Genomic DNA, 139,756 nt, shown 5'->3' on the forward strand with positions numbered 1-139,756 from the left:
GCAGAGTCAGGACTGAACTCAGATCTCATGATAGAAAAAAACCCAGTCTCATAATGACACCATACAACACAGTGTCTTGGGAGTTTTTGTGCTGCAGAGCGCTCCAGGCATACGAGGGATTGCATGTGTTCATAGCAATGACTTCAACACCATTAGCTCATCTTACTCCTTAATCAGTGCCATATGTGCAACATATAGGCAGGCTGTATATCACATCCAGTTTATGGTTTGATTGGAAGTGACGGCCTTGAAACCATAAAATGGTAGTTAAAGTCATCATAATTCTTTTGCTGTCTTTTGCCTCCTAAACTCAGGACATTGCAACTGGCTGGCGCTCTTGGTCTTCATCCTGGGCTAAATCCTTCTTTGGTGATGAGCAAAGCAAGACTGGAGAGGAGAGAAGAGGAGAGGAGAGGAGAGGAGAAAGAGGAGAGGAGAGGAGAGGAGAGGAGAGGAGAGGAGAGGAGAGGAGAGGAGAGGAGAGGAGAGGAGAGGAGAGGAGAGGAGAGGAGAGGAGAGGAGAGGAGAGGAGAGGAGAGGAGAGGAGAGGAGAGGAGAGGAGAGGAGAGGAGAGGAGAGGAGAGGAGAGGAGAGGAGAGGAGAGGAGAGGAGAGGAGAGGAGAGGAGAGGAGAGGAGAGGAGAGGAGAGGAGAGGGGAAGGGAAGGGATGTGGAGGAAAGCCAGGAAATGAACTCTCCGTTGGCGTCAGCCAGAGCAGGGCTTGAGGAAATCCAGATCCTGGCTTGTCCATCTGGCAGGACTGACTCATGAGGAGGCAGTTATTAAAGAATACAGATTTTTGTTGGTCACCTGCCAACCTCTTCCCACAAGGAGGCAAATGACTCTAGCAAATGAACCAGAAGCCCCCCTGGTTTCACTGACACCATGTGAGGAGTGAGGCCACCAGAGCAGGGTCAGCTGTGCCTGCTGGTGCCAAAAGCCTTGGTCTGTCCGTCCCACAGTGAGAGGGTCAATGCTTCCCCCACCTCACAAGCAGGGAAATGGAGGTCAGGAGGCAATAAGACCTGCCCAGGGTTGAGAAGGAACCCCCTTTCCTGAGCTAAAACTTTATATCCGACCCTTCTGGAGCCATACAGGCCCCTTCCCTGAGCTGTTTTCCCCTATCAAGGCACAGCTTCAGCCAAAATACCTGAAAAGTCCATTTCAGCAATGAGGAGATGAGAGAAAGGACAGCGTTGTCTTGGCCCAGCGTTTCCACGTATCCAAGCTCCTTCCTCTCTCTAGGGAAAACTGTTCAGCTTGTCGGACCTTGCTGTTTTCTGCTAAAATTCAGCCATACTTTGCCCTTTTGTATAGAAGACAGCTCCTCACCCAAGTGCTTCTTGTTCTTTGGGCTCACCAGTTTACAAAAAACCAACTAATTCCTGCCCACGGCCCCAGTGTGCAAAGTGGAAGGTTCCTTCAAGAGCATCAAGGCAGCACTTGTACGGGGGTCAATGATGAAAGGTGGGGAAGGTGTTTCCCAGGTCACAGTTTCCAGGAGGACTGTACATATGAACAAGCTGTTCCCAGTGATCGCTCTTTGGCAGTGTCTGCTGCACAAAAATGGCCCCAGCTGTCTTTCTTTACACAGGAATCTGCTTTTCTCTGAATTTTCCAGAGTCACTTTCAGAAAGCAGCCCCATCGGCAGTTTCCATGCGGATGTAGCTGTGCTTGCTTCCTATCTAGATATTTTGCCAAGCAGAAAATCCACAAACTAATGGTCTCCTGGGGAGATCCCAGGCAGGGCTGGGAGATCGCTCAGTTTGCTGGCCAAGCTGGGAGTGTCAGCGGCATGAAGGCAAAAAGGAGAGGTAGGAGTCGTTGTAACTCTTAATGTATTGAGGGAAGAGCAAACTGGAATCCTTTCTTCATGCTAAACCAAATTTTTTGCTGAACACCAAAGGGAAGAGTTGCATTTTGCATTTGGTTAAGAAAAGCAAAGGGCTTAAATTCTCCAAAGCACGAAGGCTGCCCAGGTAGGGCACTGCCTGTCCCTACAGAGCAGGGGATGTCCGCACATGGAGCATGGACCCACATTTCCTTCATCCAAGCAGTGTCTTAGCTTCTGGGTGAGCAGAAAGGGGAAGACGACCTCTTCTCTTTCTCTTCTTTCCAGAAGTCCTTGTCCTATTTTGCAGAAACTCTGTCCAGTTTGACCCAGATCTGTGAGTAGTTTGGAGTCAGACAACACAGCAATGTGGCCTGGTGCGCTCTGTGTGTTGGTGCTCCTGGTGAGCCTCTTCCTCTTGGAGACTCACACCAGACTTCATGGCTTTCCCTTCTCTTTTGGTGTCAGTTTGGGGAGCTAACGTCTCCAAAAATCACTGCAGCTACATCAATTACATGAGCTGAAGCCTGTCCCAATACATAGAGGTGCACTAGGTAGACCCTTGGGTCCAACTGAGCACCCCATCCTTATGTCAGGGATCCAGCCCATATATGCAAACAAATACTCCTTCTCCAGACAGAGGAGATAGCAGAAGCATCATTATCTCTTTCCAGCAGTGAGCCATAGAGAGATGAAGCAATTCGCAGAGAACTAAACCCACCTCACCCCAAAAAAGAGACAAAGTCTACAGCCTGAAAAGTCTTCCTCCCACTTCACCTTTCTACCACTCTTTGTGCCTTTTCCTACTCAAAGAGAGTTTGAGGCCAAGATATCACTCATTGGAAAATCCGCCAGAGCCGAATCCAGCCCTGGGAAGCCTCCCTTCCATGTTACAGCTGCAGTTTTCCCCTTTCCATTTCCTTTTTGGAGCGTTAAGTCCTTTGGGCAATGACTATTTGTGGTTCTGGACTATGGCCTTTCCCAAAAGCTGAGGAATGTGCAGAATAAAATCTCCCTGTGTAGTGCTGGGAGCCAAGCACAAGCTGAGCAGTGCAAGAGGGAGGCTGTGCTTTCAAGTGAGACACAGCCTCATTCAAACCGCCCTGTTGGCCAGTGTCTCCACGCATGCAGATGCTCACTGGAACATCTTATTAAATGTCCCTGCTCAAATGTTAAAGGCTTGTATGAGAGGTGGCTGGCTGGCTGTCCTTCGTGCCTCCTCTCCAGCTAACCCAGCTCTGATCACCTTCCGAAGAGATTAAAACCCAGGGTTTGGGAAGACTTCAAAGTCCCCACTGAAATGTGCTGGCTCAGCTCCACTTCTGATTTCCAACCCAGTTTGTCCAACAAACACAACAGCTTAGACGATATCCTACAAGTAGGGTGAAGGGACTGAAGCCACCGAGGAGGCTCTCATGGCCAGCGAGACCAAGCACTGGGCTACCTGGGACTCACGAGTAGCCCAAAGCCACTAGTGAATCTCAAATCCTCTTGACGTCTCCTTGTCCAGACAGACCTGAATCCCCATCTTCACCAGCACCCTCACCCACTCCCAGGCTTGCCCTGGGACATCCCTTGCGGTGCTTTTACCTGGAAGGCTGCAGTGCCTGGACAGCTGCCTGGAGAGTTGGCCTCGCACGACAGGACCTAGAAACAAAGGAGAAGGTGTGGGTCTGGCTCTCCACTCCACCGTGATGGCTTTCTGGTGACCTCTCTTCACACAAGCGCACCCACTTGGGAGGGATACAAGGAAAGAAAAAGAGCTCCGCGGTCCCATCCCATGAAAAACTATTTCCAGGGAATTTCCCTTGGATGTGCACCATGAATCCAGCCAGGTTTTACAGCGCATGACACATGGCCTTCTTTCAAAATGTCTCTGGCAGGTACCCTGCTGCACTCCTCCGGAGCGTTTCATGCCTTTTTGAAGCAGAGAGTAAGCTGACACCCGCCTTAATCCAGGAAAAAATTCACCAGCTCAAACCCATCTTACTATTTCGGTTAAAGAGATACCCTTGCACTAGCAGGACCCAGCCATTGTTTGAAGGGAAGATTTTTTTCAAAGATGTCCTCTAGGTGTAGGGACAAGTCAATGCGTGAGTGCAGCTCTTCCCCTGAGATGAGGAAAACTTCTGAGCAGACCAACTGAGCCCACTTGGGTTTGAAGGTCTCCCTTGGTACTGTTGAGGGGGTCACAAGCCTGGGCATCACAACAACCATGTCCCTACTCATGCCTTTTCTATCCGGAGGAGCGGAGGAGCTGCCCTCTTGCTCCTTGGAGGCCTGGAGGACAGCCCCTGGTTTTCATCCTTGAAAGCCTGAGCTCTAGAAAGGTATAAACAACCTGTTTTCTGCTTGCAGGGGAGGAGGGGAAGGTCTGGAGGACAGCCCCAAATTGTTTATTAATTCATTTGGTTTTGTTGCGGAAGAACAGTGGGCTGAAACAAGACATCTCTCCCTCTCTGGTTTTAGCTGGTTGCTATTGAAAAGAAATTTTTCCCTAGAAACCCATTAATACAATGCGGAGAGGCAGGCTGAAATTGCACTTAATCTTGAAATATTGTTTGAAAAGGGGAAACTAGAATATTTCATTTAAAAGCTGCAGAAGGAAACACATTTTTCACATGCCAAAAAAGTGGTTTTCAGCACAATTTCCTGTACTTTTTGATGAATTTGCAACTAGCCTTAATTAACCCCAAAACTGCATTTTTCAGCAAATAAATGGTTCACCTGAGCAATTCCATTTAGGAATTGTAACTGCTTCTGTACATAGCAAGCAAATTGAAATAATAATTAAAGGCAGAATTAAAAACCGCCTGTGTGCTTCTAACACACAGGGAAAAAAAATCTGTTCGTCTTATGTTAAGTCAACAAAACAGTGGATAATGGAGAACAGTTAATACATTTTCCTGAGTGCTTTTTGATAAAGGCCATCAAAGAGGCTTTTAAGGAAACTCAATAGCCAAAGGGGGATTGTCTAACTTCCACAGTGTATTAAAAGCTTATTAAGACAGAGAAAAGAAGAAATGGAATCAAGAGTTCATTCTCAGCATATAAATAATATAATAATAGGACATCCCCGAGAGTCCATCTTAGGATGAAAGTCTTTTATTAACGATGCAAGGGGGAAAGGGCGAACAGTCAAGTGGAAAAATTTTGCAGGGAATAGAAAATAATCTCAGCTGGCCAAGGCTAGCATAAGCTGTAAGGGGACCTCGTGGAGGCACGCAAACGAAGAGCCTGCCTGCGGGTTACATGAAATGGCAAGCAGCGAAAAGCCATGCACATTAGGAAAAGTCACTTGAACTTTTCATACACCTTGGTGGCTTTTAAATCAGCCTTAGTGACTCAGGAGAGAGGAAAAAAAGAGAAGACCCCGGTCTAATGATGAGCAGATGAAGAAATGCTGGCTCAGCAGTCAGAGGCGGCACAGGTGGTAGACTGCGTTGGGCAGGGGGATAAGAAAGCACAGAATATATAAAAAATACCTTTAGGGAACAGAGTAGTGCTCTAAATTTAGTCCTGGCCACTTCTCCTCGGGACAGACCGACAGGATTAAAGTCTGCCCAAAGCTGTTCAGTATAACTGTGAAAGGCACGAAGGGAGTTTTACAATGAAGAAGGTGAGATCAGGATAGTCAAGGCTAAAGAGGAAAGAAATAAGGAGAAAGCTGATGGGAGCATCGCCATAATCATAAACCCACATGTTTTTAATGGAAAGCCCCCTTTAAGGAAGCCCCCCTTCCGAAATTGGTTTAGATAAGATTGAACATGATAAGAGACAGAAGCCATGATGCTGCAGGGCATTGGGCATTGCCCACAAGCTGAGGTTATGGAGAAATTCTCCTGGAGTGGGGCTAAAGCAAACCAGACCAGGGCTTTCTTCCACCTTGGTCTGAAATCCCTCCACCAGACACTGTCAAAGGCAGGACACGGAGCCGGAGACGCGCTCTGCCCACTCCTGCCTGATAAATCCGCTCCTCCTGATCTTGTTTTCTAATGTAATAGTTTGCATTTTCAGTCTGCCCATGTATCATTTCTAGATGGGCCAGGGCACTTAATCCCCATTGCTTTATTCATTATTAGAAAGCTTTTCAGTTTTTCTTTAACATCATTCAGGTCTGATTTGATTACAGAAGATGTCCAGTGCTGAGTTCATATTTCTGAGAAAGAAGTGATAATTAGATGATGGTCATACAGCCTGGAGGGAAACAGGCGGGAGGAGATGCCTGGGGAAGCGAAATGGGCAAGTGATGGGTGGAAAGGCTCTGGTGTCAGCATAACCGCGAGCGGTCGAGCCCCGCGGTCCAGCCTCTCCGGCCTCTGCCCATCCTCAGAGGTTCACTCTCTGCAACTCAGCTTTAGCAGGAGCAGGGTCAAGGCTGGGATGTTTTTTACCCCTGTCGTTTGTGGAAGAATTAATCAGAAAATTGCAGCCCACCAGGCTTTATGGTTGGAGCTAAATCCCTTTAAATCGGTGTCACTGAGCTCCCATTCACTGATTATTTAAATAATGGCTTGATTTTTTTATATTATTTGATTCCAGTTTTCAGAAGAAAAAAAAGAAAAAAAGCCCCAGATTTTGTTTCAGATCAGATATAAAATGGCACAGAACATAAAACACAGCTTTGCTGGATTACATCTCCCTGCCAGCTATGCAGGTAGGTGAGGGCAGGCACTGCCCTGCATGCAGGGAAAAGCCAGCCTGGTAAACACATGTGGGATCGCCAGGAGGAAAGACAAGGGAGGAAGACAAGCCTGTTGCTGTCTCTTCCCTGTTAAAATTCACATCAAGGCTGATTTCAGTCTTGTTGTGGTGGGTGAAGGGCAAAAAGATACTCCTGGCCATAGAGGGGTACCTTCAGACGGTCTGGTTTTGGTGGCCCTATGGTAAGCCATAGCTTCTCCTGAGAAATAAGGGTCTAGGCGGAGAAAACCAAAGGTATTTTGCGGAGACGTGAAGGAGAAAGCACCTGGCTCAGAAGCAGGACTCCTTCACTGCTCTTTCCCACCGCATCCCATGGGCAGGAGAGGCTGCGGCTGTCTGGTGGCTGGGCGGTGGTGGGGTTGCAGAAGATGCTACGTGGAGGGGACACCACCACTGTCACACATAGTTCAGCGCTTGCAGACCAGGCCATGGGTCTTGGGGGCTGGAAAACCAGGACAATCTGGGACTCCTTGAAGAGTTCATGAGCAGAGGGAACCCCACGAGCTACTGAGTTGCATGGTTTCACCGATAGGCACCGAGAGCCTCGTTCGGGTGCTTTCAGCTGCTTGCTAGAGTCCTCCACCCTCTGTTTATTATATGGCAAGGTGTTTAAATTTAGGTGCTGTGCATATGCCCCGCCCCCGCTCATTTCCTGCAGGAAGCCAAAAGAGATGCCAGTTCAGATAGGGGCAGAGGTGTGAGCTAATGAGAAGACGTCCTAGGCAGCAGCAGCAGGGGAGTGTGCAGGTAAGGCACTGGCAGAGAAGAGGAAGACAAGGTAATGTAAACCAGCAAGATCAGAGATAAGGCTGAGATGGAAATGAGAGAGCAGCATCCTCTCCTGGGTCGCACTCGGCGGGGCTCCGAGGTGGTCTCACCCAGCAGGGTGGCGGATGCAGGCAAAGAGCATCCCCGTGTACACCCGTCAGCGCTGGGTTTGGTGAGAAAGCATTTGCATTTAAACTGCTGGACCTATTGCTTCTCCTCTGTCAGGGCTTATGCATGGCAGGATATTTATTGCAGGCTACGGCTGGATTCAGTACCATCCCTTGTTAAAATAACATTGGTGATGCTTCTTGCCTTGGGACACAAAGATCTGGCCCCTAGTTTTATAGTCAATAAAATAACTGCAGGCAATGGGAGTGGATGGATATATTAATCCTCCCTTTCTCAGCTCATAGACATGGGATCCTAGGGGATCATCTCTGATGGATGTTTGTCTAACCTTAAATCTTCCAGGAAGGCGATATCAGTCCTTCCCCGGAGACCTGCCTCAGTGGTGCTGCACGTTGCTACTATAGCTGAGAGAAAGCTTTTAGTAATGTCCAACCCAAACCTTCGCTACAGTGAATTAAGTGTTTCTATTCTCATCCTTTCTCCAGTGACCTTACAGCACAATTGATTATCATCCATTTTATAATTAAACTTTGCCTGATGATGGGCTGTTTTCACATCTTCTACTTTCCAGACTAAACAAACCCTGCTTCTTTAACATTTCCTAATAAGCTATGGTTACTGAACCTCATCTTATTATTCGTGCTTCTCCTCTGGACTTCCTCCAGTTCATCAACATCTTTCTTAACCCGTCGGCCCAAAGCGGGCAGGATGTTCCAGTCCCAGCATTAGGCTGAGAAGAACCACATACCCGGTGTCTCCCGCGGCTCAGGCTCCTGCAAACACATCTCTATCTGACACGCATCTTTTTGCAAAGGCCCCCACCCTTTTGAACTCGTGCCCTTAAGCGCTGGCAAGCCCTCCCAGCTCGCAGCCACCCATGTGTTTTACACGGGTGCTGTCTCTTCCAGCAGCAGAGTTGTTAATGAAAATATCGACTACAGCCACTCTGCAGAGAGACTCCTGCAGTGCCCGCTTACGGTGTTTTCCTGCTCCGATAGCGAACTGGTGATAACAGCTCTGAGAGCAATTTAAGAGCTGGCTGTGCATTTGCTTTCCGCTGAATTCACCTAAACAATGTTTCTCAGTATACCGCTGCAAAATCTTGCTTAGGAGATCAGTGTGCTGGTCCTGTCTCGCTGCGGGAACTTCTTGCTGCCTGCCCAGCCCAGTTAGCTACAGCAGGGACTATTTTGGGCAGGAAACCTCAGAACAGCAGCGAGACTGCCGGGGAGAAGTGGTGAAAAGTGAGCAGTCAGGAAATATTTGTGTGAATAAGGCTGCACAGCTGGGGCCACGCTCTTGGGCTCATGGGCTTGTGTTATCAGTTTGGGTTTTTATCCAGCTATTTGCTGGGTGTGCTCCTGAGTTCCCTAGATTCTCAGCGCGATGCTGGGATGCCTCGGCTGATGTGCCACCCATTGGGCTGAAAACAAAGAGTTTTCAGCTGGCACATTTGGGAGGCTGATAACTGTGGTGAGGAGGAGTATGGAGCGGTGCAGGAGCAAGGCAAAAACCGTACCCTGGGCTCAGAGAGAGTTCCAGCTCTGGGCCTGGCTTGTAGTAGCATCCTGACACAGCCACAGGGCTTCTGGGAATTAAAAATCACACCCAACACCAGGGAGAGGCTGAGGATGCTCTTACTTGCAGCGTGTTGCTCTTACCAGAGTTAAACCAGAGTCCAACAGGTCTCTGGTGAACGGGGAGTGAGCGGGTATTAACAAATACCTTTATTTTGCAGGAGCTGTATGTCAACCACCTCCTGTATCCACTGCAGCTTGGGGTGGCTGCACAAAGACCCACTGGCTCTGTTTTTACTAATGAAAACTGCCCAAACCGGACAGCATATCATGCACTTAGCTAGTGGCCCCAAGTTCTAAAATATCTCTGCCAAATAGCTTTGCGGGCATCTGCAGAGCTCCAAACCAATGGTTTTTAATTTGTATGTGCGGTTCAGGATGGCTCCAGGCTGCAGGGGCAGCGGTGGGGAGGGGGTGGCGGCGGCTCCTGCCAGATCGCCCTGGGGAGCTGGGCCCCTCTCTATGCGATTTTGTGTTTAAGGTATAAATTTAGCTCTGCTTTGCCTCTTGTGTAATTCAGTTTGGCTGGCAGCAGGCTGGCAGGCTGCCTGGGCATCGTGGACCGCACATGCTGCACGATGAGGAACACTTGGGGCAGACGGCAGGTCTGGAGCTGCCATGCCATGCCATGCCATGCCATGCCATCCCATCCCATCCCATGCCATCCCATCCCATCCCATCCCATCCCATCCCATCCCATCCCATCCCATCCCATCCCATCCCATCCTCCTTGCTCGTGGGCAGGAAGGAACTGGCAATGCTATGTCTCTGCAAGCTTGTTTCCTAAGTGAGGCGAGCGCTGTGGGCTCCCGAAGGGCAGGTGAGGAAGCTCACGTGCTGGGGACATGGGGAAGCAAGACCCTGCTCCAGGTGGGGTGGGATGTCCAGGGGAGACCACCTGCTTCCCTTCCTGCTTGCAACGTGGCTGTGTCTCTCTGCTTCCTCCCGTCCTGCTGCCCAAGCCCTTGGACACGTGAGGGGACATGGGGCATGTGGCAGAGGGACAGGATGGGGAGGTGGCCCTGCCCATGGAGGGAGAACAGGAAAGCATCTTCCCCAAGAGAAAAAGGGCTTCTGAGAGGCTCCAGGTCAGGAGAGGTCTGACCTTGAGGTGTGCAGGGGTTTGGGCTGCCATGGGTAAGGAAGCTGCTTCCCACCCCGCTCTGGGTGCTTGACACTCACCCCATAGGGTACTGCGAGCCCCAAGTCTCCAAGGGGCCAGGGGGACTGATCTTCCCATGTGAGTACCAGGGTTGGTGATGGGCACGGAGGAAACTCAGAGTGCTTCTGCTCTCCTCCCAACAAAAAGAACTTAAGAAATCCATGAGGATGCACAAATCGCAGATACTTGTGTTTACAAACCAGATCTGAACACCAGTACCCAAATCCTCGTGGCATCCAGCATAGCTGACCAGAGCCCACCGAGGATCCAACCCCTGGATGCTGCATGGGGCTGCATCAGGTGGACCCAGACCTCAGCTCAAAAGCATTAGTGCTAGCCCCAGCCACAGAGATTAGAGCTGCAGGCCCAGTCTTGAATCTAAAATCATTTATTCTGGATTATTTTTTGTTTTTCCTTCGTTCCCCCTGTGTTTTCAAGGTTTGCCCCCTCACCAGCAAGGCTCAGACACAGTTAAATGCAAGGTCCCTGCATCCTCCACAGCAGGGATGGGCCCCACAAACTCATTCCACAAGTGGCTCACCCATTGACCTGGGGTCTCCAGATTACCAACGTCTGAGCTAATGCCGAAAGCTCCCAGACAAGCGGCTTTCTCGGGAAGTGCTGTCCTGGAAAACGCAGCCTGAGAGAAAATAAACTCCCCCGAGCCACAGAAAAAGACCCAAGCCTGCAATTTCTTCCTTGCTGTCTGGAAAGGGCTGGGGCTGTGTTTTCCAAAAGGTTAAAACACAGGGTAGGGATGTTATTTTAGTGAACGCCTGAGCCCCTTCAAACCTCCCGACAAATGGATATGTCCCTGAGTCCTGTTTGTGCAGATGCAGTGCTGGGCTGGGCTCCAGGCCACGTCCTCCCCCCGCGGGGATGGCTTCAGGCTTTGGAAAAATTACGCGCAGGGGGAGTGGAAAAGAAGCTGTTTTGCAGGTGGTGCTGAGCTATTCCAGACATGGAGCACAAGCACAATTGCAAATGAATGAAATCCTCTCCTCCTCCCCCCAAAAAGCCTGTCTGTGCTGGTAATTAAGGCTGGGGATTACTGGTGGAGGGCAGTACAGCAGGAGGCTGTGGATTTTGGCTCTCTGCAGTGAGGGGATGCTCTGTGGACGATGGGACCCTCCATCATGGTGGGCACCTTCACAGTGATGGTACTGGGCTGTCTTCTGAAGCTCCACAGAGCTCCAGGAGCTGATTCAGGGCAACAAACCTGCCTGAGGCTGTGCTTCGTCCTTTGCTTGGCTTCCCACAGCTCAGCCTCCCCTTGCTCCAAGCCCCAGGCTTGGTCAGCACCAAGCCTTCCCCCTGCAGTCCATCCCCACCTGCACCCCAGGGTCCTGGCATTCACCCATTTGGACAAATTCCCTTTAAAAAAGACACCCTCGGTGGCTGTGGCTGGACTTGCCCCATCAGCCACAGACCTGAAGGTACAACTGGTGGGTGCCAGCCAGGGCTGCCAAGAAGGGAGGAACGTCAAACACGGAGTCTTTCTCTAGAAATGTACAGTGAATAATTGCTAATGGCTCAGCCTTGTGAGAAACAGCTTTAAAAGTAAATAATTGCCTGCTCCAGGTACTGAGGCAGGACGTGGAGACCTCGCTGTTTGACAGAGTCGTTCAGCAACCATATGCATGAAGCATCAGGGCTCTGCTCGCTGCCTTGCCTTGTTCGGCGGCTGACAGAGGCATCCATCGGGTCATTAACTTGAATTTCCCAATCAGTTTTACTACCAGAAGGACCATCTATTATTATTACACAAGAAACCTTGCACACAGGTTGCTCCAGCACACCATTATTTTATCGTGTGTAATCAGGCCTCCCATGAGGCAGGTCTCTTGGTTTGGTGCCTGGAGTGTGTGTTTGCTTAATGGCCCTCTTTCATCACCGGGCCACTTCTCTGTTGTGTCTTCCCTGGCACGGGACTAATGGTAACAGCTTCGTTCCGCATTACGTGAGAGCTGCAGCCTTCCTGGGTAACCTGGTGCTCGCTGGGGAGGTGTCATCATCGCTGAGCACAAGTGGGGATCCTGAGATACGCCATGAACAGCTTCCCCAACCCCACAGAGGGTCTTGGTATGGCATCTCAAAGGGGACCCCGACTCCAAGCTGGACTGTCCTCCCGGGTTGGCAGGTCCCTCCTGGGTCAGAGCAAGGTTTGTCAATGGTCTGTCACCCATCCTGAGATCCCTTCAGTCTCTTTGTGGCCAATGTGTGATGTGCTTGTGGCCAATCTACTTCCCCAAGTCTACATTAAAATGCACACTGACAAGGACGTCTTTGCCCTTAGGTCCTCTCCACAGCTCTCCACTTCTCACATACATGGCCACCACATGGCTCCATCACCACAGAAGATTGGGCTGGTTGCTGGCCCATACAGCTGATTCCCAAACCCTTTCTGTCCAGCCAGGCAGAGCAGCCCGGGTCCAACTGATGGGTACAGCAGCCCAAGGCAGAGTGTCCAGGACAGTGGTGGAGGTCTAGCAGAGAAGCTGGTTTTGGATTGATTGGCTTCTTACACTGCTTGTACCTCTCATGGGGATGAGTGTCAGCAGGGATACCTTCACTCTACAGCTTAGGTGTCTCTGGGGGCTCCTGTTGAAGTCCATGGAGAGAGATATCTGCACCGCTAATGCCCCTGTGTTAGATGTCTAGGTGTCATCTCCAGACAGGCGTCTGACCCTCCAGCACTGCTTGCTTCTCCTGCTGGACGACCACTACCAACAACAAAGGTGCTGGGGACAACCAGCGCAGACTTTCACATCCAACTTGAAGATGGTGAAGTTAGAGCAGATCGATCTACTTGATTACATGAACTGCCAGCTTCAGGCAACTGAATGATCACTTTTGGCAATGGATCTGTTTTGAAGCTGCAAACTCAGCTGTAACCAGCCTCCCTACTGATGCTGGCCTCGCATCAATAGTCCCCTTTCTGCCAGCGCATTGATGTACAGAGAAGGGGGTGACTGAGCTCCTGGGGGACACTGTCTCCTGCTGCTTTCCCGCCTCTTCAGGCCAGCTGCTGACTTCCAAGGAGGTGGTCCGTGCTCTGGCATCGCAGGACCAGCGCTCAGCCTGAGCACATGTTACGCTACTGCTGTTCTTAGCCCCCTCCAAGTTTTTCATCCAAGATCTTGATAATTATCTGAGAGTACACAGAGCTGCTGATCTTATCATTGGTGGGACGTACATCTGCGCAGAAGGTCGCAGTGACCACTGCTAGCTGGGGGATGTCTGTAATTTTGGCCATGAGCACACGGGGAAGCCTCCTTTGCCCCGGCTGGGCTGGGGAGCCGTGCGCATCGCTCCTCTAGGAAACCTGCAGCCCCTTCTTGGTGACTTGTACAAAAAGTACCCCTTTCTTCATGGTATAATGCTCCCTCCTGCCTTTTTATCAAAAGATAATTTGGGGGGAAATAATTGCTTTCGGTGGAATTTTTAGTGGATTTTTAATGATTGACTACACAAAGAAACCCAAAGTTTCTGGAATAAAAAAGTGGGTAGGTTTGAAGATGGAAGGGAAGAGAAGGGAAGGGAAGGGAAGGGAAGGGAAGGGAAGGGAAGGGAAGGGAAGGGAAGGGAAGGGAAGGGAAGGGAAGGGAAGGGAAGGGAAGGGAAGGGAAGGGAAGGGAAGGGAAGGGAAAGAGACAATCCTAGCTAGAGCTGCTGGTGAGTAGGTCAAAGCTTTTTAGTTCATGGAGACTTTGAGTGTTCCTGCATCTCCTGCAGGCTCTGCCTGTTTCCTTAAGTCACCTGAAGCCTCCTTATAGCCTTGCTTCCAGCAAGACCCAGTGTTACAGAGGGCCAGGGCTGGGATTTCTGGACCCCGGTACTGACTGATCAACCTGTGAAACAGGACAGCAGATGTTGGTTAGAGATTGCGTGTGCCCATGCACCAGAGAAACCTTCTGGGAACTTCTGAAGCAGCTTCAAAGCAGAAGAAGCTGCTGCTGCAGGATTCGGTGACCATGGGGAGCACGGCCAGAGGGACCAGGGGAGGTGCAGGTCAGCCCTCCCGGGCAGTGGCAGACCCCTGTGCGGGGAGGAGGGGATGCCCAGCCAGAAAACATCGCTCCCCAAGGAGGACCCAGCACTGCTAGGGTGTCTGCCAGTAAACCTAAGAACAAGGGAAGGTTTCCTGACTCCTGCCAGCCCTCTGCTTGACAGGAGACAGGATGGTTTGTCCTTCGTTTACATGATGGATGACCTTAGCTCCCGCAGAGGGAGGGAGGAGAGCTGCCTACGGTGAAGGTCCCTGGTGCCAAGACCTCACCACTCCTGGCAAATCGAAATATATCCCATCACAAGGAAACATCTTTGCTTTCCAGAGTCTGCAAAAGTGCAGTTTGCTGGGAGGTGGAGTTAGCAACAACATTAAATTGGGGGGGGGACACATGAGCATGGAGGTATTTGGCATAAGGCAACAAGCCCTTATCATAACCCCGACGTGCTTGGTATGTGTTCAGCTTTCCGGCATGCTGAGAAGTACTTTCCTGGCCTGTTTTCCTAGTGTGACTTCTAGAAGACTGGGAATCCTTCCAAACTAGGACCTGGGGACTTCAGTTCCCCTGGAGCAAAATGATAGTTAAAAGGCTGCAGCGTGGGGCGCCTTGTTGATTTTTTTTTGTTGTTTTTCCCCTGGGGTTTTGCGTTAAATCCTCTCCAGGCATGCAAAGAACAATAATGTTTTGGGAACGCCCACTGGGAAACATTGGCTGTACCCTTGGTTTCTTCAGGTTTGGAGTTGCTCCATTAAAGTGACTGAAGTCAAACAGGACATTTCCACTTACACAGATGAGAAGCTGGAAACCCAGCTGTGGTGTACGTGAATTCAAAAAATGCAAGTTCTACAGAAAAAAAAAAAAAAAAAGAAGTTACAAATGTCAGGGTGGCTCTGTCTCTCTCTCTCTGCTCCAAAATCACTGGTAAACGCAGGAGCTCTTGGATCGCATGGGAAGCCCTGGGCAGCTCCCCTTCCCATGCAAAGCCTGATGTGAAATATTGGGGAGCAAGCTGGCTCCCCCTCTGCAGCGGGTGGCCAGCCAAGGTATGGCCCTGGTTTTTAGGGTGCCAGACTCGCTGCCACAATGTCGGCATGAACAGCACATGCAAAACAGATCCCGTGTGACCCCAGGCAGCCCGGGAGCCAGCAGAGACACCCCGTCCCTGGGGAGACTTTGGGACAGGCAGCGTCTGTGGCAGAGGGCTGCGGAGCCGAGCCGAGCGGGGGGAAGCTTTGGTGACTGGAAGGTTGTGAAACAGTTTCCTGTTTACTTGTCTCTTTCTTACTTTTTTCTCGGTTAACTATGGAGTCTACCTACTAAAATGTTGCTTTTACCAGCAATGCAGGGGAAACCCCTGTCCCCTACCACCCTGTTACCCCCATTCCTCTTCCTTGGAACCAGCTCAGCCCCAAGAGGACACAGCGGCACGCACATGCCCATCCTCAGCATCCCTGCACTGTCCGCTTGCAGCTGGAAAAGACCGTCCTCCTGGGTCCTTAATGGCATTTAATCCTTTGAGTTGATGTCATGGTTTAACCCCAGCCGGCAACTAAGCCAGAAGACTCGGGCTTAATGGGAATAATAGATATACGCAGGGTGTAATTGCATGGCGAGTGGGACTTCATTAAATGAGCTGTAATCCGTTGTTCTGCTGTAGAGGGGAAGGATTAGAGCATTATTCTTTTTTTTTTGGTTGAAAGCCTCAGCTCTGAGGAAGTGATCCCCAGCTGGGGCAAAACAGTGTAACTCGGTGGGTTTCCTATTTATACTGCGGGGACTGGAGGCTATTTTAAAACAGGTTGGCTTACAAGGGTGAAGTGCCCTCTCCGTGCTTGCTAGCTTCAGGTTCCTAGGTGGAGAGCAGATGCGGACAGGCTGTGACCAGGCATTTCGTGACGGCTCAGAGGGGAGGGAAGTGCAGGGGTACCCAGTTCATCGCCCCCAGGAGAGCTTGGCTCCACAGAGCCTCCCCGTAAGGACCAACAAGGACTGGTGCCTTACGCTGTAGGTTGGGGAAACTGAGGCAGGGAGAGCTGGGTGAGGCTGCAGCAGCGCAGGGGAGGGTTGAACCCAGGGCCCGTGCCCGTCCCTGTTCCATGTCAGGATGAGACTCCAGCACTGCCCATGCTGCTGCTCCCGGCACTGGAAGGGAACCACTGACACCTCAGCGGGGTCCCTAAACCACAGGAGAAGCAGAGCCTGCTGTATCCAGCAAAGCACAGACCCACCTGGCTGCACAGGGACATGCAAAGAGGATCCTTGTTCTTTTCCCTTGCTCCTGTTGCTTTTTCCTCTGCCATATGCCCTGTGGATCAGCGAAGCACAGGCAGAAGCCCTGCTTTGGGTTCGCTAGACCTTGTCTCTTTGGGCCACGAAAGCCATCAGCTTCTCTGGATACAAGTCTCTGCTAATCTGGTACTGATAAACACCGTCTGTCTGGCCAATTCCAAAGCACAAGATCGGGTTAAGGAAAACCTGAGATTTTTTTTTTACAGTTTCCTTTATTTACTTTTTTTTGTCTTTGAGCCTTAAACATTCATGCCTTTGTTTGGTTTTTGGTTCCGAGTCCTCCCTTGTCACGGAAAAGGGCCCCGAACTAAAAACCAAACAAACTTGAAAGCTGAGCGTCTAGTGAAATCACAGCTTCCAGCAAAGCCAAGAGGGCTGAGGCAGCCACGCAGTGGCTAGTGGAGGTCCATGAGCATGCCCTCAAGGGTGGGCAGCGCTCCGGCTCTAGCAAACCAGCGCATATGTGCATGCATTTTGGGGTTGGTGGGACGGGATTACACACTTGTACCAGTGCAGAGGAGTCCCGAGCTGGGGCACAGCAGCAGCATTTTCTTTGCAGACGCTAGAAAGCAGCCCCCCGCCCAGGAGGCTGAGCTGCACCCTGGGGCACTGCCCCCCATTTAGGGAGTCTCCGTCTTTTGGGACACTGGTAGGGAAAGAGAATCCTGGCGGTGCCACCTCTGCCTTGTCCCTGCCCCTCAGGGAGAGCTTTGGAGGGGCAGCCACCCCTCTGCAGGGGCCCCGGGAGCAGGAGAAATGAGGGTGCAGGTTGTGTGGGTGGGGGAAAAGCTAGCTGTGAGGGACATTTTGAAGAGGCGGTGGGTCCCCTGCCCTCAGCACCCCTTCATGGGATGCAGTCAGGGGAGGATGGTGGTGGCCCCTGCTAGCGCCCGCAGGACACTGCCCCACTCTCCGGGGACAGGGATGTTCCTTATGCCCCTAAAGGGTATAACCAACCCTGCAGCACCCGAAACTGCTCCTTGTCACATGCCCAGCCCTGGTTTTGAGTGAGGATGGAGAAATTTTAAAATGCTGGCGATGAAAGAGCGGTGTGGCAGAGATGTCCACCAGCCCCTCCAGAGGAAGGACATCAGCCATACCCCAGCCATGCCGAGCCCCCCGCGGTCCTGCTCTGGGGCATGGGCTGTAGCCAGGAGCTGATGCTGGGGAGTGCAGAGGGGGGACAGCAAAGCCTCAAGCCAGTTGTTTTTATTGCTTCTTTACATGGGAATGTTCCCTCGTCCTCCGCTGGGAGCTCCCAGGGCTGTTCCTGCCCGTCCCTCCTTCATGCCCTGCTCTGCTGGGAGCACCAGGGTTTTACAGCCTCCTCCGCGGAGCACAGAGTACAAAGGCCCCTCGGAAGCCCCATCTGGAGGGCGATCCCCACTCCCAGGCTCTGGTGGCCCTCGTGGCCGGGCTGCGTGGTGGCTCTGCGGCTGCGTGCCCTGGAGCTGACTCTTGGGATGGTTCTGCAGCAGTGGGATGTGCAGAAATCCCCAAGGTTGTTTGCAAGACTCCCATGCCCTCCCATTGAGCTTTACTCTGGATTTTATGTTCCCTTCCCGTAAATAAAAAGTTCTTGTTTTTAGAAACCCACTAATTTGTCCCAGTAGTTCTCCTGCTGCCTCTCCATTAGGGACTTTTCCTTCTGTCAGAGGTACCACTGCCTCCCTCCAGATCCAAGTGAAAGGCAGAGACTTGCTGCAGAGTTTTGTGGATGAAGCAGCTCTTGCAGGTCTCTGGCGGGTTATCCTCCATTACCAACACAGTGTGCTCACGTCTGCCAGACTGCTGCCTGTCTCAAGGTCCACCTCTGGTTCGGATGCCTTGCCAAGCTCTAGGCATTGCCTTTAACCTCTCCAACCTTGGGGGCTATTTGGCCACACATCTTGGTCAAACTATGCTGGGGTGAAGGAAGAGCTGGTACAGGCAAGCTGCCACCCAAGGCAGAGGTGCAATGAATGCTCCACAGGCTCAAAGCATAAGCCTGAAGCATCTGAGCATCCTTGATTTTCCAGCTCTGCTCAGTACCTCGATCTGCTTCCACAGGGGACCTGTAAATTAAGCACAAACCTGACTCTGGTGCACTCCAAGGCTCGCCAGCTCCTTGCACAGGCTCAGCAGGCTGCTTGCCTGTGGAGCTTGCAGAGGGCAGGGAGCCCACAAAGTCCATTTTCGTGTGTGGTTTTGCCTCTTAAAGGTTGAGCTTATGATCTGGGCAGGGGGAGGGGGATTTGAGGGGGTCTGCTATACCCCAAAACATATTTTCACGAGACTGGCAGTCTCCTAATAGTTGAAACACTGCCAGGTTGGAGTGAAACTAGCCCACAGGTTCAGGTCCTTTAAGAAAAGGGAAGGAACACGCTGTGTGAGGTTACACAAACCTCTCTCCTTAAGAAATTGAGCTAAAACCATCTAGGCATTGGGGGCAGCTTCCTCAACGCTGAAGGGATCTGCACGTTTAGAAAGAGCTGAGCAGCCTGCAAACTGGGCTCACTGAAGGCTGGGACATGGAGGATGTGCATCCCAAGTTGCATCTGAAACTTGGCTTCCACTTGTGAAATGTCCCCAAAATCTACAGCACCCTTCTGCATGCTTGTGGTGGGAGAGGGCTGTTCTTCCCAGCCATGGTCCCTGGGGTGGGCACCGAGGTGTGCATCATCAAGCTCCCCAGTCTCTATCCTCTGCTGTGGTGGCCTTGATATGGTTCCTCCCATCAGGCATAGGTGGCCTGGACTCAGCTGTGGCATCAACCGGAGACAACATGCCAAGGACCTCAGGTTTACAGAAAGAGGATGCAATGTGCTCCTCTGCCCTGCCTTCCCACAGAGGTCCTCTAAACGATGATGGGAGAGGACCATGACAAGGCCAGGCTGCATCTCACTCGCTCCAACAATCAGGAACATCAGATCATCCCTGCCTGTGAGCCCCAATCAGCCTTTGCCGGAGCTCCTAAATTAATCCAGCAAGGCTGGGTTTGTACGGCTCCTCTGGTAACACCAGCCAGGCGATTTGTGCTTTCCATACAAATGCTCTTCTTCGCGCTGCTGGCAGGAGAGGCTTTTTGTGTCCCTGATTAGAACTGCAAGAGAGGCTGGCACTTGACAGTATGCAGTAAAGAGCTGTGTTTATCCTCTATAATTGCTGCATACTCCTCTGCCTCCTGCTGAACCACATCATCCAATTTCGGGCTGAGTCTAGGAAACCGCGGGGCTGAGTTAAGTTTTCTGTGCTCTAGAGTAGTCTGTGAACAGGAAAAAAAATTATTTATGATGGCAGATTTGTCCTGCTGCTCTGGGGTGTTGGGGGCTGATGTTCCCTTTGGGGTCACTTTAAGGATGCTGTTGGCAAAGTGGGCTCTGCATCACAGTGTATCTAGCCTGGAGCAGGGTAAGGAGGGAGAGGGAACAGACATCTGGGATGCAGGGGTTGTACTGTGGCCTCAAATATGATTTAGATGAAATCTGGTTTAGTCTACTTGCAAGAACATATTTCAGTCAGATACTGTACAGCTCTCCCAGAGGAGGGGGGTGATAATTCCCAGCCATCCACCACCTAGAACTAAGCAAAACTTTTTTAACTGCAAGAGCCTTTTAAGAAAACCATCTGCATGTCACGAAGTCACAAAGTCTAACCTGCTTTAGCTCAGAACAAGCTGTCAGCACAGGTTGAACAAGCTTCATTTGGCAAAGTGCTCCTGCAGCTCTCGGCCAGCTGCCGGAACAGCTTACCCAACCCAAAGCATCTTCTGGCTCTCACGACTTCCAGCAAAGGCAAACATTGACTGCTCAGTGCAGTTCCTCTCCTGCTTCTCCCGTGGCCCCAGGAAGGAGGCCCAGAGGCGTCTTCATGGCTGCCCAGAGCAGAGCAATGCTCTGCATGTTGTCTCACCTCCTGCACATTGCAGCCAACTGGTGTCAGCTGCTAAACTGAGCCTAAAAGCTTTGTTTTGTTAAACCCCTTCCTACAGAAGGCATCCAGGCTGCAGTTTCTGCACCAAGAACTGGAGAACCCCCATCTCTCCAACAGTTTTTCTCAGTGGTGAATACCCATGCTGATAAAGGTAGGTTTTTGGGGATTTATTTTTCAGATTGGAAGAGGTTGGTTACAGCTTCCAGCTACGGCTGCTTCTACCCTTTCTGCTTCTTGATCAGTAAGACCTTCATTATTTCAACATCACAATCTAGTCAGCCTCGATCTTTGTGGTGCGCTGAGCAGCCTGGGCTTCTCAGGTCTCCCATGCCAGGACGGGATTTCTAGGATGGGGACAGGGTTTTCTGTGTCTCCCCTCTACCCTCTCTAATCTTCTAGACCCCACGGGACCCTGCTTGTCCTCTTCCCAGTCCCCCAGTATTGGTCTGGTCCATCCTTATTGCCTCCTGGCTGCTGGAAGGATGGGGAGAGCTCAGCTTCTGGGCAGGGCAGGACTTTTCTGCCTCAAAGGAGGTCCCCTTACAGAGGGGCTGAAGACAGACCTAGGAGATAAAATGTTTTCAGATGTTCTCTCAGGGTGGCACAAGTGTCTGACGGAGACAGATGGGATTTGGTTTTTCCTTATGGGGAAAGCTTAGTTCCTGCAGTTTTTGTGCAGAATGAGACACCGAGCGAGTAACCAGCAATTTGTGGGCAGGGTGCTCGCCTGGGAACACAGACCCAGCCCGAGTTCATGTTCTGCCTCATTTGAACGAGGGATATTATTTTGGGATGGATGATTTTCTGGGGATCTCTAAATGAAAGGGTGAGTTACATTACCCATCAGAGGGAAAAGAAGCTTTGAAAGTTAAAGCCCTTTATGAAAATATTCCTTGGTTTCTGGTGAGCTCAGCAGCTGCTGAGCTTTGCAGTGAGACCAGATGCCTTCCCAAAGGACGCTCTCCCCCACCATGGTCCATGCTTTTCCACAAGGGACCTGCTGCCCCACCGAGAGCCCCTTGGGAGGTTGTGGGCTTCTTACGCTATCCTATAAACCATCCTCAAGGCCAAGGTGGTAGGTGATCTGGCATCAGGGGGTGGACCAGCTCTAGCTGAGACACAGTCCCCACCTCTCATTCACAGCAGGACTCTCTTCAGAAAAGCTGATGACTGCTCAGCGCAGGTCAGGTTAAAATAATCACAAGGAACCCTCCTGGCCCTGGGCTTTTGCAGGCAACGTGACCAATCCCCCAAACACAGGCACACCCAACCCATTCTGGCTTACTACGGGCGTGCACTGCAGTCTGCCTGCCCAGAAGATCACCTCTGGGTCCAACAGCCAGGGCTGGCTGGAGGGAAGGAGACTGAACAAGACTTGATTTTTCCCTTGAGTCCCTATGGACATCCTGGATGGTGGGAGATGCTGAGGGGAGATCACAGGCTCAAGGAGAGCTAAGGAGGTCTAGGTGCTTTGAACAAGCCCAACCCAGAGACAGACCACCGTGGTCCAGCAAGCAGCTCGAGATCTGGAAACACACAGAAATGCAGGCACATTCCCGGGAAAAGCCAGCGAAACAGGCGACACCAGGAAAGCGCCTTCTGCACTGTCTCCCTGAAGCCCTGGAGACTGAGAGAGCTTCCCAACTCACTTCAGCCAACCCCTGCTTTTTTTTGCCCAGCTCGAGTGACTTGCCATGATTGTTCAGAGGATGAGAACCTCAAGTAGATGGTTTTCCATGCCCCCATTTCTCTGCAAATGGTCTCCCCTAAGGATCAAATTAACCAGGTTCTCCTTCCAGCCACAGGCAGCAGCAAAAGGACACTCTTTCTGTTAATAGATACATGCAAAGAAAAGAAACAACCCCAAATTTGTTGTATTTTTGGTGAGATAGATATCAACCAACATATTTTTTCACAAAGTATTGGTTTTCATGAAAACCTTCAGACTCTAAAATGATTAAAAAGTAAATTCTTCTGCTCTGATCGTACTTCACTGAGTATTAGGTTTAACAGCCCAGATCACATAACCTGGCAGATCAAAACTACCTAAATGTTGACTTTGCCATTATGGTCGCTCCCTCAGGAAAAATGCTTCCTCCTGTGAGATCAATTTTTCAGCCCAGTTCCAGAGGGGAAAGGCAAAGTTCAAAACACCAGCGTTTCTCACAAGGCAGCAATTTCTTTTTCTGATCAGTCCTAATTAATAACGATCAGAAAAGTCTTTAGTTATAAAAAAAATACGGGCAAACACGGAGTGCGTGTCGCTTCCCCCTTTACTTGAAAGGTTTTAATTCTGTCCTTCACCCTCTCTCTCCACACAGAGCTCAAGTTCCTTTTTCTTTTCTTTTTTTAAAGCTGGTTGTCATTTCCTCTTCAAAATGCTGTTGCAATGAGGAACAGGCCCTTATAAAAATATGATTTTCACCTTCCCCTTCTTCAGGAGAGAGGGATTGCCTCACTGTAAAGTTTTTGCTCACCCTGCATGCCAGAAGACTGCAGCCCGCCCGCCTCTTCGGAAACCAGGTGCAAACCTTCCTCCCAAGTGACCCCCAAACTGAAACGCCCTTGGGCTGGCATCCAGCCGAGGCGATCCTTTAGCTCCCTGCGCCGAGAGCTCCGCAGGGGCTGCTGGAGAAGCAGCCAGAGGTGGGGGACCAGGGCCGGATGGTGGGCGTAAGGGAGCCGAGACCTAGCAGAGCAACAGAGAGGGAGCCGGCAGCAGCTGGGGACATCAGGGTAGCGGGGCCACCTGCGACTGCTCCTGCAGGCATTGGCACCGAGATCTGCAGGCTGACCCCTTGCACCAGCGCTTGCAAGGCTCTGCTTGAGTGACGGGGATGAATGCATCATCCAGGGGGGAATTCTGGACCCGACCGCTTGCATCAGCATCCCTGCAGGGATGTGCTGCGTTGCAATTCAGCCCAACTGGGATGGGAGTGAGGGTTCAAAGAGGAGGAGGAGGGTCAGAGGAAGGCAAGAGGGCTCCAGTAAGTTTGTCTTCCTTTCTTCTCCTTATATTTAAATCCATTTCCTAAAGCCCATTGCCCCCTGCCCATGTGCCAGCGCTGTTGTCTGCTCGAGCAACACCTCCGCGTGCACATAGCACACAACCAGCACTACCTCCTTTGCACCTCGGCACACGAAGACGGAGGCGAGTCATTTTTGTTCCTTTATTACACATTGCCCAGGCGTAGTAAAGCAGCAGCAGCCAGCCCCAGGCCCAAAAGCAGGCCTTGGAGAGCTGTGATTGGAGAGACCTTCGCAAGAGATTGCCAAAATGGCAGAGATTTTCATGTTGGGCAAAGATTCCCTTTAATCTGTGAAGTCGTGGCTGCGGCTGAGCCCGACTGCCGCTCACCGGAGCAACCCAACCCCATCCCTCTGAAGCCCACGTCGCTATCGTACTCCGAAGGAAAGATGAAGGTACTTTTTTCTGACAGACCTCCAACTAGTTTGAGAGATGTATAAGCATTTTACACCCTTCAGCGTGTAAAGCCTTCCCCGCTCCCCCCCACCTCCCTCCATGTATGCATGAACAGAGCATCTGTCTATCCGCCCACTCCCACCCCCCAAAAAACCCCAAGGCATCCCGGAGCAGCAGTGATGCTTCAAATCAGAACTGCAAACACAGGGTGCATCTTTATCTAACCTTCCCAAGCACTGACAGTCTAAACGCTAAGCTGCTTACATGGGCTAATGGCAATATATCCGTGCTGTGAGGCTTCATCTTTCCACCCCCCCCCACCCGCCCACCCTCCTCTCCGCTTCCCACCTTTCTCCATGTCCTTAAACCAGCGCTCTCTCACTCGAACCCCTTGGCAGATCAAATACAGTGTATGCAGCATGTTCCCAGGGAGCTGCATGGCGTATAGGGCGTGAGAGCCGAGTTCAGTGTCCAACACGGACAAGCTCATCCAGCCGCAGGAATCCCAGCCCAGAGCACAGTCCGCTGTATCCCCCCCTCCCACCCAAAACACGTACACGACAGTGTCCAAGTCCACACATCCAGGGAAGGCTGGGAGCTACAGGCGGCTACTGCAGAAGTCGGAGAAAGGGAAGAAGGTTGGTGGGTCAGCAGCTGCTACAAGGAAGAGCTGAACAGGTTCAACGTGGAGGAAGGAGGGGGAAAAAAAAACCAAGAACAAACTCAAAAGGAGGCAAAGAGGGGACGCTGGGATTTAGGGGTTGGATGTCTACCTTCTAGGCAACAGCCGGCACAGGAGAGGAAAGGGAGAGTTGGTGTTTGGTTTGTGGTTTTTTTTTTTTGTGTCACTCACGATAGAAAACATATTCGGTGTAAGAGGTCCAGATCCTGTCATCTGTCTGGTCGTGGGCGAAGGCACAGGTGCCCGTGGAGTTGCAAGCCACCATGTGGAAGCCAGCATCGGCCAGTTTATCAAAGGCTTGCTCCAGGAAGGTGAATTTGAGGTAGTACCTGGAGGTGTACCTCTCCGGGGGCCTGTCTGGGTCCCTGCTCTCATTCAAGGTATCCCCAAAGACCTCCTTGGCCAGCGATGTCTTGCCGCAGACCATGATCCGTGCCACCCTGCGGAACTTGGCATCCGTCTGGCTGTCCCTGCCCAGGGTGTAGGAGCCCCGGTAGCCGATGGTGATGAAACCTGCCCTGCGGACATCGGTGCCGGTAGCACCCACGCCAGCAGTGACGGCAGCCCCGGGGCCACCAGCCACAGCGCTGGGGAGCGTGGCACTGGCAGAGGTCAGGTTGCGGGTGGCATCCGCATTGGGGGAGAGCTCCTCCGGGTCGCTTTGGCATGGGTCATCTCCCAGCGAGTTCTGCTTGCTGAGCTTGGGGGCCAGCATCTTCACGAGCTCCGGCAGCATGAAGTACTCGGCCTCTCGCTGCAGACGGCTCCTCTCCGGGAAGTGGTCGGGCAGCACCAGCTGCTGGTCCCTCATGTAATCCAAGATGTAGCGGAAGAGGAAGCCATCCCGATCCACGAAGAACCGTCCCTTGCTGTCGCGGGCCAGGGAGCGGACGTTCTTCTGGGTGAACATCTCCCAGAGGAGCGAGCCAGGCACGCTGACCAGGGTGGGGTGGCGGGTGATGTAGACTTGTCCACCCACATTGAGTTCAATGATCTCGGGGAAAGGGAAGTCCTCGCTGGGTTTGGCACAGCCCGCGCTGTCTGCCAGGGCCATAGTGAGCTACCGCTGCCTTCCCACCTGCAACAAAAAGCAGCGACGTGCCAATGTTAAGCCTGCCAGCAGACGCAGCTCATCGTCCTACTGATCCCAAGCGAGACCGCACTTGCTCTGGGTCAGCAAGCAGTGCAGGATCAGGTCCCTGTCTCTCCAGAAGTCTAGAAGTCAGCTCTCTTCCCTAATCCCTGGCTCTTGGAATAAGCAGCATTAGCTAACGCCGCCTTCCCTTCCACGCCACAAGAAGGGAAGAGCATTGCCCATGCTCTGAACACGCCGTCTCCACCTGCAGCCCTCCCAACAGTCAGCTCCCGTGGCTGGGGCTCAGCACCTTTGCCAAGGAAGGCGCAGTGATGCCGTACTGATGTTAACAACAGGAAAGCCAGGACCGTCACGCCCTGGGTCTGACCGGCGACCCGCCTGGCCCAGCATCCTGCCTGTCAGGAGGAGCAGGCGAGCGTGCCAAGGGAGCACCGCAGTACGGCGCAGCGCCTGCCGAGCCGGTGAGCTGGAGGGGAGTTTATGGTCCCACGCAAGGAGCACCCACAGGTCTGCCAGAAAAGCAATGGTAGATACCACTATGAAGGACAGAGCGACAGTGCCTTTTGGCACTCCTCCTCCATCCTGGCTCCTGGAAAGTACTCGATAGAGATGCGCAGCCAAGCTGAGAGCAGGTGGGAGATGGCAGAATCTCTCCAAGGGTCTGGGACCAAGACAAATACTGGGCTACTGGTACAGCCTCGGGCCAGATGCCATGTTTTTATACATTTTCCAAAGGCATGCTGATTCTTAGGCATCTCTTGACACTGCAAATCAGCGCTTACATAAACCTGGCTCAGCAGACGGACTCCAGATCCAGCCTGGCCAAGCTGTGCTCAGTGCAGGGATATGGGAGACCACGGAGAGAAGGGGTTTCCCTGTGCCGTCCCTCCTGCCTGGCAGGCTTGGCCTGAAGCTCTGCCCGCTCCCCCGTGCAATGTTAGCGCGGACCTGGGACTGCTTTGAAGTTGGAAGTAGCTGCCTGCACCCCCCCAGGGACTGGTCCCGCAGCCAAGAAACAACACTGAAGGATCAGCAGCAGAAAAGGATCCGAAGGGAAATTTCAGAGCAACTAAAGGGCAAAGATAAAACTCTATGGGCGCTTTGGGGTGGGGGGGAGAGCTGAGCCTGCATTTCGTGGCCACGTGCCTCCTCCCAGCTTGTAGGGATGCGCAGGGAGAATCGGTCTGGAACAAGGCGCGACTCGGGCAAGCCTCTGCCAAGGACGGACCGCGAAGATCGGAAAGAGGATCAGCGTGGTCCACCCGGCTTCCAGCTTCCCAAATCCTCTCCCGCGGTGGCTTTTAGTCCCTTGCTCTGGTGATACGGCCACGCCGATGCTACAGGAGACCAGGCAGGAGCCTGCCTGTGCCTGGAGCTCATCTGGCAAGAGCCGGATCCCTTTTGGCACGGGTGGCAGAGGCTGAGGGCTGCAGCTGGGCTGCCCACAGCAGGGCTAGGGGTTTGCCGGGGCTCGGGGGGACACACACACAAGGAAAGCCGCCCCCCTGCCTGCCCCACGCACTGAGCTGCACCCCCTCCCCGCACCCGGGACGAAAAACCAGCGGGACACGGCCGGGGACAGCCCTGCTCCGGCAGCCGGAGCTGTGCCCAGCGCCCCCGGCACCGGCCCGGGGTCCCTCCTCTCCCCGCAGCCTGCCCCGTCCCAGCGGGGCTGGCACCCCGCCGCCCCCGTTACCTGCGCAGGGCGGCCCGGCCGTGCCGCTCCGTGCCGTGCCGTGCCGCTCGGTTCGGTGCGGTGCCGTGCCGCTCGGTGCCGCTCGGTTCGGTGCGGTGCCGTGCCGCTCGGTGCGGTGCGGTGCGGTGCCGTGCCGCTCGGTGCGGTGCGGTGCGGTGCGGTGCGGTGCGGTGCGGTGCGGTGCGGTGCGGTGCCGTGCCGTGCCGTGCCGTGCCGTGCCGTGCCGTGCCGTGCCGTGCCGTGCCGCCGCTCCGCTCTGCCCGCCCGGCCCTGGCCCCGCCGTTTTATGGCCGGGAAGGCGGCGAGCGCCATCCCCCGCCGGCCCCGGGCCCGCCTCGCCCCCGCCCTCCCTCCCCGCCTCCCCCGCTGCCGGATCGGGCCCCCCATCCCTGCACCCCCCCACACCGGGGAGCTCCGTGCCGGGGAGGGGATTCGGGGGGGGCCCTTTTCCATCCCCTGGCGAAGCAGGATTTGGCTCTGATGCCATTACCCAGCCGGGCGAGAGCATTGCAGCACCCCGTCCCCTCCGGCAGGTCCCGGGGGGCACCGGGGGGCTGCCTGCCCTGCACCCCCAGCCCCAGGCTGGCCATGGGAAGGGGATGGCAGCCCTTAAGATGCTGCACCGCGGGGCACAAAGTGCTTTGCACGCTCGTGGTGCGGTGGTGGGAGTAGGTGCTGGCCCTCTTTGCCCTGGCTGCAGGGAGGAGCCGGTGTTTGGCCAGGGAGTGTGGCCAGCTGGTAGCCCCAGCCCGGCCAAACTGGCCCAGTGGGGTGCATGGCCCAGGGCCTGGCACCATTACAGCTGGCTGGCCAGCTGTGGGGCTCAGCACGAACCGCAGACCCGAGGGGCTCGGCGTGCTCGGGGAACCACGGGCAGATGCAAGACCCTGGGTGCGAGGTGGAAGCGGTCCCCCAAACCGGCTGGTTGCCAGGGCATCCCTCCTCCTTCGAGCCTGGCCTGGCTGTAGCCACCCTCCCGCTGTCCCAGCTGATGCCCCAGTCCCACATCTCCCTGCCATGGGGAGGTGCATCTCCACGGTGCTCCGAGGGGAGAGTGCAGCTCCAACAAGCCCACATCAGCCCTCAGGTACCTGGGGCAGTAATGACACAGAGCAGGATGCTCAAGGACCACAGACCCTTCTCCAAAGGGCCACTGCTTGCTGGAGGCCTTTCTGCTCTGTCTTCACCGATATTAGCACCTACGTCAGGGCTGGCTTGGGGACACCTCGAGGTCCACGTGGCAATGCGTAGCCACAGAGCCCCACAGCTGGCCAAGGCTGTGCAGAGACAGGGAACTAGGGATGGAAACAAGGTCACTGTTCTGCCCCAGACTATTTGCTCAGGGTCTGTTGAAAACTTCCACTTGTTTGGTCCATGTTGCTGTTCCTGGGACAATTTTATATTCTTGAGCTGAAGTCCCCTTTCCCAAGGTGCGAATAACACCCGCTGGGATGCTTAGCCTGTTGTGAGAGCCTGTTTGGTAGTTTGGTAAAGCCAGGCATGAGAAGAGAGAATCCATCTCTTTTTTATTTGTTTAAAAAGACCATTTTTCTCTAAAGACAGGAAAATATGACTCCAAACAAGATCTTAATAATTGCCCATTTCCTAAAAGTCTGGTGAAGGCAGCCTAAAATCCAACTTTCTGTGACAGCGCACCTGACTTGAGTTTATCTATGATTTTATTTACACGTACCTGTCAAATTTTGTAAGGGCAGAAGATACAATTTCTGCTCCACCTAAAGATCAGATCCTGCACTGAGTCTGGGAACTTAGGTTCGAGTAATTTTTCTGTTTGGACTTCTCATTGCTGTTTTCTTGTATCCCAGCATTATCATTGCACAGGTGTGTGATATGGTCACCAGAAGTACTGTTAGAGATGGGACGTCTCTCTGAATAAACAAGCCAGGATGCTCTTCCCTGAGTGTTAAAATGAGCTCATGGATCAGCTTTTGCATGTGTCCCGTCAGGGCTGTTTGCTTATTTTTCTATAAATCGCAGGGCTATCTGCCAGCAGCTCTGTTTGCAGGTGAGAGCGCTCCCTGAAAAATCCCATGTTAGTGGAGGTGTCTTGAATTCAGCAGTGTCCTGTGAATTCAGGGTTTGTGATTATTAGCGATGTGGATCAGGGCTGCGAAGGCTAACTTTTCACTCATTAAAACAGGAACTTTCCCATGTGCATATTTTGTGGAATATATTTATAGATGGGGGAAAGTTAAAAATGGGATAAAGTGTTTTGAGATTATAGACATGAACAACAAAAAATGCCCCAAACTAAAAAAATAGAAAAAAAAAAGGAAGGGGAAATAGGGAATCTTTTTAACATCATAACTTTTTTTACCTCAGAATTTTGTTTCATCTGCAAATGCTATAACTTAAGAGAAAAAGATGTTGAAAACTTGGAAAGCCAAATTCCTCCTCACCGGACTGTTGTGTAAAATGATTATAGCTGGGTATTGGACCTAACCAAAATCCTGACTGGGAGGGAGGGAGGGATGGATGGATGATGGAGATTGCTTTGCTCAACAAGTAGTTGAAGCATCTTCTTTGAAAATGGCCTGGGGGCAAATGTAGTCACCATGAGCCTGTTTGACTGGTAGAGTTGGGTGAGGATGAAATCCAGTGTATTTCTGTCTCACTCTTCTGGAGGCCCGATCCAATATGACTGCAAGTTAATTGAAAAATTCCCAGTGAATTTTCAGCTCTATTGGGCTACAACTCTATCTCTAGAAGATGCCGTGGCCCCAACCGTAACCAAAGCTTCATAATCAACCATAGTTAGCACTTCAGACCATCCTCCCTCTCACCCATCCTGGCCCACTAGGGACTTGCACAGAAGCAGAGGACACGGAAAAAAAACTCTCTGTACCAATTTCTGTGCTTCTCCCTGGCCAAAATCCTGGTGGCAGTCTTACAAAACCTTATCTGATGCCAGCACGGGCAGACGTGGAATAAGGAGCCCCGTTAAAAAGGCTTTTGGACATGAGCAAATGTGAGCAGCCAGATGCAAATAGCAGGCAGGCTGTGTGTGGGCGGTTGTGCTTTGCGTTAAAACCTCCACTGTGGGCTGTAGCTCCATGAAACACCCTGGTGTGCCTAGTGGGAGGGGTTGCCCACTCAACGTCCCCCAAGCCACAGGGACTGGGGGCTGTGGGCTTTGTTCGAAGGAGCCCCCATGGCTTGTGTTTCCCTCCCAACAAGGGCAAAGGCTCTGAACGTGCAGGAAGGGAAAGCTGGAGGGGGTCAGTCTGGTGAGTATATTAGCCTTTATTTGCTGGAAGTACTTACATTAAGTTTCTCCTCTGTCCCGTCCACTATTTTCCCCAGTTCTGTCAGAAAGTGATCTCTTTGAGACCTTACAGTGCTACACCAAACTCAGTTGAAATTGCCCAAAGAATTCCGAATATATGGGGGAGGGCAGATGCAAAGGCACACTGTCTCACACACAGCACGCAGACATGCGTGCCTGCGCTGCGATCATATTAATCTTGTTTCCTTAGGAAACGAGCCTAAAAATAACCTGAATTTGATAATGCATTTGGAAGGCTACAAAAGCAAGGCTGCCCCAGGGGAATTAGTTGGAGGCTCCCAACAGAAAATACTCTGCCCAGTGCCCTCGGCAAGGTGGCATCCCTGCCCGGAGCGGGAGCTGCCAGGCTGGAGGGATGGGGACCTTATTTTGGGGTCAGCGGAGTCATCCTGGAGGCTGCGCACCATCGCGCTGAGAGTCGGGGTGAGAGCCCAGGACAGGCATGGTGAGAGGTGGACAGCAGGGAGGACGCTGGTGCTGAGGTCTTGGGAAGCTGCGGAGAAAACGTCATTTGCCCCGGCTGCTCAACGCAGGGCTCCAGGCATGCAGCAAATACATCAAGGTGTGTATTTACCCCGTGTCTGTGCCACTACATCCTGGAAGAACAAATTCAGTCGCGCTCCTCCAGCCTCCATTTGGACCGAAGCGATGAATATTAGCTGGCACTTTCCTCTCCAGTTGGTGTTCAGATGGATTAGACTCATTCTGCCTGCAAATTCCTGTCCACCATCATCTGAGCAACAGTTCAGCCCTCTGCGTTTCTCACGCCAACCCTGGCGCTTGTCTTGTGCGACGTGACACTGGTGCCTTCAAGAGACCTTCCCAAGTGAAAATGCACTGTGCTGCTTTAGTGGTTTGTCCTCCACGTTACCGAGACTCAAATTGGTGCAGAGATTTTCATGAGCTGAGATGGAAAGCATCCAGGCCTCTGCTGACATGTCTTTAGGCAACTTGAAGCATGATCTCCAGAGAAGGGGAAGATGTTTGGCACCGTAGGAACGATGAGGGGGTCTGGAAACTCAGAAGAAGTTGCCAAGAGGTTTTATAAACCAGCCTTTGTAAGTTCTTCCAAAAAAGAACAAAACAAGAAATTGGGTCCCTCTCTGACTTCTGAAGACTTTTATCAGCCGCAACAGTGGAACGTGATTCATCCTCGTCCCAAGAGAAGGAAGGAATGGGCTTAATGCGTGTTTGTTTGTGTCCACTCTGTTATTACACAGAATGTGGTCTGGTGATTGCAAGGAAGGCGCTGGCATAGCTTCCTGGCTGCTATTTCCAGCTCTTCATGTTTTCTGAGCTGGGACATAATTCACTTCACCTCGCAGGGCCTCAACCTCCTCATCCGCAGACTGGGGGGTCCTGCCCGCTCCCCAGTCACCATGAGCGTTGCTAAAAGCCCCGTTGTGCTGCTCCAAAACTCTTTGAAACATCTTTAAATATGTATTTTTAAGGGCTGAAAGGACTATAAACTGAAAATAAGACACAAATTTTTCCATTGCCTGATTTTTTTCTCAGCTAAAAAAAAAAAAATCAGTTATGCGCCCTGCTCTGATGGTGATCTTGTGATACATCACATTGCAAGGATGTTGTCACAGAACCGATGCTGCTACATCTGCTTGATCAGTTTCTTATCTAGAGATAACAAGGAGAAATGCGTGTTGAGGAAGGAATATTTATTAGCGGAAAAGTCCTGTATTTCATGTACGTCAGAAGGGTCCAGCACACAGAGGTTCAAATTCCACTGTGCCACTGTTATGATTCACAAATGAGGGCTAAATGCAGGAATCTTTCATCCTTAAACAACGTGGAGCTAGTCCTAAAAAGGCAGCATAAGCCCTGAGTGCAAGACTCTTACGGGGCACTGCGTTATTTTTAATATGTTCAGGCTCCTAAGGCTGTATCACCACCAGTCAGTGGGAAAGTTACCCCTTGCAGCACCTCTGTTCCTCCCCCATACTTCCAGCTCTGTCTCCCTCTTCCCCATCTGCATTTCTCCTCTCTTCTTCCTCTGTGCAGTGTTTCTTTCAGCTTTCCTCTTGCCATTCCCTCTCTATGTGCTCATTTAAATCCCACCCTGGGGTTTTCAAGTGTCAGTGAGAATAGCGGAGGGTCAAAGGGGCTCTCACCCCTGAATCACTGATCCTGCACAGGCTCCTAGATGGCCATAAATCAGCAGCAAACTCCCACCGGCATCCCTGAGACATCTCTTTGGCTCTCTTCCTTCACCTCCCTTCTCCAGGAGCCATACAGGTAGGCACAGGCCACACGCACACGTGAAGTTAAACAGAAGCGACGATCCTTTCGTGGCTCTGCCTGTCACAGCCCTCTGCTCTCCCTGCTGAGGACTTGCTGTGTCTGAATGAGCAGCCTGGAAACTTCAGCCATTGCCAGCTTCTATAAAAAGTGGTTAATCTGCTTCTGCTTGGTGAGGAGCTCAGGTGGCTTTGCAGTGCTGGGAATGGAGCGGGTAAGCGGCCACATACATCTGACCCTGGCTGTCGTGGTCCTGTTTGAGACTTCAGGCTGGCATTTCAATAATTTACTTATACATCTTATCTTTCCCATTTTTAGCAGCATCTGCCAACTTGCACTACAGTTGTTGTGTCCTTTCCGTGACAGATAGGTTTGGACAAGGAAGGAAAAAGGCTGTGCTTAATGGTGCGCTTTAATTGGCTTTTCATTATGAAAGCTTAGATGTCTCTGCAGCAAAGCGCAGTTAGAAATCAGTAGCAGGATGAGGACCAGGCTGCAAACTCCTCCCAAAATGTGGGAGTTGCTGAGGATCAAAGTTTTGGTTTGGTGTCATCACACGCGAGGATTTTCTAGGATCCTCTTGGGCAGTGATGAAACCAGCGCCGTCACCACTGACTTCAGGGATGATGGAAATACTGTATCGGAGATCTGTTTCCATCCTGTGCAGTATTTGCTAACAGTAACAAGAACATGCGTATCCACTGATCTCATTTCACCATCTGGAGTCAGGAACTGGATGGCCACTTTGAAACTACTCATCCCTGAAGCAGAGATGTCTCACACAGCCTTTTCCTCATGACCTCTTTCAAGCCGGTAAATTAAAACCATGATGTAGGACCGCAAGCGCCACTGCATTTCAGGCAAGCGCTGTCAGAGCAAAGCCCAGTGGGGAAGGATGCTGGAGCAGGTTTGGAAATATTTCACCATGTCTTTAGTACTCGGAGGGAAGGGGGGTTAGGAATGGCCTGGCCATAGCAGAAGCATCTTTGAAAAGCAGCAGAGCAGCTCTGAGCAAGTGGGACGTCGATACACTAAGCACTCCCAATGTTTCTCCGCCTTGCACTCACTGTGATTGCTCTGGAGGACTTCTCAGCCCTGAGTGAATTCTCCAGACCAAATTCTGCCCTCAGTACAAGCCGGTAACCCAGCCAGTTCGACCTTTTGCTGAAGCAGCTACCATGGCCTTTGCCTTATCACAAAATCACTCTCATACAAGTACTCGGGTACTCTGCAAAAGCAAACATCCTGCCTGCTGTGTTTCTAGGATGCAGATCATTTAGACAATGAGCTGGAAACAACCTGGGCTATAAAACTCTCTATGTACGTTTAGATTTTCATACATGGAGGATATATTTGGGTGCTATCCAGTAAGACCCAAGCTTGCATCACACAACAGAGAGATGTGATAAGAAGAAGATGACCTAAAGTCTAAACCGAGGTAGGTGGCAGGCGGGTTGCAGGAGGAACCCATGTCAGCCTCGTTGCAGATGGTCTGTTCCTTGGGCTCTGCCAACGCGGTGCCCCAGGGTGAAGATGCCATCTGGCTCAGCAGAGCAGCCAGCCTGAGGACGGTGCTGGTGCGAGCAGAGGGGGATAGGAGGATCCGCTTCAGCACATGCCTCTTTTAAAGCCAGCATTTCTGCAAACCCGACTGGCAGACCACTCATTGCATCCCAGCTTGGGTCTGGGGCTGAATCAGGCTGGGGAAACATGGGGTAAAACAGAAATGCCAGCCCATCTGCTCTCTGAAACCTTGGATCTGGAAACACCCTGGTGTTGTCCTTGAAGGGAGTGAGCAGTTGTGAATCTCTCTGGACCATCGCAGAAGCCTGCTGGCCCCGTACGCTGAGCAGCAAGTCACAGCAATAAATCCAGGGCACCCCAAAGCAAGCTCTTGTGTCTGCCCTCCCCATACTCTCCTGCAAATGGGAGGGCTTTTAGCCTCAGAGATTTCCATGTCTCCCAGCTCCGACAAGTTTCTAGTACTGTATTAATGCTGCAGATGAGAAAAAAAAATCCTATATTCTCAACATGATATGAGGACACCCTGCAAATCACAAAATGACAAGAGAAGCATTTTCAGAAGACCGTAAAGCTTGCTTTCAACCTGAGGTGCAGAGGAAATGGCTCAAATGCTCCTGACTCAGGAGAAGGGAGGACCAAGCTCTTTCTGAGGTATGCATGGGAGTGCCTTAAAAACTCTTTGCCTATGTGCTATAGCCCCTTGGAAACTGGGCTGTAGCATCAAATTCCATAGCTGTGGTCTGTCTCTGCTAGAAACACTGTCTCTCACATGCTAACAGCAATGCAGTATTGTAGATCTGCCAGGAATGTAGGCTAGAAGAGTCCTCCAAGGTCATCCAGTCCCAACCTGTGCTATCACACCAGCCTCATCATGCAATCAATCTCCTGAATGTATCAAAATTCACCTAGAAAGTGGCCAGGATTTTTACCACCACAACTCTTACTAAAAGAGATCATGCTGAGAGCCTTCTCATATCCAGCCTAAATAGGTGCATGGCTTGTTCTTTCCACTTCTTCTCATGCCACCATCAGCCTTTAGCTCAGACAGGTCTTGTCCCTTCTGCCCCTTCACAAGTAACCTGAAACACAGAGAGGGAGAGAGACTTGCCTGATTTACCACTGTCATAGCAAGTCAAAGACAAGGCAGGACCGAGCCCCAAAGCAACCTACCACCCATGGGCTAGCACAAGCAAGAACTGGACGTGTGTTAGAAACATCAAGGGGTCCAATTCCAGCCCTCTTGGCAAGGCAGAGGGGATTTACTGCCCCCATTTTGCAGACAGAGAGACCGAGGCACAAGAGAATCGATGTGACTTTGCCAACCATGGGAGCCAAGGATCAATTTTGAAAAGCGTGGTCTTATTCAAGCACTACGCTGAGGAAACTTGTTGGCTTATTTTTCTGGCGTCGTGCCCTGCGTGTCTCATGACTTTGAGTGCACCGGCAGTGCCAGCGCTCAGCAGAGACAGACAGACTCGGAAGAGAGATTTCCTCATGCTTAAAAGGGTGTTTGCAGCACGGCACTGACTTCTCCAGCTCAGCTGCTCAGATCTGACTCCAGTTCAGGAAAGCTCTTCCCATGAGGCTGGTTTTGAAGACCAGAGCCCTGCTGGGGACTTGGAGGCTGGCACGCGGGACTGCCAAGCACTCTTCATGGGACTGCAGCGTGGCGTGGGGACAGAGCTATGGAAACTGCCAGGAGAAGCAGGGGAGCTTTCTGCGTAGTTACTTTAGCCTTTAAAAGTTGCCAGGACAGAGGAAGGACGTGTAGGTGACAGTGAACGCCATGCAATGCTGTACTCGAGTAGCTCAAAACCCAGTGCCAGGAGAAGCCCGTGCATTCAGACCCTGCCCTGAGTGACAAAATGGCATTTTACATGCGCTCGACATTTCCAAGCGTGTTTACTGCCGATCGATTGTGAGGGACAGGTGCTGATTAGAGTTTCTCAAGGAGTTGCTTTTAAGCAGAAAATCTATCTCTGGCTGATTCCCCTCCACCTTCTTCCAAGTTCAGCCTGGTCTTGAGACATCTGATCCAAACCTGCCCAGTTCCCCCCATGTCCTGTCAGGAGGCTTTGAAAGTGGGGAAAGGAATCGTTTTCTTGGGGGGATGCCTTGACACTTCACTCCCTCTTGTTTTCTCGTAGGCCAGGAGGAGTCTTGGACCACTGCAGCACAGGGAGCATGGATTTGGGCAGTCTTCTTGGCCATGATGGACATGAAGACCCTGTGGCTTTCATTCTCCAACAGACATTTGCTATGGACAACTCCTAAAGCAGTAGTCATGGAGGAGAGTTGGTGAATGGATGCACATATCATGAATGGAGATGGAACCACTTCATCCCAAAAGCAGGAGTGAAGCAGAAGTCCTAATCATTTTTTTCTGGAGTAATTTCTCTTTTCTATCCCATTACAGTAAACTCGTAAAAGGCACCTATTTCCCAAGCAGCCAAAGAGAAACTGCATTCACGTATGGCCATATTTCCCATTGCTCAGCAACAACAATAGAGTCAGATTTTCAGCCTGGCTCTTACTTAGGTCCCAGAATAGGAGCCTCATTCCCCAAAATTTCTACAAATCAACATTTCCTATGATGGCCCAACCAGCCAGATGAAGATCACCACACCTGGGGAGAACCCAGATCCCTGTATGCTGGGCATTTTAGACTCTGGTTATTTGTAGGAGTTAATGCTAGTCCCCTCTGACTTAAAAATCTGCTAATCTCAGTCTCTGCACACCATGGGCATGTATTCAGAGGTATAGAGGTAGCTGTGCTCTGGCACAGGTGTGTTTATGTGAGCATGGTGAATCTCAGCTCTTTGTGGTGGTAGTCTCATGGCGGTTTATCAGGGAGATTAGAAGAATAACCCCCGTTTTATAAATCAGGAAACCGAGGCATGCAACAGTGACATGGCTTGTAACTGGAACAGAGCACACAAGAGAACAGGCTGCTGGTGGCTTGTGTGACCCACTAGACCACACAACCTTAAATATGGAAGTCTATAATAAGGCACCTTTTCATCAATATAATTACGGCAGGGTATATCTTGTATTCACAGAAGTAGTTTGATTTTTAAGGTAGTCAGAGTGGCACAAAAAGTGGATATTCTGCTCTTTTTCCAGAAGCATTTAGTGGCCACGATGTTGGGTTTGCTGGGGCAGGCTCTCTTGACCACGCAATACAGCTCAGTGATCTTCCACTTCTTCTGATCCGACTGTTTCTGGATGTACGTGTCCAAGTGGCAGCTGAGGTTTTTGGTGTTATTTGCAGCTGATGAAGGCTTTGAAAAATCATAGCCCTGCGTTTCCCGCAGTGGCTTGTTTTAAGCAAGGTTTATGTGAGCTGTGCATTTCAGGAACACATGCACAAGCTTTTCTTAAGCTGGCCCAAGATTTACTTGCCGCTGCTTTAGTTACCATTGGGTTTCCAGGAGGATGCCCAGGAAGAGGATAACGGCGGACTGGTTCCAGCTCCTGCAGGCTGAGGCTGCTGGAGCAGTCATACCAGTCTATATGCAGCGGCAGGGAGCAAAACCAGCTGAATTAAAGTGGGCCAGTTCCTGTGTGGTTCCCAGCTGACAGTAAAACTCAATTCTTACATTCCCAGTTTAGCCTTTGTCACAAATCTCTCTCTCTCCCCCCTCCTAGATATCATTGCATCTAATTAATCTGTTTATCTGTACAATCTATCAGAAAAAGAAATCTTAATAGCTAGCTAAATGTGCTGAATTAATAGATATCTCTTAGTATTCATTATGTTTATCACCATCTCGCTGTGCTAGAACTATGAAAACATAGGGAAAAAGAGTGATAACCCGCTTCCCAGTTTCTAACTCATGTTGGACCAAACCTTTGTCTCATCTCTGCATGTATCATACAAAGCTCCAACTGCTCTGAAATCCAGGTGGGGACACACACACAAAAAAAGACCATGAGTGGCTTGAGAGAAGCGCTTAGACTGGTGTTCTGTGAGCACCGGAGCCAGCTGGGACCACGGCCGCCCAACCTGTTTGCACTGGGCAGGCTCTTCAGCAGCAGCATTGAAAGGAAGAGCTTTTACAAACATGTTTTGTTGTTGGTTTTGATTTTGACTTTGAAGGGGTTCCTATATCTGAGGTCACTTGTTATGTACTAAACACTGAATTGCAGGAGAAGGTACATCAGGTGGGGATCTGGCTGGGTTTTTTTCTTTAATTTCTTCTTTATCCTCCTTTTTAAATTATTCTCCCAGTCCCATACAGCCAAAGACAGAAGAAACCTTTCACCCCTGTGCTTCAACCCCTGGACAATGCTTCCTCCTATAGGCTGCTGCGTTAATTTTCAGAATTAAAGACCTGGCGCTGCTTGCAGCACAGCCTAGCACAGGCTACCGCAGTCGTAGCCTCTTTATATAATGCCCTAAAGGTCAAGGAAAAGGATAAACTTAATGTAACTTTTGACAACCCAGTCCGTCATAGCACAGTTACACTAGTGTTGTGGTTATGAGGAAATAAATAATGATGGGCAGAGCTTGGCTAATACTGCCTAATGTGGCCTCAGAAGTGGTTGAGCCCTGCCTTGCGCTCTTCAGGCTTTAGAGCCCAGCTAGAGGGGAACTGTATTGCCTGGGATCAGCTTCTCCTTTTGCAGCGTTTTGCCTTTAGGCAGCTCCTGGATTTGGGAGCTGAGGGTGGGCAGGGGACGGGGCCTGGGCGTGATGGGGACATTTCATTCACCGTCCTCTTGGGGAGTGTCTATCATCTCTGGAGTGACTATATACTGAAACGTCCCAAGGAGTGAGCTGGGGATTATCGCCTTTTTCAATCTAGTGGCAGCTCTTTTTAATTGACTCGTGTCTTTCTAATTGCGATGGGTGTCCAAGACAGCAGGACTCACCCACGGGACGCTCCTGTGTCCCTGCTGACTCCAGGTGTTTCATCCACCAGCCCATGCACACAGGCTCGGCCGTCAGAGCGAGACGTGCTGTCCCCTGTGAATCCTCCAGATGTGCAGTTCACCACCGACAAAGCTCCGAAAGGAGCCAGGATGGGGCCAAAACATCAGCTTCTCTCCCCTGTGGAGCTGAACCGTGAAGGAGCTGTGGTTGCTCTCCTGCCTTCCCACCCTGAGCACAAGCAGAGAGCAAAGGGGGATGAGAGGGTCACAGCTCTGTCCCAAAGGTGGTTTCCACCCTGAAACCTCACAGCATGCTTCAATGGATGAATCTAGGTGCCTTGTTTTCCATAGCAGAGATCCTCTCTGCAAGCCTGGGTACAGGCTTGATGATAAAGAACATAGAGCCTCACCTCACCCAAGCCCGATCTGTTTTGATTCGCCCTTTTCCCATCCAAACATTAGCTTACCCTGCTTAGCAAAATGCCACTTAAGAGCTGTTTTACAGGTGGATTTAACTAGAACTGAAAAAAAACCCAAAGCGATCCATTGAAAACATGAAAGCATTTGTTCCCTGGCATCTCCTGACTACTTGCCATTGTGTTTCCATAGAGAGCGGAGTGACAGCAATGGTCCTGCTACCGCTAGAATAGGTGACTCAGACTTTGCCCTCACATTACCTGCTTGAAATGCTCAGCTGTCAGCCCTGCCATGTGTTTAGCTTAAATTATTGCCAGAAATGATGCCATGGCAATGCTAGGCAACCTGCACACTAGCAGTGCTGGAAAAATCCGCTACAAATAATGGCGACATTTAACATTTTCCATCAAAAAAATGCCAAAGTGTTTTCCAAAGACAGGTCAGTGATCTCTTTTGCCCTGGCAAACAAGAAGGTGGGGACACCATTTACAGACCAAGAAACTTCTCAAAGATCCCACAGGCAGTCTGCAGGACAGGTGAGAGAAGACTCAGGAGATGGACACCAAAGCTGCCAGCATCTCTCCTGCATCTGCACAATGCCCGCTCCACAGTTCTGGCCAGAAATAATATTTTGCCTTTTTCTTATTATTTCCCTCCTTCTGAGCATCAAAAGTATCATTCAGGCAGAAGCAAGTTGACACTCTCAATATTTAAGGGAGTTTGAGGAGAAACATGCTTGATCGCATCCTCCTCCAGAGGAATGCATCAGGCGCCAGGCCAAAAGCACAACAGCTGTGAAGGCCACAAAACTGTGGCTAAGGAAGCATGAAAAAATGCTGAATGGTCATAAAATCGGAGGCAGGAATTTAAAGCTCAGTGTAATTACCCTGCAACACATCTGGCTGTAACTTATGGCTTTACCCCCCATCATCGTTTTGCTAGTGGTCTGACTCCTGACATACCCTTGCTCTGTCCCTGTTCTGTGAGCTCTTGTCTCCTCTCGTCCATCTCAAAGCGGTGCTCACCTCCCTCACAAGCATTAATCTCTGCGACGGAGCGACTACAGCCTAAATGGACAGTCAGGATCACTGTCCTCATACTACAAATGGGGACCCGGGTCACAGAGAGGTGAGCGATTTCCCCACGGTCACACAAGGAGTGGCAACGACAGGAAGAAAATATCTTGCAAAGGACATAACTGAGGATTCAGAAATGTTGCAGTACGGCACTGAGCAGAAGTCAAGATGTTTTGGAGTTTTTCCATGCACAAAATGTTAAGACCTTCCCAGCCTGCATGTTTCAATCTTTGATGTGGACCAGGACTGGTGAGGACCTGGACCTGGCTCTTCTACAGGTATGTGAGTCTTTGTCACGGCCAAGCTGCTAAGGGACCAGCTGCGTAAGGGTGGCAGGTGCTGCTCTTGAGCAGTTCTTCCACTTTGAGCCCAAGACAGCTTCACCAGGGAGATGTCCCTCAAAACTGCTGCTCCAACAAAAAAGTTTTGGTGTCCATGACTCGATATTTCCATTTTCTTGGAAAACTCCCAGCCACCTCAGAAAATGGACTGGGGCCACCACCTGAGCCACAAGACTCTCCTCCTCCTTTACCCTTCATTACCTCTTCTCTCATAAAGCTCATCTCTTGCTGCCAATGAAGGCTTGGCATCACATCCGACCCACAGCAATGCCGATGGCAGCAACTGGATTTAGAAAGCAAGGACAGAGGGGCCACCCCGCTGCAGAGTGGCATTGCACGGACCTACTGTCAGCAAATGGCAAACCAGCTTCTGGCAAAGCTTAACGCCGGCTTAATGAGCAGAAGAAAAACTCTATGGATGAAATGTTGAATATTCCATGTGAATGGTAACCCATGAAACTCATTTTCCCATTAAGTAGTTTTAAGGTAGATGTTAACTTTTAGTGCAGCCACTGTGCAGAGGGAGTGAACGCTTAACTGGGAAACACCCTGGGTCATGGCTGGGGTATTTGCACCAGCCCCTGCACATCCATGTTCTCACCTTGCCATGGGAAGAAGCGGAACAGCCATCTCTAGAAGAAGCGGAACAGCCATCTCTAAAAGGCAGCAGGAATATGAAGGGGATTTTGCAAAAAGCAGCCAGGAGTGAAGGAGATGCGTTAGGACGTGTACATCCTGCAGGTCCGGAGCAGCCCCTGGGATCCCACGACTCGCCCCTGTGCTGCTGTCATTAGCATGGCGTCAGGCTGGAGCAGGCAGCCCTCGGCGTGGCGGAGCTCCTGGGTCCCTGGGCAGCTGAGGGCAGGATCTGCCTCAAATACTCTATAAGCATCTGACTAAAAACTGCCAGTGGCCAACAGCTGGGCTCGATGTTTATTCCAGCAATAACTACCGGGAAGAGGACAGCAACCTGCTGTCTCTGAAAGCCCTGGAGAAGCCTGGGTGTGTGGTCCCCACCATGTCTGGCACTTCAGAGCAAGGGCAAGGACAAGAGCTCCATCTCTAGAGGAAACCTGGCAGGTGGCAGCTTCAAGGCAAACAAGACAAGTTAAATATTGAAAGTGTGTCTTCAAACTGCGGGACCCTTGCTAGAGGGTAGTGTGGAGGCTGAAAATGCATTTGATTTCAGAGAGCGACATGAGGAGTTGATGGGAGAAGGGTCCATCGCAGCTATGACACAAGAAGAGGCTCTTGCCCGCTTAGGAAATCCTTAAACTGGAGCCCACCAGGGATTTTCTTTGGGTGGACAGGGAAATCACTACATACTTTCCCTGTTCTTTTGCCTTTTTTGGGGCAAGTAGCCCTGGGCAGTGTTGGAGACAGGCTACTGGGCTGGATATTTTGAGACTCCTTCAGAGCTGAGGTCTCTGCCTTTTGAGGGAAAGAGGGTCCCCTGGGCTGGGCTGGTGGGACTGACATCCCTGAGCCATTCTGGCTCCAGGTTGAACTCCTGTGGTGCAATGTATCTGCCGCTGTCCTGGCAGTAGCCTCATACGTGTGTCCTCACCGCTCTCCCAACCTGTTTCAGGGCTGAATAAAATCCCCTGGGCTGGTACAGGCTCCGAGCACCCAGGCAGCCCATGTCTTAGCTGCAAGGGGCACCAGCTTCCAGAAGAGGTGAGGCAAGGAGCTGCCGAGGAGCGGTTGCACCTCCACGTTGCTTGCGCTGGCTCTCAGGAGTGTATTTGGCTTTATTAGTGTCACATTAATGACGGATTAAGAACTGGCTGTTTTTTCCTGCAGAAGAGAAGACAGCTGCCGCTGTGTGGGTAAGATGACATGTGCTCGCAGACCACTGACGAAAGCATCCCCGAGGCAGAAGCTGCCTGGAGGAATAGAAAGTTCAACTTTAAATCAGCTTGTTTGCAACAGCGTTTTGAAAGGGCATTCCTGTCAAAGGACTAGTATATATGTTTCAGTCTCTGTTGCTGCAGGTTTTGCGGATGGGAATTTAGTGCCTATGTGCAGTTTATCTTCCAAAAAGATATTGCACAAGTCGGATGTCGGCATCCCACTCTGTGTGCGACCCTGGCCGTGCACCCAGGTACCCAGGCAGGGCACCATCTGCCACGAAGGGTGCCCGGTGCTGCCTCAGGGAAGAGGGGAGAAGTGCTGCGGGTTGGGAGGAAGACAGACACAAGGCAGACTCCCCCCAGCTCCCCCTGAGGACATCCTTGTAGGTCTGGCAGGTCATGGGAGACATTTAGGACCTATGAGTCTGTCTTCTTAGATGGTCCAGAGATGGGTAAATGCCTCCCTGTTGCTATTTGGTGCTGTTATAGGTCACTGAGGTGGGGAAGAAACTTCTCACTGTCAGCTGTGCTACTGGCTCTCATTTTGCTGGATGCAAAGTGAGTTGAGCACATGGCTGCCCTATGATCTCCATTCCCTGCTTGGACTCACTCGGTTTATTGTTTGCATTTACTCGAGGGGAAAAAAAAAAAGAAAAAGTGGCTCCATAAACTAAAGACAGGCTTATTTGTCCTGCTGCCAGTGGCAATCTATATCAGTGATACAGCACTCGCCATGCTGGAGATAAATCAGGAGGAAAGGGAAGACAGCAAGAGCTTGCAGGGAAATAAGGCACCAAGAGTTAACAGGGATGTTTGGAGGCCCAGGAGCATGCGGAGCCTGTTGGTGTTTCCCAGCAGAGTTGGGCAGCACCCTCTAGTGGGATCTCCACCACGGCCGCCTCAAGCATCCCCTAAAAACACACATGTGGAGGGAGGATGAGGATGTGCAGCCCTTTCACCCGCCAGTGGCTTGAGAGTCCACTCAAGAACTCACCAAGGTCTGCTCACACAGAGAGGTGGAGGTCCCTTCGGCATCAGGACCTTGTCCGGAGAGGTGAGGGACAGCAGTGGAGATGCCAAAGGGGCTGGTCTACGAAGCAAAAATAAGTTCCCCACACTTCCCCAGCGGAGTCCCTCAGCCCTCCCCTGCCCCTGCACTCCCTGAGATGGCAAACGGAACCAGAGACCAGATCAGAGCACCCCGGGGCTGCTCTGGGGGTGAAAGACCCCCCCGAGCACCCGGGCTGGGGCCAGGGCTAATCCTCCGGGCAGAGCAGGGGATTAGCCACATTGCCTCCTGGATAGATTTTCCCAAATTCTGCAACTTTCCTGCATCCCCGGGCATGTTTCCTTCCTGGCTGCAAAGCAAGAAACCTGGAGGCACTGAAAATCATCCTACAGGAATTTGCTATTAAAGAACGTGGGGCAAAATACCTCCCCACTCCTCCCCATAACAAACCAGTGCCTCACTTGGCCTGATTTATTTTCTCCATTGGCAGCAAATGCTGGGTGCTGTACTACCACCATGGTACTCTATTTTCCTGCACTAGACCAGTATGTACATCAATGTGATCTTCCAGAGAAGAGGCTGCCCTTGCCTGGATCACGGCCACCGATTCCAGCCCTCCTGGGTTATCTTTAGGGAGACTCAGATCAGTTTTTGTAAACTGTGGAGCTGTTTGTCTGACTTGAATCCTGAGGCTGTGAGTTCCCCAGGGCAATTCTATGCGGCCTAAAAAGATGTTGCTTTGTGTCTTTTAATGCTTTGCCTCTTCGTTCGCAGAGTGGCCTTTTGTTCCCAAGCTGCAATGCTGAATGTTGCTGCCACATCAACCGACAAAAAACTTCTGGAAATTTTATGGGATATAGAACAGAACAAATGGCCTCTCCTAAAATATTTTCTTTCTTTCATAAATCTTGATTATGCTGCTATATCCTTTCCAGACATATGAAACTGCTCTGAACCCAGCTAAAAATGCTGGTTTGGTGGTTTTCTTTTCTTTAACCCCACATTCCTTTGTGGGAAAGATGACAGGGCAAAGCTGCAGCAGGCACACGGCGAGTTTGCAGGGCCAGCCCCAGGCAGAGCAGCTGGCTGTGCAAGGACCCGCTTCTCTGGGTCTGGACACCCATATCCCGCTCGGACACTGCTACCTGCAGCCATCATCTCAGGGAGCAGAGACAGAATAAGAGGGAGACACGGCCATGCCTCCTTTCTCGTCTCTTCCGATGCTGGACGGAGAGGGAAGCCAGTTCATGACCCGATTCCCTATTTCTAGCGGGCTGCAGGCTGTTATTTCACAGCGTGTTGCAGTCTGCAAGGAAGCCACCGCCAGCGTGGGCCTCTTTACAATCCTGGTCCTAATCCAGTCTCTGGAGAGATCAGCAGAAAGACGTGGAAAAGTTAGAGTTTGTAAATCGGAGAACATCAGATGAAATTAATGGGAGCCTTTGCACTGACCCCAGTTTGGGCTCTTGGAGTAACGTTCTATCTCAGAGCTTTCTGCAGTGTGGTTTCATCCAGCAGAGCCTGGGAGAGGTCATTTCTCAGTCTTTCTATTTGTTTTACCAGTTTCACCCCAGAAAATGGAGAGGGAGCATTCTTAGATTCCAAACGCAGCTTATCGCCAGCTGTGCACGACTGGGAAGGGGGAGGGAAGAGGGAAGAAATCTGCTTTCTTGTGGGTCTAGCTCCAGCACAGTGCCTAGATTTATCTTCGTGTTCAGGAAAGCAAATAGAGAGCTAAAGACAAACAGCCACCTTGATTTACCAGTGAGATTAAGAGCATGTTAGCAGAGCAAGAAAGAGTCTTCATAAAAAATGAAAGAAGAGCAGGCGGGTGGAAAGAGCAGTGAAGATGAAACTCAGTGAGTTATCTAGGGCATGTAAGAAAACCATCAGCCCAGCAAAAATGTGAGAAGAGAGCACAGGAGGTGAAAACAGTGGGGAAAAACAAGGCATTATGTTTTATTAATCACACTATTTCATGTTTAAATAGCATCATCTTTCTAAGAGGATGGATGGACACACGCATGCCTGTCCGTATGATGTAGCCACCAAAGTCACCGCAGTCTGGCAGCTCAGGAGTGAAGGCCAGCAGGCAGGTGGCACACAGCTCGTCTCAGGCCACGGACGTTACCATGTGCTAGGTCTTGTCCATATACCTCAAAACTGCACACGCACACACGCGTGCATGCACCACCCCAGCAGCTTGCAGCTTCACGGCATAAGGAAGCAATGAAAAATCTTGTCCAAATTAATTTGGGAGGTCCAGGGCATGTTTAGACTCAAAGCTCACCCTCCTGTGAAGCAGGGCAGGTCCCTCCTGGCTGCGTGATGGCAGCCAGGGATGCTGAAGCATCCTACTCTTGCAGGGGACCCTTTAGCTCATTTGTTCCTCCCATCTTCTCCCTCTCACTTCCAAATCTATAGAGAAGCAAGACAGCTACTGAGTTTACAAAGCAGAGCACTGCAAAGCTAAGCAAGTCCAGCTCTGCAGCTGCCTCTACAATTTTAATTCCTCCTACCCCATGTATGTTTTGACAGAGGCTTTGAGAATATCTTTGTTCAGTGCTTTACCGTTGACATCTGGTGCCTTGCAGAGCTGCAGCCAGACATGGCCTGGGGCACATTCGCAATGCTCTCGGGCACTGATCGGAGACAGGACACTGCTGATCATCTGCAACTGCAAAAGACTTATCGAAGAAATTAAGGATGTGAATCTCTTGAAATGTTCATGGTTTGGTCCTGGGGAGAGGAAAGGAAAAAAAGGGGAAGTCATCAAGTAAATTGTTTGTTCAGCTCTCATCTTTCCTCCACATCATAAGTCAGCTCTCATCCATCATAACATCAAAGATCATGTTGTAGCACACCGTGCTTCCAACTGCTTTCCCTGGGAAGGAGGAAGATGGGCCAAACCAGCTGAGATTTGACCCTGGGGTAGCTGAGATTCTTGATATTCCTACTGGGTTCCCAAACTGCTGAGCAACACTGGTGCAAGAGTGAGGGCAATGTGCACCAGAGAGAGAAGTCCCGTTGCTGAAGAACTTTGGAAAACCGAAGCAGAAGAGCTGATGGGGACATGAGACTAGCTGGGAAGCTATGTAAGGACTCTGGAAAGTCCCTTCAGGAGGTCAAGGTAAGAGTCTGTCTGTGCTGGCAACATCACAAGGCCATGCCCCCAGCCAGACCTCAGCAGAACGGTGAGCTTCAGCAGAGCTGTTACGTGGTGCAGGTAACCCCCCGGTTAGTGACTGGCCACCGGGCAAGTGCTGCATGGCTTATTCTGGATTTATACCATTGGTACCAGCCTAAAAATGGGATCGCTCTGTGGAGGACTGGACACAACTGGCTTGCAAAGCTGTAGCAGTAACTTTGGACAAGTGATGATGTCTCCATGACCAGTGCCCCTAATATTAAGAGAACTGAGAAGGAGGAGATACTCATTTTTTGACCAGATCACTGCACCATATTTTCTCATCTCTCATTGAGTTTAGGAAGTGGCAATAAAAGCAGATCAGAGGATGTGAGACACAGGTAGGAGGGAGATGACCTTGGCCTCGTGCCCATCTTGTTCGTTTTCAGGAATCGGTTGCTGATCTTGACGAAAGCCACATCCGAGCACGTGGAAGCATGGGGCCATCTTTCTGAGCATCAAAGGTGCTTTCAGAGGGTTGCTCAGCCCAACGCTGTCTGACTCAATAAGAAGAAGGTGTGAGGCAGATATTCTGCTGCAACTGGGATAATTTTGGTCCCAGGGAGCAGAGACTTTCCATGCAGCGGCTGATGGGACAGGAGAAAGAGAAATGCTTGACAAGAGGAAGCCAGGAGACTTTAACCAGAAGTAAACCATAGGAATCCAGTCCATTCTAATCTCCGTCAGAGAAGGAACTGAAAAGGAAAACCCATACGGAAAAGTCTAGACACTTGACTTTTGCAAAGCTTTTGCAAATCATTACTCAACCACCGGGCTCCATCTGCTTTGCAGCACATCACCATTGCAAAGCTGCTGCAGCAGCATGAAAGGGGAGAGCAGCTGAGATTTTCACCTGACGAGGAAAATGGGGTGACCCCAGGTGGGGTCAGTGTGGCCCCCACTGACACTCGGTCTCCTCCTGCCCAATGTCTCTGATTAAGAAAGCAGAAAAAGGATCAGCCATAAATTGAGGCAGGAAAGCTGGGGGCAAGGGCAGGGGGAGACCTGGGGAAGGAGAGGGAGGTTAAAGGTTTCCCCTTTGGTGTGTGCAGAGCTCACTGTGGGATTTCTATGGCTCACATAATTTGCAGCAGCCTTTAGGATGCTCTGAGGCATGGCATTTTTTCCCTTCCCTCCCTCCTTGGCTTGCACACACCCTGGCATCGGAGGAATGGGAAACCGCAACCTGGACTACCCGTTCTCTGCTGCATGGAAAGTCGTGTTTATGGAGGGAAGGATCCAGCCTTCGACCGCCAGCGGGGTCAGGCAGACCCTGCGCTGGGGCCCAGGCAGGAGCAGCACAACGGTGCTGAGCACAGAGGAGGAGCTCCCCCGCTGGAAGGGTTTTCTGGGAAAAGGGGAGCGCAGAAAACCATGTCCAGTGTGCACCAGCATTGCTGCTTGCCCTTCAACACGAGTCACAACTGCCTGCAGACCTGAAACACGGGGAGTCACAATAAGGATAAGGACAAGGCAACTTCTTTCTTGCATTTGCCTTGCTGTAATCTATCAGTGTTATCTGTCTCGACTTAGTGGGAAAATTCCCAGTTTGCCTGTACGAAGCCATTCCCCATTCTTCTGTGGTATAACTGGGCTCCAGCCACCCCTCCCGGTACGGGGCAGCAGCCGTGTGCCGAGTGGGTATATCCCACTGCTGCTGGTGCAAAGCAAAGGATTTTTTTCTTCATGTGCAGCAAGGAGGCTGAAGAAAATCCAGAGTAGGAGCAAGGAGAAGGATTGGGACCTCTGCTCATTTTTGGAGCAGCAGTCTCCCATATCGAGACCAAGTCCTTCCTAAGAAGTCCTGGTTGCCACCTCTTTTTTAGGGGCAATGGAAGGAGCCGTCCATTAAACACTGAAGGGGTTGGGTATTCTGGGAATGCAGGCTGTTTAAGCACCAAAAATAAGATTCGACATCAAATGATGACTACAAATCCCCACAGCAGAAAATTAAATAGCTTAAATTCTCTGCTGTGCCCTGCGGCAAAAACAGCTTTCTGTTCCCTGTTTTGGGAAGGAAGAGAAAAGCAAACTGCTGCAGATTGCTAATCTCAGTCAGGGAACAGCAATCAGACACTCCAAATCGTGTATGGTTTTGATTTCTTCAGCTTGAATGTTAAAATAATCAAGTTATTACTACATTTGGAACTGGGTGGAAAAATTAATGCAAGGCACACTGTATTTCCACACATGTATTTCTCTTTTCTTTATTAGCTCATTTGTACATGCAATTTCCTGATTTCTCTTTTCATGAAAACCGTTAAAAACACCCCTGTATTTTTAAAAATAACTCATTAGGATTATGAGTTTGCAGCAATTGAGATTAATTGGTCGTTTGCATCACTTTTACAGCTGCTTCATCCTGTTTGCAGATGCGGGCAGGGAGACGCATGCCAGCGACGGCTGGCTTTTTCAAGGTTTGTTTGGTTTTTTCTCTTCCCCAGCCTTCAGAAGGCTAGCCGTACCCTCTGCTTAAAATAAAAGCTTTGATTCCTCAGTGTCTGCACCAGCCATGAGACTCAAGGGAAATAATCTGGGGGAACGATCTGTCTGGGCGCTGGTGCTTGAGACTGCAGTGCTACAGAACAGCTTTCTGTGAGCCCCCGGGACTGCCTGAGTAAAGCCAGAAATCCTATAATAACACCTTCTTTCCTGTTTTATTCCTGAATTTTTCTTTTAGCCAGGCAAGATGGTCTTAAAAAACCCTCCCTGCTCCCCGTGGAATCGGGGCCTGTATGCCAGGCTGGCATCGGGACGAGTTATTCTCCTCAACTGTGTTCGTGCAAGGGAGGCATTTTCCCCCTTGCACTCCTGTAACGCCCATGAATGATAATGAAGGCGTGCGCAGCCGGCTGGAAGAGAAGAAAATCCGCTCCAAGAGTGAGAAGAGGTTAAGAAGACCGAGTTTATGGAAATAATATGAAGTTATGAATGGAAGCCCTGGCATAGCATCTTTACTGTCTCGCAGTAAATGATACTGTGTTAATGCAGTCCTGCTGTGCGGTGCGATCATATTTTTCTCTCCTCCATAATGCTTGCCCCGTCTAATTTACCCTCCAGAGTGCACATAATGTCCTTGAAGCTTGCAAATTAAATAAGTTGCTTTTCCCAGGCACCAAACACAACAGGCATGTAGATACAGCCTTACTCGGCCATGTTTGACACCCAGACATGACACCAGGGCATCAACTTGGCGTCTACACAAGCTCACTGACCTAACCTGCCTTCAGCCGTGGCCCCACTGTAACATGCTGGAGAAGGAGAAATCACCATAGTTCGCTGCGGGCTGTGATTCGCAGTGTCCCCCGTACCTATCAACACCTGGTAAATGAATAGTTCAATTAAACCATTGCCACTTCCCAGTGACTGCTGCTTTTTAAGCCCTTGTTCTGCCCGTTTAGATTCATGCTGAGGCAGAGAAGTATGGCGTGGGTATATGTCAGTGACATCAAAACACGTCAGCTGGAGCAGAGGTTTGGGATAGAGCTTCTCAGTGAATGATTGGGATTGCTCAGTGGGAACAGGGCACATTCAGGGCTGCAAAACCTGATTCTGAAGGTAAATATGAAGGCAATATGCAGGCTGCACCAGAGGTGGGTCTGCTGCCTTCCTCCTGGCTAAGGTCACCCTGCGCAATTCAACTCCGGGCACATGGTTCCCAGGCCGTTCCTGGCGCCGGCTGAAAGCCAGATTACCTTTGTTACCCTTCCAAGGCGTCAATGGTTCAAACCCCAGATACATTCAAAGCTGAGATTTCTGCACTGGCACGGTTCCTGAAGCCAAGGCTGAAGCCCACGTGAGCTGGGAGCAGAGCATTCCTTCCGTGGGTTATGGCCGTGAAACTTCCAGAGATTAGGCAAACACAGAGCTCTCATTTCCCCTAAAATATTTCCACCGAAAGAGTATATCAGGCTTCCTCCCCAGCTGAGGACCACAAAGGATAGATGGAAGAACCAACCCTTCTACCTGCGCCATTAGAGTGATCCTTAAGGCATCATTCACAGCTCCTGCCCTGCTGCCCCACAGCTAGACCTTGAGACTGCTTCTCCATGCCGCTCTCCAAATCCTCATTCCTAGCTCCTGACCCTGGCTCCTCTCTGGATTATTGCTTTTGGCTCCAGCACGGACCTCAGTTATTTGCGGGATAGCACTCACACCAGTGCCTGTCCCCAAACACCTATGGTCCTTTGGCTTCAGCAGGACCTGGCTTTTGGTTAATACTAAAGTGTATCCCAAGGTGTTACAAGGAAACAGCACGAGGCTTCCTTTATGCTTAAAGCTAAATTATGCATCATGCTTATGCATCTTGCTTAACGAGGGCACATACTGTGCCATTAGCACCCTGTCTCACTCCTAAATCTCTTGCAGGTTTCTGAGACCTGTTGTTAAAGGAGGAGGACTAGGGAGACAGCATCTGATTAGAGGCTGAACCACAGTTGTTCTCCGTTCAGCACTTCTTTAATGAAACAAAGAGGAGATGGAGGGCAATTTTACCTTGCTTTGCTGTTAGTCAAACCCCTCTTCATCTCCAGCTGCTGCGATGCTCTGCTTGCTCGCAGCTGCACCTGGTCTCTGCAGCATTTGCACGAGGGATTTCCTGCCCCGACCTCAAGCCGGCGGCTCACGGGCTTCACTCAGGTTCTTCAGGCTTCCTGTTTTTCTCTTAAAGCTTTCATTTTACCAGCAAACTGTTTCCTGTCTAAGGCTTCTTGCGACTGAAATCCTGCAATTTATCCTCAGCAAGACGTGGCTGGTAAAGTCTTTGAACGCTCTTCCTTTCATTAACGCTCTCTTCCTTGCTGTCAGCTGTCTGGATGGGTGATGTGCACCTCTGTGAAAATTTCAGGAAGGTTTCACTGAGATCTTTAAGTCTTACAGGTTGTCTCTAGAAAATGGGGGGGTTAACTGGCTCCGCTACAGACAGCTTTTCAATTACATTTGCAGAAAGTATTGTGCTTTCTGCATTAACTTACCAGGGAGCAGCAAGCCCTCTATTACTTTGGCTTTCCATCATTTTCCTGTTGCTCAAGTGCTGTTATAAACGAATTAGTGAGTTCGAAAGCAATAGCGGGTATAGACGGTCGGGTCTCCGGGCTGCCATCCTGCCTGCCTCCGGAGGCGAATGCCATTAGAGAGACTGAAAAGCTGTCAGGGATGGAGAAGCCAAGATAACCTGGTGAGGGGCTGCACTTAAAGAGGTGCTATGGTGACAGAATCATTTTAGCAGCATTTTTTTTTTTTTTTCAGTCACAGCCATGGTAGAAAAAGTTTAAATAATTGCGGATGTGATTTCAAGCTTGTTCACTATGGGGCTGAGCCGAAAGCCCCGTCACTATGGGGAGGGACCTGTTGAAGGCTTCATTGGTTTCAGTTCATTGCAGAGCAACCAGTAAATTTCAATAACAACGAATTTCTCTTAAAAAAACATTCAAAGTGCATGTTCTAAATATTATTATTTTCCTACAGACTGTATTTTTATTTACCCCTAATTCTTACTAAAATATTTGCGTTAAATGCAACGTTTTAGTTGTAGCCACTTTGCTTTTTCCCTCAGCACCTAGATCAAAGGCTGAAATAGAACTGTGTGCTTGTACACAACATACAGGACATGAACTGCCATCTCCTCCCTGATCGCGCCGGGTTTGATTTACAGTGGAAATACATCTCCATGCATCTTAGGTCTGCCTAGGAAGTTGTGTGAGAACTTTCCATTAAGAATATCGTGGATTTAAAAAAAGCAGTTTGTGAACAAGCAACGCGTTCTTGCTAAAAACACTGCTTCCACTAAGATGATTTAAACGAATCCTTTCCTTTTTGCATTGGGTTGACCTGCATCAGTGTATTTCAATACCTCAAACTGAATCAAGCCATCTTGTTCCAGCCTCGCACTAAGCTGAGCTTGCCTGAGCTTTCAGGAGGTTGCCGTCAGCTGTCCCCCTTGCTCTCTGCAGGCTGGGCTCGGAGGCAGGGCTCTCCTGCGGCACCTGCGCCCAAGACCCCGTGGTGCTTTGAGCATTGCTTTCAAGGGGGCAGCCAGGAGAGATCCTCTTGATTAGGTTGCTTTCTTAACTGCGCTTTCCTCGTCCGTAAAGTGGAGGTCATGTTACTCCTGCAAAATGGCACAAGATGCTGCAGTGGTTTAAAGCTGGACGCTGTGATTTCCTTAGATGACTTTTAATCGTGTACATCATAGCCATTCTTGGGCTGTGCAGAAGCACGTTCAGCTACGTAAGCAAAATGAGGGGGAGAAGAAGTTGGGGTTTGTTTCCTCTTAGACTATGAAACCAAAAAATTTGCACTTGTTCAGGTGGCTGGAGAACTCAGACGTGGGTGCACACACGTTTCCATGAAGTGCTTGCTTGCAGTACGTAGCTGGGGAACACAAACGTGGCAGTCTGCAGGAGGGGCTCAACCCCAGTGACTGAGACCGGGGCTTCCCATTCCCTCTGTGTTACCCCCTTCTCCTTTCAGGTTAATTAGCTGATTAACTTGGAGCCAGGGAAGCTCAAAAGAGTGGGAGAGCAGGGGTCTCCTTGGGAGTTCAGCAGCTGCTGGCTCTTAATATTGATCTGCTAATGAGTCAGCAAGTGTGTGAAGCCTGCGAGGGCTTTCATGCTCTGCATCGGGTACTTTCCCTCTGCTGCTTATGGGTCCAAGCCCCAGGGACCGAGGCAGGGGCTCGGGAAGGCAAGCCAGCCGTTTTGGGGAAGCATCTGCCCTGGTCTGCCTGGCTGCAGGAGACCAGAGGGGGACCCATGGGAGGGGAACTGGGGACGGAAGGGGAGGGGGAAGCAGTGGTGGCCTAAGGTCCCTCTCCCTCCGCTAATTCTCCAAAAATGAGTCTTTTAGGGGACTGAGGAGGGAGCGGGGAATCCCAGAGCTGTCAGCCGAGGAGGAAGGAAGAGCAGCTGGAGGTCCGCAGTGGCGAGAGCTGCTGCACGGAGCACAGCCCAGGGCAATGGAGGAGAGATTTGGGGAGCAGAAGGGCACAGCAAGGTGGGTGCAGGCTGTGGTGGCAGGATGAGGCCAGGGAGGTGGCAGAGGCTGTGCATTTCCAGCCCCACACGGTCTTGGCATGGGAGAGGCAGCACAACACCTCCTGCAAGGCAGATGGCTTAGCAAGCTGCCTGCCTTCCCCTCCATGCCCACACCGCAACCCTGCGAGCCCCTCGGAGCCCCCTCCACAGCCAGGGCTCTGCTTTCACTCCTGCAAGGCCCCAGCATCACCCCGGGTTCAGCGAGCTGTGTCTCTGCGTGCTTGGGCTGCTCAGCATGGCACAAGGTTGGTAAGGCAGCCGGACTGGCAGGTTGATCTGCCCTTGGAGGGTTGCTGTGCATTTCTGCTAAGCTGAAGCCTGGGGATCCCCAAGGGGCAGGGTGCCCCAGAGCTGAGCTCCCAAAGCAGAGCTGGGCTTCTTTTTGTGCAGCACTGACTTGCACGGTCCCGTACGTCCATCCCATGTTGACTGCAGGGCATGCCAGCTCAACTTGAGCAGTGCATTGTGTGACCCAGGAGGGTGATTTCTTGAGCTGTAAGTGCTGAAACAATGTGGGCCAACAAAATTAATCAGGCAATTGATTGCTTGTAGCTGCTAACCTGTTTTGCCTGCCTGTAGATGTGGTCCTGTTGCTCAAGACACTATGCTGCGTTGGAACCAAAAACGAAGGGGTTTTTGAAGAAATTAGGAAAGTTTTATTGTGGCTGTACTGGGCTGGATGCACTGGCATGTTCTGCTTGCACTGAGCAGGAATTCAGACCAGGTGATTATAAAAGGCCCTTCTGGCCTCAAGTCTACGACAATTACTTAACACTCATGCTGTCAGCAAGACAGCAGAGAAGAAATCAGTGTGGGGGTAATGCATCTTACCGGTGTGCCCGGAGCTTGCGTGTGGATCATCTCTCCAGCCTGCTTGTGTTTCGCAGGAGGTGCTGCGCAGCCCGCGGTGACCACGAGCATCAGCAGGAGGCACACACGGCTACCACTTGCCGTTGTGTCCAGGTATCACCATGGCTTCTCTTTGGAGCTCGCTGGAAAGAGATGTGTTCAACCCACAGAAAAAGAGGCTGCTGGAAACCATTCGTGTCTGGAAGACAGGGAAGAAGAAGAAGATGTCCATCCTCTGTGTTGTGGGTGAGAACCTCGGGGGGCCGGGAGACAGGTTGAGTTGCAAACCCAGGGAGGTTTCTTGCAGCTCTAGTCAGAGTTTGGTCTCTGATGGCTCTTTTCCTAATTTGGGAGAAGAGAGAGGACCAGTACTTGGCACGCTGTATTTTAAGATTAAAGGAAGGAAATCTTAATCCCAAGATAGGAGCTGTGCCATGTGAGTATAGTATGTCAAGAACTGGCAACAAAAGCACAAGTTCCCTGTTGCAATGTTGGATGGTATTTGGCTGGCTAGAGAGAGCTGGGGTCTGCAGGACGGCTCCCTCCACCAATGTAAGATTATTTTTTTTACCATTTGCATCAAATCTGTCATTAGAGGTCAGCAACAAACCATTCTAACATGACACAGCATTACAGCCTCATTCTGTCTCTCCAGAGTTTTGGTGGAAGTTTTAACAGTACCCAGACGTGTCAGGAGTACTTAGCTATTTGATTAGGATCCAAAGGTGCAAGTGCTTTGGGCAATTTTCCATCTCCTTTGGTCTATGCTTTTCTAGTTGCTCCATCATTCCGGAGAAGTTGTTACTGTAGATTTTTTTGGACAAACTTACAAGGGAGAGACTTTCCTGCCAATGAGCTTCTCAACAGCGTAGTCACCTACTGCAGGACTGATTTCTGACAACCTTAGCCATAGTGTTTGACCTAAATGATATGCTTCAACTCTCTCCGTAGTTAATGGAGGGCAGGAGGAATATCTCCAAGGGATGACATAGCCACCCTATAAGTAGCATGTAAAATACATGAATTACCCCTGGTATTGCCCATGTCAGCTTTCTGGAGATATCTAGCTCATAGGGGAGTTCTAAATTATAAGAGCCAGAATGATGTATGGTGAGCACCTCCCAGATGAACCAAGAGGTGACTGTAAGCTAATTGGAAATGGAATTGATTTTTGATGGGATACGTTAGTGTGAGTGTCAGTCAAACAATGCAGTGCTTTTGGACCCTGTTGTAGGGCCAGCAATATGGTATGTACCTATCATAAATCGCAGTGCACTGTGGCACCCTGTTCCCATCACATTTGGATCCTGCTGAAATATTACTTATGCCTTGTGTAGAGCACAATGGCCTGGCTTAAAACTCATTGAAATTATTGGGAGTCCCTCCATAGACTTTAAAGTACTCTGGATTAGACCCCAGAGACCACTTCCCATGTGTAAACACTCCATGAAGAGAAAAGTCAGTAGAAACCTGTAGCATCTCTCCATACAGCCACAATGCAAAATCAGTGTCTGTGTGTCCACCTCTACCTGTCCACTCACACTGAACTGTTGTGTACTGGGCTAACAATAATATTGTGGGGTTTTTGGTTTTGCTTTTTTTTCTGTCCCTTGTCCTCAGTGGACACCTTTAGGCCAATGCAGCCGTTTCTGGTGAAGGTCAAGGTAGACCGAGGAGAGCAGTACAAGATAGCCTACAGGTGGCCTTTAGCAGAGCTGAAGCTGGTAGACGGCAAGACTCTCAATCAGGTAGGACGGATCTTCCTTCTGTGGAAAAGGGCAGAACCGATCATGGGGGAGAGATACGAATATGAAGTTAGAGAGACACAGGCCCGGATCCACAGGGGGATTTGGGTCCTCTGGAGCTCAGCCCATACATTTAGATGGTGGGAAGAACAGCGGGGGGTGGGTGTGGGTGGGTGTGATTTCTAATATAGGACTGAGCCAGCCTGAATGATGCTGATTTTGAGGAAACAAGAACCATAAAAAGAATTTAAAAGCCCTCTGCCTCCCCTCAGAGCTGCTTCCTAGCGTATGGTGAACTGAGGTCTCTCCCTGGATAGTTCCTCCATCCTACATCAGTTCTTTTGGACTTCTCGTTTCCCTCATCTCTTCCAGGGAGATGCCTGTGCCCTGGATGCTGAGGCTGGAGTGATTTCCTCCCTCCTGAGTCAGCCCTCTCTAGGTTAGGAAATGTCAGGCTGGCCAAATACCTGACCAGGGTGAGCAGTGAGGGGGTGACTGCTGCAAGGACACAGCTTCCATCAAAATCAGTGGGCAAACTCTCCTTATCCCTCAGGCAGAGGACCTCCTGAAGCTCTTTCCAGCAACCCTCAGAGGCTGGAGAGATGGGCTGCAAAGCACTGCTCTTGTCAGGTCTCCAGCATTTGCAGAACACGTTGTCAGGCCCATCTGTCGATCCATGTTGACAAAGCTCCTTGACAGACATTTGCATAGGGTATTTAAAGATTAAATGGAGGCATTTACTGAAAGAAGGATTATAGAGAGCTGGAGTCAGCGTGCGTCTGCGCTCTTAGGGTGATATTAAGGTTTTGGGGAAAGAAAGCATGGACAAGATATTCCCTTTCTGCTGCTGGGGCTGGCAGAGTGTCGTTAAAGTTGATATAATTAGGTTTTTTTATTAACGTGAATGTTCCAGGGGCTCTGGCAAGGTGCCTGGGTTTTCACAAGCATAGAAATAAATGAGAAAAAGAACAGCTTTCCAGTTCTACATCCAGGACAAATAAAGTACATCTGCACAGCATGTCTGAAAGGAAAATCACATTTACAGGTTTGCAGGGCATCTCGATCCTATGGGTAGAACTGAACTGGTGCCTCATTGTCTTACCTTTTCCCATGCACAAGGAAATCCATGCTTTCATCCTGCCTGAGCTTTCCTCTAGCAGATAAGCCTGGCTCCACCGAGTCTTCTAAACTGCTTTGGCTCCTGAGGAGTTAGGCTTACAAGATACCTCCAGGATTTTCAGTCCTTTCCTCCCTCACTTGCCACCCCAATGAGAAAATCTGATCATACTCTATCTTAAAGTGTTGGTGTATTTTTGAACCCCCTCCTACTGGGAGGCGAGTAGCAAACCTGGTTGTCTCAATGGCTAAAGCCTTCTTATGACTCCAAGCCTGTATTTCTACCCACATCATCCCCATTTGTGCTTGTGCCATGGCTGTCCTTCAGATTAGACAGCTCTTCTCCTTTGCAGATGTATTTTTAGATGGCAGTCACCTCCCCTATTAACCTTCCTTCTGGCAGGCTAAGCAGCCTGACCCCTCAGTCTCGTCTTCTGTGTTGACTTCTCTCTTCCCTTTATCACGCCTGGAGCCCTCTTCCTTGCCTCTTCCAGGCTGAATTGATCTTTCTTGAATGCAGGCAGCCAGAATTGTCCATATCATTCCTAAAATGGGATCTACTCACCAGCTGAAGCTGCTGCACAAGGTCCCCAGGCAGAGGAGAGGCTGAAGCAGCAGGCTGCAGCCAGCATGTGTTGACGTCTCTTGGGGTCCCACCATGGAGGCAAGCTCCCCAGTGCAGCCCATGTCAAGTCAGCACAGTCCCTTCCTGTTGCATGGCTTGGCAGGTCCATGGAAATCAAAACAAGAGCTCTCCTCTGTTGCTTAGCAGATAATATCGACTACGGCCAAACCCCAGCTCATGGGTTGATATTCAGTACATGCAGCAAGGTCTTGGTCATCAGGTCTGCTCTGCTACGCTGGGAAGCCCTCTGCTCCCTGGCACCAGCAAAGTCCTGACACTGCAAGTCCAGCAGTGCCTAAAGCTACAGCTCCCTTGACCAAAACAGTATTAATATTTATGAAGCGATTAACGGATTCCTCCCTGCTTTAATAGCTCCTCATAAGGCATGCTATAAACCACGTGCACTGTAAATTCCTCCCCCAGCCATTGCTGCTCTGCGCCGTTGCAGGGGCTGCTACCGAGCCTGCAAAGCAATGCGGGAGTGTGATGTATTGCTTCAAAGTGTTTAGAAAGCAACCCTTAAAGCATCGTAGGACTGCATCAATCCTCATAAACTCTATGTCTGCTATGATGATTAGTATCAATAATTATAAGTGCGGCTTCTAAGTTCTCCAGAAGATGAGATCAGGCTGTGCCGCAGAGCTAATGAGATGGTGCAGGAAGGACTTTCTTTCTGTGGGATGTTCCTAGTTCAGCAACCTCCCTTATTCTCTCCACCTATGTAGCACTTAGTGGCAAAGAATACATCTCCTGTGGCTGGAGTTCTCCTTCCATGAGACTACATCCTTTGGGCAGAGATGGATGTAGGGATAGTGACACTTATATGGATGAGGGGGCTGGGGGAATTGCAGGACTGAGTTTGTGGAAGCCTGTTTCTGGGTTTTCTCTGGGTGTTCCCAACTCTTGAGTGAAGAGAAGTTTGAGATTTCTGGTTGGATGAGGATTGCAGAGGGGAATATCTGCAGTGGGAGGCAGGGTGGGTGCTGGGCTTACCCCAAATGCTTAACTCCAGTTATTTTGAGCTTTCTCATTCAGCACATCATTACACTGCAGAGCTTATTGCCACAGGATGCTGTAGATGCCAACGCTATGAATAAGTTCAAAAAACCATTAGAGGAACTCAGGGACAGTAGGTCCTTCAAGGGCTGTTAAATGCAGTGCTGTGGATACAACCTCTGGCTCAGCAAGCTGCTAGATCATGGGCTGCTGGAGGCTGGCAGTGAATCCTGAAGGCAATATAACTCTGGACTTGCCCTTTGAATGCTTTTTCTCCCAAGCATCTGCTACTGGCCACTGTCAAAATTCATCAGTGTTCATCTCCCAAAACCTGCAGTAAAAGGTGAGGGATTTATATAGTCTGAAAAGAAATCAGCATGTTGGATCAGGACACGGGCTGGTTGATTGCTTGGTCTGACCCACTATGGGTGTCCTGGTGTCCACTTCTAGGGTCAGAATTGCTGTACATCCTTTTATTTTCAGTGCTTTTCTCATGCCTATGATTATTTACCAAGTGCCATGAACGCACCTCTCAAATCCTACCCAGTCGCTCTGGGATAGCGGCAGAAGTTCAGGGAGAGATGTCTATATCTGCAGGAAAGAAACACGAAGAAGGATTTGCTGTTAGCTAGAGGAATTGCCTGCTGTCAGCTTGGAAATACAGAGCTCGTCAGGGAATTAATTGACTGAAAGACTTCAAATCAAACTTCTGACAGCAGTTACCCTGGGCATGGTACAGTCGGTGTCCATCGCATCAGGTGTGGGGATGCTAGGCGCAATAGCCCATTTTAGCCCTGCATCAGATCTGAGTCTGACTATACCTGTGCAGCTCCACCAAAACCAGTCTAATCATCAGCGTGATGTGGCCAGTAGCACTGGTCTCCCTGGGGTCACCTGCCCGGTATATGCCAGCTGGGCTTTTTGCTAGGTGGTCGCAGGGAGCTGTCAGGATCGTCCCCCTGGTTGAAGGGGCTGAGCTGCCTGTGCAGGCAGAGCTCTCTAACACCTAAGCCCTGTGCTAGTCTCCATTCGCAATGTGGCTTCCTGGGGCCACCGAAAACCCCAAAGCTTGAAACTGCAGCCTCCCTCCCTCCCTCCTTCAACCAGGAGGTGTTTTTCCTCCCGGTGCACAAGGTGTTTTCACAACATTCAGTGCCTGCCATTAAAATGTGCTGCGCGTATGTGGTGTGGCAAGTGGTGTCTAATTGATGTGGTAATAATTAACTGTTGACATCTAGGCAAGCCTGGATTTTGATCTGCAGTTTGATAAGGTTTACAAGTGGACTGCTAGCAGCTTTGATGAGAAGAAAACCTTTATCAGATGCTTGTGGAAGCTGAGCCACCGATTCCTTGCCAGCTCTATCACGTTTGTGAATGTCCCCTCCTGTGCAGTGGAAGGTAACTGGTTTCCTTGGCACACTCAGAGTGGTCTGGGTTTTTTGCATCGTCGCTATCATCACTTTAGGAATGGGAGGTGAATAAATTTCAAACAGTGAATGTGGATGACAGGAGAGGCTGAGGTGGGTACCGGTGAGAGGGAAGCAGGAGGATCCATCTTTTGTGTACCTGGAGGCACAGCCGCCTGATGTATCCACTGACCCTTGCCATGGAGACACAGTCTAGGCTGGGAATTAAAATAGGCGGAGAGTTTATCTTATCTCCAGAGATGCTACCTGCACTCGGGGCTGGGGAAGGCGAGCAGTAGTGTTGGTAATGTCAGGCCAGGGGGAGACTGCCTGCTTGCCTGGTAACATTCCCCAGCAGTGTGTCAAGAAATACAGATATATATGGATATAAAAATGTATTTTACTCTGCAACAAAAGACTACCAGTATATTTGATCAGAAGAAGCCTGTTCATCTCTGAAATCTGTCTCAGCTTTGTATAACAAACATATCAATATGCCCCAGCACACAATCCTAGAGAGGTGAGCAATTAAAAACACAAGAGCTCAAATTAAATTTCTAATGTCTGTTTTGTCCCTCTTACAAAGCTGACCCTTTATCCCATCCACATCTTTCTTTGCTCCATCTTATTCTAACTGACCAGCAGACTGAGACCACTGGACTCATGTCACTTGGACTCGATGGGACCCCTGGGGTTAACGTTAGCAGGGCTAATAAAATGACATAGCTAGAGGGCTTTGGCCATCTCCACGTCTCCTCCTGTCCATGCAGGGAGACAAAGGCCCCAAGAAGACAGAAAGGACACTGCAGAGACTGAGAGCCAGGAGGAGCTCAGTGCGTACGAGGAGATGACAGCGAAGGAAGCTGCCGATGTGTTGAAGCTGATGGAGGAGTATGAGCCCCTGGTGAACAACTCCGTGGCCTTTGCAGAGCAGCTAAGCAATGACCTCCATGTGCTGGATGAGGTAAGGGGGGCCAAGGGCTGGGACTCAACTGAAAAGAAGGTGCCTGGCATGTTGGGGCACTGGGCTGAGTCTCTGGGCATCAGCAGCTCTTTCGTTTGCTGTGAGCACTTGATCTGAAAGTCATCTTGGTCTTGGGCTACTTCAGCTCGAAAGGCATCTCATGTGCAAGTCGGGAGGACACTGCTGCTCCCCTCTCGAGGGTCAGTGTTTGTCCCACCGTGCACTATAGTGGGGCTGCCTGCCCCTTGCAGGGGCTAAACAAGTAGCTGCCGCCTGGCAGCCAGGCCCCAAATGTCTGGCTCTGCTGAGCTTAACCGCCCTTAGACATTGGCTTGAGAGATGTCTCTCCCGTGAACATGGTGACTGACCAGCTCGGGGCAGATGAAGCCCTCTATCAGTTTTGCAAAGGAGTAAAACAAAATAGTGGCACAGACCCAGCTACAGGGAAGGATACGGAGCCCAGATGCAGGTGGATGCATAGCTGTGAGGGGTTATAATTTCTGGGGGCAGCGCTGGGATGGGTAAGGGTCTAACTGCGGGGCAAAATGAAGTGGGGTGCTCTGGGGCTGGCTGAGGGAGGTGGATGACACTGGGGAGCTCCGGGATCTCCTTTGCATCGTGCAGAAGGTATCTGCGTCCCACGCAGTGTGAATTAGGACCATCATTTCTGTAGTCACCCGTGCAGAAGAACTTTGTCTTAGGGCGTTGCCTCTGGCCCTTCCTGCTGGGCCTACAAGCTGTGCCTCCAGCCAGATCAGTGGTCAGCAGCCGCCTTGAGCAATCCCACAGCCTTAACCACGTCTAGAAATGATTTACAGGGGAAAACATGGTGACGATGCCCACGCTGTGTCTTCCCCTCCCTGTCTGCCCAGGGCCGGGTGTCCCACGGGGAGGGTTAGCCTGCCAGACACCGCGGGGCACCGAGAGCTCCCAGGCTCCTGCCAAATCCACAGGCGGGTCTGCAGCTCACGGCGTGCCCGGTCCAGCGTGGCCATCCGCAAGCAGGACGTGCAGAAGCAGTTCTGGGATGGGTCCTGCCACGTTGCCATGAGGGCTATCACAGAGAGATCAAAAATTCCTGTTATTTCAGTTTGTTTTTTATTTTTTAACTTGAGCACAAGCACATTAGTTACCACGGGAAGGGGAGAACAGAGAAAAGCTGGGTAGGAAGGATAAAGGCTGCTGAGTAGGGAGGGAGGGGATGAATGTGCGTGTAAAAAGTGGGGGTGATGAAGAGCAGAAAGGGTGGTCTGACAGGCAGGGGTGCCTGGAAGAAAAGGAAAGAGCCAACAATGATCCCTACAGAAGGCAAAGCAGCAGCTAGGGAGAAAGAAAAGAGGAAAAAGTGAAACTGAGCTGGAAGGAGATAAAAAGTAAAAGATAAACTGTAGTAGAAAGGGCCAATGAAGAAGGCACACATTATTTTCAGACTAGTGAGCTTTATTTACTTTATTAGAGTTGCTGTATTTTATTGCATTTCTGCAGAGGATAACTTGTTTCTTTGTGTGCTGGAGCAAAATAATGAGATAGCTGCTTCGAGCATTTATCTTATGCTAATATATCTGGTGCTAGGATTTTATGGGTAGGTAACCGAAGAACAAAGGGAAAAAAATAAGCCAAAGGAAATATCCTAAAACATACGAGAAACCACAAACTAAATCCAGCCTCCTTTAGCTCCAGTATTTGCTGTATTCCCAATTTGTATTTATATATGATTTATTACACTTGGAAGCTTAGTAGTTAATCTGGAAGACCAAACTCCTGAGGTCTGCTCCTGTTTGCTCTTGGCAAGTCGTACAGGCCCTTTGCGACTCTGTTTCCCAGCTGTAAAATACCCTGTGAGAGTAACTAATAAATCTCTATTAAGTTCTTTGCAATGAAAGGCGCTGTCGAATACATTATTTTAATACCCTCTAATGAATAAATGTCACTTATTGCTAATACAAATTAATTAATGAGATGTTTCTATTTCTAAGGTTTAATCTATGATATTAAGTGTTATTAATACCAGCAAGTTAGACTAGCACATGCATATATTTAAATGTTTTTCCCCACATCCCAGTAATAACACCTTGTCCTCCTCTTACAATACTAATCACCTTCTGCTAACCCATCTCTTCTGGGGATCGCGAGACACTGCACCAACAGCAAGAGAGCGCTGATCTGCTTTGGAGGGAAGCAGAGCATGGCCAGGGCGCCTGGGAGGCCGTGAGCTCTGATTTTTACATTGGTATTCCTACGTACTTGCAGGATCCCAGCACCCGCTGAAACGCAGGCAGCTCCCGGCAGCTTTGTGCCACCTCCGGTGGGAGGGTTATTGCCCTTACCCGGTCTGCCATTCTCCGGAGAGCCCTTTCTGCCAGCAGTTGCCCTGCCAATGTCTCCGGTGATGCTTTGCTCTAGGCAAACCCCCGTGGGTCTGTTAAGCCCTAATAAGACAATCTGAAGGCACGGCGGTGACAGGCTTGTGGGAGGTTTACGGCTGTAATTTAGGAACATTTAATGAAATGTGAAGCTCCGGGCAGAGCCCGTGGCCACGGGCCAGGGTCCCTGGCGTGCGGCTGGAAAGCAGCAGTTCGGGAGTGGGGCTGTTTGTTCGCTTGCAGGTCCCTCGCGCTGGCCTGAGTAGGCTGGTTGGGCTCCGGGCAAAAGGAGCATTCGCTTAGCATCAGTGGTGCTTTTGGAGATGAGTATCTGCCTGCATTAGCAAGCCATGCTTCAAATCCGGCTGCTGAGCCTGCTGGCAAGTGAAATCTCTGCCTTCGCTGCTGTCGCTGGGCTCCCTCTGGGAAAGCTGCATCACTTTGCAGTGTGGTAGTTGCATCTCTGCCCTTTGATAGAGACACTTTGCTGTCTTTGCTATGATATCAGGCTTTTCTACAGAATTCCTCTGACCTTTCCAGATCCTTTGTGAATCTGCCTGCATCTGAAGCCATTCCCCACAGTCCTTTCTCCCACTCTTTCCCAAAAGGGCACTACGTTTGTCACAGGAGAGTGTAATCCGTGCTTTGCCAGTGAGACCAAAGCCGCCCAGTCGAGGTGTGTGCTGCAGAGTGGCTCTCACACATTTCGGGAGCGCCTCCGTGCTGCTCCAGCATCTTGTCCTGCATGTACCACCTCCAGAGCCGGAGCTGCCAGCTCATCTTTACCCCAATAGCAATGCAGGTGGAGCTTGAAGAAGAGCAAGTCCTTATCGCAGGGATTGTAGACGCCCAGCATCTACTGCGCTTTCAGACGCATTCCCAATTCGGAGCACGGGGTAGGTCCGAGTCACAGTAACCTGACTTGGGTTGACAAGACTTTGCTTCCCTTCCTCCTGTCGTTTCCCGCTGGCGAGCTGAGCGCAGGGCGTGCTGCGGGGTGCAGGTACTTCTGTTGTTCTTCTTCATTTAATGAAAAAGGCACCAGATAATTGAAATATCAGAAAAGACAAACTTCTTTAAAAGCTTTATTAATGGAGAGAAAAATAGCAGTCTGGAAGCCTCACGTCTTCCAGGCCTAGGTCTATCGATTGTTTTCTTTGATATCCCACACGGTATGTAGGCCCTGAAAATGATAAAATGAACATTTGGAAGCAGTTAATCTCTAACTGAGCTTGTCAGCAGCAATTAATATGCCATTATATCTCTACCACCCGTCAAAACAAATGCCTGAGACCTCCCTAGGCAAATTGTGCCTTCAGTTTCCATATTAGAGACATATATATGTGCACGTCTCATGCATGATTTAACTGTTTATTAATACCACTGCCAGAGCAGCTCAGCTGGGTAACGCCCTGGCAGCAGTGGCGATGCCCAGAGCTGTGCTACATGTGCTGTGACAGGCGCTTGGCATGGCCATGGTCTGCACAAATGTGTGAGATCCAGACAGAGATGGCCAGTGTCTCGAAGCTGGCACGTTTCCTTACAAATATTGTGGGACGGACAGCCAGGTCCTCAGGGGACTTCACCAGTTGTGGGGATTGAGGATTGGAGACTCCATGCAGTGTCCACTTGGGACTTGCCTAGCACACAGAGGGAAAAGTGGGGAGCAGAAGACAGCAGGGCTTGGTACCCTCTCCAAACCTACAGAAACTCTGTTCTGCTCATGGTCAGATATGCCCAGCGACTCCGCAGTAACCTCTCTGTTGGGACAGATGAAAGTCCTCTGAGCGTACATCTTGCTCAGGGAAGGGTTTTGTTCTGCCCTGGCACTTGGGGCTTGCAGATGGTTGCTGATATAGAGTTTAGCCAAGTGCAAAGATAAGACAGTGACTTTGTGCAGGTAGTGATGCAGGACAGCTGCAATTATAACAGCACCTTGCACGTTATAATGACAGGGTCTCTGCTTTGACTTGGGAGGGTGATGATCAGGATATTTGACTCATGGTGGTAATCAGTCGCTGCTACAGTGCTGAAGCCTTCTGTTTCTCCATTTCACAGGCCAACCTTAGAGCCATTATCTCTTCTGAGAAGCAGGTGACACAGCTGATGAGCTCCATTGATGAGGCCCTGGCAGAGGTGGCCAGAGTGGAAGAGACCTTGCAGATCTACGATGAGTTACTGGGAAGCGTGAAGCAGCAGATGGACCACATCCACCGGGAAAACTCCTTGCTACATCGCATTGTTTCCAACAAGACAAAGCTGATGGATGAGATCCTCTTCCTCACGGTACGTGGATTTGCAAAGACATAAATCTTCAGCCTGTTGAATCTATTAGAAAAAAAGTTTCAGTGAACTTCAAACACTCTGAAAACTATTTGTCTGCAAAGGCTACAGAGCTTGTCTGGCCTAGTAATGAGGGACTTTGTTGTCTTGATAATATAAGGATGGCCACACAGATGGGATGGACTACAGGTAGAGCAGCAGCAGACATGATGTTCAGTACCCTCACTGAGGTCCAGGGCTGTAAGAGGGGTCCCTGAAAGTCCTTTTCATGGGCAAGATGAGCCTCAAATGATGTAATGCCAAGGACCTTCCAAACACAGCTCTGCAGCCTTTCACTTGGGATGCTGTGGTCTGCCTTTCACGATCGGCTTTGGGACCTTACATGCTCAGAGGCTGCTGGGGCAGTGCTTTTACCCTTGCACCCAAAGCACTGAGATCTTCTCAGCCTTGTGCCTTCAAATTCCAGGCATACCTATGTCTGGTTTGTGGGGTTACTTGTGGGAAGCAATTGTCACTGAGGGCAGCTCACCCTTCACTTGGTAGCTTTCAGTTTATATATTTGTACTAGGGAAGAACAGCTCTCATTAGTAGACGATAGTCATTTCAGTAGCCAATCATCATTACCCAGGAATAGGGAAGCACAGGACTTAATGAGCAGCTAGAGCCAGAGCCTGCAACACCGGCCCCTGGTCAAAGCATGCTCCCATCAGCACCGATAACCTCACATGCAGAGAAACCACTGGGGACTTTGAGTGGGTCCTGAGGCAAACGGTACATCTACCGTGGGAAAAGCATTCTGGGGCTCCCTATTGACCTGGAGAGGCTGTTTGTCCAGGGACCCTGTTGCTTCTCTTCCCACTGATGGGAGTTTCCCTGTTCCTTTTCTCTCCTTTGCTTTTGTTTTTTCTTTCTTTCTTCACCCTTGAAGGTAACTTAACTGTTAAGTCAATGTCTGCCATCAGCCGTGGACTTTGCGCACATCAGCCTGTCTCCGCATCCATTGTGGAGTAAGGAGCTTTTCTCTGCAGGACCTCATAGCCACAAAGACACTGGCGCAGGGGACAGCACAGCCAGTGGAGAGACTCTTGAAGACCTCTGGCAATACGGGAAAGCAAATTCTTTACAAACATAACATACCATAAATGCTGTAATAGCACAGCTAATCCTCACTTCCACTGCTTATGGTGACCTCTATGCCATTGACCTTTTCAGTTCTGAGTAACTCAAGCTGCAATTTCCTTAGCTTTTTCTTTCTCCTCACCACCACTTTGCTGCCAGTAGTGATCCCAGAGGTGCTGGCCCTTTGGAAACTCATGCCGAGGTTTGCCAGGGCTTCCTAGGCGACCGCTGCAGTTGTTGCTGTGCAGACCTTTGGTTTTGGTGGGGATAGAGCAGCATGGTCTTCTCGACGGACACATGCAGCCTGCCAGCTGAAGGTAGCACTTGGCTATCTCAAGCCAGCAGCCTTCTGGGTGGGATGAGAAGGGATGAGAAGCTGGCTGTGCTTGTACCTGTTCTCTTCTGGCTTTATTTTTAGACCCACCTCAACCTCAGCAAGGAACACTGCGATGCTCTGAGCCGGGCAGATCTTTCCAGCCCCAGCAGAGTGAAAGCCTGCATTGCTGCAGTAGAGGCTTTATCTGGCTGCATGAACATCCAGATACAGCCCGGTGAGTAGAGAGCAGAGATTTATGCCTGCAAATGGCGGAGCCACCAGCTCACCCACAAGCTGTGCTGCACACCCAGCGCCATCCTGTGCTGCCCAGCCTCTGAACCGCTGAAGCCGGAGGGGGTTTTCCCAGGAATTGGCTCACACGCTTGCTGGGCAGCCCTGCAGGCTGCCTGGAGCAAAGTAGAAAAGAAATAGAAGGCAGGCGTGTATTTGGGAAGCTAAGCAGCAGCACTGACTTGGGGGTACGTGGGGTGTATGGTGCAGAGCACCCTGCAGCACGCCTGGTGCTGCGAGCTGGGGAAACAGGCTTGCAAGGTCGGCTTTCTTCTTTCTGAAGATACTACTGAGGCTTTCAGAGTCTTCAGCAGCTTCACCTAGAAGCACAGTCAAACAGGGCTGGGAAAGCCAATGTAACATTACCTCTGAACATCTGCGGAGAAAAGCAGCTGGGGGAGGATTGGCTCCGTTTCTGGAGAAATCCAATCCATGCTGCAAACGGCCAAGCTGGGGCATCCACGCACCGCAGGCAGGTCTGCAGGCACCTCCCTCTGGACTCAGGCACCGGCTGGTCCGGTTTACGTTAAAGCTGAGGCAAACTTATGGAAAACATCTATACAATTCCTCTAAATAACTGGACGTAAGGCATCATTGCCTGCCGTCTGTGTACAGCACCTCTTATAGTTCAGAAAGGAACTGGTGGAAAGACAGGTTTAGAAATTGTGGTCTCTTGGGGCAACCCCGTTGCCTGTACTTGAGCATGGAAAAATGAACATTCGTTGTAGCAGTATCCACTGTGGGGGTTGCTGGAGACCTGCCGGTGTACAGGGACTTGATCCTGGCATGAAAGCCCATGCTTTCCTTGTGAAGAGACTGGGCGTTTGTCCTTGACCACGGTCGCGCTGATGGATGTTTTGCAATTATTATTTTTTTAAATTTAAACTCCCTCCCTCTCTGTATTTTCTTGGTACCACAGCAAATCTTTTTCCCTTTGTTGGCTTCTGGGTGGTAATATTTATCCCAGAACTTACTCCTTGAAGACCTGCAGTGTGCCGAGCGATGTTGGTCTCCAGCCACGACAGCTCGTGCCGCTCCATACCATGATTCCCTCTCTTTTTTTCCTCAAGGTTACCGGAAACTGCAGGCTGTGGCTGAGCAGCTGATCATGTTTGAAACACTCAAGCAGAACTTCGAAAACTCTTTCATCAGTCACATTACGAGCATCTTCGAGCTGCAGGTGGGCTTTGCTCTTCATGTGGCAGCTCAAAATCCTGGGAGATTTGAATATTCTGGTAAAATAGTACCAGCGGTATAGGGGATGCCACCGAAAGAGGATTCTCCAAAAGTGTCTTCTCAAAGAGGTCTTCTCACATGCCTTCACCCTGCTGTTGCCCCCCCAGGCCTCTGGTTAGTTTTGCAGGCATGCAGAAGAAATCCCGCACAATTCTGCATCTATCAGGCTATCGTGTTGCCTCCTGTGACAGTCATTAATCCTCTGCTCATGTTAAAAAGTGCTTAGGCCTAAAGATTTTTGCTTTAGATTTTCTCGTGTTACTTTGGGAGCGGTGGTGGTTGTTCGTCTGTTTGTAACATAAAATCCCAGGATAAAAGCCAATCCCTCGATCCTTTGATTAACATTTTCAAGTGCTCGTCTTGCAATTTAAAAGATATGGTGGAAATATCTCTGTGGCGAGAAATCTGAAAGGAAAATGTTACTCTTCCAGATTTCATTTTGTGAAGAGAAAAGGAGCTACTCCCAAATCCTTAGCATTATGCCCTTAAATCTTTAGCATTTATTTTCAAGCCTTGACTCTGGGAAGGGATGTGACTGGCAGGGAACAGTGAGGGAACTGTGGGATCTCCATCCTCGGAGATTTTCAGACCTTGACTGGACACATCCCTGAGCCGGCTGCTCTACCTGGACCTGCTCTGAACCTGCCGAGCTCCCATGCCACCTACATCACTTTGGGTCTGTGAGTGCGATGTCCCAGCACTGCCAGGCTCTGGCAGATGGGCTGCATCAACTGTGCAGCATCCTTCCTCTCCATTGCATCCCCCCCGGGAGGCACAGCCACCTCCCAGTGCTTGGAGGGACAGTTTCCAGCATGCTCCTGCAAAATGAGCTTTTCTCCTGTGTCTTCTCCTGACCACTGTGCTTAGCTGGCGTATCCCACGTTTCACCGATGGGCCAGCTCATTCCTCTGGGCTCAGAATTGTTCCCAAGACATGGGATTGAAACTGGAGTTCAAAGTGATCGTGCATGCTCCGCTTCACCCTTTAAATTTGCTTCTCAAACATATTCAGAATTGGAAATTCAAGGGTGATTATGAAATTATTTTACAGAGCTTTTCAAAGCTATGTTTTATTTGACTCTTTCTGTTGCTTTAGGGTAGTGCTCAGGTCCCTGCTCTTGGTCAGCCCATTGACAAGCTATCTGCACCAAGCCATGGACTCCACCATGAGGAGCTGGTGCCCTACACCCCGCTCATGGCCTGGCTGAGGAACGCCAACTCAGTTCTGTTCTGTGATCTCCCCAAGGTATGGCTGAAATCCTCAACAAATATTGCAAACCATCCACCAGGAACAGATTAGTCAAAGTGGTTAATTTGTGATGAGACCTTGGTTTCACCAAACCCATACCACCCACGAGCTTCCAGCAGAGTGTCTGGCCAACTGGGCCACGTGATGTTGGACCTCTGTCCTTGACCGAAGGCAGTCTAGGACTTGGTGGCAGACATTGTGTTGAAGGAAAAGGTCTGAAATGGTAAAATTTGGTCTTTTTGCTTTCATCTGGCCATTTCTCTACTGAATGAGAGTGATAAGCATTAAATGAATGTGGTTAATCTTGTATTTTATTCAACACTGCTCTATTTGAAGAGTTCTAGGGAAGGGGCATCTTAAAGGCCTTGGCCTTTTCTGTTAATAGGGATGTTGTTAAGTAACTGAGCTAGTTCTTTTTAAATCACTGAGGCTTGGTTTCTATTTTTCATGCTGGTTTTTGCTTTTCCAAAGGTCTTACACACCAAAACAAATAGGTCTGTTTCCATTGCCATTTGCTGACTTTTTATTTAAGTGGGCAGATGAAGAAAGAGCCATGAAATGGGCACCGTTCACAGAGAGATGAGACACACCAGGAATTTCTGTGTCTGTCTTGTCTTTCCAGGTCTATGCCCAGCACCTCAGCAGACTCTATGACCGGGAAATCAAAGCCTTTTTTGAACAAGCCAAAACCTTCTTGTTAGGAAGAAGAAAAGGAAGTGAGTGATTTGCAAATATGACTTTTGTGCTGCTGAGCAGTGATTTATTTGCAAGTAGGGAACATGGCAATCATCCTCTATCACAGGTGGCTTCCCCAGATTTTTGTGCTGTGAATTTACTTTCTCCTGCACGGACCAGGTCTGCAGCTGGCAGGACGTGACAAAGCTGACTCTGCTTTACACCAGGCAGTGTTTCTGTGTGCCTTGGCTCCGTCTATTACCCAGTTTTGTTTAGCTGCTTCTCAGAGCTGTAGTGTTTGTGCACTTTCCCTTCGCAGGACTCGCAAACCATGCCTGGGTGGCTGAGATCGTGTCCTGAAGAGCCGTAAGAGGGGGGGGGTGTGACTGCCTGGCTAATGCCTGGTCCATATTTCACGCAAGCAGAGCGGGTCACAGACTCCTCAGACACTTTTCCCTGTGCGGAGATGTCACCAAGCCTGTCCCTGAAGACACAAGTGTATTCATAGCAATATTTGTGAGAGCAGAATGATTTCATAGTGAGCTGACTGTGGGGCTGTGCTGTCCCAAGGTGATCATTTCAGCAGAAATCGCTGCATCTGACTTAAAATATTCCAGTCAGGTGTTTCAGGAGATAAAAAGAGAAACTGATCTGTCTCCTCTGGAAGTTTTTGATTGTGCAGAAGTCACATTTTCCTTCAGCAAAACAAAGCACTGTAATGGAAAGTTCCATGCCAGCTTGGCCCTGCTTGAATGTCAAAAACCACTTTGCACAGTGTGTTTAGTCTATCAGAATGCTAGCTCGGCTTCTTCCAGCTCTGCACCTACTTCATCACTCGTGTCCAGATCCCGGAGCCAGAGGATGAAGCCTAGGGAGGGAAACGGGACTGGTGGCTGAAGGATCCTGGCGAAGGGCTCTGCCTCCCTGCAGTTGCTGTGCTGGCCCCGCAGCAGTGACCACACCAATAGCCCCTGTCCAGCTGACACAGCGCCCTGATATTTGCCCATCCTTTGTCTTCTGGGGTGAAGTCCATGCCATTCTTGTGGGGTACAAGGGATAATTAGGGAGCCTGGGCCATGAGCAGCTGGAGGGAGCTACCCCAAAGCTCACCAGGCTGCAGGATCAGACCATTGCACGATTTCTACTTCTGTAGCCCTCCAGGGCCCTTTCCTTTGGTTTCAGAATTGGCCATAAAGGGAAGAGCTAATGTCTGGGTGTTTTGCTTTAATCTCCTCCCTGGAACTATCTCCCAGCTTGAGACTCACCGGGTTCTTCAGAGAGTCTGTGCTAGCAGCAGCTTGCACAAGAGTGGGAATAGGACAGTGCTGCTGCTGGCAGCTTTTCCCACGCTGGGGTAACAGAAGCAGCTTCCTCCGCATCCCAAGTTTTGTGGCTGCGGACTGGCCCCGCATCCCTCGGGGTGGGAGCACTCGGCATTGCCTTGTTCCGCACCACGGCAGCTGCGCCAGCTCCCACCTCGCAGAGCCGAAGGGGCACCGCGCCAAGAAGCACGAGTGGACCTGAGCACTGGGTCTGCTCACCCCCTTGTTGCACTCCCAGTACTGCCCCAGTCAGTCCCAGTCCAGGGTGGGCCAACAGCAGCAGAATGCAACGCCCAGATGCCGGTGGTTGTGTCCGAAGAGGGGGACACAGGAGTGCTTCTCAGCTCCCGTTTTTGGGTGTGCATCACAGCGGCATCTCGACATACCCACCACCCCTTCCAGCTCCTCCCTGCCCAGTGCCAGTTCCCCTGGGAAAGACACTCAGCCACACATACCAGGAACACAGGAGACCTCAAGTCCACAGGACCAAACCAGGCTGGTCAGTGCTGGTACAGGTACCCGCAACAGAGCACACAAGTCCTGAAAAGAAAGAAGGAAAAATTCACCTAAATAGTCTTTTGCCACTGGAAAGAAGAGGAGGGAAAAAAGAAAAACTTGGGCTTTTTCTCCCCATGACTTATTTTGAAATATTTATCCCCTTTGAAGGAAGAAGGAGACAGTAGAAGCTCAGATACCAATCCTTAATTAAAATGTTCCTTTCTGAAATTTTGCTAGAAAAGGAAAAAGTGAACACCTCCAGGAAATATTTTTATAATCACCAGAAACCTCTTTTTCCATGCCAGAATAATTTGCCAAACTACGGAGACAAGAGAGAGAAAAACAGGGATCAAAGTCTCTCTGCTAGTTCCAGCAGAAAAGTCGTGACATGTTAAAAAGGAACAAAAAATAAGTAGTGACATGATAAAAAAGGTCAAAAGTTAAGTTGTGTAGGGAAAGTCAATGGGACATTATTACCCTCCTTGTAATTTAAAAACAAGGTAACAGGCAATTAAATCAAGGTGACATGCTGAAAAGTGGTGATAGGAAATTATTTGTGCGTAACGCCGTTAACCTGCTGTACTTGGTGCTACAAGCTGTCACTGATGCTGGAGGACTCAGGAAAGCCTATAAGCAAGCAGATAACAGGAAAATAAAATGAGGCGGTAATAATACTCCCAGGATAATACTAAGATACAGACTTTCTGAAAAAGGATAGCATTTCATAAGGACTGTAAAGGAAGACGCTTCTCCCACGGGGCTGTTACAACACACGTTGTCACCCTGAATGTCCTCCTCCCTCCTCAGAGGTGCCAGGGACCCAGTAGTGCTGGAGCACTTGGTGCATCACTCGTTGGATCTGGGATACCTGCCCTTCGAACACTTTGGCAGTCCCCGCTGCTGCGATCTGGACACCAGGGAGGACACCTACGCTCAAGCAGACAGTGATGGCTTGGCGATGACACCTCGTGAGGAGGTATTGGCCCAGGTGGAGGGCCCCGGGCAGAACAGAGCACCGTTCCCGTGCTTCCTTCCCAGCTCATCAGAGATGCAGTGCCTGGGGAAAGCTCTCCCTGGGGTGGCTGTCGGAGCTGGCAATAACATATTGGGACAGGACACGGCCAGGTCGTGTGGCTCTCCAGGGCTCGCTTGCTTTTGCCATCTCTGTGCTGCCACACCGCAGGCACTGGGTCTTGTCCTTATGGATGTCCAGCACTGCCCACCCCACTCAGAAGGGGTACGCACACCAATAAAACAGTCATCGTAATGAGATATTCTACTCAGGGCCAATTTACTTTCAGCTGTTTTATGCCTCACCCATACGGGCAGCGGCTCACCACGCGGCTCCTGTGCTCAGCCCAGCAGAGAGGGGCGTACGGTTTGCCTCACCTGCCACACTGGGGAAACCAAATAGTTAAAAAAGATAATGTTCCTCTCACACCCCTCTCCTCCATGCCTGGATACAGCTTTTCCTGGGGAAACGTGCTCTTTCTCACTTAAAAATAGGAAGGAATTCCTGATAAGAGGTAATGAATGTGCTGGCAGCAAGCAAGCCTGGGGAATTAGCAGTTGGGAAGCAAACCTTGATCCATGGTTTATAAGATAATGTGATCAAGCGCCGTTTCCTAAAGAAGGGCGATTGCTTTTATTTAAACAGATGGAAATAACAAAGATTGTGTATAGGATAAAGAGGCCCTGGTTCCTATTTGCAAAGTGATTGATGGGCTCTGAGCAAGGGACTTCAATTCTGCTGGGTGATAGAAAATAAAAACACCCAACTTTGTCTCTTCCCAGAGCACAGCTGGGTCTGCTCAGAATGCTATTGAAATGGGGGACATCGCAGGGGCAGAGATGCTATTAAAGAGGCCCTTTATGAAAACGGACTTGTTAAATTAAAAAGATAGTGTAGGGCATGTGTTGCAGCCAGTCTGCCTGATCCCCTTTTGGTAAATGTTAAACCAGTGGTTTCCTTTCAGTACTTTGTCTGTCTTTAATGCCTATGCGAGTCCCATAAAATGGGAGTAATTAAAATCCCAGGAGAAAACCCAGTGTCTGTGCAACCCACGGCAGCAATAGCAGGACACCTTGGTGGCTACAAGCCCATTACTGCACTGTTATAAATCACCCACAGGCATCTGCCTGTTGCCGGTGTTGCTCCCGCGGCCAGGGCGAGATGAGCTGAGCTTTTGCCTGCGCTGGGGTGTGCTGGCACCGTGCTTTGCTCCCTGGGCTGAGAAGAGGGCTGGGACAGGTAGGAAGCCCCAGGCTTGGCTGTGGATTCTCAGCCCATCATTAATGCGAGCAGCACATTAAAACGACAGCCACCACAGCATTGCAGAGTGCAATTAGTGGGCATTTTTAGAAAATTTTATCCACAAAGCTTCTGCCAGGTGCAGAAAGGCACCTTCCCTGGGGCTTGCGGTGCTGCCAACTGAGATTTACCCGCCTGCCCCTGGAGACCCTGGGGACAAAGTAGGAGGGAGAGCATCACCTCCCTCCGGAGCCGAAGTTGACCTCTTCTTGGCTCAGCAGGGTGAGCAGCACTCTGGAAATGCATGCACACCTCCTTCTGCCGAAGGAGCTCGGCAGCAACGGACACCGAAAGCGAGCACGGCCTCTCCCAGCTCCTGGGACTTTCGGAGACTCCTGCTGAAATATTTTCTGCAAAATTGGTTGGTCTCAGGCTGTTTTGCAGGGAAGGTTTGGCTTTGATGAAGTTCTGCGGAAACCTCATCCAAGGTCTTTCCTGACGTTTCACCTGCTCAGCTGCTCCTTGGGGTGAGCTGCTGCATGGATGAAAGCCCAGGCTGCAAGGACACTTGCCTGATAACATCCCTCATCCCTGCTTTAAAATATCCCAGGCTCGCTCTAACTGTTCCTGCCTCTTTCTTTCTACTAATTACTGTGGCAGTGAATTTTTAGGGTTGATTCCCTGCCCTCATAAAGGATTATTTATGTCGATTGCTTCTAAATATACCACCTGATGATTTATTGCCTTGCTTCAGTATTATGGGAGAGTTTAGAAGGCAAACCCCAAGCTGTTCATAATTAATAGTGAGGCAATAATTAAGTCTTTTCTCCTCATTTTCCCATTCCTTTTTCCACAGTAAAATTCACAGGCTTGTGAAATTCTCTCTCGTTGCTGTGGGGAGATACTTTTTTTTCTGGTTTTGCCACTTCCCAGCGAGTGAAATTATCATCGCTCATTGCATAAGGGTGGGAAAAAGATTATGAAGCAGCTTATTAATTTTCTCCATGGTTTTAGCAAGGCTGAGGTCGCGAGCAGGGCTGTCTGTCATCTCTCATTCCTGCTCAGCATATAGGACATCTGACAAATCCTTTCCAAAGGTAAAAGCCCTGCAGGTAGCGGCTCGAATAAGGATCTTTCAGATGTCATAAGAAACAGAGAGCTGGCCTGACTCACCCGGGACCTCTGGGGTTAGTGGAATGACACCAATTTTTAGAATTAATTAGAAAATAATAGGGAATTTTTCCCACTGGTTTCTTTCAGTGAGTATAATAGTATTTTTTAATGCACATTTCAAAGAAATTTTTCAACTTTTCCACTTAAGCCAGGCACCCAATGAAAACAGTGTGGTAAAAACTGGTAACGTTTGAAAAGTATATTAATTTCCAGGTGAACGCTTATGATTTTTAAAGGCTAGTTTTTGAAAAAAGCCAACCCTCCCCCCTGCCTGGATATTGTTTTATGGCAATTTACCATCAAAACTAAGCAACATTTTTCCTGAAACTCTTGCAGGCATTTCTGCCAATTTATGATCTTATCACCTAGGATTTTTCACTCCCCAGTCCTCAAGGGTTAGTATTAATCACTAAATAGCAAAGGGGTAAGCATCACAGACAGTGAAATAAAAAGAGAGTAATGAAAGAGAGAAACAGATAAGAAGGCAGATAAAAAAAAAAGAGAGCAAAACCTGCATCCCCCGTATATCTGAATCCAACAGGAAAAGGCCAATTCACGCATAAGATCAGACATAAAGAGAGACATTTAAATCTGTTAAAATGATCAAAGGAGCTGGAGAGGCCAAGAGGGATGGAGATGTCTAACCTCCTACCCACATACCGTGCAGGTCTTCAGGAAAGCTTAGAGAAGCCGATGGCGATGGGGAGCAGGCAGCAGTCTCGATGGAGTCTCCCTGGGATCAGAGAAGGCCAGGAGGACGTGCTGGAGAAAGGCAATGTCATCAAGGTAAGGAGCTGAGGTTTTCTAAAGGCTTCACGTGTCCCATAGTGGCTGTGCCAGTGCTGCAACCCATCTCATGGTCCTTTCTCCACTGCTGTGTACCTGGAGCAGAAACAGAGATGTTCTGTACTGCTGACCTGGCTTAGATGTCACTTCAGGTGGACGTGGACATCTACTCCGGTTAGAAGGGTTCTCTAACATGCCTGATTGTTTCTAAGCAGATGTTGGAGCAGGTGCTGAGAGAGCTGCAACCCCTTTGCACCGCGGAGCAGCAGTTCATTGAGAAATTCTTCCAGCTAAGCCAGGAGGCTGCAGACCTGCAGGTGCTAGAGGTAAGCGTGAAGACTATGTCCTCTCCAGTCCCATTAGCCAGTCCTCCCTCCAGCTCGATACAAGCCTCAGCAGGCACAGCGGGCTGGCTGCTTACCTCTATCAGATACCTGAGCTGTCCTGAGCTCTTGTCCTCTAGCAACTGTCAGTGGTGTCAGTAGTGGGGAAGCTTAAGACCTCCCGATGACAGAGGAGAATTGAATTGAACTTAATCGATAGCTCCAGCAAAATCACAGGATCTCTAAGCATTAAACATAGCACTCCAATATGAGGCAGCAGAAATGAAACCCAGATCTCAGGTTTTCCTCTCTGAGGGAGGGCAGACAAATGATAATTTCCATCCCATTCTTTCTTTCAGGCCTCTGCCACTAAGGGAGGAGAGAGCATGGCATCTCCGGAGGAGCCTCCTTGCACCAAGCCTCGGAGCCAGTACGTGGGCAATGAGATACAGCTGGCTGCTCTGACAGGGGCATGGTCTGGAGTGTCCTACAGGAACTGCCTGAGGAACGGAGGGAGGGATTTTTTTTTTCACTCAACCATCCTGACGCCAACCAAGTGGTCTCAATTTTGCACCCTGGATAGCAAAAAATCAGGAGGCATCGTAGCTGGGCATGCCGAACCCTCCTGGTTCTGCCTCTCCCCAGCGCAGTGGCTCTACTTCGGGGTGGATCGGAAAGTGAGGTTTATGTTTCATGGAAAACGCTGTTTTGATTGGGTTTATTTCCTTATTAGCAATGTCATAAAGCGAAAATATACCATGGAACAGAAATCTTATAAAAAATGTCAGCATAAAAACACTGAAATTTTTCATTTCACTGGTAAAACAGGACATTTCAACATCCTCTCACAAGCAGAGATAGTGAAGAGTTGAAGGATGACCCAAGCATAAACAGGCTCCACTGCAATACAGAAGGCTTTGATTCTTTCTTTAGCTTTGTCCTTGCCTCTGCAGCTGGCCACAGGGCCAGTGCCCCTCCCCTTTTAATTGCTTACCTTTTTGTTTTTTTAAGACTAGAAGAAGCTACAACCCGGCTGCTGAGCGAGATCTTCAGTTGCCTGGAACCGGAGCTGAGAGGATTTCTAGATGTCTGCAATAAGGTCCACTCATTCGGCTGCTTGCAGGTCCTGGTTACCTTGAACGACTCCATCTTTGAGATGTGGGGGTCTTCCTCAGCTCTCCCCTCATCCTTCCTCAACACCGTCCTGGGCAACATGCTGCTCCTGGCCAAGAGCAGCTTCAACAAATGCATTGTGAGTGTCAGTAAGAATAAGCCCAAGTAGACCTGAGTGATGTTTGACCTCCTCCAGAATCTTCTAAACTTCTAGCATGATCTTCATTGAAGGCAGGACTCGTTTATATCAGGCAGGGATCTGACTCTTTGGTTTTGGGAGGACTAGACCCTCATTGGGAGGCTGTGAGAGTGACAGCAGCATGTCAGAGGGCTGGAGCCAAGCTCTCCTGTTCTGCTGGCACAGCAGGACATGTTTCAGGACCAAGCAGCAGGGAGAGGAGTGGGGGGGGGGGGTGGTCAAGACCCCATCAGAACTGGCCAAGGAACATGGCCCTGAGTCCACTGAGCTCAAGGGAAGCCACATGTTGACATCAACCATGTTTGTGCCAAGACCTGGAGCAGCAAGTCTGCTCATAAACCTGCCTGAGAAGTGCAAGAAATGGCAGTGGTGAACACCTCTGCCCTAGGAGCTGCGAGCATCTGCATGGGGAGATTGCAGCACAGTGTCTGAGCAAAGCACCACATAGCCTGGGAGGCCAGGTACGCCAGCTCCAGGAGAACAGCTAGCACAGCTTGATGTCCAGCCTCAAACAAGGGAGCTCACATATCTTCCCACAGAAGATACTGTAAATTGAGAAAGTAGTACACACAGTGGGTTACTTTGCTTATGCCTTAGTGTGCTGTAAAATGAGGCTGGGGCCACATCAGATCTGAGTGCTGTGTCTTGCGTGTTGTTGCCAGGGGACCTTGTGCAAAGAAATTGAGGAGGCAAAGATGCCCAGCAAGATGAAAGGCGGGATCCTGCCCTCCGTGAGCCGCTTTGAGGAGTTTGTGAACTTCTCGGAGGAGGCGTTCAGGACAGCTCGGCGGAGAGGAGAGCTGGACAAAGCACATCTCAGGCTGGCCAGCAGCGTCTTCAGCAGCAGTGAGTACAAAGGCTGGCAGCTGGATGCACCAGTCAGGCAAGCGTATACCTGCAGCTTCAGGAATTACTCGTAATCAGCTGAGCCACCAGAGCAGGGTACCTGCAGGCTACCTGCCTCCTAGGCACTGCCTGGGGCTGAAGCTGCCTTCGCGGAGCAAGAGCCTGGGAGCATCAGGCACATTCAGAGCGTGGCATGCCAGGTGCATGGTGTCTGCCACACCGTGACAGTCCCTGTTGTGACAGGGCTGAGACATGTGCTTAGCTTTGAATCTAAATGTCAACCTCTCCTTTCCCACTGCAGAGGGAGTAGCTCCTCACTGCAGATCAGACTTCTTCTTACAAGCACAGAGGTCTTGGGAGCAGTGGCAGCCAAAGAGCAACTCCCCCAAAGCACCAAGGCATATTGGTAGGGAGAGAAGGGTTGGGAGAGCAAGGCAGGTAGCTTTCAGCAGGTCCCTGTGTTGTCCCAGCTGGGGCTCACAGCTGTTTGCCAGTGGAGGGACCCTGCTTCCCAGCTTGGAGAGCACCTGAGGGGCAGCAGAAGTACCAGCTCCAAGCCTCCAAACCACAGATCATGAGGTGGTGTAGAGAGGCAGCTCCTACCTGCAAACGAGCCTGGGGTGACTCACTGGATAGCAGGAATTCATAAATCCATGAACACAGCCCCTTCCACGCTCCAACAGTGTTTACAGCAAAGCAGGTGAGATAGGGAGTCAAGCTAATGAACAGGGCTCAGTATTTGCGTTACGGATAGTTACTCCCTCCGGTACGGGAAGAAGTCAGACGGTTCAAATGAGACAGCTTAATGACATGTTTACTGCCATGAGCGAGAAGGGCCCCCTCTGTTCTGCATGCACAATGAGCTACTCAAGCTCTCGCCCTCTCCAGACCAGCTGGCAAGTGGCTGGCAGCCTGATGAGCCATGCCTCTGCTCGGCAGGCTGAGCGGGTGCCATGCTGACGTGATGCTCTGGCACCCAGGTCAGAAACAGATTTGGACAGGGCCAGCCTTGGACGTCTCTGCAGGGTCTTCTCTCCATACCTGATTTGTTCCTTTCTTTTAAGTCAATAGTCTGGCCTCAGCAAACCTGAAGGTGAACACAGATATGGTCATGATGGAAAATTTCCACCACATTCACTGCTTCCTGTGCCAAAAGAAGATCCACTGCCTGGAGGGCAAGAAGAGAGAAGCCAAGCAAAGGTATAGTGAGCACATGGAGAAATATGTCATCAAGTACCTGGGCCAGCCACTGGAGAAGCTTAATGTGAGTACAGGATAAACTGACCCTTGCCTGGGTCTCAAAGGGCAACTGCACTTCCCAAAATCATGAATTAACTGGTGTTCAAATCACCCCTCCCCAAATCCAGTCTGGGATTATACCGGTGTATTGTCACATCCCCAAGGTTCCCACACCTTCTCTGAGCACTTGCTGCTGGGTTTCACCACGCAGCACAGCCTCAGCAAAAACAGGGCTCAGGAGCATCAGATGCTGGGACCAGCTCTGCAACTCAGCCTCTGCACGGCAGCCTGAGGACCTGCTCAGACCCCCGCTCCGGGTTGCGTGACTGCATCTGGCAGATGCTAGTTTCTTTTTGCACGGCTGCCTGGACTAATAAGTCTAACAGAGCTTCACGGTTCCCAAGTGACTGCTTTGTTAACTGAGCTAAGAGCATCTGGCTTTGCTAACTCAAAGAGGCATCCCCCTTCCTCCCAGAGACGATGGCTGCTCCTGAGACCCCTCCTCACTCTGCACCTTCTCTCTTCTCACTGGCCTAAAATGTCTCACAGATTGAGGTCAGCTTGAATTATTTATAGGGCCTGTTACTTTCAATTTGTTTCCAGTCTTCGCTGTCAAACATCTTGTAGGTTTGACTGTTCACCTTGGTGCCTCATGCTACCTGCAGCCCTGCTGTGTTAATGGCTTCAAATCCTTCCTCTGTGAGGGAAAGTATAATTTCATCGGTCTCACCAAAGCAAAGCGAGTAACAAATGAGGGTGCTTGGATTGCATTCTGCTCAGGGATTTCTGGAGTCCTGACATGGCCTTGTCTAGCAGACCACATAGCTCTTCAGGTTTGAGCACAATTCCCTACATCAAGAGAAGCTGCAAAGGGGCCCGAGTAATGCAGGAGCCCATTTCTGTTTTTGAAAACAGCTTATACATTTAGGAACCTCTTTTCTTCTGAAAATCTTTAGGATTTAGGGTATTTCTCCACAGCAAAATTGCAGTGGAAATAGCCAAGGCAGCAAACAGATTATTGGGCTGTAAAAACAAGAGGGTAGACAGTAGGTTGAAAGAAGTGATTGTTCGCTTTTTTCAGCCTTCACTAAACCAGACGTGGAATACCAAGTCCATCAATACCATCATGGAAGAGATGTATGTATGTCACGTCAACCTGTGACAAGAGGTTTTGCTAAGCTGGAGCAAGACCAGTGGAGGGCCACCAACATGGTGAGGAGAGGCTGAAAGAGCTGGACTTGGTCAGCCTGGAGAAGAAACACTTTCAGAAGTACCTAGTAGCCACCTTTCCTAGAAGTTTACTCAGGTGCACAGCAGGATGACAGACAACAGCCAGACAATCTTAAAAGGAAGGTTCCAGCTGGATAGAAGGAAAAAATGACTATAAGGATAATAAAGCATTGAAACAGTCTGTCCAGAGAGATTGCACAGTCTCTATCCTTGAAGGTTTTCAAGACCTACCTTGAGAAATGATCCAGGTACCCTCGTTTGAATTCAATGTTGAACCTGCTTTGAGCAGGAGGTTGAAATAGAGACCTCCTGAGGTCCCTTCCAGATTCTGTGTCTGAAAAGCTCATGCAGAAAAAAAATATTTGTCAGCATTGAGCTTTTTGTGGAGCTACACCGCTCCTGGTACTTCTCTGAAAGCTAGCTGAGGTCTGTATCCCTTGCTGTTTGCATAGCCCTAGGCTCTCAAGCAACAGCCATGCTTGGGGTGGGACATGTGCTCCTTTTGAAACTCCTCCCTACAGCACAGCCTTTCCTGCTTTCATACAATATCCTGGAAGAACTGAGAAAACTTGAGCTTTGCTTTACACTTCTGCAGATTCTGGGATCCCCCAACCCCACCTCTGGCTCCCGACCCTCTGTAGCGAGCAGAGCTGTATGAAGCACCAAGGAACACGAGTGATTTTTCCCAGCAGTCCCATTGCTCCATGGTGCTGCAGCCCTTAGAGATGCTGCTTGCCGAACAGGGAGGGAAGAGAACTGATGAAATTCCCTATGCCCTGCTTTCCTGGAGGATAAACAATCTCCAATACTTCATTTCCACTTAATTAGACATGGGAAGGGAACTGAGGAAAGCGGTCAGGTTTCAGCCTTGATGCAGGAGCCTGCCTTAGGGCAGCTCATCAGCAAATGTCTCCTTGCCTTTCCAGCACTTCTTTGAAGGGGTGAAAGCCCGTGTGGCTCAAGGGGTGAAAGAAGAAGAGGTCAGCTTTCAGCTGGCCTACAGCAAGCAAGAGCTGAGGAAGGTCATTGAAAAATACCCTGGCAAGGAAGTCAAAAGAGCCCTTGAGACCCTCTACAGGAAAATCCACAAGTATCTCTCCCCAGAGGAAAATCTTTTGCCGGTAACTGGAGCGTGATCTGGGTGTGATGCTATGATGTTTTGCAGGGTTCAGGACTGCAAAGCATGTATGGCTGTCCCGGGCTGATGAAGGGAGCTGACGGTCTGTTTTTCCCTAGGTGGTGTGGCACGCTATGGAGCAGGAGTTCATACGTCAGTACCAAGAGTTTGAGGATCTGATCCAGCGCTGTTACGCAGGGTCAGGGATTGCTATGGACTTCACCATGGAGGACTTGCTGAGCTACTTTAACTCCATCACTCTCTCCAACATGTAGAGGCAACCATCTCTGGATGTCTGTTGGGAACAGCTCAGGAACCCTTGTCTGCAGCTACACCTTTCAGGAGCTAAACTCAAACCCCTTCCCAAGCTGAAGTTTGATATACGGGGGTCCCATCCTGAGCTTAATGCCAAAGTGCCTCTGACTTGTCAGTCTTAGACTTGATCCCCCTTGGGGAAGGGGAGTTAAACCCAAACCACAGCTTCCCTGCTCCAAGAAACCACTATGCAGCTAGTAAAAAAACCCTCCCAAACCTCAAATTTCTACCAAAGTGAGGGCCAGTGCTGTACCTCTTCAGCAGGCCACTTCCCAGCACAGCTGAACAGCAAAAGTCATCTTCTCTCCAGGAACTCTCTCCTTTTTATCTACCCTCAGCTTTCACCGTGAATTTGTGCTAAAACAAGAGGGTTACAAGACAGAGTTTCTATATCCAGGTATCAGAACACACACAATTGCTCTACCAGCTCTTCAGCAGAGACAGATGAAAGTTCAGAGTTATTAATATAAAAAGTTCCATTGCTTTTAGCTAAGAAAGGATTTACTTACATGTAAACTGGAGTGGAGCAAATGCTACAGTTCTAGAGATCCAAACTCATCTCTCGGGGAGTTGCCCCTTCTTACCCCATTTTCTTATGAAGCCTCCTGAAGCAACATCACAACTCGCTAATATATTTTTGCTGTTGGAAATATGGCCTCTGTATCTCACGATGATAATCATGGGGCTAACATGCTGTCCGTTATAACCTTCTTCTCTAAAAAAACGGAAGATCCTGAACTCTTTGGCTCAGTACAAAATAACAATCAAGTCCATAGCGATGACACAGGGTCAAGGACCAGGATATCAGTCTATAAGCTGAAGTTCAGACCAGCAGGGTCTCTGGCCAGGTAGAGGCACATCTGAGACTAGGCTGGAGATCAGCACTCCTGCACCAGAACTCAAACATAGAGTGAAGGCCCTGAGAAGCACTTAAATATGCTCCGGCCCCATGGATGTGGGTGGAAACCCCCAGGTGAGGCTGGTCAGGGCTCTTAAGGCCAATTAGTGCCCTCAAAGCCCTGGCAGGTGTCCATGTCAATGGTCTTGTTACTAGCACCTGTGGCAACAACTTTGGGAGTTTTAGAAAAGAAAATATATTAGGATTTTTCCCTAGAAGATGAGGTATGGGAAGTCCATCTGCTGCTTGTCCCTCTGTCTGCCAGCCCTGTGTAGCTATTGAACCTCTTGAGCTGGAGTGGATAGGACAGCAGAAATCACCAAGACAGTCAGCTCCTGCCTGTCTTGTGAAAATCGGGGGCTGGCAGAGGGAAGAGGTGTCGACAGCCTCCTTCAAGCGAGGCTGCAGTGCGAGCCGAGTGGCTCTCTGTCCTGCTTGCCCTACTCCAGCTGGCACAAGGCTGCTGCAGAGCCCACAGGAGTGGGCTGTCACCCGTGGTTTGAAAATAAATGTGGTCTGTTTTCCGTAAGGGTAGATTTATGAGCCTCCTTCCCCATTCAGAGCATTGTCATCCTCTTCTTTTCTGTTGTTCTGTGTTGAGACCGGTGGCAGTCCCCCCACTGGAGGACTCTTAAGGGACACCACTGTGCTGGGGAGGATCAGCTTTTCGCTGAGCTCCAGCTGTGGGATTTCCACCTCAGCTCTGCCTTCTCCAGTGTGAGTACACCCACCGTGACCTTCAAGGCAAGGAAGGCACAAGGGTGGTGTGGCGTGTCCTGGGATTAGCTTGTCTAACCTACTCACCCTCACCACTGCTAGTTGGCAGTAGATGATAACCCATGAAGTAGCTCTGGGGGAAATTCTGTGGGCCAGCTTGGACAATTAGGGGAGAAAAATCCAAAAAGGCTGTACAAAAAGGATACAGGCACTTTCACTGCTCCCTCCCACCGCAACCCACAGGTGTCCTTTCCCTTGACCTGAGGCAAAAAAACATTTTCAGCTCTTTCCACATATCAGAAATTCTGGTTTTATTTGGCGTGTTGCTGTGCACAGTGAAGCATGGTCAGCTTGGGTGGAGAAGGTCTAGGCAGAACGATTTTAACACAGAATGTCCTGTGCCTTGAACCTCTTGCCCTGCAGATTTCCCGCAGCCTGAACTACTCAATCCTTTGGAGCCAACTGCCCAGAGAGCTTCAGACCTTTTGAAACTCCATTTTATCTTTGACAGATTTGAATTTTGTAGAGGAAGAAAAAGAAAATCTCTAACTCTGCCTTGGGCCACAGAGAACCCCTTTGGACATATCTGTTTGCAGGAAGGGGTGTCCAAAAAGGTGCCCAAAGCTGTGAACATCACCCTGAGGCTCCTTTTCCATTGCTCCTTGCTACTCGTTGGCTGTTAGCATGGCACCTACAGCTCATACATCTTTTACTAGTGGGAGCTTGCAGTGCTCCCAGGGACAGCAAGCGCCTCGCAGGGCAATAAGACCTCAGCATGTTGCATGGTAGAAAATAATCTTGGCAGCAAAGAGGTGAACTGGCACATTGCCCGTGGCCGGGGAGGTGGGGAGCCTGCTGCAGCTCCTTGCCACAGGTCCTCTTCTCCAGGGATATCCTTGCTTCTTCTTAACAGTAAGTCACTCCCGTCTGAGCACCAAGCTCAGCTGTGTGCTTTAATATAGCACATTAACACATCTTTCCCTTGCAAAGGGAAAGATATGTGGCTGAAATATCCAGACTCATTTTCCGGGATTTTTCAAGCAACTCTATGTAGTTGGACTTCCAGATCCTTTGGGTCAAGGTACACCTCTGCGGAGAGCCGTGCTCAGAGCTCCTGTTTCTAATCTCGTTGCCTTTCCTCCCCCATTCTGCTGTGACGTTGCTGCTCGCACAGCTCCGCTCCGGGCAGCAGGAAGAGGACGGTCATAAGGGAACCATCCGGCACCGGCTTGCCCAGCTCTTCATCCTCTCTCGCAGGTACTCAGCCTATTTTTGCAGCCTGATTTCCTTGCAGTTGTTTGCTGAGGTGCTCACGTGGGAGGAGAGGGTTGTATGGGCGAGGTTTGCTGGGCAGGAGGTGGGAGCTGCAGGCTGTGACACAAGGGCCCTGCAACCTGGGAGCACCCGGGAAAACTTCCTGGGTGGAAAGGAGTTTGCAGAGGGACTGAGCCTGGGTTGCTCGGAGGTGAGGTTGTGAAACACCAAACGCCATCCGCAGCAAGGAGGAGTGGTGACTTTCCGCTGCCTCTGTTAACAGCTTCCCCCCGTAACTGGTGCAATCACCGGGCACAGCCCAGGCCATGCTGCAGTCCCAGCTTGGGCTTGGGGACAACGGGGTCCTGCTCCAAGCAAGCTCCTCTGACTGCAGTGAGCAGATGCCCTGGTGAAACTGTGCCTGATTTTATGCTGACCTTGCTCCTCTGTCAGCAGGGCTTTGAGATCTCTCCTTGCCAGCCGTTTCCCATGCACTCTGCTGCAGAAGGGCAATGCCCAAGGGTATGAACCCAACGTAAGAAAAAACACCAAGAACCACTGTAAACCCAGGCTGTTGAGTCCCCCATACCCTCATGCTGCATCTCCTTGAGCCTCTGGCATCAGCCTCACCCTCTGCCTGCTGAAGACGTCCAGCAGTTTGAAGGCAAAAAGGGGTTGATGTTGTGGGCTGTTTTCCGGATTTGTGCCACTTTGTGCTGCATTAGTGTTGAGAGGGTTTATTTTCCACCTGTTTTTTCTTTTTCTGAGAGGCAGCAGGAGTGTCGAGCTTCCCTTGCACAGGGGCGTCAGTGGAGAAACTGTTGAGGGTCTCAGAAGAGTGAATTGTCCTTTGTGTCAGGATTCGGGGCTTTCTAAGAGCGAGAAGTAAATGCATCTAAGTAGTGAGCTGTTACTGATTTGAAGGAAACTTGACTCCATTTGTCATTGAGGGGCTTGTCACAACCCTCCTAGTTTCCACAGCCAGGTTTTCTGAAGGTAAAATCAACCAAAACCAAAATGAAACGAAAACTTCACGCCCTCCCAACGATATCAGTCAGGCCACCAGAGCCAAATCCATTTCCTTTTCACAGCTTGGCGGAAAGGTGCTCCCAGGCTCTGGGGAAGAGCGGGAAGACCTGCTGCCATCGAGTTAAGCAGCCTGAGCTTGCTTTAAATGTGTGTTGATGATCAGGGGTTCAGGGATCATCAGAGGGTCATTGGAGTCATCAGAGCAGGATCATCAGGGATCCTCTCTGGTGCAGATGGGACTGAAGTGAAGCAGAAAAGTGACAAGGAGGTCACTGAAATATTTACAGCACTCTTAATTTTCCTAAACCTGATTTTCCCCTGCCAAGCCACCATGTCACAGTGCCAGAGTCCTCAGCCATTCGCCCCTTGGGCTCAGTCCCACAGCTTGTCTTCACTCTCTGTCTTTGCTCCACCTGGATGAGTGTCCACACCTGGACATGAAGGAGGTTGGGAGGGCACCAGGGGGGGTTGGAGGGAAGGATCACGCACATGGTCCGTCCTTGGTGCACACAGGTTTTTGTGCATTGGGATCTTAGCATCTTGGTGACGTCAGCCCTCAGTGAGGTCACCCAGCTGGTCCTCCAGATCTGGCCCCAGCCAGGGGCTCTGGCATGCTCAGGTCCCACCAGAGCAAAGCGGGGCTCTGAGGTCTTTCCAGAAAGGAGAATTTATTGCTTCTGTACTTGTGCCACCCACAGGCCAAAAGAAAAGCTGTTTGATCTCCATTCCCAGTTCAGTTCACAGCTGCCTGGACCATTTCCCTGAGTAGCTGGATGCTCCTAACCTTCATGTTCTGTGGTTTTGCATGCTGGTTCCCAGCTCTGAGATGATGTCCTCGAAGGAGGAGTGTATGAGCCCACCCTCATGCCTCATCCAGCACCTGGACCACCTTGTGTTGACTGTGAAGAGCATTGAGGACACTGTGGCCTTTTATTCCAAAGTCCTGGGCATGGAGGTGGTGACTTTCAAGGTAAGGGGACCCGGGGCTGCAGTTCTGGGCCAGTGGCTGGTCCTTGTGGATCTCTGATAAAGTCTCTGGGGCACCTCCCTGGGGTGGGGATGGTAGGACCAGAGCAAGCTGCAGGCCATCAAGCTCTGAGTTTCAACAGAGTCAAGCTGAGTTAGAGGAAAGTCCAAACCATGCTGCAGAAGGAGTCAAAGTGACAAAAAAAGAAAGGTTCTTGAAAAACAATTTCTAGGACTGAAGGAGGAGAACCCTCAAACCCACACATCCTGTAAAGATGTCTGAGAGGCTCTTGTTTTGATATTTCCATTGGCAAAGAGGGGAAAAGATGGTTAACATTTTCAGAACAGTTGCACTCACCTCCCAAGGCTACAGTGAGCCTCAGTTTGTGGGCACGGATGGCAGGTCACTGTCCTGCATATCCAGGGGGTCTCCGGACTCAGCTGCCATATGAGCCTGCAGAAATCTCCTTGAGAATCTGCAAGGAAAAGCGATGCCACGACCTCCTTCCTCACCCTCTTCCCATTGCCTCATCTTTGCTCCCACTGCAGTGCCAGCCTGGGCATTACTTGTGTGGCTGCCGCACAGGCAGGATGGAGGGTGCCCCAAACTGAAAGCTTACATCGTTATGGTTCGGAAGTATCTGCATGAGGCTGTAGGACTTTCTTGGGTCAGTCCACATCTTGAGGGATGTCACGGGAGCCTTGCAGCAGTCAGTTCTTGTCCTGGGTTGCCACAGCAAGAGCCCAGAGTTAGCAGGACTACAGCCAGGTCCCCAGGACTTTTAGGACTACACAGGTGAGGGGACGCTGAAGGCTTCCAGCCCTGTAAGCCTCATTACACTTTGATTCTTTTCTTTGGGGACAGGGAAATCGCAAAGCTTTACACTTTGGCAACCAGAAGTTTAACCTGCATGAGGTTGGGAAGGAGTTTGAACCCAAGGCTCGGTGCCCGGTCCCTGGCTCCGCAGATATCTGCCTTATCACGCAGGTGCCCCTGGACCAGCTGGTGCATCATCTGAAGGTGAGGAAGGCACAGAGTGTCCACAGGGCAGTGTGACCCCGAGAGGCACAAAGCCACAGCCTCCCAAGTGACACGTTCAGGGTCTGTGTCTTGGGGAATGTCAGAATTGTCTCACAACAGCTCACGTTTTCAAGGATGGGGGGGAAGAGTGCACAACACCCTGATAAGACTACCTTAAGCACTAAACCCCTGCTCTTATGCCTCCTCCCAGGCCTGTGGGGTGATTATTGAAGAAGGGCCCGTGGCCAGAACTGGTGCCATGGGTCCGATAACATCTGTCTACTTCCGAGACCCCGATGAGAACCTGATCGAGGTTTCCAGGTACAGCACAGACGTGACTGCAGTCAGCGGAGGGGAACCCTAACCACAACCCATACACTGTGTCCCAGCAGGAGAAAGGATGCAGAGGCCAGGCTTTTGATGGCCAGTTTGAGATTCAAGCTTTTATTTTGCAAACCTCGGACAAGTCTCAAATCCCAGCCATAAAAGTAGAGCTGCATGAACCTTGAGAGCTTTCCCAAGGCAGCCTGCTCAGCTCTCACCCCTGGGTGTGAATCCCGCTTCTATAAATCACCACCAATGGAAACTTCATGACCTTCTTGGAAGATCTGTCCTGCTGCTGCTGCACTGCTCTTGTTGGGACATTTCTCCTAATGTCTGACACCCCTTTTGCTTCATTTGAAGCCCCTCATTTCTACACTGTCCACCATGAACACAAAAGAACCTGTCATTCCTCTCCTCTTAATAGTCACTTTTACACAGCTGAAGATTTCTGACTCCCTGCCTCTCCCTCCGCCTGCTTGGCTTGACTCAGGCTGGCTGGCACTGGTGGCTCTCGCACCAAGCCAGTGGTTTAAATCCAGCTGTGACTGTTGAAACCCACTTCCCGCCTGGGAACTGGGAACTTGGCCTCCGTGTCTGACACACAAAGCGCTCCTGAGGCTGAAGCTCTGTGCCTCGTACTCAGCTCTGCACGAAGATTTATAGGGTTCCTGTCACCCGGGATGGGAAAAAGCAGAGATCGGATGGAGGGGAGAGTGTCTAATGCCAGTGAGTTCACCTAGATTTATGCAGGGATGAAGGGGAAATAAGGTGCTAAGAAGATGTTGGCATCAGGCAGAAAATGTTGGCTCCCCCTTGCAGCCCAGTCTGATTGCCCTGTTTTCCCAGTAAAGCTTTGCTCTGGCCCCTGCACCAGCTGCACGTGTCTGGCCTGCACATCCCGGCTGCCAAGGGAAGGACGGAACCTTGCACTGCAGCTGGGAGGGATTCGCTCCTCCTTTCCATCCCCATGCATGCCACGTTCCTCTGCACTCTCTCGGGCATTCGTTTTTGGAACAGCAGCCTCCTTGCAAAACTTCACCCCTCATTGGCAACACGTCCAGAGCTTGGGAGAGCCTCTGGAGCAGGGAGAGGAAGGCCAAGACTTTTGCCTTCCTCTGTCCAGAAGAGGCATCCAGAGTTGCTCCAGGAGCTGTGGCATGGAGCTGCCCGCAGGGCACGGAGGGAGGCAGGGCTCGTCCCTGTGCGGGGCCTGCCCCGGCGCCCGCCCGGGCCCTGACCCATGGCACTCAGTTACTTGTGGCATTGTCCTAAGTTTTCTTTTCTTTAAATATTTAAAAAGCATAAAATGATAAAGAAGGACTTGGGGTTTCTCAAGGAGAGCAGTTCCCCCGCCGGCCACGCTGCGGTAGCAACGTTATCATCACGGAAACAGCGCGGGAAGGCAGAGAGGACTCTTCTGACGTCTACAGTCAAAATCCTCTCTAAAATTGAAATAATCCCTGAACTGTATTAATTTTTTTTTCTGCTGGCGTGTCGTGGCAAATCCAAAATGGTGCGAAAAAATGCAACGCCCTAAAAAATTCAGTGCTTCAGGTTATCAAAACTGGTGCCGGTGGTGGCCGTGGGGACGAAAGCTGCTTTCGTGGAACCGTCTGTGGGAAGTAAAGACGAGAGCTGCCGTGGGGGGAAGCCCCCGACACCCCCCAGCCTTCGCCTTGCGAACGGAGCCCCGGGGGGGACCCCCGAGGGACCCCCGGCCGCGGAGCCCCCGCGGTCCTAGCGCCCGCCGCCGCGCCCGGCGGCTGCTCTCCAGGGTGCTGAGGGCCCTGGCGGCGTCCCGCCCTCCCGCGGAGCCCCGCGGGTGGGTCCTGCCCACGGGAGGGGGCCGACGGCCACGGGAGAGGGCTGACGGCGGCATCCTGCTCCTGCCAGCCCTGCCTCAGCTTTCCCCAGCTCTCTACCGGTCCGGGCTTCTCCCTGGCCAAGCGCTTGTGCCAGCGGAGCCCCATTAATTTCTGGCGTGGGACTGTGGCTGTTGATGGATTACTAACACGGAGCCTGCCTGGCTCCGCCCTGCGAGTGTCCTTTCATTCACTGAGCTTGCTTCCTTGTAAATATGTTCGTGGAGAAATGTTTCCTTTTCTTAATTTTAAATGTCATTTGTCTTGGAACAGCAGCAGGAAGAAGGACAATGGCTCTTTTCTTATTCAGCCTGAGAGGAGAAGGTAGGGACTTTGGTGGCACCATATTAATGGCTGAATACCCTCAGTGTCACACAAGCTAGTCTATAATTTTCACAGGCCATTTTTTTCCTTTCCTTTTAGGGCTTCGCTTCCCTTGCCAGTGGTTTGGACCTCCTAATTAGTTAAGGATATGAAACATTTGCTGTTTGAAACTGGAAATAACAAATGAGACACTTTGCTGGGCTGGGACACTGGAGGTGTTTTCAGGGTCCTAGGCTCTTAGAGGAAATACCATGAATGAACACAGTCTCAGGTATGCCTTCAGCTCCTAGATGCTCTGGAAAAGCCACTACTGCTTCAACCGACAAGGGGCCCGATAAAAGGAAAGTTGGGCTACCGGCCTTCCTGTGCCTTCCCTTCCTAATTTTACACACCGCCTGCTGAAAGGTGTCAGGATTGCATCTGATGGGACAGCCAAGACGTGGATGAGGTTTGATAGGGTTTCTGGAGCTCAGGGACAAAATGTAGCCTGAAAGCCAACTGAAAAGCTCTTTTTTCTGCTCCAGCACCAACAGGTAAAAGGTGCGAGTTCCCTCCTCTCCTGCTCAGGTTCACCGCTACACGGCAGCGCTGCAGCGTGGCGCAGAAGGCATGGAAATGGGAACATTGGAATGAATGTTAGGACACGGAAATCACTGATAATCCACTGAGACGCATTGTTCCCTCCACTGAAGCCCAGCTCGGTTCTGTCACACATATTGATTCCTTCAACAAATGCTGAGCTAATGGCTGGCTTGGAAGGCGCTGGATCTGTGGGTTTCCAGTTCATTGGACTGTGAAGCATGGAATGATGTTTTTGGTGATCTCACACCTGATTCGAACCAACGTAAAGTAGAAGCTTGTCATGGAAACTTGGCAAGTATTTGAAACTGTTGCTTAATGGAGAAACACTAGGTAACTTCTCTTTGTTGAGAGACTGTGTTTAACCACAGCCAGGCTTTGCTGGCTAACAGCCATTGTTCTCACCAGGAAAAACAGGGCTCAATGTAAATATATGATTCCAGAGAAATCACTGGCCACAGGCCAGCCTTCTAGCTGGCCCTATCCTAGCCTCTGCAGGGGTCTCCATCTATTGGAAAAGCCTCTGTATTGCATATGTTCAGATTAAAACTGAAAACCTGATGGTCTACGCAACGTAGCATTAAATCTTTATGCAGAAAATGAATTTACTTCAGTTCTTTATTCAGAAAGATTCAGTGTGAATATGCTTGACAGTATGAGAGAGTTGATTAACAGGTGGGCAAACAGGTTTGCTCTGGCTGGGATGTTCTCTGCATAGACCGCTACCAGCAAGCCGAAAAGGAACTGGCCCACATTCCTTCTTGCCTGTCTACTCCCAGCTTGGTCCCCCTTGCAGAAGGCAACCCTCACTTCTGCAACAGATTCTGTACCTATATCATGATCATACTGGAAATGAGTCCTTTGGATCAGCAATCACAGTATTTGTTTAATGCACAGAGGAATATCGCATAGTTCTCCACCTCACTGTTCAGAAAGGAGGCAGGGCAAGAAAGCCTTTCAGTGAACGGCTACTCAGGAGCACAAGTACTGATTTCATCCCAGCTGGAAAGATGAGTTAAGGACTGAGTCTCAGTAAGCTTTCCCTCCTCTCAGGGGAGAGAAACAGGAATTTCCCAATGTGAGTCACAGCGTGTATGTGCCCAGGTCACCACCCAGAGGTGCCCATCTCTGCATGGATTATAGAGACCACCTCTGGTGAGCCAGCTCTGAATAGGTGCCTGGGCGACCTGCGCAAAGCCAGGCGGGACGATGTGGCACAGCCCTAGGGCTGGCAGGGATCACCTCACAGGAGGCGTAGGATGGAGGTGTAGGACTGATGTAGGGTTCCTCACCCACCAGTTGCCTTTCATTCAGAAAAGATATACAGGTTTTAAGGGTCCTTGAGCCATCCCTTGTACACAGAGAAGTGACAAACACTTCCCAAGTGCTGGAGAAATGGGAGGCTTTTACTGGAAAAGAAAAAAAATATCCCTCTCTGCCTGAGAGCTTTGCAGGCAGAGCTGTTTACAGTAACTGATAGATTTCTCATCTGGCCAGCATGACTAACTAACCATGGTCCAAAAAGCGCCCAGAAGAGCACTAAGAAAAGCACACATTTTGCAGTTGAACTTCCTCTTCTTCCCAGACTCAGCAGTTAGGCATTCTGCACAGAAAAAGCTTTGAATGCAGCTTTAAAAAATATCTAGACACAGTTCCTTCTGGGGAACTGGCTTCCAGATGATACCCCAGGATTCTCACAGACTTCCACGGGATTTTTTTTGTTTGTTTGTAGTGGCCTTTCAGCTACTCAGACAGCATCAACCGTGAGTTGAAATGTAATCTGTGTACCGATTACTGACACAGACACCTCCTGCCTTTGGGCTCCTTTGGTATTAAAGCGTCTGCTTTGACTTCAAGGGGTGGGAACTTTCCTGTCATTGGAAACGAATAGTAAAGCACCAACGAAAAAAAGGAATCAGATTTTCACCGGGACAAGTCCCTTATAAAAAAACCCACTTGCTGTTCCCTCACAGGCTGCAGGCCAGCTGGGAACTATCTGACAGATTCTCCAGGTTGTCCACCGTAGCGATGATGGTTTCTATTTTTTCTTCTGGAAGCACATGAGAGGCGTTGGATCGAAACTTCTTCAGGAGCGATTCTTTGCTCAGAGGCTTCCTCCAGTGCCCATAGAAAGTGTCACATTTGCCTGTCAGGACATCCCCGCTGTGCAGGAGCAGTGCCACCTCTCCGTACATCTTGTCAAAGTTGGCCGCATTATCTTCAGGGTGCTCCACCACCACTTTGTCCAGCAGCTCCCTCAGCTCCTGCCGGTGGATGCTGCTCTCTGTGAAGGAGCTGAGGCCCACTTCACCATCCAACAGGGCAGTACAGGCATTGAACTGGAAGGAGTGTCTAGCCTGGTGTTCAGAGCTGGGGAAAGGCCGATTGATGTACTTTGACACTGGGATCTTCAGCACAATGGTGCGGATCAAAGAGGGAGAGAAGGACCCTGCGTAGTTGATGAAGAGGTTCCGGACAGACAAGGCAGCATCCACCACCCAGTGCATCCCCAGGTGGGCTGGGAATCGCTTAAAAGCAATATCCTGCTTCTCCAAAAGGAACTCATGATGGTCACTTGGTGTGGACAGTGGTTTTGGTTGATAGACACCGTAGAAAGCACTGAATCCAGAACAACCAGGGATATCATCCAGAATTAAGGGGTTAGCCTCCATCCCTCGGGCGGCCAGCAGCGCTGCTTCGAAGCCCAGGCGGGTAGCATTTCCGATATGCAATGGCTTGGCTTGGGTGGCGGCGTTTGCCATGGGTGCCCCTGCAAGCGATGCAGCAATGCCCAAAGCGTGCGCGCACTGGGCCGTGCTGAGGGAGAGCAGTTTTGCAGTGGCCGCGGCACTGCCAATGGTACCGACCACGGAGGGAGGGTGGAACCTAAAGGGGAAATTGCAGATATGAGCATCCCTGCCTGCTTGGCACAGGCAGCACCTGAGCACCTCACCTACCAGACCCGCCTATGGGACTGGAAATGAACTGCCAAGTCAGCCAGTGCAAATCCCTCATGGCTCTGGTGCAGGTGGGATTCACCTAACTCAAAATTTAGCCATCTAAAACCTAAGCATCTACTTGAAACTTCACTGGAGACAACAGAGTGAGCTCAGCATCACCAGAAAACAATTTTTAATTTTCCCTAAGGGTAGGTGGCATGGCTTGTGACCATACAACCAAACTTTCTCCCCCCAGACGAATAAGGCAGCCTCATCCAACCTGCCCAAAGGTAACAGTTCCTGGTCGATGCTGTCCCTTGGACCACAGCAGGGCACTGCCTGGTGAGTGGCAGCTGGCACAGGCAGGAATTGTGCCAGGGACTGTGCCCACGATAAGGCTGTCTGCCTGGCTGTGGGCCACTGCCTGTCCTGTGCTCTTGCCCTGGTTACTTTGGATGGTGACACTGCAGACTCAGTGGTAGGCCTCTTGATGGTTATTTTTAAGGCAAGATCACTGGAGGTGATATGATAAATGAACATGAAAGACGTGGTGCCTCATCAGCTGTGGCAGAACTGGCATTTGGCTCTCAGTAGGGCTTTACCCTGATCCTGAGTTCAGCTGGACTTAAACTAACATTTTGAAACCCTGAGGCAGCCTGTTAACAGACTCACCAGCGCTCTTCCTTCTCGTTGAAGAAAAGGAGGTTTACCTTTTGGGAATGTCGTGAGCCTCAGTGGAGAAATGCATGAGCCTTCCTTGCACTTCCAGGCCCACATTGAATGCCAGCAAGAAATCCATGCCATTGGGTTTGGTGCTTGGAGGTAGCATCTGGGAAGCTGCCAGAAGAGCTGGCAGAACAGCCCCTGACGGGTGGGTAGCAGGGTGCCAGGTATCATCAAAGTCCATGGAGTGAGTCTGCCAGAGAAATGGAGATAAGGACACGCTGGTGGGGAGGGCTGGGAGCTGAGGGAGCTAGGGGTCCTTGCTGATATTGCTGAGGCTACGTCTGTAACAACATCCACCCAGTCATCTAGTGGTCCCCATGGTGGCTGCTTGGTCCCTCTAAAAGCAGCGTACAAGACTGCAGAGGAGCCCACGGCTTCTTGTCCCCCGTCACCCCTCCCAGTCACCAGTCTGCTTCTTGTAATACCAACTAGTGTCTTTGAAGGCACCACAAAGCAGAGCTTCTCTTGGAAGAGGCTGCCTTACCGCAACTCCGTTGGTGAACGCAGCCAGCGTCGGGGAGAGCTTTACGCCTGGCTTGCCATAGACAGAGCTCACGGCAACCGAAGAGTACAGCTCCTGTGAAAGGGAGAGAAATTCAGGTGAGGGCCTTGAGTGATTGTGTGATGCCAGAACACCCCTCTACTGCAAGGCAAAAGTCCTACATCAGCCATGAAATAAGGCCTTGTTTATGGTGGTGGTGTCAGGGTGGGGACCATGTAACTCCATAGGGATATGGGGCTGGTCCTACCCGGCAGTACTGCAGAGCGATATCGAACACATGTGTCGTGCTGCCCACGAGGCCAACCCCAATGCTGTCGAGGATCATCCTCTTGCTTCTGTGACGGACGGTCTTGGACAAGTGCTCGGGTCGAACTGCATGGATGAAGGAGGCAAAGCTGCTGGTCACCGTCTCCTCCGGAGCGCTCCTGGCCACCACTGCAGCACCAAGAGAGAGGGGAGGGGGTAAAGACACATGTGGGACATGTGCTGACAGCTCACAGGTCTTCACCCTCTGGTCTCACTGAATTTATTGAAGGGCAAAAGCAGCTGGAGAGTGCAGGATCTGCCCAGCATGTCCCTTGGTTCACATGGCTGCCTAGAGCCTTACAGATCTGGGAGGTGAGGTACAGCTTCCCTCTGCTGTCCCAGGCTGCGAGCCTCTCCCTGAGAATGCCAGCTGGGGCCAGAGTCACCTCCTGCGGCTTCAGGCACTTGGTGGAGCACCATTGCTCCATGCTCCCTCTGTAGACATGGGGAGATGCTCCTGGCGAGGGGACAGGCATCTTCTCTGAGGGGAGGTGCCATTTCTCCCTCATCGCCAGCGCAGGGAGCCCAAGGCAAGCAGGCTGGCGTGAATCCTGTCCCTCTCCATGGGTTTCCAAGGGTCTACAGCGTGTCCTGGCTCCTACTGCCTTTACGTGCTGTAAGGACTGCTCTGCACGCCTCCTGGGGTGGCTTCCAGAAGGTTCAAGTGAAGCAGTTTCAGGCCTCAGCCACATCCCTCCACCCTGGGTTTCAGGCAACCATCTTTTGGGGGCTCAATACAAATCATGTCCCTTTACCTGGACAAAAGGCAGAGCGGGTGCACTGCTCCACTACCAGTGCTGCCTTGTTAGGAGTGGATCACATAAAAACAAAGCTTCCATTATTTTTTGGCAAGCAGGACTAGAGCCAAAGCCTGGATTTATCCAGAAGTTTGGTCCTACAAGGCACTGAGGTGTCTTGCCTCAGCCAGCAAAGCTCTGAAGCCCTCTGCACTCAAAAGGATGCTAGTGCTTAAGAAAAAGGCCGTTGTGTGCTCTTTCGTGGTTGAGCTCAGCATGTCAGAGGATTCAGCCTATGCTTCAGAAGGGGATTAAACCAGAAGATCTCCTGAGCTTGGTGTTTGAAGGAAAGTTTCTCCTGTCTCTGAAAACACCTTTGCTGGTAGACAAGAAGCAGCACATCAAGTTTCCCAAGGCAAAATCGGTGCCTGTATTTATGACCTGTAAGGTAGAGCTGGGCAGACAGCACAAGCTACTGGCACTTTTGAATTTGGAAGTCATCATTTCCAAATCTTTGGAGGTGTTAAAATTGGAAAGTATCCAATTTAGGATCATTGTACTTTTTAATTTCAGTGACAAATTGTTTTGATTTGATGAATTTATAATTCATAGAATTAGAATTATTACAACCCATTATAATTTATAATATCATTTTGAGAGTGCACATGAGAGTAGAAAAACTATAAAATTCAATATAGCTAACATTTGCATGATGGCGAATCCATATATATATACACACGTATGTATGTATGTGCGGGGTACACACACGTGCACATAGATAAAAGATGGCATTAATGTCCAAATGAAAACTAATCACATGAAAAAGTCAAGCTGAGTGAAGCAAGAAAATAAAAATACTTTGCTTCAACATCTTACAGGAAACCTCATCAAAATCAGCAGGTACACATGACACTTTATTTTTTAAACAGAAAATATCCCAATTGAAAAAATGACCGTTCCCTAATTTCACTAGTGTGTATTCATTCTTAAATGTCATGCCTACTGACTCACAGTTTGCTTGCAAATGTATTTGGACTCACCTAGAGCCTAGGAGCCTAAAAACTACTTGTAAACACAGCTGAGAATGTCATCATTGCTGTGACTCACTGAAATAAAATTCACCCCTTGCAACGGCTCTATGAAATATATTGCTATAGGAATCTGTAACACTCAGCAGTTTGGAAACCTTCTGCTGACAAAAATCTGTGCCCTCTCTCTGTACTCGGAGAGCATCTTCAGTACACCGCGAACGAAAGCACCAACGCCCTCCAGGAGAAGGAAACAGTGAAGTCAAACCAGATTGGAGAGGCTGGAGGAAAATCTGCTCGAATCGCACTGCACCCATAAAGTTTTGATTACCTCCTGTCATCAAATGCTCTTTGTCACTTCAGTAGGCAGCAATATTTTTTAACCCTTTAGTGAAAAGCATTTAATGGCTCCGGTGTTTTTGTCCTGGTATGGCAGCTGTGCTGCAGAACTTAATTAAAAAAAACCAGACTCTGTCCCAGAGCAAATAAATCTGGATTATTATTATTTCTCTTGTTCTCAAGTGTTCATTAAGTAACATGCATTGCATTTATTGTGTTAATAACACATTTTAAAATAAGTTAATAGACAGACTTATAATAGACCAAGTGGCTGCACAGCAAAGTTCTGCTTAATTTGTCTGAAGCAGAGGAGCTGTGGGCACGCAGTGCTGGGGAAGGGAGCACACTGGCTGTGAGGCAGGGAGAACGGTCCGTGGATCACTTCAAGCAATGCTAACAGCAAGATCAGGTGTAATAAAGAAGCAGCGACTAACGGAGGAGTTAAGGATCCCAGCAATCCGATGACAGCTACAATTTCAATATTTTACATTTGTGGTCAAAGAGCAAGAATTTGGAAAGTCTGGTTCTAAATCAGTTAGAGTTTCTGTTTTAGCGCAGGACTAGCAATCAACATTTTTACCACTTGTTACTTTTCTCCTTGTTCCTTAGCAGCCGAGGGCAATAACCATCACAAGACCCCCCAGCCATGCGTTGTCTTCCAAGAATTTGAGCGCTTTATCTCAGTGCACTTAGCCCAGCACTTTTTTTTTTTTTTTTTTTAAAGTAATGGCATGATTATTTTGGGATGCTCTTTAAAAAAAAGATAAGGAATGCTGTTCTGCAGAGAGATACAAACCGTGAGCAGCAGTTTTGTGAACTTGCCGGGAGCTTGCCAAGAACTTCTGAGATTTCTAGAGTAAAGAGAGAAAGAGCATTTGTCACCTAAGCTGCTTGAACGTTTTCAGACCCCTTTTACTGGTTATGCCTCTAACATGGCATTGTATGACACTCACAGATCAAACGAGCGGATAAAGCTAACTACATATTTAAAGGAGGAAAAAAAAATATTTTCCAAAGCTCAGTCCTGCAGGGGTGCCAAGAATAGCCGGGGAAATAAAGCAGTACAGGGGCAGCACAGCCTTTTCAGACCTACCATGAAATCCTCTTACGGCTGCGAGCAGGACCAGCTCAGAGTGGACACGAGGAGAAAAAAAAACACACAGCACATCCCAACAACAACACCCCCCTGCCATGGCACTGTCCAAACCACGTTTGGGACACATAAAAGGAACAGGCACGGAAGGAACAGGTTAGTAACTATGAATAAAGTGTCTGTGAAAACCATCTGATTTTGTTAGTATTGGGGCAGGTTCCCATTTAATATCACGACAATTTTGACCCGTTGGGGAACCGCCCGGAAAACGGCATTACCTCCTTAAAGCGAAAAAGGAAAGATTAGAGATGAATAGGTTTTGTACATGAAAGAGTAGTTACCTGTAAGGTTAAGTAGACCATGCTGGTGGCTGTTACCACTGCTTAATCCCCAGCTCGGCACTGCTCTATTCGAGGGATGGGAGAGGTGTCTGTCTGAAAGATGCTTTGCTGTCAGGGTTTATATATGCTTCTGAAAGGCAATTTGCTTTTTGTTTTTTTGCAACTGAATTTCAAGTGTAATGACATCAGCCTCTGGGGACTGAGAGGGTGGGGGGAACAGATGAGGAGGGGTGGTTTTTCTCTGCTGAACAGAAGGGAAACCCCCCCGGGTTTCAGGAAATAAAAAAAGATTTCGGACAATAACTGACAAAGTTCAAGGAAATTCCTGTCTCCAAAATGCCACAGGTGCCAATGTGTGAAGCAACTGGCCCCAGGCTCCTCCTACAGAGGAGGACTATAAAACTGGTACTTACCAGGAAATGAGAGGGACAAGAGCATCCTCCCATTGAGCTGAAGTGTCACCAAACCAGGTAATCCAAGCTGCAGAGGGAGAAGCATGGCATTGGTGGTTTTCTTTGACGCTTTTCTTGAGTACATTCAGTGTTTTGTCATTTGGCTGAATCTTTTCGTAGCTCTCCTCCTTCTAAATACTCAGCTCTGCGATGTTGCTTGCCATGTGCTGCCGGTTCATTGAAGTGTTAGTGCAGACGTCAACTCCGTAGCTTGCAGGAGCCATCGGGACCTGTCGCTCCCAAATGAATGTTTGGACTTTGGGGGAATGCCATGGCTCTTTGCTTTGTCCAATAGTGAAACCTGGGGACATTTAACATGCTGCCTATTATTTTGTACAGAATAACAGCTTGGTCTGATACATCTTGCATTTAAAGCCAGCCTGAATTCTCTGCTAAATACTAGGCAGACCCTTGATCACTGGGAACATAGCAACGCATCTCAGGCAACTTCGTGCTCTTTTTCACCAGAGGAGAGTCAGGGTTGTGATATTTATTCCAGCTGTGTAGCGTTGCTGTGCACTGTTAATCTTGCTGTGTGCTTATCCAAAAAGAATTGCATTTCATTCTCTTAACATGTTTATCTTGAGAGAGACAGTGTTTTCTCAGAGCTATATAAACATTTGTTATCACTAATAAGGTGGGATGGAAAACTAATCGCAAAATGCCACTGGGGAATAAGTGTCTGAAAATTTAACGTTTTGGTGTTTATATATGTGTCCCATGGCGTGCTAAGCCTTGCTCCAGCCTCCTGTGGAGACAGTGTCCATACACCAGCATATTCCCATTGATATTACTCGAGGTAAAGACGCACAGGCAGCAGATGTCCGTGCAAAGTAGATGCACACAGTGATGCCTGCAAAGCCCAGGTGTAACAGCAAGATGGAAAGGGGGTGCAGAGAGGAATGACCTTTTAGGGAGGGGGTGAAGGGAAGTTATTGCGAGCAAGGCAGCAAGTAAAGGAAAAGGTGTTCAGAGGCTGCAGCCCAGCTGGCACGCCGGCCACGTGGGCATGGCTCAGAGGTCATGCTGAGGGGAGAAGAGCCAGGAGGGAGGGAGGACCTCACAAGCCATTTCTGCAAACCCCGGGCTGAAGAATGTCAGGGGCGAGCAGGAAAAGAAGACAGAGGAGGCTGGGGACTGAGGGACGGATTTGGCTTTGCCCTCGCTGCACGAGGGATTTGTGCAAGGGAAGGATCACCCCGGGCTGCCCCATCCGTTCGGTAGAGCCAGCTCTCTGAAAGGCCTGGCAGCGCCGCAGGTCTCCAGGTGCCTCCTGACCGTGGGGAGGTCTCCATCCTCGCAGTTGCCCGGACAGTGGCTGTGCCGGCTGGTACCCCGTGTGTACGGAGAGCTGCTAACCCCGCACGGTAGAAAGGGACTTCCCGTTTGCTCCTCTGCCTCCGCACTGCCCTGCATTGCCTGCATAACCTCTACCCAAAGAGCCTCTTTGCATCAGTCCCAGCTGAGGACGCCCAGCTTGCAGACTTCAGGGCAAAGGAAAGACTTGGTGGGAGATCATTCCTTGCTGTGTTGCACGGAGTGGGGAGCAGAGGTGTCACATTATCAGTTTTCTGTAGTGCATGTGGAGAAACAGGTCCTTACAAAGTTCCAGATAGTGACAAAAACAGATAGTGACAGCAGCAGTGAGTGGTTTTATCCTAGGGACAAACAAGGCTTGGGCATACTTTGAACAGAAACCACCTCCGAGTGTTTCCACGCAGACCCTTGTTTCTCCAGGTCTTGGTGCAGCCCACGGCATTACTAATGCTGCTACTCCTGAGAGAACAAGGGAGGGGATTAATTATCTGATGTGCCCTTATGTTGCATGAAATAGAGGAGGGGAGGCAATGCACAAATGCTGAAACGGTCTTAGGACAGGGAGCACAGGTCTGTGTTTGCAGTGCGCGGGGGGATGCTGCGGGCAGGTGTGAGCAGAGCAGGTCTGCAGCTGTTTCCAACCCCAAACCCTCCTCCTCCTCCCAAGGGAAGCTCCTTCATCCTCCTCCTTTTCCATATCTTGGTCTAAATCCTCTCACATCCTTTCTCTTTACACCTCCGTAGCCCGATACAGCATATTCTGGTATTTCTTCTCCCCTCTTCTCAGATGTCCTATGAAGCATTGCACTGCAAGCAGAGGCACCCAGCCCTGCTAGTTGTGTCTCTACATCCTTCACAAAACCAAACTGTATGTCGCAGGCTCTAAAACCACTAGCACAGCTAGTTACGCAGGAACCACCAACAAAGTGAGCCTTGAAAACCACTTCTGCGAGCCAAGCAGTCACCTGGCCAGCCCATCTTCCTCCAGAAAACCCATCTCATCCTCCTCCAGAGACCGACTCAAAACAGGGGCTTGTTGCAGCATGCCTAGAAAGCCACTGTCTGAGCTATTTCAGAGCGAAACATCTGGAGGAATTTAATATAGTGGCCCTCCTCCAAGTATAACCATTTAAACCAAGCCACTTACTTATTTATATCTGAATGTCATTTAAAAAAAGAAAAAAAAAAAAAAAAGACATCATCATGGGCTCCACAAGTAGCTGCTCAGCTCTTCCTAAGGGTGCATCATTTCTTAGGACCTCCTTCCAGTCAGTAGTTTCTATAGATGCTTGCTGTTAAAAGAGAGCGTTCCTCCCGCAGAACTGTGACTTGGTGCCGCTCTCTTTCTGAACCAAAAAAAAAAAAATCTAACCTTTAGCATGACCAAATAACTGAATGAATTAATTGTCCCCAAAGGTTCACTTGAAAGTTTTTGCCCTTTCCACATTGCATGAGAGCTTAAGTTGCTGAATCAGTTCAGAGCTGTTCAGAGTCAATTTATCCTTCATTCTTCATTTCTGTGAAAATCACATCTGTTAGAATAAACGGAGAGAAGGAAAACATGGGTTTTTTAATGGAACAAAAGAGTCCAGAGGCCATTGACGTTTGCAAAATATATATGTCTGCCCAGGAATACTGTGTGTTTAAGAGCAGACGCTGGGATTTAGGTTCATTAATATTCACAAAACTATTTCTTCTTTGGGTGGTGCTCCTTCACTCCTCCTCGCTTCCCATATCAATAGTAGTGCCGCATGCTTTCCTTTCTTTCCAAAAGGTTTTTTGGAATGGCTGAGAACAGAACACATCACTTTCTCCTTTTCCAGCTCCTTTAGGTCATAAAATGTTCTAAAAATACCAAAATAACAAGAACATTGCTGTTTTTTCATCATCTTTGTTTCCTAACAAAAACCTCCAGAGAGCAAACTCCAGCTCATGGTACCCAGGAGCGCAGAGGAATGGAAATGTGGGGGCTGCCTGCAAATAGACGAGTTAATGGTAGAAATATGAAGGGTTTGAAAATAGACTATTTAGTCACTAGGGTTTCAAGAAAGGGATGGAGCTGGAAAATTCCGTCTGGAAGGGAGACTGTGTATGTGTGCGTCGTGCCTGCCTGTTTGTCTGTAACAGTGGATAAGAAATGTCCTGGAATGGCTCAAAAATACCTTGTGGGTTTCGTCTGAATGTTTGTTCGTTTGTGTTAGGCTATTCATTCCTCTCCATCTCCAGCAGCCTGGAGAAGAGGGGGCAGGAACCATCACCACCACCTGCAGCGCTTTGGGGCACCTAAACATGTTTTTGCCAGAAATCCTTGTAGCCTAAATAGGTTGTGTGTGTTTTTTCTGGATAGGACTCCGGAAAGTAGGCACCTAAAGTTCTGCTTTGAATTGAGCCTTTGTCTGGAGCAACGAGTGGGGAGGCACTATGGAAACACCTGAGCCTGTCACCAGTTTCTCCCTCCTTGGAGCAGGGGCACGGCTCTGAAGGCTGGCTGAGCGCCCGAGCCAAAGCTGCGCTGGTCTAGACGCCGACGACGGTGAGGTTGTGGGGGCGACCGCCGACACTCTTGTTTTGTCTGGAAGGGCCATGGCGAGCACGGCGGGTTTCGCGGCCGTCTTTTACAGCGAGCCGGCGGTGCTGGGGCTCCTCGCGAATGTGGTCAGCGCCTTCCTCCTCTGCCTGCAGAACTTCGCTGTGGCGCACACCGGCCTCAGGCCACAGGGAGCGGAGGACATCCTCGCAGGTGGGTGATGACGCTCGTGGGGGACACCGGGGCTGCTGGTCGGAGGTGAACTTTCCCTGAGAGCGCCAGGCAGGACAGACTCTTCGAGAGTCATCTCCATGGGCCAATGGACAGCATTGGTGGGACAGGTGGGGAAACGTGGGCTTTCTCCAAGGTACAGAAGGTCTGCGTGCTCCCTAGGATGGCTGCTCCTCCTTCCCCAGCAACTCTGCCAGGAATCTGGTCCAAACCTTTCATGTGCCATTCCCCTACCTTCATAGATCCAAACCACTCCTGGGTCTGCTCACCATACCGAGCATACCGAGGGGCTCAGTGGCCACACACCAAGGCTCAGCACAGAAATTTGTCATAAAGGTAGGAAGAGAGGGGAAGACAGAGATCATAGGGCTGGTCACAAGAAGGCTGTGGGACCTGCGGTGGGGTGTCCCCCAGAGCTTGGAGATGCAGCACTGCTTCTTGCGACTCAAGCCTTTTTGTGGCTTGCTTCCTACCTGACCTCTTCATGTGTCTCTCAGGTGTCCACCTCATCCTGATTGGAGGTTTTGTCCAGCTCCTGGCAGGATTTCTTGCCTTCCGGAAGTATGACCACCTTGGAGGTGCAGCCTTTCTCACCTTCTCTGCTCTATGGAGTAGCTACGGGGCTACACGCATCATTGCGGCCGCTTACCCCTCCTTGCAGAACATAACGCTGCCCTCAGGGAATGCCACCCACCTCCTGCCCACTGGCATGGCGGACCTCTCTGCCAGCCACAGTGCGGTGGCTGGGCTGGTGGCCTACATTTCCATTTCCTTTATCCTCTCCTTCTGCTCAGCCACAGTGAACTACATCATGCCCTTCATATTTGGGGCCATCGCGCTTGCCCTGGTGTTTGAAGCAGTTGCACTCTTTGGCCAGTGGGCCCTGGTAGTGTCAGGTGTCATTGAGCTTGTCATCGTCATGTGCGGGTTGTACGGAGCGGTGGCTCTCCTGTTCAAGGGCATCACACAACGGTACGTCCTTCCAGGCTTTGGGCATCCTCTCTTCAATGTCTTGCTACTGGGCTCAGCACAGAAGAGCTCTTCCAAGGCCATTGGGGAAGAAAAGAAAAAGAATACGAAGTATGCCGAGCCAATGGCCCTAGGCAACATCTGCGATACTGTCTCTCCCTTTTTATTTGCCTTTTACTTCTTTGGGTACATGAAGAACTTCTGTGTTGGAGCAGCGTGGATATCCATCATTTCCAGCTGCCAGCTGCTGTCCAGCTTCTACAGTTATCTGAGAGGTGATGTCTACTACACTACCAAGTTTGGTGTCCACAGCCTCTACTGGCTGGTGATGGCTTGGGAAGAGTTTACCCTCACCACCTTCCTTGGGCTGTCCAAGGCTCAGGAAAGCAGGCTGGGAATGTTTGGAGGGTGGTTCTTCCTGGCCACTGCCTGCATGCTCTTTCTGATGTCAACCCACAAAGATACCCTGGAGATGCTGCAAAATGCCTCATTCATCATCCTCACAACCGCCTCCATCCACCAGATCCCAGTGCCAGGTGCTTACCTGTTCCTCGGGGCTGCCTGCAGCCTTTGCACTGCTCTCTCAATGTACGCCACTTTCGCCAGCCTTATCAACTCCATCGGGGAGAAGGCTTTGATTCCAGTTGGTGTCCAGGCTATGTCCAGCTCAGCGCTTCAAACCACACTGATGGCTGCCAAAACCTGCTTCACAAGGTCCAAGAACTTCCCAAGCGGCACGAGTGCTGAAGTGCCAGATGCCTTGTTCTACATCTGCAACGGCCTGGCTGCAGTCTCTGCCATCCAGGGCAGTGTCAGTGACCCCAGCAGACAGCAGCTCTCCATACCCTCTGTGCTCATCCCAGGAGCCATAATGCAGCTGTACGTCTGCAGGATCCAGGTTCAAGGAGGGAGAAGGTTTGGTTGCGTTCTTCCTTTCTGCTACGCTGCCTTCTGGGGAGCATGGACCTGGCTTCGGTTCGCAGGTAACGCAAGGTCAGGATTACTATCTTCCTTACTGAAAAAAAAGAGATGTTTTTAGGAAATTGCAGATTGCTTTCTCCAACATAATTCCTTCTCCCAGAAGATTGAATGACACCAGGTTTACCGGTATTCCTCCTTGTAAAAAGATAATGACTAAACATCCCGGCTTGTACTCATGTAATTGATTGCCATTGCTGCAGTCACTTGGTACTCTCACAGCTACAGGAGCCCCAGTTGTGTCTTTGACTCCAACGGAGGCCAAGATTTCCCTGCTAAACTATTATGAGGCAGCACTCAGACTGTCTCCAGGCTGTTATCTCAGAAAAACAGTTCAGGAGATGCTTTTTAGGCAGTGGAAGACTCCAGGTTCTGGATTTAGCCTTCATAAGCCTGGAGCAATTCATCTTAGTTGGTCATAGCCATGAAAGAAGAGCTCAGAATGATGAGCCTGGGCTTTAAAAAGCCTTATTTAGCTCCAGGTGGGCAGCATGTTCATGCAGCCTCCATGCCAGATCCTATTATAATGAGCACCTGTGGGGAAAGTTAAAGCTATTGCTTAAGAGGTATGGAAAGAAGCTATTAATGTTGTCAGCCAGCCCCTGTTTATGACAAGCTGGAGGCAAAATCATCAGCTCTTTTGGATAATCATCACCAGTTCTTCAGTTAATACCTCAAATGCCTCGCATTGCAGAAGCAACGGGTTTCGAAGCAGTAGATTTTCTTTATAGTGGCCACCATCAGTTAGTTTGAATCATACTCATTCCAACTGCAAATCTTTTATTCTTCTGTTACACTGCACTTAATGGCTTGCTTACAATGAAATCTGCTGGTCCTATTTCAGGCCACTTGGTGAATATCGGAGCAGGGAACACTGAAGGATTCACTGCTGGTTCTATTGCCTTTTTGGTGCTCAATGCTTTTTTAATTATTTTAGGTGAGTCCCAGTACCATATGTGACTGTTTATTGAGGGGTATTTGGGGTCAGATCATTAATCACATCTGTGGTCACTCTGTGGTGGAGATGCACAAGTCAGGGAGTCTCAGCTCTCTCTGTCACTCTGATTAAGCAAGAACTGAAATGTTTTGCTCACAGCCAGTAACAGAAGCTGAGTTGGGCTTAGAAGAAACAGTCATAAGGGAACGGAAGAACATTTCAAAGAAAATAAGAGGTTCAAATAAGGTGAAAGTGTTAGACGGACTGGGCCGCTGGCGTATATCCACAGTCACCCTCCAGCCCAGCTGCTGTAAATCAGAATCTTCTTGGCTGCCCGAGAAGTGTTTTCCATGTGAGCACAGTGTACTGGCAGATTAAGGGTTTGGCAGCTTGTCTCTTGAAAGCTGAGGGCTGAACAAACCACAGCCGTACCTCTCTGTTCCTCCGTGAACAGGGAAGTCAGATCATGGACTGCTCAGTTTAATCAAATAAGATTAAGTTGATTTAGGAACTCTTCTACTGTTTCATATACATTTTTGTGGGCCATTCTCTGATGTGAATCCCTCTTGTTTCTATTTCTTTTCACAGCTTCCTCTTTTAACGTGGTGCTTCTCTGCACGACCCTTGCAATGGAGCTCTTGACCATTTGTTTTCTGCTCTTTACGTTGGAGAACCTCCCTTTGCCATTTGAAAGTGAGTTTTAGGTGAACTTGGTCCTCAGACCTTCACCCATAGAGTGCAGTGAGTGGGTCCCTGGTTGAGGAGCAATGCTCTGCACAAGCTCAATATGGAAAAAAGCAAGCAGAAGAGCCTGTCATCTTTCCCTAGAAGTCTGGTGTGTGTGCAAACTACAGACGCTGAGCCTTTCGGCTCCATGTCTGGAGGAGGAAACCCTTCCTCATATCATCTCCAGGTCCTTGACCTTCCTAATAAACATTGAGGTGTGGCTGATACTGCTGAACCAAGACAACCTCCTGAGGTTCCGTACAGTCCTACTTCCGAGGAGTTGTTCAGTGAGCTAAGATTTGGGAGGAACTAAATGTGCCACCGGTGTGAATGGCTATAGCTCTGCTGAAGCTTTGGCTTTGCAGCCAGTGAAGATTTTGTTTGTAATTACATAGTGTGTTTTAGCACGATGCCTTGTAGAAGCTTTTCCACCAGGAAAGAAAAAAAAGAGCCATATGGCGAAAGATGCACAGGTAGGCAAGCCTGGAAATGCCTTGAATTTTTAGACCCACAAATATGCTGGACTGCAAATGTTGCGTGACAGGAAAGACTGAAATAAGTTTGCAATGCTGGGAAGTCATGAGACCTAGAAGAAAATAAAACTTTGTCATCACCCTTCCTGCCTTTGACTCTCTGGTTTTTTTTTTTTTCCAGTTGTGATGCTAAGCATCTTCGGCATCGTCTGCTTCTACGGAGCAACAGCATCACTTGCAAACAGCATGTTTGGGAAGGATCTCATGATGATGGGACCCCCTCTCTTCACAGTAAGAGATTTTTTTCATGATTGTGTAGTTTCCCTGGTCAGGAGGGATATGCTGGGCTCTTTGGTCTTACCTAGGGGCATTCAAATTTCTATTGAATGTCCTTCCTTTGAATCCCTTGCTGCCATTTGAAGTCCCAGTCGCAGCATTTCTGTAGGGAGCTATGAGCTGAAAATAAGCTCTCTTCCATTATGAGTAACATGTACGGAACCTTGGAGAAAGGGCAGGGACATTAACAAAACTCCTACCTCGCTCCAAAATGCCTATCTATCTCCATGATCCTGTGGAATTAGCCATCTCCAGTCCAAGAATTGTTGACAGACTGAAGTTTTAAAGGCTGTAACCTTGGGGCAGGGAATTAGGGAGTTAAAAGTTTCCCAAAGCGGACAGCAAGAGCTCCCCTCTGTGTCTGCTAACTTTAAACTGTTTCTGCTGCCTGGTACCAAGGCAGTTCCACCTAACTGGGTTGACTGATCTGACAGCTCTAATTCCTGCTGCGGAGAAACATTTTCATTAAATCAGCATTTCTAACCACGAAGACTCATGAGAAAGCACTTGAAACTTGATCTTACTCAAGTTCCTCTGGATTTAAGATTCCCTAACAGTTTCCTCAGATCATTTTGGAGAGCAGTTGTTTCTCCAGGAAGAAATCCCACTGTGCTGGGTGGGATTCACCTCCTGTAATTTTAGGCATCAGCAGTTCAAATGTCTGCACCTGAACTAGCCTCTTTTTGACTTTCTTTATTACTGGGACAGAACTAATGACTTCTGCCTTGTCATTCACCTCACCTGCTTTAGGTGAAGCATCCCTAGAGGTGCTGCCTCTACCCTTTGACTATCAAGGGAGCATGGCACAGTGAGATAACTGCATTTGGGTGGACTGAATCCTACCCTGTGTTTCATATGGTTGCTTATTCCCACTGTAATGGATTTGTTGCCTCCTGATTATTGCCAGGCTGAGAGCTCTAAGGACACTGAAGATCCTCCACCCTGCATCTGCCCCAAGTCCCACTGTACGAGTGGCTTGAGGACCATTGCTGACTTGCTGAACACCGGGGCGGTGTGCGGGGTCCCGACAGACACCGTGTATGCTTTGGCAGCCTCGTGCAAACACCCGCAAGCCATCGAGAAGGTCTACAGAATCAAGGTGTGAATACAAGGCTGTCGTCTTGTTACTTGGATGCTGCTTATGTCCTATAGATGAGTTATGTACAGAAGCAGAAATGGGAGCCCCTTGTTTCAAGTTGTCCTAAGACTCAGAATTTGACCATGGATAGAGTTAATGAGCAGCCACACCAAAACGTCATGGACCATTTGCTGAGCTGAGCAACCTGGGGTAAAGCACCCTCTGCTCTCGGCATCGGGCACTGGGAATTAGACAGCTACGTCCTGCTTTGCTGGGGCGAGCAAAGCACAAACCCAAACTGGAACAGCCCCGACGCTTGTCACAAGTGGGTGCAAACCTGTATTTGTCCTCTCTGTCTCATGAAGTGCTGAATCAGAATCCCAGGTCTAAATTTCCCCAGACTTTTGGAGACATTCAGTGCTGGAATCAGACCCAAAGTTTGCACCTTCAATACAACTTTTGCAGCCTGGCCCTGTCTATTCTCCATGAGGCAATTTCCTGGCTAGCCTGGAGAAATAAGCATAACAGACTATCTCAGCTGGCACTTAGTGTGAGCATCAGCAACAAAGGCAGTCTTTTCTGTCCTGCTTTGGTGCCAATGCTAACCTTCCCTGGGAATGAGATAATATAAACAGAATGTAAATACATGCCCAGTTCCTTAGTCATTTGGCCTTGCTGAAACTGATGTCAGTTGAGGACTGAAATGACACCGCTTTGTGAGCTCTTTTTATTTTCCCTCCATATCACTGATCATTTTACAGCAAGCTTATTTCAAAGCACCAAAGAACTGCAGAAGTGGTCGCGTAAATGTTGGTTTCCAGGGGGTTAGGCTCTCCTTCCGTTATCCCGTCGTGAATTGGTGGGTTTGACCTTGACATATACCAGCATAAGTTAGAAGACAATCAGGCCCCTGGTGTATAAGATGCTAAAAGCACCGACAACAAGCAGAGCATTGCCATCCCTCCGCTGGTTGTGTCTAAAGCAGGGGATTTGGATGCATCCCGCCAAGATCCCAAGAGCAGACCGCTGTTCTCTCTCTTCTTCAATTTGCACATGCAGATCTGAGCTGTGGCATCAATCACAGCATGTGGTCCCCTCCTGTGCTCAGCATTTTATGCAGAGTTAGCATCTTCCTTGCTTGGAGCTCCTGGTCCCTGGGAAGCACGGAAACTAGTATTCCAGTGGGCTTTCATCTTCTCAACACAAACTTTCTCTCTTCATCTGTTGTTTTCCCTTCCTCTCTTCCTGGTTTTTGCAGGACAGGCCTCAAGAGAAGCCCATCTGCATCTTTATTTCAAACCTGGACCAGCTGCGAGCAGCTGCTCCCCCCATCAGCCCGTTGCTTTGGGAATTCATGGAAAAAGTTTACCCTGGTGGCATCGGCTGCATTATCAAGAAAGGAGAGTGGCTGAAGAAGTTAGGTGAGATGAACAGGACAGCCCTTCTCTCCTTCTTTCATGTTTTCAGCGCAGCAGGTCTGCAATCCTCACACCCTTTTGGATGCCAGTGTGGAGAGATTCTGTTCATTTTATCCTGAGAAATCATCTCTGGAGCTCTTACACGCCTTGGTAAATGTTTAGCAGAGGGTGTTAATGAGCTGGAATGACTCATTAACAGTGTGAGCCAGCATGATGATTTCTATAACCCAGTCAGACTCGAAGGAAGGGAGGCTCATCAGTCTGGGAGGGTCACAGCTTCCAAGCCCATAGCTGTTAGCTAGGAATGAGCAACCCCTGGGTGGAGCATCAAAGACACATGAGGGGTCCCGGGGGGGGACGGGGTTCCTATGGGCATCCCTTCTCATCGCCTCTTCCTTCCTCCCCTATGGACAAAGTCAAAACACTGGGAGCAGCAGTATGAGTCACACTCAAACCTGGCTTCTGGGAATCAGTGAAAATATTAAAGACTGAAGAAACAGTAGGAGTTATGTGTGCTTGACAGGCAGAGGGATGTGACAGAGGGTGGGAGGGTAGGCAGCGATCACAAGAAGTTGGACTCTGTGATATAGGGAGATCTTATGGCCATGAAGGCAGCTATGCTGATCTTCAGCCATTCACCTTTTCCTTTTGCAGTCAGTCCCAAAAACTTACAGCTGCTCTTGTGGATTTCTGATCAAGAAACCTTTCTGAAACTATATAAAGAGACTTGCGATTTTGTTTGGGGTGCAGAGCAGGGTCACTTGCAAAGCAAGCAGGAGGTCTCCCTCTGATGCCACGCCAGGTATCGTGCCAGCCTCGCCTCTGCCAACACCCTCTGTCTGTCTTTCAAGGCGTTGGAGCAGGCTACAGCAGAGTGGGAACTCAAGACAGCATCATGATCAGAGTGCCTGACCTGACTGTCCTGGTGCACCTCATTGACATGACGGGACCCTTGGCAATCACGTCTGCTAATCCTAGCGGGGAGGTTGACAGCACACACCATGACATGGTCATCTCGTGAGTACCCTGTTCACTGGCATTTCTATTGCAGTGCAAACCACCTCTCAGGCGGGTGGCCAGCAAGTTTAAGTGGTGTATAGATCACGACTTGATGCCCTGCGTTGAGGGGAACTTCAGCACAATGTAATATGAAGCACTGTGTAGTTTTGTTGTTTGTTTGTTTGTTTTTTTTCCCTACAGGCGTCTTGGCCATAAGCTGGAGGGTGTTCTCTGTGATGGAGAATCTGATGAGGTGGTGGCATCAACTGTGGTCAACTGCACGAAGATTGATGAAAGTGAGTGAGAGAACCACCCTTTCTATGTCAGCAATTGCATTTTCCTGGGATGTTTCCATTCCTTTCAATAGTATCAGTTTGGCAGCACAGTGTGCTCCAAGAGTGACAGTTCTTGAGTGCCTGGACATTTGCAAACATGTTGATGAAGAGGAGCAAACAAAAGATGTCCTTGGAGGGCCTCTGTGTTGACAGAGAACAAGGCAGTGAGGAGAAACAGGGTTGTGCAAGCAAAATCTGCCTTATAAGAGCAAAAATGCTTCAAGTGGGAGGGTGGATGCTTCTGAAAGGAAGGGTGTGTACTCCTGGTAGACCACCAGAATGCAGGTGTTACAGGAGCTCATCCATCATGGTGTAACAGCACAGGCTGAGGCATGGTTAGCTGGGTCTGGGTTGTCATTTGAATGGGATCCTCTAGTGGAAAACTAAACTCTTGAACGAAGTGCAGGGTCAGTGTTGGTGGGTGTTTTTCCTTTCTGACAAAGTTTCTGGTCCCCTTGCCACACAACTTTATTATTTGGATGGCTTTACTGGTCCAAGATGTTGCTTTATATCCCCATCACTTTCTTCCCCCCTTTGGGGATCATCTTAACTTTCTCGTTCTTCCTCCGGGAAGGTGGCATCACCATCGTGAGAGAGGGCTGCATACCAGCAGGCAAGGTGATGCAGATATTTGAAAGCGTGAAGAACAGAGCAGTCTGAAACCAAAGGAAAATTTCCCTGAGCAAAGGAGCAGCGTCTGATCTCACCAAAAGACATGAGACATCCCACGCCTCACTGGAGCACATGGCCTTGTTAAAGCCATACCTTCTCTAATCAAGCAATTACCTCCTGGGGAAACAGCAGGACTTCCCCACCCAGCGTCTCTCCTGGGAGCTTTCTGTGGCCATTTATTGTTTATCTCCAGTAAGTGCCTGAAACCGCCGGGAGACCTGCCCACAGAGTGCCAGCAGGATCAGGAGCTGATGCTTTATTGCAGGAATTCCCAGAGCGCCTGTGTTTCCTACATGCCTTGAACTGTGAACGTCATGCTTGCTTGTATATCCCCTTCCACAACACTCAGATCTGTGTATTTTAAACTGCTAAAATCCACTAAATAAATCCTCTTTTTGGAACATAAGGAAAAGGCTTTCAGTTTTATTTGATTTACACCAAGCTATTTGTCCTCCAAAAATTGCACGGCTCCGTGGCTAAAGACTAGAGGAAGGAACAAATATTGGAAGGCGCAATTCTGACAGAGGGCTTCCAGCAAGTAACTCACCCCCTGTCCATCTCTGGCATCTTCACCGCCGTTCCCTGCCTGGTCCCCAGCTGGTCTCGGGGCGCTCAGCTCCTCGCAACCCGCAGAGGCTGATGTGGGTCCGTGGCCAAGCTGGGAGCTGCAGGGGCTCGGGTGGCCCCTGGCTGCGCCGCCTCGGGAGCCGTCCCCACGCTGGTCCCCAAGCACATGGACCTGCATTGGGCGGCGTGGAGGGGAGGGAGCTTTCTGCCAAGAGCAGAGAACAGAACTTTCCTCTCCCCCAAAGCAAATAAGACCCAGAGGGAGTCACGGACGAGGGAAATTCACTCTTAATAAAGACAAACCTCAACCAAGGAAACAATGAGTTAGGACCCAAAGGCAAGAGACTGGCTTCAAAACACTGAGATGTGCATTACCAATTTGGAGGTTTTCTGTAATGTTTTTTCCTGTACGGGATGCAGTGTCCAAGTGGCAGATCTCTGCCAGTTCCCTACGGTTGTTCCTTCTCCTCCCTCCTGCTCTGGGCAGGGAGATTGCTCCCCTGGCATGGCCACAGTACCACCTCCCACCGCCCAAGGCCCAAGCCCCTTCCCTTCTCTTCTTCCCTATCATTGTTTTGGAGCACCTTTCTGTCTTGCTCATGGACTTCACCCTCAAGCTGCATCCCCCCTCTACATCTCTGGGCAGGAGCTCGCTCCCTCCCTGCTTGCCCGACACTGCCCTGGGACCTGAGCAGCCAAACCTGGGAGCTTTTGGGGCTGGATTCCTCCCACGCTTCGTTACTAACATGTAAACAGTAACTCCAGTTTTAACCGTGCTCAGCTTGCTTTGGCGCTGGGGTTGTTGTCCATCTGATCCTCCACGAGGCGCAGCCTGCTATTTAGTTTGCACTCAGAAGTCACCATAAATAGCAGCTTTTACTCCGGCTCCAGGTGACAGATGTTGTTTCATTCAAGCAGCTCCCCAAACTCCTGATTAAAAATCCTTGGCAGCTGTTCCTCGGGTCTGAACACAGGCTCCCCTTCACCCTGCAGCCTTCTGACCCTGCAAACCCACTTGCAGCCTCCACTCCCGGGCTCCACTCGGGCACAGCCGGGTATTCCCAGCCTCCTGTGGTTTCCCAGCCTGTGCCAGCATCTGTAAGTGGAATTAAGTCATGCTCTCCTCCCTGCACATACCGTATGACAGCTAAACAAGCCTCCGCACACACTGGGCCCTTCTCTCTCACACAAGTGTGTATTCTGCCTCACTGAGCCATCGGCCAGGGCGGCACCTATATGACCAGTCTGTGTGTCAAGAGCCCCTGTTCCTCCCTGGAGGTTAAAATCGGCTCCCTCCTCTTGCTGTAAGCGGACAGCACGTCCCATAACCTCTGCAAAGTGCCGTCCCTGCTCCCCTGCCAGCCGGGCACAGCAGGGGCGAGAGCAGAGCAAACATCTGCTCGTCTTTGCCAGCTCCAGAGGCTGCCTGGAGCGCTCCCGAGACAAAAAGCGAACCGGGAGGGCTCTGGCTTGCTGCTCTTAGGCTCAGCCTCAGGCGAGGAGCAGAACCTCTGTGCCCCCCCTCCTCCCCAGGGCAGGGTTCTCCCTGATTTTTGGACCAGGCATCCCCCTTCTCGTCGTGTGCTGAACCGCGGCCCCTCGTCCTCTCCAGGACGCCGTGCACCTCCCAGCACGGATCGGACGGAGCAGCTCTATCCGGCATAAGGGGAGAGTCAGCAGCACCGCATTGCCAGGGTGAGCCGGAGCAGCTGGGAGGGGAGCAGGAAACCACGGGAGACTGGGTAAGCTGAAGATCACCGTGGGGATTTCTGGGGATGTTTTAAAATACCATCATCCTCTCTGGCCTGGACCCAAACGGGCACAGAACAAAGTCTTCAATAAGTCAGTGCAATAAAATCTTTCTTCTTCACTGGGACAGAGTTACCCGTGGGTCTTGTGCTCCCAGTGTCTCTGCATCCCAGCTGCAGATGCTGCCACGGAATATTTGGTTTAAATGTACAGACAAATTAATTAATTAACTATATTAGACCAACAAGGAGAGGAGGCCACCGCTAACACTGGGTTATTAGTGCAGTGCAAAGAGTAGTTATCCTTCTGCAAGCCCCAGTACAATAAAGCACTTATTCCACAAATGCATTTAAGTGCCAGCTGAGGTCCACCACCATCCAGCAGAGGCTTAACTTTAAGCATGTGGTGAAGTCCCACAACATGGGACTTCTCTCATGTTTTAATACTTGAAAAACTACTTGAGCTTCCCAAGCAAATGAGGTTTTTTCATATTGGCCATAAAATGCTGGAACAAAAAAAGAGCAGAAGGTCCCTTCTTGACTTGTCCCTCCTTGACTTGTCCCCTCTGCGATATGGGTCTGCGTTAGACCGTCTCCATGTCGGTGGCACAGATCAGTTCAGCTCAAGGGAAGGTTGTGGTGTTCCCCATCTGCCGTGATCAGTGCGCACACCAAACGGCCCAGGATTTGGTAAATCGAGGCAAGTTTTGGCCCGGCTGAAAAAGTTACCCATGGGGGCTGTGGGCTCCTGGGACGTTGCACAGTGAGCATTTTGGCAGCAGTAGCAGCTCTCGCCCCGCGCTGCTGCTATCTGGCAGGTAAATCAAGACTGGGATGTCTCAGCCCTGGAGGAAAGCACTTGAGAGCATTGTGGTGACTGAAAAATCAGGGGTTAAAATAGAAACTATTTTACAACTTCAGAGCTATGGACAAATCTATAATTTCAGCTATAAATGGAGCAAGATAAGAAAATTACAGGAGCCTCTTGGCTTTAGACGACAGCTTCCTTTCAGGCAGAACCATGAATGGTATTTCCTTGGACAACATGCTTATGCAAAGAATTACCTACCGGCAGAGCACAATGAAATCAATAAACCATCTGTACTTACGGGCAGGGTGAAAGCCAGAGATGTAAAGATGGGGATTTTTTAATGCATTAATTGAGTTTTTATGGTTTACTGAATGATAAAGCAAACAAATGATGTTACAGGAAAAAAAACATTCAGCATAGTCTGGGCTTCTTACCTTGACACTTATTGTCTCATAAATATTCTGCTGACTCATGAGAAATGAGGGGAGAGAGGTGTTTGCACTGTATCTGTTTTCCAACATTAGGTGTGGCGTGATAAAAAGAAAACAGATATTTTTATCTAACACAATAAACTGCACAATCATTTTCCAGTTTGTGCTGGGAACAAACATGCACCTCTCTGCTGCAAAGAAAGAAATACATTAGATTTCTCAGTGTTGTCTTAGTGCTGCTAAATAGAGTGGAATATTTCCTTTCCAAAACATATTTAGGTAAATCTCCATTATATTATTATCACGACAAAGCCTTTTTGTTAAAACGCTGTGAATTACAGTATTTTACAATAACGTTAATTTTTTGCTGGTTTAGCTGAGATTTATCATGATTCTCCTCTTGACAAGCAAAGCTGTTGTTCCATAACCTCCAGTGATGTTGGTCAGAAATGCCCAACTGCATGTGCAAGACCACGGGAATAGAGGAACTGTAAAACTTAAACCGATTGGAGACGTGTCTGGCTCGGGAGCTCGTGCCCAGCAGATATCCTTCACAAACGCCAAAGAAAAGTCCAGATTTTCCAAGGTGGTCACCCATGTCTGCCTCCAAGAGGGTTTAATTTAATTGTATTCCCAATAGCAACAACTCTAAATCCTGAGCACGTTTGATGCGATCCCGCCCAATGCCTTAGCATTAGCCGTTGGATCTGCAGAGATCCTTCGTGATTTTGGTTTGTACATCAGGTTGCCAATTCTGCCACTTTTGCCAAATATAAGACAGAATTCGTCACTGGGCTCTGAACAATTATCACGACAAGTTAACCTGGAAAATGGCTTAGTCACCGGCCCCCACGTGAGCGAGCGGCACCGTGTCCAAACTCCACGAACATAACAGGTCTTTGTTTCCCGTAAACTCAGCACAAGGAGGTTGGGAGCTGGAGCAATGTCTGCGTGGTCGCGTACCCACAATTCTTCCCAGGGACTCAAAGCAAACTCCCCAGGTCTGGACCGCCCCTGCCAGCGTTCCTGCAAGGTTAGAGGGAAACAAACACACCTCCCTTAGATCAACAACGGGAGCCTTCAATTCCTTTATTCAAACTCTCTAAACACAGGGTCCTTTCATTAGGGCTCTTGCTAATATTTAATGCCTCTTGCTGTGTTTTCTGTTACAAGATGCTATCATAGAATCATTTAGGTTGGAAAAGACCTTTTGAGATCATCAAGTCCAACCGCAAACCTAACACTGCCATGTCCACCACTAGACCATGTCTATACATCTTCCCAGCAATGAGCAACCAAGCCTTTGGTTTCTAAGAGAGCTAGGGGTAAAGGATGTAAAACATGTCATATTTGTCCCTAAATCTCTCCTGTGGATGGGTTTCTTCATTTTGCCCCCCTTCTCATCCTAGTGTTTGCTCAGAAGTGAGCTGAGCTCTAATGAAATTGTTTTCAAGGACGGGGCAGCAGGTCTGGCAGAGACGAGCAGGCCACTTGTGTGTGCAATCAGATGGGAGAGGGAAAGAGGCGTAGAGGCAGGGATGGGAGAGGAAGTTTTAGGCAAGGGGACAGAAAGTCATTATTTTAGTGAAAGAAACATTGGTGCAAAATGCTGTTGCAAAACTGAATGTCTGCTCACATCAGCAAAGAAGAAAATGGCGCTAAACATCACCGGTGGTGAAGGGCATCACATCTCTGTTCCAGGAGAGAGGCTGGAGCCTGGTGAAAGGAACATTAGGGCACGACCATCCAGCCCTCCATGGACAGGCCCATTCTGTGACCAAGAGACCAACACCTGGAGGGTGACAGCACGTGGTGTGCACACACCACCAAGTCTCCAATGCCTCTGCAGTGCCTCCTTTCTCAGGAAAGCAGGATTTGGTCAGTTCAGCTTCCCGGAGCACAGAACTTCCATCTCTGCCTCAGCACAGAAAACCAACTTGTCCACTCTCCTGGGCTCTCAGCTGGTAGCTTTCACCAACCACGTTTTAATCTGAAAATACAAAACAGTCATTCCTAAGCCAGGACAGCAGGTCCCACGAGCTGGTTACTCCCTTCCTGGAGCTGACCCATGTCCAGAGTTATGCTGTCTGGTTTCGGTTCTGCCCTGCCCATAACCATCTCCTTACTTCTTATTTTTTCACTGACTGACTACTGGAAAGGCATCTTCCTGGAGGCAGTGAGGTCATAACTCCATGAATTTGCATTTTATCAATGCACATTTTAAGCACAGTTTCGTGCAGAGTAGCAGGAAAAAATAAGCAGTCTCTAGCGTTTATTGTACACGTGCATGCGCCCTCCTGCCCGACTCTTACCCTTCTGCCAGCCATCTGGTGGGACTCCCTTCCTCAACAGACCGAATCGATTGTACTGTTTTGGGCAAAACATGTCCAAAAGGTTCAAAAAGTCACCCAAACCTGTAGCATCACAGACAAGGCAACCCCAAAGGATCCAACAGCTGCTGTGTAAAGCCGGTCTTCAGTTATGACCCCCCCCCCAAAGTTGCTTTGTTTCATATCAGAAATTTAGCTATGAAGAGACATGGACAAGGCCTTTAGCTTCCTTTGACTCACACTTTGTTGTGTCTTTGGAGAGCTAGAGCTTGGAAGCAAGATGGAGAACACAATCAGCGTTAATTATGTCCGTGGAAACCCCATCTCAGCTCTTTCTGTGGCCAAGGAGAAGTAAGCCTGTATCCTGCGTCCCAGTGGTCATGGTCATTGCTGCCCACTGGATTTGTCGTCTTCTTCACACCTAGAACTGTAGCAAGCTGCTATGTCTGCTCCTTCCTTATTCCTCCTCCACCTCTACCACCGTTTCTACTTCCCACGAGACTCTTGTATTACCAATTAGGACTTGGTTTATTTTGCAAGTGAACGCAGCTGCTGGCAGCCGCAGGCAAGGAGGGCCTGCAGCAATTGCAGGGGGTGGCAAGAAGGAGGATGGGGGCTGTGGTACCCCTTGGGTCATGTAAGATCTGATAATCTCGTGTGAGAGGACACGGTCCTTAGCAAGGCTGCAGGGGAAAGGATGCCAGAGGCGGTTAAGGACTGATGGGAATTTTGAGGAGATAAGGTGAGCTTGGTCAGGGGCAGAGTCAGTGCTGCCGGTACTTACCCATCCTCCAGGTTCTTAAGAATAGCGCACCGAAAGGAAATCTGGGCACATCCTGCTAATTTAGGGTGGTGTCACCGACTGCACAAGGTTACGGTGGAACCCATAACGGTGAAAAACTCGTTATATGCATCTGTCATTAATTCAGCAGGTAAGAGAGCAATTGTTTGGTGTGAACCAGCAGTCAGGTCAAAGGAGGAAGGTTGTTGTAGTATTTCCTGTAATTGCTGTTATGTCAGAGAAGGAAATCAGAGCTGGCTATTTACCGAAACTTGGCGATAAACCTCTCCTTATGAAAGGCCCCTGTTACTTCCTGCTGGGTGGATAATAGGAAAAATAAGGTCTGAGGATGGAGGTGCTCAGGTAGGGAATGTGTCTAAATTCGGGATGCGATCCTACAACCCCTGCTCCTCCGAGAGCTGCACAGAGCCAGCCAGGCTGCCTTGCGAGACGGTCAAAGAGTTTTCTGCTTCTGCAGCACAACGTGGAGAACATGAGGTTCCTCAAAGGCGCCTGGGCATGGCTGGTCCTGAAGGGACCGCAGTGTCTCTGTTCCACAGCTGCTGAGACAAATATATAGATATATAGACAGATATATCTCAGGATAACTGTCTGAACCCTGACATCTGTCTCACGGCCAGAGCAGAAGAATTTGTTGAAATTCCTGCTTTTTTGGTATCTAGAAAGAGATAATAACACAAGTAAGATCTTTCCAGGAAGGAATGAAAAGATGGTTCTCACAAGAACTAACGCTTCTGAGCCTTTGAACACGGGCTTTTCAGTTGAGGTATTTATTACGGCAGCTGAACCACGGCCAGAGGCAGTGCTGAACTGGACGTGCAGGATAGACCTCCCCGTCCAGCCCCCCAACACGACCCCTTGCGCTGCCTGCTCTGCAGCGCTTTCTGACTGTCTTCCTCCATCCCGTCCGTGGGGCTGAGAAGTTGGGAACCCATGGCAACGCTGCGGTGGGATCCCTTGAGTACTGAGACAGGAACCAGTGTGGAGGGCTGGATCCTGAGCCTGGTTGTCTTTGTGCACCTTCACACCCCACCGATGCATGCTGGATCCGAACGGAGAACGGCTGGGTTAGGCATCTCCACCGACAGAGCCGGAGGTGCAGGATGGCCTCCATCAGAGGTCACAAACGGCACGGAGCCACCAACCTGAACACAAGCCCTCGGTTATGAGCTGAGCTCCGCTGGCAGCGAGATGCCAGCAACCGTGGAAATGGAGCAGGGGAATACAGTGATCCGATAAACCCATTGGTCCCTGCCCAAAGATGCAGCTCCTACAGAGCCCTTCCTTCCTCAGCCCCAGCTGTGACAGTGCCATGCATAAAGAGGAGGTGAAAGTCTTGGAGCCATCAGACACTTTTCTAGTTGGGGCAGAAAGGAAGAATGTGATGGAGTTGCAACTGGAAGTTAATCCCATTAATTCTTGTTATGACTCAAGAAGCTCAATTTCCAGACCGTTGCTTTTTCCCCCAAGATTTTTTACACAATTGATTTTATGCACTAGGTAGCTAAATTCTCTACTGCTTTTCCACACCAGACAACTTCAGGTGCACCATGAATTACAACGAAGGAGCCATGCAGCAAAAGACAATTTTAACAGAGTTATTTTCTGCTTTGGTTAAGTGCCCGGCTGCTGTCACCCAGCTATCTCTGTTCTGACTTATTCTGAGCCTCGGCTCAGAGCTGCTCCGTAAATTCAGCATGACAGCTGGCACGAACGCCGGGGACTCCCAGATGGCTCTACATCATTAGAGGTTGTCCGGCTTTTGGCTGGGCACCGCAACTCAGCTATCAGGTATGTAAATCCAAGCTGTGTTTCGTGGAGCAGCTGAAGATCTGGCCCAGGATTTTGAAATATGCTGTTTCTTTGTTGTTCTTGGTATTTCCCCAAAAAGCAACAAACCAGATTATCTGGTCATTTTGTAGTAATAACCCTAGGCCCTTGATGTTATAGGGAGAAGTACTAGGAAGAATGCAGCAAGGTGAGTATGACATCAAATCACTGCGGGCTGCGTTTTCAGATGCTGTGCCCTCAACAGTGCCAAGATCAAAGGGTTTTGCTTTGAGCGATTCTCACCCAGTTAAGCAGGATTTTGCTTCTGCCTTTTCCTCCACCTCACGTCCCATCCCAAGCTATAGGCAGACTTTAACTTTCATATTTCAGAAGCAGGAGCCAACGAGGAGAGGGCTCTGTCCCTACAGAGCTCCCAGTTCCTGGTGTTTCTTTAAGTTGGAGGTGGTCAAGGGACATTTGTGACTGTGCCCATGTCTCAAGGCTTCTGCTCGGCTGGTTACACTCAAGAGGTGGTTGCGATGCCGCCCTTCCTCTCTGAACCACTCTGCCCACTCTAGTATCAGGTCCACCCACTATACCAACACGCGCCCTCGAAGATGTCGTTGAGTCAGTTCCTGTTCCTATGGCACAGCTCTATTCTCAGAAGGGTGAGCTGGTTTTTTCCTGCGACTAGAAAATACACTTCTTTATTTTCCATTCTCTTTTTTTTTTTTTTTTTTATTTCCATTGACACGGATGTCTGGACTCCACAAAGGGCAAAATCAAGGTGGGACAGCCCTTCTTCCTGGGTTGTTTCCAACCCCAGTGGGACTAAAGTGTTGGCTATTTCATAAAGACGCCCATTCATGAGACTATTTTGTCTCCCAGGGTGACCTTTCAGGCCTAAAGGCCTCCAAGTCATTGACAATGCAACCAAAATTGGCCTTTCTCAGAGGTTTCTGATTTTCGTCAGTCACTTCAGACTCCTCCTGTGATGGAGGTCTGAGGACCCCAAGTCCCCTCCTGTCCCTCTCATTTGATGCACTGCAACGGAGCAATCCCTGCCCATTAAGCAGGACCAGAAGGGCTCAACGAGAGTCTCCTCTGAGGCGGCCTGGGCAAAAACCTACGTTTTTGGAGTGATGAAAATATTTGATAAACTCTTGTCAATACCTCAAAATGGACTTGATCTGTGATGTTTCAGAAAACGTGCTGACAAAAGTTCAAATGTTTGTCTCAACAGTTTCATACTGAAGTGGATTTGCCACTTAAAACGCTGGCTTTTCCCCTCTCTCCACTTCTCTTTACAAGTGTTTTTCTTCCCCTTGAATGCTGGGAAAATCTCTGGAAATATTAGAAATTTGTTTGCTTTGATTTAACTGAAACATCCCATTTAAATCTCCTCCTCCCTAAACTATTTCTTTCCAGTTTGCTTGTACACAGGAGAGCTGCAGGCGGGGTAAAATAAGGACTGAACGTAAATGAAATATCTCCCCGTCTTGCAGCTCGCTCAGCAAAGTGAGAAATGGTTCGCCCACGGCTTCTCCCAGCGCCCTGATATGGCGATCAAAACTTTCTGTAAGAAACAAGCACCACGGAGAGAGAGCGAGAGAGGAAAAATGGACCCAGGTGAGGCATCTGGTGAAGAATCCAGCTTTTTAAACCACTTTTAACTTGCGGCACACTAAAACGTATCGTTATTTGCAGCACAGGGCAGCAGCATCCCTGGTGTAGTGAAGCCAGGGCTGTTTTCCCACAGCAAAAGGCTTTGTGGTGCTTCAGCACCTCTCCAGATTAATGCTTCTTACCAGACTCCCTCAGATGTCAGTGTTTATGGGGTTTTTCTACCAAGCTAAGGGGTGAAATTTAGCCCTGGTGTTTATGGGCTCATTAGCACCCCTCAGCAAGGGAGCCAGCAGCAGGGGGTTGGTGCTAAGAGCCATCTTCTCTTTCCCTCCTCTTCCCCACCCTGGAAAACGATGCAGTTTGATTCCCTCGCAAGGCCCTTCGTGCACGGCCAGGAACCCTGATGTGCTGAAAGCCACAAGCCTTTGACCCACAAGGGTTTTTCCGGGTACTCGCCGCAGGTGATAGCAGAGTCCTGTGCGACATACAACTGTTTATTGAAAATACTTTATTGCTTTCTAAAAATCAGTTTTAATAAACTCCAAAGAGATACAGTAAGTAGACCAGCAAAACTATTTAACAAACTCAATCATCTGGCATTTTCTTTCTCTGCAGGAAGAGAGCCAGTTCTGTAAGAACAAGCAGAGAAGACCTGGTTTTGCCGTAGTTCATAGAGGTTGAGCTCCTCTGACTGCACAGCATTTACGCTTAAGTTCCAGTAGAACTTCAGGTGAAATCAATGAATCAATTCATTGGTTTCAGCTGGAGTTTGATCAGCACCTTGCACCTGAGTCAGGTAAGAAAAAGATCAACAGTTTTCAGAGGCTAACCAGGCCATGAACTGCACAGCCATGCGGTCTTTGCCAAGGAAAACTCCTCACGTTGGTGTGAAACTTCACCTCCTCCCGGTCAGCAGCTACCGCTCTGCGCCAAATCTGCACTCTGGAGGACACGTACCATGAGATGTGTACAGCTATGCTATAAGGCAAGAGACGCGCTTCTAGCATCCTCAAAGGCAGTGCAGACGATTCTCCTGAAATTCATACTCTGGGTAAGATAACACAGGAAGGGAGGGTCTTCCATAATGCTCCAGCACTCCTAAGGAGATGTTATTGGAGTCATCAAAATGGTAATTCCACCCTCACGCTGACTGTGAGATACAGAACATGGCATCTCAAATGGCATTTCTTTTTAGTGTTGGGTTCTGTGACCTCCATTTTGAGAATACATACCAGAAGATAGCCCCAGCCCCCGAGGCCATGCTTTGCCTCACCTATTTTAGAAAGTCCTCTGTATTCACCAGCACAGCATCTGAATACATCTTCCCTTCTCCCTCTCCCACTTCAAGTTTCATGCAGTGTTTTTCCCCCAACGTGTCATTATGAAAGACTTCACATTGTACCCCAAGCTGAAGGTATTAACTCCCAGTGAAAGGAAAAAAGCTCTGTTACCCTGGGGCCAGTCTGTCACCAATCTAACACTTTCTTTGGTCATGTCTGATCTTCAGCGAAAGCTGGCAGTCTCCGTAAGTGAAAATTTTACTTCTGGGTGACTGTGGACTGTAAGTCAGCTCTGCACTGGGATAGTTTAGCGGTATCCACAGAAAGATGAATAACTCACCCCTGCAGCTGGGAAACCTCCCCCATTCCCCAATTTGACCTGTATGTCATTTCCCAGCAAACCCCTTCCTAGCGAGCACGTAACTGCTTGACCTGCACGGGAGTCAGAGGCGAGTGTGATTCTCGCAGCCGTCATCGGGGGACTGCGCCGGCGCCGGCTCTTCCGAGGCGGCCGTGCCCACCCCGTTGTGCACAGCATGGCTGCGACTCAGATGTTCCTCCTGGCCTTTTGCGGCACGAGTGCCACTGTTAGGAACCAATGTGTGTTTCTTCTGCACCTGCTCCAGTATCTGCAGCACCTGGAATTAGTAAACACAGCTGTAAGTAGGTTAGTAATTAGGGGAAAGCACTAATTCCGTCTCCAGCTATTGAAATAATGCCCTGTTCTCTTGTAAGCTACATCTCTGGGCTCAGCCTCGGGATCACACTAAGCTTTTCCCTCTGCTCAGAGGTCTCTGGGACAGGGGTAAGTGGAAAGCCTGCCCCATGGAGGTCCCCAACCTTGGATCTCGGAGCTCTCTCCGTGAACGAATCAGTCTCATCTCACACGCTCCCCAGCAACGTGCTTAGCACAGAGAGGTGTAGGGGTGGTGCGGAGGCAGGATCAGGACACAGGCGACATGGAGCTCTGCTTTTCTGCTCTTTCACACCACCCTATGATATCCCCTCGTGCTATCACAGATTTCTTCACTTCCTTATGGAACGAGGAAACCTCCAACCTGAAACCCACTTAATGGAGATGGAGAAAGGGAGCAGAAATAAAATCAAGATTAATTTTACCTGAGACTTGGGGATGATACCGACTCTGAAGAATCCTATGTTTCCACTGTCGATTTTGGTGCAGTCCACAACGGTGGAGGCAATGTTCTCTGGAGAAGGCCCATCACAAAGAACTGCATCCACCTAGAGAGCAACAGATGTTCTCAGCAAGTTCCCCTCAGGCACTTGGGAAAAGAGAGGGCAGTTTCCCCCCCTCAACAGCAGGCAACTATTATCAAAGGCAACTCTGCTCCTTCCTACCCCACTGTATTGACAGTAAGGGCTGACTTGGGAATGAAGGCACTTCATGAAAGCAAAGAGAGAGCGAGCTCAATGGGGTGTAGGTCAGCAGTACAGCAAAGACAGGTTTACATCAGCTGAGGAGCTTTCAAGAAGTCCCATCCACAAAGCAAATGTGTAGAAAACCAGATTTTTGAGGAGTAAGAGGTGGAACATTTGTACCACTTTTTGTTTAAAGCTGCCCTCCCATAAGCTGCCAGAATATACAAAATGTCGTACACTCAGGATTTAGCAGTGAAACGAAAGACAGCCATTTGAGTGGCCATTGCCATCGTACTTCCAGAACTTATGAAAGTTCTAAAAGCCAGGAATATTTTAGAGCTTTGGCACCAGTTTTAGACCAGCTTTGGCTTTAGATGGGAATCCCCTGTGTTCTGACAGCTCAACGCCAGCTGGAGCCCTGGTGCATTCAGGCATCAGTGGGTTTATTGCTTGTAAGCAAAGAAGCATTTTTTTGTCACTCGTATCATTGTTTGTTGGAAGATGAACTAACTCACATTGCCAAGCCATAGCTATACTGTATAAATCAGAAGAATTTTGGTTTCCCACCAAATTCTGTATTTTACACTGTTCTTTCACTATGACACCAACATGAGGAGCGTCCATGAGATTTTTTTAATGAGATGCTTTCCCAGATTCTTGATATCATCTATTGATTTGCCTACTGGAAACAAAGTGGTTGCGTTCTTCCATCCCCACACCTTTTGGGACCAGCTGGAATTAAAAGACACAGAGCCCCAGTTACCTTATCTCCCAGCTTGGCATACACTTGGTTGTGGTGTGTTGTGTCTGCCTCTCCTGTTGGGTTAGCTGACGTGACCACAATGGGGCCAACCTGGTGACAGAAAAATGGGAATAAAAGCTCTGAGCAGGTTTTGCTGTATAAAACAGGTGACTTGAACTCTGAAGTTGACTCCGGAGTCTCCGTGACTCTAAAGAGAACTCAGCGTGACTCACCCAGGTAGAGACACCTACTTTGTAGGCAACTACAGTCCCACCAAATCTGTGTACAAGTGACTAACCCCCTGCTGAACTGGGGCTCACTGGTGTTGATCAGGAAAGAACATTTTGTTTTCCAGCAATAGCATTTGCCAAAGACCTACAATGTCTGTCCTAGAAATGAGCAGAACATGCAGGCTATCACAGTTCCTCTGGCCACGTTCTGGACCTTCTGAAGTTATTCTGGCTTCAGATAAGCCCGTGCTTACAACAAAAGTGTTCTGTCAAAGAGTCTGTTAATTACATCTTTTCTGGCTTTCTGACCTGGTGGTTATTCCTTTTACCCTCCTTTCTGCAATAAAATCAGCTACCAGCTGCCTGCATACCCCACCCCTTCTTAATGATATTTTTCTTGCAGGAGTTACTCATTTTAGCACTTTCCACTCCCCAAACCTGTCTGAACATGCGAGGATCCTCACTTTATTGAGAAGATTAAAGAGAGGAGAGGTGACACGCCAAGAGGGCTGGCAGAGTGCTCCAGCCTCCCACTATCCTTCTCCCCTCCAGCAGGCCAGAGGACCTGGGTGCTAGCGGCTGACACCAAGCCTGCTCCCTCGGCAGTGGAATGGCAAGGTCTGGTCACCCGTGCTGCTGGGATGAGTGTGCTCCGGCCACTCACCAAGTCGATGAGGTGCGTGGTGACGGAGCAGTCGGGGATGCGGATGGCAACGCTCTGAGGGGTACCGACGTATTTAGCGGAGTCCTTCATTCCCAGGAAGTCCACCCATTCGCCTGCACAAGGGAGAGTCACACAGCACTTATGGACGTACATCAGTCCCAACACAACGATCTTACCAGAAATATCACCACGGAGCACGTGGCGTTGCAGGGATGCATGACTTAAAGTTGGAGTTTCAAAGCCAAAGCTCTCCAGAGAGCTTGGAGGTAACAGCATTTCCTCACCTCTGGGAACCACCAAGCTAATGGGAGATGGCCAGGCAGCCTCCATGAAGTCCCAGAGGAGGGGAGTGAACAAATGCTTTGCAGGTTCCAGTTGCTTTAGGCTAGAAATCCAGAGTGACATGGGGCGATCCTGAGCCTGGCGCTTGGAGCTGCAAAGGAGGCAAGAAAAATGAGCCTGGAAGTAAGACAGGGATTTATTTTCAAGCTGAAAAGGAAATTGTGTTGGTGAGGCCTAGAGTTAAGACAAGGTGTATAGGCTCTGTCCCAGGTCACCAGTCTGTAGTAAAAGTAGGACTGTTCAACAGACGACCTGACAGGAAGGGACATTAATGACTATTCCCAATCAGGAACGTCCACTCCAAATCAAGGTTTTAGCTTCTTGCGTAGTGATGGGTAGAAGTCCCAATTGCCCAAGGTCTGAGGAAAACCCATCAATATGAGGGGTCCCGGCTGCTTACAAAAGGACAGCTAGAGGCATTTGTTAAACACGAGAGGGATTTTGGTTGTGACAATATGTACCTACAAATATGTACCATAATCCCTGCCCCATTTGCCACTTCTTTGGGTTTCCTTGTGATATCCAAGCTACCTGGCTCCATCACCTGCCAGGCGCCTTCAATATCCTAGAAGACGATTCCAGCTCAACTGTCTCCTCTCCTCATTCGGCTCTTCTCCCCCAGGCTCATCACCTTACTGTTCCCATGAAGGCTAAGCTATGCCTCGTTGCTCTCAACGATTGCTGTAGCCAGTACTCAGTAGCAGCTATACGTCCTAGAGGCTTCTTTAGACTAGCCAAGGAAGACCTCACCAGGGCAGCAAGACAAATACTTACTGGTGAGCTTTCTCCACAGCATCAGGCCGATTACAGGCTGCCACAAGCACATACACAGTATCTGTGGGGATGCCGCAAGTCCCTCCATTCTTCAGGATATCTGTTGGCATGTGAACAGGGCAGAACCCCTTGAGTGACTAGAAGTGAGGGGCTGTAAGTCATGGAAGAGCTGTCTCAGACAAAACAGCCAATTCGGTGCTCTCATCTCCTTTTCCCAACTAACAAAGCATTTCCTCTGACAGTGCATTTTCTAGCATTCATCCAAGAGGAGATCTGGCATTTAGGGGCGTTCTGGGCCACGTTCATCAGGGCCAGAAGTCATTCAGCCCTGCGGAGAGAGCAAGCACCATGCATTTGCCCTGCTTTCTCTGTGCAAAGCTTTCAGTGGCAGCCCCAGCCTGGAGGATTCATGTATCTCAGACTGGATGAGCAGATAGGGCTATGATACAGGAGAGAGAGCAGCAAATTCACTGCTAAACCCAGCTCCTATCAAGGTATTGGTCCTATTTCCCCTATCGCATGTTTAGCTTGTAATGACTCTTGTAATTTGGCCCACTTCATCAAAATCTCATCCGATTATCATGGTTTCCACATCTGGATGGGAAAAATGTTCTTTTAATAGTGTTCTGCTACAAAACCTCCCAGAATTTACCCTCCATCCCCGTATTATGCCCTATGCATTTCCCTTACCTGCAATCCTCTTGACTGAGGAAGCTTTCCTGGCAGGCAGGTGAAGGCACTTGGTCATTCCTCCCCGCACACCACTAAGCTGCACAATGGGCCTACCCATTGGTAAGCAGGAACCCTCAAAGATGCTGTTGAAAAGGGCAGACAGGAAGCAGTAAAAGCTGACCAGACCAAAGATGAGAGTGGCAGCAATGTCGTAGCCGGCTGGAAGAGCATGGATGGCATCCAGCAAGAAGCTGACAGCGATGAGCAAGAAAGTGAGGGAGTAAAAGAACCAGGCGATGTTTAAGAAGAGTGTGCAGAAGACAATGAAGCCGTTGAAGAGGATGAAAGCAATGATGCCTACTGCTGCGTGGAAACTTCTGGTAGTGCCATAGAGGCCACCATATCTTGTCAAGCCCCAGATGATCCACATGACAGCATAGAGAATGAAGGCACTGCTCTCCAGGGTTTTACCCCGGGCAAAGGCCACTGAGCCGCTTAGAAGCTTAAGGATCCCACCAGCTACCACTACCCATGGAATTACAACCGTAGCAAGTGGAGCCTGGGGGTCCCCTGTCACTGTTACAGCAAAAGAAGCGAGGACACTGCACGCATAGCCAAGTACTTCTGCATCTGCGTACTTGGAATACCCTAGGTAGGGAGCGTGAAGGTCTGCCCCTTCACGAAGCTTCAGAAAACTGCTGTGAGCAAGTAGGGCCTTCACAGTACCCTTCCCTGTTGGGATCTTGGCACTTGCTTTCTCATTGTACAGGTGAATTAGAGTCATCAAGGCTGAGGCCACAAAGATGGCCACGTCCACGCCTTGGGGTCCACCTTCAAAAAATCCCTTGGGACGGCAAGCTAATGCAATGCAGTAGGCCACATAAAACAGCAAATACAGGCCATCCACTGGGCTCTTAAGAGTGAGAAAAAGAGCCAAGACAACAAAAAGAACCGAGAAAACCACCAGGAATGGAGTAGGGAAAGATGGCTCCTCTGGTTGCCAGATTGGGTACAGAAGGCAATAGCCTCCAGCAAATTTCAGGATGGAAGTGAAACCAAAGAATGTAGCCGTTAGTACATCCATTGCACGGTATGATAAAACGCAGATGCCGATCTGGTAGATCCCAGCTGCCCACAACCAGGGCACTTGGCCGATGAATAGTTTGCCAGTGACGCCCAGGAGCCTACAGCCAAAGACGCTGGCAGACAGCATGTTCAGGATCAGACCGGTGACTGCAAAATGATTCGTGCTGCCGCTGGTGGATCGGATCTGTTCATGAGTCTTTTTCTTGGCCAGATCTGTACCAGGGAGGGCAATTTTCTCTTTCGTTAGGAAACAGAGAAACCTTCCCAGAGCAAAATAACCACCAACCAGGCAGACAATCATATAATTGCAAGCCACAGCAGAGGAACCAAAAACTGTGCTATAACGCATGGCAACTTCATGAGCACTGGCAAGTGAGACAGCAGAAGCAATTATAGCTAGGATGACCTCTCTGCAAAGGAAGCCCACCGCTGCAATAATGAGTAGTGCCAAAGTAAATGTGACCAGGCCAGGCACCAAGGCGTTGCGGAAATCACCAGCGTCGTTCAAAACTCCTTGCCCTCCCAGGATGAAGATCACTCCATAGCCGCACCAGAACACTGAGATGGTCAGGCAGAGAGACAAGAACAGGGCGGCATTTCTTAGGCTTCTCCGAATTCCTGCGAAACCAATGACAACGGAGGCAGAACTGTGATTTCGAGACAGTAGGTTGTGCAAAGCAGCAGTTAGGACAGGCAGCTGTGCTATAGGCACACAGTGTGTTGGAAGCATGATCACTGTGCTAGCACGGAGCTGCACAGGTCCTGCATGATGCTAGACGAGTTTGGGTAGGTCTGCACCATGCCCAATTACACGGTGTAGACATGGCCATAACGACTCCATCAGCACACCACTTTGTGCTCATCAGAATGCCTGAGGTGAGCTCTAAGTACTTGAGTTCCTTCAGGCCTGGCATGCAGTTTGCCATAACAAAGTTGGGGTTCAGCAAGGCATTGTCTTACCTTCCTCATGATGCTTATAAGACTCAATAACAAGACCAAAATATATTAATGCAAACCAAGTCCTGACACCTCTTTCTTTTGGGTTGCCTGGTGGTTTGTTTTGTTCCTGCTGTGAGCTGTCACGTCCAATGTTTGAACCACAAGTGTCATATAATCTGCTGGATGCCCATAAATAATTGGGCCTTCTCAGAAGACAGAAGCACAAGAATTGCAAAACTCATTCCTTCTCAAGAACTATCCTTCTCGGTATCCTGATCCCCAACATGACAAAGACCTCGATTTAAAATGCTTCAAGGTGAATGGAACCCATCTACTACCTCCAAACAATATCACAAAGTACCTTATTTTTACTGCTATGCTTTCTCACCTCGTGATGGGAGGATACTGATCAGCATGGATAGACCTGAAAGCTTCCTTCCAAGCTGGAGCTTTGGAATGGACCTATGCTTCATTTCTTCCTCAAACTGCTACAGCGTGGTGAGCCAGGCTCAAGTTGGGAAGGGAAGCAAGAGCTCTGCTGAATGAGTCCCCAAGCCCCAGAGGACTGTAAGCACACAAGTATGCATCTCTTGGAACAAGGGAGCACAGAAATGCCTGCCTTTAGCAGGAGGCTGTTGATTCCCACCAACCATGAAACATCACCTGCCCAGTGCTCCGTTCCTATGGTCCCATCGATACTGCTGCTTCTAAGTGCTTGCTGCTAATCCTTTGTGCCACCACTGGAGGTGGACCTACATTTTATGGGTTAAAATATGTGGTGTCTCTCCCAGGCTGTCTGCTTTGTAGAGGAAAAAAATCCAGCATCAAATCTTGGATTTTCATGTCCTCGTTGCTCCGAGTTAAAAAGGAGAAATAACTCAGCATTCATCCTAAAAAGTGTGGACTGTGTTATAGCCAGGGACTTTTTCTCTCGGATAAGTAGGTCTCTTGGCATTTACACATCGACATGCCGTTTCAATCCATGGATGCCTAAAGTACTCTCACAAAGCCTGGGAACTGTTTTTAGAGATATCATGTATTCAGTCTGCTTAAAACTCTCAGAGACCCTGGTAAAGCATTTGTTCAAAACCAACATTGATATCTTTGGTTGCCTATATAGGAAAAATTTGCTGGGCTGACATACTCCTCCAGGAGAATGAATCAGTGGTCTGGCAAGGCTGCCACGGTTTGTATAAACCTGTTGGCAAAGCAGAGCAAATACATGCAAAGCTATAGAAGGGGGAGGCCTTGAAGCTGGCCATCCTCCGAGTCTTACCTGCATACGCCAAAAGAGCCGATAAAATCAACAGCAGGACTCCTAGAGCTGTGCTGGGGATCAGAGGGGCTGCCCTGGGGAAACCGTAGAAATGCACTGCCAGTAAGAGCGATCCTGTGTGCAAGGGAGGTGGGAAAAAAGAGAGAGCTTGTAAACTTTGCCCCCAAACCCAGGAGAGAACCAGAGCGGCAAGAGCAGGGAACAGAAAAAAAACCAGCAGTACAAGATCTGAAAATAATGAAACCTAAGGAGCTGAGGGGCGGGCGTTGTAACGTGGTTTGTGTCCACGGTCCCGGCTCTGGTGCCTAGTTTTAAGAAACTTGAACTTAATCATGTTTGAAAGTGCTCCCCCGTTGTCAGATAAAGGCAAAAATCAGCTCTCCAATTCCAGTTACACAAAAGGCAGACAGACGCACGCACGCTCTACAGATGATCACATAAGCCTTGTGCCTACAGAAAACTAGCCTAAAAATGAAACGGGGCAGCACTCGGAAAGATGAAACGCAAAGAAGGAGCAAATGAAAGGGAGTGAACACAGCAACAGAGCTGCAGGGAAAACAGCTAGAAAAGGAAGAGAGAGGAAAGTGCATCCAAATAAAGATCATTGATGAAAATGACTACCAAAATGTTTTGATTTGCTTCCCACCCAGAATGGATCGAGTACAAAAGTTCAGGCCAGCACTCTAAAGCCAAGACAAATATTTTGTTGGCTGCTGAAACAGGCACAGGGATCTCTGGATCTAAAAGCTTTACCCAGGCAGAGAAGATTCAGAATAAACAGACTCTTTAGCCCCCTTTGGAAAGGGGGTTGTCCATGGCAGCTAGTCCCAACCCCATCTTCCCATGCCAAGACGACTCGGTCCCTACCTGCGGAAATGCCCAAGAGCCCTATGGAGGAATGCAGTGACTCAGCTTTTCTGTCTGCCATCGCAGAGTCCGCTGAAGACCCAGATGCGGGCTGAAATGCTGCCTCTCTTTCCTCCCTAGCTCTTTATAACCAAAGCAACTCCACTGGCCTGCGTTCCTCCCTGCTCTCCACCCCTTTTCCCTACAAACATCTTCTGTTCGTGTTCCTTTCTGCATGCGGGAGGAAATGCAAAGGAGTTCCTTGCTGCAATAAATTTCAGTCGGTGAGTCAGCACGGACTGCTGGTAGCTCCCTCCAGGGGCCTGTTAATTTTACTGTTGATTAACCCTTGTTAAAAAAGACACTTGAAAAATACCACCGAGGGTTTATTACTATTACTGCCTTTTTGCTACTGCCAGTGAGGAAATTACACTGGTTAAAATTAAGGTTTTTTTAAAGAATCCATCTTGCTGGAGCAAACAAGCACTTTGCAAGCCCAGGAGCTCCGTGGGGACCAGTTATTTCTCCTAACACTGGCCATGGTCCTGCTGTTTGTCCCTGTCACAGCTATGAATGCCTGGCACCACTGTCCTGTGCTGGGCAAAGCCAGGGCAGATTCAGCGCCATTCCCTTAAAGGTGACTTCTGTCCATGTGTCACTCCACATCTATCTAACCCTATCCAACCCAGCCTCTCTGCGCACGCTCACAGCGAACTCCTCCGAAGTCGTTTTCAGGAGCGAGGTGTCCATGCAAACGTGCAGTCTGGAGACCGTCAGCGTGAGGATAACTAAAGGAGCCTTGCTGGCTTTCCTGGAGAACTGTGCAGGCGGTGAGTGAGTATCATTGCCATCATCGCTGCTGTATCCCAACGGCAACATCAAGGACCTGTTCACAGCTTCCTACTGCTTCCCATGGAGAATATGCGATCAGGGCATAAAGGTCTTTACCACCTGAGGAGAGGCTGCAGAAAGCAGTGGACACTGGCCTCGGGATCATGTTGGGTCACACGTCAAGTGGGAATTAGGCAGAGAACGGTTCTGTGAGAGCCAACGGAGCTTTGATGGAAAAAGCCGTTGGAAATGGGACGTAGAGCTGCACAGACTGGAGCTCAGAAACGAGCCTCCAGGATCAGCCAAGAGGCATTAGATCTGTAGCAGCATCCAGAGCAACCCCAGGCGGTCGGGTCCACAGATAATGCCAAAGGCCCCTGCTCCCCCTGCCCTCTGAGCCAGCTGGAGCGTGATGGCACGCTTCCACTGCCCAGCTGGATCCCTATAACGGCTCCCAGACCCTCCTGGTCTCCTCAGTGCATTAGAGGACAGTCATCTTTAACTGCGTTCACGCTTCAAGAAGAGCTTTGAGGCAACAGGGTTCCTTCACACTCATCTTCACTAGAATACTAATGCACATTAAAGCAAGGTGTTAATATTAAAGCCCAATGTCTCTACCGTAATAAATGTGTGCAGACATTCCCGCACAGAATGGAATAACTCAGCTGAAAAGTATTATTTATCAAAAATACGTTTATTGCAGATAGATTAGGTTCAATATGTCTATTGAGATAGATGTTATCACAGGAGGAAGCCAGCACTGGAACACGTCTGGTTTGTCCAGTTACACCTAACCGATTAGAGCAGTAAGGGGAACCAGCTCGGTCAGTTTGCAACAGGCAGAGCTCAATGACATCGTCTGCAGCAAGCAGTAAGTTTGTTTAAATCATCAGCCTCTGGCTATCTTTGTTCCATCATTAACGGGATTGCTTTCGAACCAGCTGAAGGAGGAAGAAACTATCATCTGTTCAAGTTGCAGCATGATTCAGCTGCTTTTTCATGCAAGAGAAAGAACGCATTTCTAAACCACAGTTAGAATGCCTTAGACACCAAACCAAACAGCAGTGAAAAGGCTTTGGGTGTTTTCCACACATATCTCACAGTTTAATTCCTGTTCTGGGTATATAAAAGTAACCGAAAGGAAAAGCCTGTGTTAGATTAGCTGGACTGCAAGTCCTTTCTCACATGCTTTTTGTTCCCACTGGCAGAGGTAGCAGCTAGGAGTACGCGACGCCTGATATCACTAGTCCTGAGAGATGCAAGCAATAAATGAAGTCACATGCATTAGCAATGAGTATCTTCCTCATGCCTGCTGTCACTAACGAACTTGCCAAAACGCTATTTCATTATACACAGGATGCACTCCATCTCTCTTCCAAATATGATAGAGACCAAGCAAAATTTCTTCTAAATAACCCCTGAAAAACATTCTTTAGCCATGTTGCATGAAGTTTTTTGTTCTCTGAAGAGTGGCAAGACAGCCTCAACAGGCCACGGGTATTTCAACACCGCAAAGCTGAAAGAGAGAGGTACATAACCATCTCAGGTGGGAGCGCATCAGGATGAGGAAGAACAAGACCCTGCACGAGCAAGAGAGTTTCCCCACCACACGCTGGGAATCTCGCTGCCACGAGGCCAGGGCTCTGCCGATTCCTGGTTCCGCTTTCCTGGCAAATGGGGAGATGGTGCTGTCGATGAAGAATCAAGTTATTAATTCCTGACCTCAGGACCCAAAGGCCAGGAAACAACTACAACTGAGTGCAAAACCTCTGCTCTTGAGAGATGGGATATGAGGATAAGAACATTTAAGGTCAGAAAAGGAAATCTTGGTGTTAAAAGACTGAGGCTGCCTATGCAGTGTAGGGCTTAAAAAACGGGGCACAGAGGAATGCACTGGCTCGAATGCTTGCTCTGGGCAGGCTCCCTTTGATACCATCGTATGTGCAATGACTTTGGTACTTTAGGCTAAAATAGAATGGAAAATCGACAGCTGAGAAGGAAAAACACAGCTGCTCTGTTGAACAGGTCCTGTCAGCTGGGGATGCTTTGGAGACAACGTGCTGGGAAGAAGATCTGCAAGGGAGCAGTCAGTTGAGGAAATAAATAATATTTACATGCCCTGCCTGTGGCACTGGAAATAAAACCTTCTTGCCAGTAAGAAATTCAGCCCAACCCTCCTGGCCCCACCTGCTCCTGGGGGAGGGATCGTGCTATAAAAGACTCCAGGCAGTGAATAGAGATGCACAGCAATTTGGGGCTCTCCAAATCCTCCCGGGAATCCTCCTGCTCTGCTTGTGGCCATGGGAAAGAGAGTGGCTGTCGTGCTGGCTGGCTGTGGGGTGTACGACGGGAGTGAGATCCACGAGTCTTCTGCTGTGCTGGTGCATCTCAGCAGGGAGGGGGCAGAGGTAAGAGGCACCCTGGCAGGCTCCTGCCCCAGCTCTGGCTCCTTTTGCCCTGCTCTGCTTTTCAATCTCGCTCTTTTGCAGAAGGTACTTGGCTCTAAGGGGCTTTGCAGCTTGTGGGACAAATCACAAGCGTCCCCTTGCTGCTGGGGTAATTGCAAAGCATAAGTGACCAGAGTCAAAGCAAAGGGCACGTTGTAGGAGCTGCCGCAGCGAGCGTGGAAAACTCCCTGGTCTCTGCTTTGCTCTCACAGCGTTGCTGGACGAGAGGATTGGCTTGGTGCTCTGTGCTGAGTGTACCCGAACTCTGAAACAAACTTTCCTAAATGCATTCTCTATTCCTTTTGGCTTGCACATCCTCTTTTCTGCTTTGGTATTTCTGTTTAAAAGACAACTATTGGTCTTGGCTGGTTGAAATTCATCTTTTTAAACCCCCAAAGATTAGAACTGAAAATAGACAAGTTCTTGTGAGTTGAACTCGAATAGGGGTAGAAAAGGCGACCTTCAAGACCCACTAAAGGCTCTAATATGCCATTAGTCACGATAGCCACTCTGCGAGACTGGAAGAGGAGGGAGAGAAGCCCTGTGTAAGGTTACCCTCAGCTCTGAGCCACCCCCAAATCCGGGTCAGAGCCGTTGTCCCGGGAATCGGAATTGCTCTATTAAATACAAAGGCACAGTGGTGATGTACCTGTGCTGCAGAGTCAGCCCACCCAATTCCAAAGCTTTCTCTGTTTGGCTTAAAGATGAGACTTGTCCAAACCTATAATTTTGCCTCTTCTCTCCTGGAGCTGCTGCCGTCGCTTCCCTCCTGCCATACCCGGAGCTGGCAGGCTCCGAGCACCGTCCTGCGCTCATCCCTTGATCGGCAGGGACCTCTACTGGAGGAAACTCGGGCGTTATTTCAACTCCCTCCTTTTATTTTTAGTGCCTTCTGCTTGCCTAAGGAAACAAAGAGTAGCACAGCACAGCATAGCACAGACTATTTCAGTTGGAAGGGATCTGCAATGGTCATTTACTCCAACTGCTTGGCCAATTCAGGGCTGACCAAGTTAAGCATGTTATTAAGGGCATTGTCCAAAGAGCTCTTGGGGCATCGACCACCTCTCCAGAAAGCTGTTCCAGTGTTTGACCACCCTCTCAGTCAAGAGATGCTTCCTAATGTCCGGTCCAAACCTCCCCCGGCGCAGCTTTGAACCATTCCCATGCGTCCCGTCCCTGGATCCCAGGGAGAGGAGCTCAGCACCTCCCTTTCCACGTCCCCTCCTCAGGAAGCTGCGGAGAGCCACGAGGTCGCCCCTCAGCCTCCTTTGCTCCAAAGGAGACAAACTCCCCAGAGGCCATGCCTTCCAGCCCTGTCACCAGCTTTGTTGCCCTCCTCTGGACGCCTTTGAGCACCTTCACATCCTTCTTAAATGGTGGGGCCCAGAACTGCAACACCTGTGCAGTCCCAAAATCTATCGCCCATCTGTTTGCCATCCCCCACTCTTAATTACTGCATGTGAGCTTGAAACAGTTCTGAAGGAAGGGGAGGCATTTTCCAGAAAAAGAAATACTCTGGCGTTGGGAAAAGAGTGGCTGGGGAGAAGAAACTCCAAGTCCTGTCTTTGAGGGAGGCATGTGGTTTGGCAGGGGCTTGCTGGGTGGCCAGCAGCCATGGGTGACTGGCTTGGGGGGGCAGTGGGGCAGGGCGGGGGCTGCCCCAGTGAAGGTGGTTGCTTGGGATGCAGATGGAAACCTGTAAGAAATGGCTCCACCAATGGCTCTTGGGACACCTCGTTTTCCTAGGAAGGAAAGGAGTCACTGCTCCCTCTCCAGCACTTCAGGCCCCAAAGCAAGCAGTGTGGGCTAGCTTCTTTGCTTTCACCTAACACCCTCCTCATTCCTTTAAGGTCGGGGTAAGTGTTCCTGTGCAGAAGCTACAAGAGACCTTTCTTTCTTTCTCCTCCCTGTGGCAATAACCTTCC

General features: G+C 49.8%; 5 protein-coding genes across 7 annotated transcripts in view; 3 read left to right on the top strand and 2 right to left on the bottom strand.

The window, feature by feature from the left end:
• Positions 1 to 24,154: 24,154 nt before the first annotated feature.
• Positions 24,155 to 27,516, bottom strand: LOC309595662 (BTB/POZ domain-containing protein KCTD12-like). The gene is made up of 2 exons (XM_082322901.1): positions 27,282 to 27,516; positions 24,155 to 25,567 (listed from the first exon to the last, which is right to left on the bottom strand). Exon 2 carries the CDS (start codon positions 25,541 to 25,543, stop codon positions 24,653 to 24,655), a length of 891 nt encoding a protein of 296 aa, XP_082179027.1. The 5' UTR covers positions 25,544 to 25,567; positions 27,282 to 27,516; the 3' UTR covers positions 24,155 to 24,652.
• Positions 27,517 to 51,828: 24,312 nt separating this feature from the next.
• On the top strand, positions 51,829 to 86,674 carry LOC309595996 (exocyst complex component 1-like). Of its 2 annotated transcripts, XR_014229424.1 has the most exons (19): positions 51,829 to 51,876; positions 55,048 to 55,255; positions 56,630 to 56,757; positions 60,730 to 60,889; positions 61,668 to 61,861; positions 66,283 to 66,510; positions 68,045 to 68,177; positions 69,304 to 69,413; positions 70,565 to 70,714; positions 71,340 to 71,433; positions 77,304 to 77,422; positions 77,638 to 77,748; positions 78,105 to 78,175; positions 78,757 to 78,997; positions 79,720 to 79,903; positions 80,968 to 81,167; positions 83,299 to 83,493; positions 83,609 to 84,201; positions 86,594 to 86,674. XR_014229424.1 is itself a non-coding variant. In XM_082323678.1 (18 exons), exons 2-18 carry the CDS (start codon positions 55,132 to 55,134, stop codon positions 83,762 to 83,764), a joined length of 2,598 nt encoding a protein of 865 aa, XP_082179804.1. In that variant the 5' UTR covers positions 51,829 to 51,876; positions 55,048 to 55,131; the 3' UTR covers positions 83,765 to 84,256. The 2 variants fall into 2 exon arrangements, 1 of the variants encoding a protein (XP_082179804.1); XM_082323678.1 differs by lacking the exon at positions 86,594 to 86,674 and having other exon boundaries at positions 83,609 to 84,256.
• GLOD5 (glyoxalase domain containing 5) lies at positions 86,556 to 90,094 on the top strand (the record flags this gene model as incomplete). Of its 2 annotated transcripts, XM_082323680.1 has the most annotated exons (4): positions 86,556 to 86,676; positions 88,522 to 88,672; positions 89,534 to 89,689; positions 89,901 to 90,094. In XM_082323680.1, the coding sequence occupies 3 exons, from the start codon at positions 88,529 to 88,531 to the stop codon at positions 90,051 to 90,053; spliced, it is 453 nt and encodes a 150-aa protein (XP_082179806.1). In that variant the 3' UTR covers positions 90,054 to 90,094. The 2 variants fall into 2 exon arrangements, with proteins under 2 accessions (XP_082179806.1, XP_082179805.1); XM_082323679.1 differs by lacking the exon at positions 86,556 to 86,676 and having other exon boundaries at positions 88,508 to 88,672.
• Positions 90,095 to 94,745: 4,651 nt separating this feature from the next.
• LOC309595714 (cis-aconitate decarboxylase-like) lies at positions 94,746 to 101,465 on the bottom strand (the record flags this gene model as incomplete). Its single annotated transcript, XM_082322972.1, is given in 8 exon segments — positions 94,746 to 95,664; positions 96,428 to 96,633; positions 96,928 to 97,020; positions 97,193 to 97,431; positions 99,065 to 99,098; positions 99,100 to 99,204; positions 100,727 to 100,729; positions 101,403 to 101,465. Coding segments are annotated over 8 exon segments (1,662 nt in total).
• A 36,219-nt stretch (positions 101,466 to 137,684) lies between these two features.
• Positions 137,685 to 139,756, top strand: part of LOC309595728 (glutamine amidotransferase-like class 1 domain-containing protein 3, mitochondrial) — a gene marked incomplete at both ends in the record, with an annotated part of 4,930 nt that continues 2,858 nt past the window's right edge. Inside the window, one exon of the mRNA XM_082322993.1 lies at positions 137,685 to 137,792. Coding sequence (XP_082179119.1) covers positions 137,685 to 137,792 — 108 coding nt within the window. The remainder of the gene's footprint in view (positions 137,793 to 139,756) is intronic.

Source organism: Platalea leucorodia (assembly GCF_965183815.1).
Source record: "Platalea leucorodia genome assembly, chromosome: 10".
NCBI classification, from domain to species: Eukaryota; Metazoa; Chordata; class Aves; order Pelecaniformes; family Threskiornithidae; genus Platalea; species Platalea leucorodia.

Coding starts and splice junctions, on each gene's coding strand:
- LOC309595662 (XM_082322901.1), bottom strand. CDS start 25,543: ATGGCCCTGGCAGACAGCGCGGGCTGTGCCAAACCCAGCGAGGACTTC.
- LOC309595996 (XM_082323678.1), top strand. CDS start 55,132: ATGGCTTCTCTTTGGAGCTCGCTGGAAAGAGATGTGTTCAACCCACAG. Junction 55,256..56,629: donor GTCCATCCTCTGTGTTGTGG/GTGAGAACCTCG, acceptor CCTTGTCCTCAG/TGGACACCTTTAGGCCAATG. Junction 81,168..83,298: donor AGCCACTGGAGAAGCTTAAT/GTGAGTACAGGA, acceptor TTGCCTTTCCAG/CACTTCTTTGAAGGGGTGAA.